Source organism: Mytilus trossulus, chromosome 2, assembly GCF_036588685.1.
Source record: "Mytilus trossulus isolate FHL-02 chromosome 2, PNRI_Mtr1.1.1.hap1, whole genome shotgun sequence".
Taxonomy (NCBI): Eukaryota; Metazoa; Mollusca; class Bivalvia; order Mytilida; family Mytilidae; genus Mytilus; species Mytilus trossulus.
The window spans coordinates 79,336,450-79,480,628 of NC_086374.1; the positions used below are offsets into that span (position 1 = coordinate 79,336,450).

At 31.4% G+C, this 144,179-nt stretch overlaps 3 protein-coding genes and 3 pseudogenes across 4 annotated transcripts; 1 reads left to right on the forward strand and 5 right to left on the reverse strand.

Moving 5' to 3' along the window:
* The first annotated feature begins 14,027 nt into the window (after nt 1-14,027).
* Nucleotides 14,028-25,652, forward strand: LOC134705429 (neuropilin and tolloid-like protein 1). 2 transcript variants are annotated; one of them, XM_063564158.1, is made up of 6 exons: nt 14,028-14,116; nt 15,557-15,626; nt 19,228-19,476; nt 21,671-21,820; nt 22,659-22,891; nt 25,125-25,652. In XM_063564158.1, exons 2-6 carry the CDS (start codon nt 15,563-15,565, stop codon nt 25,404-25,406), a joined length of 978 nt encoding a protein of 325 aa, XP_063420228.1. In that variant the 5' UTR covers nt 14,028-14,116; nt 15,557-15,562; the 3' UTR covers nt 25,407-25,652. The 2 variants fall into 2 exon arrangements, with proteins under 2 accessions (XP_063420228.1, XP_063420229.1); XM_063564159.1 differs by having other exon boundaries at nt 21,671-21,811.
* A 599-nt stretch (nt 25,653-26,251) lies between these two features.
* On the reverse strand, nt 26,252-34,948 carry LOC134706015 (uncharacterized; annotated as a pseudogene).
* A 1,426-nt stretch (nt 34,949-36,374) lies between these two features.
* LOC134706016 (uncharacterized) lies at nt 36,375-38,923 on the reverse strand (annotated as a pseudogene).
* A 1,426-nt stretch (nt 38,924-40,349) lies between these two features.
* Nucleotides 40,350-45,829, reverse strand: LOC134706017 (uncharacterized; annotated as a pseudogene).
* A 4-nt stretch (nt 45,830-45,833) lies between these two features.
* On the reverse strand, nt 45,834-50,847 carry LOC134706018 (uncharacterized). The gene is made up of 3 exons (XM_063564728.1): nt 50,779-50,847; nt 49,226-50,317; nt 45,834-46,343 (listed from the first exon to the last, which is right to left on the reverse strand). Exons 1-3 carry the CDS (start codon nt 50,845-50,847, stop codon nt 45,834-45,836), a joined length of 1,671 nt encoding a protein of 556 aa, XP_063420798.1.
* A 2,972-nt stretch (nt 50,848-53,819) lies between these two features.
* On the reverse strand, nt 53,820-73,708 carry LOC134708075 (uncharacterized). Its single transcript, XM_063568374.1, has 9 exons — nt 73,621-73,708; nt 70,817-71,049; nt 69,187-69,306; nt 63,814-63,992; nt 61,883-62,821; nt 59,482-60,972; nt 57,073-57,233; nt 55,258-55,373; nt 53,820-54,235 (listed from the first exon to the last, which is right to left on the reverse strand). Exons 2-9 carry the CDS (start codon nt 71,046-71,048, stop codon nt 54,084-54,086), a joined length of 3,390 nt encoding a protein of 1,129 aa, XP_063424444.1. The 5' UTR covers nt 71,049; nt 73,621-73,708; the 3' UTR covers nt 53,820-54,083.
* Between the last annotated feature and the right edge of the window lie 70,471 nt (nt 73,709-144,179).

Genomic DNA, 144,179 nt, shown 5'->3' on the forward strand with positions numbered 1-144,179 from the left:
AAAGTTGCATCTGACATTTTGGATTTCTGTAACTTTGGCTGTTACCTTAGTTTTCAGGAATGTTATAATAACCATTTAATATTGAAAATAAGCTTCAACTTCAAAATTGTCTCAATACTAAACTATTCCATTTTTCATAGAAAAAAGTCTGATCTTTTCATTATTTTTATTTACCATAAACGGTACTTCAAGATTAAAAACCTTCATCAACTAACAAACTTTACATAATGATATCTAACACATACAGTAGGCTGAATAAGGTATGTGTTACGAATTTGCAGTTTAAGAAGGTTATAATAGTTCTACAGTTATATATTTTCCGATATCTCTATTAATTTCCCATATCATCTTTTTATCGTTGAAAACTGTATCTAAAATCATGCCTTTATCCTTGGTTGTTATCAGACGCTTTACCTGTACAGTTGTTGCTAGGGTGCTCTCTTCGAGGTCCGCGTTAGAAATATTAATAGTGGGTAGTTATTCAGTTCATATCGTAACATAAAAAAAAAAAAAAAAAAAAAAAACCAGCCTCAGTAAAAAAGAAAATCCGCATATCATTAAGACTAAAGCGTTAGAGTACATCGACAATGCATATAAAAATCATTTAAAAATTTACACCGATGGCTCAAAAGACCCAGCTTCGCGTAAAACTGGATATGCTTTTCTAATCCCATCAGAATTGATTGCAAGCTATAAACGAACGTCAGACAATCTTTCCGTTTACACCACAGAAATGACGGCCATATATCAATCATTAAAGTGGGTATTCTCCAATCAACAGCCAGGGCAAAAAGTTGTTATTCTAACTGATTCATATAGTGCAATCCAATCTATAAATAATAATGCATCAAGTAGACCCGATATCCTAGAATAAATTCAAATACTGGCTTGTCGTCTAAACAAAAAAATATAGAAGTAACCATAGAATGGATACCAGCGCATGTTGGCATCCTAGGTAATGAACAGGTTGACAAACTAGCTAAATTAGCACTAAGTAATGATAAGATTGACCTTAACTTGAGTCTTAGTGCAAACGAATTCATTGCAATAACAACAGCATTATATAAGAAAAAGTGGCAAGCTAGATGGGATAACACATGCTCCCTATGGAGTCGTTCTATAAATACTGCAGTAAATAAAAAAACCAACTTTTATCAAGGTAATCGATTTCATGCAAAAACAATAACTAGACTTAGGCTGGGCACTACTTTATTACCTGGGCAACTAAGCCAGTACATACGCAATGTCTCTCCAATATGCAATACATGCGGTATTAAAGAGGATATAGAACACGTAAGTTAGTAAAATGTATTAATCATTCACAAGCGAGACAAAATTTGCAATCAAACTTGGACAAGGTTCAAAAACAAAATATTAATTTCAAAATATTACTAGATCCTCCTAAAGACAAACAACAATATGTCTGGTCGTGCTTGGTACAATATTTAACAGAAATTGATTATCATAAATTTATATAAGTATATATATATAAAAAAAAACAGTCATAGAAATAAAATAATTAAAATACAGTGCAAGAGTTATCAGGGTCAGTGACTCAGAAATGGAGTCAGGCCGTAACCGGCTGTCAAAAACTAAATCTTCACTTCAAATACAGTACGTACTAAAGAAAAGATCGTTAAGAAGACCAGCTACGCTGCAAGAGTTATCCGGGGTCAGTGACTCAGAAATGGAGTCAGGCCATAATCGGCAGTAAAGAAGGCTCTTCAAGACGACTTACCACAACATCATTAAATAGGCAAAACACACTGCAAGAGTTATCCAGGTCAGTGACTCAGAAATGGAGTCAGGCCGTAACCGGCAGTCAAAAACTAAATCTTCACTTCAAATACAGTACGTACTAAAGAAAAGATCGTTAAGAAGACCAGCTACGCTGCAAGAGTTATCCGGGGTCAGTGACTCAGCAATGGAGTCAGGCCATAACCGGCAGTACAGAAGGCTCTTCAAGACGACTTACCACAACATCATTAAATAGGCAAAACACACTGCAAGAGTTATCCAGGTCAGTGACTCAGAAATGGAGTCAGGCCGTAACCGGCAGTAAAAATCAAATCTTCGATACAAATACAGTACGTACTTACTAGAAAAGATCGTTAAGAAGACCAACTACTCTGCAAGAGTTATCCGGGGTCAGTGACTCAGAAATGGAGTCAGGCCATAACCGGCAGTACAGATGGATCTTCAAGACGACTTACCACAGCATCATTAAAGGGGCAAAACATACTGCAAGAGTTATCTGGTCAGTGACTCAGAAATGGAGTCAGGCCATAACCGGCAGTAAAAATTAAATCATTAAGACAAATAAAATCCAAATTAAATATGATTTTAAAAAAAATAAAAAAAATAATAAAAATTAATCCTTTGAAATAACTTAACATATTTAAAATAAGATAAAATGAATGTAGGGATAAGTTAATTAAACTATTAAAATTATGCTAACTAAACAAGAACGCACGATAACCTTTGGTTTTTTTTTTTCCAAATTCGCGGCACCCCAAATTATTTTTGTTTCTACTTTTCGTCATTATATAAATTTTTCATGTCATTAAGCCGCAAGTCAAATCTAAGACTTAAAAAATGGTACTTCGCAAGATCTGGTTTGCGCTAATCCAGTTTTAATTAGCGTGGGGCACTGTCTTCCTGCGGATAAGTGTTCCAGTGTACTAGCACTCTAAAGTCCTGCAACTACGGTAGGCTAGCAAAAAGCAGTAAAATTTACATACACCCTTTGGTTTTTTATTTATTTTATTTTATTTTATTTTATTTTATTTCACTTTTCTTTTTTCTAGTACATACAAAACATCCCACTAAATATTTTTGCAAAACTCACATACACAAATTTAGGCTTATTGTGGTTTATACATACTATTTGGCATATAAACTCACATACACAATTTGCCGTTCACTGCTGTTTGCTTGGCCAAGCTTTCCTCCTGTTCCTACTTCCGGTGGCTCCGTGTTTAATAATTATTTACTTATTTTGTTTTATTTTATTTTTATTTTTATACAAAATTATTATTATATTTTTTTATTATATTTATCTTTATATTCTTTTATTATTTTTTATTATTTTATTATTTACTTTATAAATCTTAAAATTTTTACTTTTTTTATTCATTTATTTATCAAAATTTTTGCTTTTTAAATTTTTGTTTTTATTAAACTTTCTTATCATTCTAAATTATTTAATTACCACATGGTAAAAATATAAATTATTTAATGCCCAAAAAGGCGCAAGCCAGGGCCGACCGTGCAAGGGCTGTCAAGGTCGTTAAAAACTTCCATTTGTTGTTCATATCGTCATTTGTACCGAAGACAGCAGACAGTTAACATCGGATAGGTTGGAAAGAAAGTAGTGAATAGCAGGCAGTTTAAGTAAAGTGAAGTGCTTGGAACCTGCGGAAAGAAAATAGAAAGGGCTGAGACTGTTGGTTCGGTACAGATTGTCCAAACAGGGCTGGTGCTAAGGTTTTGCGTCTCACATCTCTCACTATTACAGTGAGTGTTTGCTGACATACCATGCCTTAGTGCTGCCCTATTGTTCAGACAGTTATAGACATGTTTATTATTTAATAAAGTTTCATACGTCGAAAGTTTTACTATTATTTAATAAAGTTTCATACGTCGAAAGTTTTACAACAGTTTGAATAGTTTCCATACATTCGTTTTATTCAGCTTTCAGCCCGTTTGATACATTTCGGTTCAGCCCGTTTTATACATTCAGGTTCAAGCACGTTTGATAAATTAAAGTTTAGTCCCATTTGAAACATTAAGGTTCCAGACATGTTCCAAACATTTAGGTTTCAGAAAATAGTTCCGAAACCGTCTGACCAGTTTCAAACATTTAGGTTCCAGACAGGTTCCAAACATTTAGGTTTCAGAAAATAGTTCCAAATTGTCTGACCAGTTTCAAACATTTAGGTTCCAGACAAGTTCCAAACATTTAGGTTTCGGACAATAGTTTAAAACCGTCTGACCAGCTGTTTCATACATTTAGGTTTCAGACCAGTTTTATACATTTAGGTTTCAAACCAGTTCTATACATTTATATGTTCCAGACTATAGTTTCAAACAGTTGATTTAAAAAGTATAGGACAGAAAGGGTTTTAAACGGTTTTAATTCCACAGGTTCGAGTTCGGTTGATAGGTGTTGAAATTCGTTTTATGTAGTATAGTATTTGTTTCATATTTTATAGTGATAGTGTATACTTTTTATTGACTTTAGAACTTTTTAATTGCTTTTCAAATCCAGGAAACTGGAACGAACCCGAGGATAATAATATCTAATCGTCCCCGCCCGGCTACACGTTACAGTAGGTATGGACAAGAAATAGAGAGAAGGAGGGATAGCAAAAATTGAAAGGGTGAGGTAAATAATGAGAGTGGTATGTACAGATGTAGTTCTATAGAGAGAAGAATGAAGAATCGAGAGGATGATGATTATGCCGAGATTGGTACATGTAGGTAAAGAAGGAAGTTTGAGAGGGAACAAAAGAGTGAGAGAATGATAATTTCTTTGTAAGGGTGTGATGTGCTGATCTAATAGAAGTGCACTTTTCTCTTTTCTTTCACGCAGTTTCTATTTTCACCAGAAATCTATTCACATTTTAACATCTGACATTACTGCTGTGTATAATCATCATGTCTTGTAACTGATTATGTGCTGCTTTTATATAAACATTGTAGCACTTCTGAGTGACTAGATAGGGTTGCAGCTTTCCGTTAATTATACCCCCGCTTTAAAAAAAAAGGGGGGGGGGGTATACTGTTTTACCTCTGTCAGTCAGTTCGTCAGTCATTCCGTCCCATGAAACTTTCGTCACATTTTTCTCAGGAACTACACATCCACCCTTTCTGTAATTTGGTATCAACATTTATATATGTCAGCCATACCGTGTGATGCGTTTTCAGATTCATCATTCATCGACTTCCTGTTTACCAAACACTTGTATGATTTTACACATGATAGTCAAGTTGAAAATTTCCGTCACATTTTTCTCAGGAACTACAATACAAGGATTTCTGAAATTTGGTTTCAGGGTTTTTCTAAGTCAGCTATACCGTGTGATGCGTTTTCAGATTGATCACTTGACAACTTCCTGTTTACCGAACACTTGTATGATTTTACACATGATAGCCAAGTTGAAAATTTTCGTCACATTTTTCTCAGGAACTACAATACAAGGATTTCTAAAATTTGGTTTCAGGGTTTATCTAAGTCAGCTGAAATTTGGTTTCAGGGTTTATCTAAGTCAGCTATACCGTGTGATGCGTTTTCAGATTGATCACTTGACAACTTCCTGTTTACCGAACACTTGTATGATTTTACACATGATAGCCAAGTTGAAAATTTTCGTCACATTTTTCTCAGGAACTACAATACAAGGATTTCTGAAATTTGGTTTCAGGATTTATATAAGTCAGCTATACCGTGTGATGCGTTTTCAGATTCATCACTCGACAACTTCCTGTTTACCGAACACTTGCATATTTTTACACTATTAATATTATCCACTTGCGGCGGGGTATCATCAGTGAGCAGTAGCTCACAGTTTCACTTGTTTTAACATCATCCTCAAACAGTTACATATATATATGCACAGATATACAATCACTGACAGTTTATGTTTTTCTTCATTCTGAGAAATTTTGTTTCTATAAAAAAGAAGATGTGGTATTATTGCCAATAAGACAACTATCCACAAGAGACCAAAATGACACAAACATCATTTTTCGTTTTCACCATCTCTGTTTTATAACCAGTCTAAAAATGCTGTAAGTTATTTCTGTCAATTTCTATCAATTACGAGAATACAAAATGGGTCCCTAAGACATTCTGTTGACATGTATCATGATACATTCAAGTGTATTTTCAATCGCTTGCTGGTACTCTGGTAGTTTTGCCTCGGTGAAGAATTTTCTTAGTGTTTGAAGCCCAGTAGAGTCGAACTAGACATTATTATTGTCATATGCTGGTTTTTTTCTCTTAGCAAGCTACATTTAAGGGACACTAGCTACGATATATATAAACAATCTGAAATGTGATTATTTTTGTTCAATCATTGATGAAAGTCAAATGATGAAAGAATAATTCGCTTTTAGCAGCAATTCTGGTTCTATTTTGTCATTTTAAGATAAGAACCATTGATGATGAATTTTTCACTTGCAAGTCAATAATTCATGAGAACTTCAATTTTCACCTTTAGCTAGAGATGGTAGCCCATGCATTGTGTGTGTTCGGTTATTCGAAGGAAAAGAATGTCACGATTGAAAGAGAAACAAAGGTAAGTCTTTTGATTGACTGATCCCCCCAAAAAATATCCTTATACAAGAAAAAATGATAATTAATATGTATTTTAATCTATAATATGAAATTAAACAGACCTAGAAAAATCCAATTGCACGAGTTGCTATAACTATTTATATCTATATTGATGTTTATATCGCTTTATATGACTATCGGATGTCAACTCAATAGTTAATTAGATGGCGTCAAGACTGAAATACGCACGAAACGAAGCTAAATATTATCGAGCCCATGCCCTATAAATTGTTTAATTTAGACTTGTTTATAATTTTGATAAATGGTTATAAATCAATTTGACAGCTAGTGCCCTATTACTGTAAAACTGCGAATGATTAACTTCTAGAGCAGACTTATTAAGGGAAAAGAAATGTATTATATAAACTTGTATTTTTACATTATAATGATTACGAAATAGACACTAAGTGGATATCATATATTAAAAATATTTTTGATAATTGTGGTATGTTAAATATATGGAATGCACAGTTTGCTGATAAATGGGTGTCAAAATGTATTGAGCAAAAACTCAAAGATCAGTTTCAACAAGAATGCTTTGCATTTGTCGCAGAATCACCTAAAACTTTATGCTATCGTTTTTTTAAGAATAATTTTCGATTGGAAAAATAAATTTCTGTTTTACCTTACAAATTCATTTATACATTATGCAAATATAGATGTGGTACCGTAGTCACCACTTGCAGATTGAGTATGGAAGGTGGCAGGGTTTAACGATAGAAGACAGAATCTGTCGTCTCTTTGACTCAAACGACATTGGTGACGAGTACCATTGTATTATTAATTGTGGATCTTTTATGTTTGAAAGAAAGAAACTTTTACCTACATACTGCTGGTCTAACCCCAATATCTATAAGTTTGATCAACTGTTTAATTCGTGTAATATTGTAATATTAGAAAAACTATGTAAATTTATCAAAGTTATAAATGTGAAAGTCAGTCCTCCAAGTTAATTTCATTGTATTGTTCACACATGCTTGTAAAAATTGTACCTTTATATAGTTATATTTATGTATGTTCTCTATAACTATGTAATTGTAGTTTTATGAGAAATATTCGTATTCGCCCCTTTATTCAAAGACTGATCGGCTTGGGGTCACCCTAATGTTGTAAACTAGCATTATGTAATCCAGCAGTGGCGGATTTACCGGGGGGGGGGGGGGGGCACAAGGGGCACGTGCCCCCCCCCCCCCCAGTTCAGGTCTCAAAATATTTTTCTCTAACATAATTTTATTGCTACTGAAACTTCTTATCTAGTGCGGAAATTGTCACAGCTTGATTAGACTTCTTAAACTGGCCGTTAATTAATACCAGCGTCCATGATTTATGACAACTTATCGGTGGGTGTGTAAATATTGACACCTGAGTGTAATGTCTCTATGCAAAAGCTTTTATGTAAAATACATTTACATGTTGATTGGAATAGTACAAATTTGTTTTGGTTTATAATGTATAATGCAATACCGATAAAGATCGATTACCAGGTGAAACTTCTGATCTGTGTTTTTGAAGAATAGGTACAAACATTTCCTGTTAATGTACGTTTTTTCCACAACTTTCTTTTTGTGAGTTTATTCAGCAACAAATTAAACTATTTTTTTTTTGATAACTTTTTTTAAACGGAATGTTTTATTTCATTCCCCTCTTATTTTCAAGGGAAATCAACAATTTGTTTTTCTCCCCCTCCCCTTCCCCTAATGCTTTCCCACTGTCCAGGAAAAATAACTTGACATTTCCTATTAAATAAAAATTAATAAAAGGCTATTTGATTTTCGTTAAAATTAAGTTTGTAACAGAATATAGGACTTATACATTTCTCTAAAAGCCGAAGCATGCAGTTATATTTGCTTTTATTGTTCTTGTTTCAATTACCATGTACATGTATGTAACTCGAATAATTCAAGCCCTTTCCGTGTCCGATTTTCTCCCACACGAGGGCTTGAACTCCTTATGATCATTGGCCGCGTCGCCTGCTCTCTGTGAGAGAGAGCCAATCGGCGGCGATCAGGATAATGAGTCTGCGCAACTGTCCTGTAATTGTCTTACCAAACACGTGTGTTCAATTAACAAAAATCCGATAATAATTAATTAACATCAATTAACATCAGTTAACATCATTTAACATCAATTAACATCTGGAACTCCTCCTTCCTTAGCTGCCAATTTAAATCAAAATTCCCATATTGCAAAGCGGTGTGAACTTTCCGGTTGACGGTCTTGGTCGAGGAAGACGTTCAGGCGTTAATGTAGCCTTCGTAGATCAGCGGAATATAACGACTGAATTATTCGGGTTAACATGTATGAGGCTATGCAAAAGGTCACCATTTATGAAGATATGAAGGTGTTTTGCAGATATTAGAATAATGTGCAAAAAAGTAAGTCTGGAAGAGAGGCCAAAAAAATATAGATAAGAGAATATAGAGGTGATAAAATATAAAAAAAAAAATTGTTTGAATGTTGCAGTTGTTAAACGTACGTCCAGTGGCAAATATAGGTCAGTATAATAAAGATCCATTGGCAGTAAAGTGAAAAGATAAAAAAAACTGAAAACATATCGAAATATAGAAACGGTGATCTGACCCCCCCCCCCCCAAAAAAAAAAAAAAAAAACGAAAAAAATAAAAACCAACAAAAATCCTCAATAAAAACAACAAAAAAACAAAACAAACCTAGCACCCACTCACACATGCATTTATATATATATATAAAAAATTGTTTCATGGTGCCCCCCAGACATCGAGGTCCTGGATCCGCCCCTGTCCAGGTAAGTGTGTTTGTTTAGAACAAAGCGGATTTTAAAAGAAATAAAAAACACATTTTAAACGAAGGCGAAATTATAAGTTACCTTCTTATATAAGTTTAATATTGCCTATGAGTATCGATTTTTACCCATATCTTGTATTTTTCCCTAAAAACTATAATGGAGGGAGTTAAATCAAAATAGAAAAAAATATCAGAAAAAAATATCATTTGGTACCAGATACCAGTCTGCAAAATAACGCATTAGTGGCACTGGAATTAAAACGGTTCAATATCTATATCAAATTCTAAGAAAATAAGCATTAAAAAACGAAAATGCAAAAAAGTTGTGCAAAAAATTATGAAACATACTAACCTTAAATTTTGGTATCGTTTATTTCAACATAGTCACAAAACTATGAATCATTTTGTAAGATGACCGCATCTAAATATGATAAGGCTTGTGTTTTTTTTTTATCATTCCTTTGAAGAAGAAAAAAACAGCTTAAGGAAGTTCGCTGCTCAGTTTCAAAATAATTAGCTTTTCATAACACTAGAATAAACTGATACGAGATTAATTGAGGAATTAAACAAAAACAAAAATAGGGGTCAATGTGCTTGTTGTCTAAATATAAACCATTGGAAATTTGGCGGGAAAACGTTCTCTCTTGATTTTTCATAGCGTTATCATTGACCAGTTAAAGTTTTATTAAAGGAACACACGCTACGAGAAATATAAAAAATCTTAAGTAAGCTAGAGATTGGCAACGCATGCATTATACGTGTATAGGTTATTTTAGAAAAAGAATGCCAACAATGAAAGTGAAACTACGGTAAATCATTTTATTACTGATTCGATCTATATAAAATTATTCTTATACGGTTAAAAATAATGATAAACATAAATCTTTAATCTATAAGATTAAATCAAACAGACCTATCAAAATCCAATTGCACGTGTTGGTTTGATCTCATGTTCGCTAGCCAAGGGTTACGATCCACTTCCGCTCTCTTCACCCTTGGCGGATTGAGATAACCCGAATAATTCAGTCGTTATATTCCGCTGATCTACGAAGACTACATTAACGCCTGAACGTCTTCCTCGATAGTGACCGTCAACCGGAAAATTCACACCGCTTTGCAATATGGGAATTTTGGTTAAAATTACCAGCTAAAGAAGGAGGAGTTCCGGATGTTAATTGATGTTAAATGATGTAAACTGATGTTAATTAATGTTAATTAATTATTATCGGATTTGTGTTAATTGAACACACGTGATCATAAGGAGTTCAAGCCTTTGTGTGGGAGAAAATCGGACACGGAAAGGGCTTGAATTATTCGAGTTAGGATTGAGATAAAATTTCGGAGACACAAGGTAAGGATTTTTATTGGTTGCAGTCAAAACTCGCTGCATCCAATCAAAATGCGCCTATAACATGATCACGTGTAAATGTAGAACGTGTTTGTAAACAATTGCCACGTGTTTTTTGTGCAACAAGTCTTTACATTCCTAAACATACGACTATATTTAGTGAAAACTTGAATGTTTTTAATCAACAAATAGAAGTTCCTGTGTATGTTTCATGCACAAATGCATGAATGTTGACGTATGTTTTCATTTCCGGCTTTACCAAGTGTGTAGAATCTAGACGCTACCGTGTTTTTACCTCCAAATTGAAGAGTTCAAGTGCTACCATTGGTCAAGAATAATGTATTTGGAATTGGCGTGATTGTTATCTTCCGATAGATGGCGCAACATTGTTATCACAAATGTTGGCTCAATCCGCCAAGGGTGAAGAGAGCGGAAGTGGATCGTAACCCTTGGCTAGTGAAGATGGTTTAATCTATAATAATTCATATCGTTATTTTTGTTTACATCTCTCATATGATCATCTGAGGTCAAACCTATAGTTAATTAGATGGCGTCTGGGCTAACATACACGCAAAACAAACCTACATATTATCTACACCATGCACTGGTGGTAAGCGGATGGTCGTAACTCAAAGTTCGTAAAATAGTCATTCAAAAATTCAAGCATGATGGTCGTAACTAAAATAACAAAAATATTGAGGATGGTCGTAACGTAAATTTGTGATGGTCGTAGCTCTGTTTTAAATAAGACCGAATAAGACAAGTCAAGAGTTTTAAACGTGTCTTTTCTTATATGCATACTAGTATCTTATATTATGTATTTCTGATTATTTCAATGCGTGTAAAACTTATCTATTCAAAAATTTGAAAAGTTTTCAAATATTAGTTTTGGGGAAAGTTCGATTAAAAATTCCAAATTTTTCAAATGTCTTGAACCGAACCAGTCAAGAGTTCTAAACGTTTTTTTTTATATATGAATATATCAAATATCATATTATATATTTGTGAAGTTGTTTTCACCAAATAATAAAAACTAAATGGAGAGAGGGATATATTACCTGTAAAGGAGAAAATTGGAACGAATCGAACGAAACAATACAAAATGAAATGAACAGTCATATATTCTGAAAATATAATGTATAAAATTAACAAAGAGGTAAAAAGTTGAATTAATGTTAGCGGTTAAATTCATTAACAAAGTAAATTTCTCAAAAGTTGAGAATTCATTTTAAAACAAGAAACACAGCTCTGGTTATGATAATTCTTAGTTAGAAATAAAAAGCACAAAATTTATCAAATAATTGTTTAAATTACAAAATAAATGAGTTTAAGAAAAGGCATTTTTAACAAATTGGACATCACATGAAATAACAGTATCCTGATTTTTTTCCGTTTGGAATTCGCATCTATTGAAAACATAAACTTTTTGAAGATATTGATAGGTTATGAAGGTCGTTATCGAGACTAGAGCATACCCGCGAATTCACAGGTCCGTACCTGAATCAAAGAACATACGCTTTATTTTCAGCCTGGATGCTTAGACGTCATATTGTTGTTTGGTGAAATCAAGCTGATAATCAGGTGAATAGTAATGTCCAATGACGAAGTCAATGAGTAGCTTGTAGCCATTCATACAATGTAAACATATAACTTACACATGATTTTCAACCTGCATACCGGGATTTGCATGTAATAGTTGCCGCAGTACATTTAGTTTGACCTAAGTCATTGTAACATTATCCTGGCTACAAGCTTAAGCCTGGCTACAAACTAGTATTTTATTTTACTCTTAAATTCAGTGCATGTAGCAGTGTAAAATATATATCAACAATATTCCTACTTTCGAGGTTAACACAATGTTCATTGCGACACCACGGATTCAGTTTTCATTCCGTACCAATAATTAGAACTAATATCAATGCTATACAGCAATATATAATCGTTATGTAATCTATAAAAAATAACGACAACACGTAATAAAATCCTGGGTTGAGTTCAATATCGTAGCGGCTACGTAGCTGCTATCAATATCTGTGTAACAACTAGTCTATAGCTTTATGTTCAATCGTCAAAATCTAAGTAGCACTACGTAGCAGCTACGATATTGAACTCAACCCTGACTCAGAAGTGTATTTGTGGAATCTATTTCATCATGAACGACCAAAAGACGAATATTTGAAGGCCAATAATTTATAAGACAATAACAATTTCAAGTCAAGGAGTAAATAAAGACTCAAAGACTTATAAGAACTGCAATTTATTTCAACAATTATTTAATTTCTGCATATCATTACCAGAGTAACAAATAATATTGTCTGTAGCAAATCATATATTACATCTGAGTCTATTACCTTTACAATTAAAATACAATTAATAAAAAGTTGTCTAAATACTCGAGTTACGGTCATCTTTCAAAGTTACGACCATCATCCAAAATACTATAATTGAAGTTACAACCATCACACATTTAAAGTTACGACCATCATGCTTGAATTTTTGAATGACTATTTTACGAAAATTGAAATGTTTTAATGCATCAAATTTGGTTTAAATATCACCGGACTGCCGAATAGTATGTACGAGACAAGCGGTGTGGTTCAAATGGACCTTTCAATGCACGAAATTCGCAAAAGAAAAACTTACCACTAGAGTTGTCTCCCATCTCCGGATGGTCGTTACTTTTAGTTACGACCATCCGCTTACCACCAGTGACCATGCTCTGTATACTGTTTATTTTAGACTTTTGGTAGTATGGATAAATGTTTTACATTGTTATAAATCAAATATGAGAATTTGAGTCAAATCGGTGACCATGAATTTGACAGCTAGTGCCCCGTTTAAAATACAAATAAGATTGTATAAGACTTTTACAAATGGCTTTATGTAATTATACATGTGAAAGATTTATATAAAGAAAAATGGAAGTCCATGGGCAAAAATGTTCAAGGCATTCAAATGGACAAAACCAGAGGATTTCGAAAATCTGACAAACATTCCAAAACTTGACAAGCAATCATCCTTTAAATGGTTTATAAAAACCATATTTCATTGCTTCTACAATACACGTGACCGGGTAGACTTTAATCTAAAAGTTTATGAATCACAATACATAAAACATGTAGTTGCAAAGCTTCGTTCTGCTTCTTTCACACATCAACAGTGAGAGTTTCATATCCAGTTACATATTATCGTGAAAAGTATATATTAACATACTGTTAAATAAAGAAAAGTAAAGACATGATTTTGTTATTCGTGACACTCTCTATACGGATATCGACAACATATGATAAATCTGAAGACTCATACATGTGAGTCCTGCGTCCCCAATTAAGCAAAAGTCATGTTTTAATAACTTTCCATTCAAAACAATAAGACATATATAATTTTCTGTGTTGGTATTCCACGTTTATTATGTGTTTTACAATTTTTGTTTCTTAAGTAAACATTTTTCTCTCCATTTCATGTAACAGGACCATGTTATATCAATATACCTACGTTTCACACGTTACATGCATTTTGTACTTACATATACTATGTATGACATCGTAAGACCATTCCTTTTTTACATCGACGATTAACAAATCATGTCAAATTAATACATATATCGTAGAAAAAACATGTTTACAATATCAACGTACATGAACATTTAGTTAGTGCAAGACACGGTAAGTTTGTTTTTAAATTCATTTAGATAGGGAATTTCATTATAGATAATTTAAATGAAAAATCGTGAAATAAAGAATTTTGCCCAATTCTATTTCATTTAATGGTGTCTGACCCCTCCCCCCCCCAAAAAACAAAAAACAAACGAAAAACAAACGAAAAACAAACCACAACTGCCTAGGGTTGTACCCTTGTTTACCATATTATACTCTTATGACTATTTTGTCTATTATCTTTTACTTGACTTAGTCTTGCTTATACCAACAATATCTTGCATCTTATTTTTTTTTAATTAAGGAATGTATTTTTCTCATGCATATCTCAGGCCTTTCGAGTTTTAATCTTATTTTTGTATTTTTTGGTATATCATCTCTTCAACGTTTCTATGATAATTTGGATATTTAGACATTTTGACTGTAAGAATCACTGAACGAACATTTAATGTGTAACTGTGATTATTAGAAGGTTGACAAATATAAACTTATTCTAATGTACGACTTTGTGTTGGTCAGATTTTTTAGATATTTGTAGCAATAGCATGAGGTCATTTAGCTGAAATTTCATGCATTTTATTATAAAAAACCGCAGCGTCTTTAATGATAATACAATGGTACTATAAAACAATGTCTATAAAATGTGATATAAAATAGTATATTATGCATGGAATTTTGAATAACGAGCTGTAAAGTGTGATTTAAGAGGAAAACAAAAGTGTGTATTGGTTTCACAGAAAATGTTGAAAAGATGTCCCTGTATATAAGAGAATGCGTACGTGATATTTTATGTGAACATTTGGTCTGGTAGTTAGATGTTTGATTGTTTTCAAATATTTCAGTAGAACATGCTGCTTATGAACCAAAATTGAATATCTCGTAGCTTGAAAAATAGCACGGTGACTTGGAAAAAGCATACAATAAACTTTATTTTGGCAAAGTATAAAAAAAAATCTATCTGAGGAAATATGAACCTATGACCTACCTTTAATAACCTATATTTCTTCATTTAAGAGTAAAAGTGTATAGGTTATATACCAGAGACATGTGTCTGTGGGTTCAAAAGCTATTAATTGCGGAAAACAACAATTTTGCATTGGACTTTGAAATCAACAAAGTCATGACTTTCAACCATTTTATGTCATATTGCAAACATTTATACACATACATGTATATAAAAATGAGGAGATATGGTATGATTGAGAATAATACAAAAATCCATTAGAGTCAACGCACGTGGATTTGTGTGGGTTTCTCTTGTCGATATTTATGCTTTATTTTTGACAAAAAAACTTCTTAATGCATTTTATGAGCTATCACGATTAGAATGTCAAGGTCTTTGAAATTCCATTTATTGAGTACATCACATCTTCGTATTTTTTTATCATTGACATGTGACAGCGTTTCGTCCAGCTAAAGATGTAATCATTACTTCCCTTTTCTTTCCAGATAAAAATGATATTCCTGCAAAAGCTGACCATTGTCTTAACCACGTTATCAATTTCATCTGGTCATAAAAGTAAGATATTTTTTTTTATATTTGAATCTCTTTGTATCAGAACGGGTTTTTTTTTACCTCTAGAAGAAATCTTGAGTCTCGTCACATACTTGTTAAAACTTGGGCCTTTATAAAATATTCGAAAACAATAAAAATATAATAGTCGTAAGTTCACTGATAAAAACTGAAAGCTCATATACAAAAATCAAACATTTACACAAAAATAAAAGGAAAGCACAAATTGTCAAGTACTTTTATCTATAATACTAAAATAACGAGGTCCAATTTGTCAGCAGTCATGGGGTAAAAACGACAAATCAAATAATTAAACTTAATGTATAGCTAATATAGGACAATGGTGTTGATTAACAATTACACCATTACAGACCCTTTGTTTTCCACATAATTAATATTGCCAATGATTAATACCCCAGTCCCACTAGGCCACGATCGCACTACGATCTGTGAAAAAAATGCAAATTTTGACGAGCGTAGTGCGATCGTGTAGATCGCAGTGAGGTCGTAATACGGTCGTGGTAAGGTCTTGGAGATCGTGATGAGCGTGGCCAACTTTGAACATTTTCAAAACAAGCGTGGTGCGGTCGTGGCGAAATCAGGTCGTAGTAGATAAAGGCAACAGTAGTATACCGCTGTTCAAAACTCATAAATCCATGGACAAAAAACAAAATCAGGGTAACAAACTAAAACCGAGGGAAACGCATTAAATATAAGAGGAGAACAACGACACAACACCGAAACGCAACACACACAGAAACGGACCAAGCATCAGACAAAATCCCACGAGAATAACACATATAACATCTAAACCAAATACATGAATTTTGGATAAACAAGTACCGTGCCACGTCTTATCTTAATATCTCAAAAATAAGAGAAAACAAACGACACAACATTAAAATGCAACACACACACAGAAACGAACAATAATATAACAAAGGCCATCTTCCTGACTTGGTACAGGACATATTTAAAGGGGATTACAAATGGTGGGTTGAACGTGGTTTTGTGGCATGCCAAACCTCGCACTTTGATGGCAACGTTAAATATAACATTGAAATGACAGCATTATATTACAGGACTACAATACAAATAAATAGGAAAACATATTAGACAAAGAAACACATGATTAATAGAAGCGTATTGAGTAGTAGTGAGAGCGCAGTAAGGTCGTGGTAAGATCGCAAAGGTCGCTGTACCATCGTAGCGAGAGCGTGATTCTATTCGGGCAGACAACGCTACGATCTCACAGCGACCTTATCATGACCTCTCTACGATCATCCCGTTCTCACCGCGACCCAACTACGCTCCCACTACGACCATACCACGTTCACACCACGCTGTTCAAGACCATAGTACGATTCTAGCACGCTCATACCGTCCTCATCACGCTCTTGCTACGACCTGTCTACGTTCGTACTACGACTATTTAGAGTTCTTGTCATGCCAATTGTCATTGTCACATAAATGTATTAAAGCCCTCCAGTTTTTGTTTGAAACATCAATTGCAATTGAACTATGGAAACACAAGACCCTGTTAACGTAGTAATGCTTCTTCAATCAATAACTCAGATACAAAATCTTAACGACCAAGCCATGGTGTTGTTATTGAGAGAACGAAGAAGAAGGATTTGAAGAACATTCAGACGGCGTAGGTCCTTTTGGATTCGTCCTTGGTTAGCAACGGATAGGAGACTCCAGATTGGTCATTATGATCAGTTGATGAACGAGTTAAGAATTGAGGATGAACATTCCTTCTTCATTTTTTAAAGAATGCCTCTAGTGATGTTCGGTGAACTTCTTAACCGAGTTGGTCCAAGAATTGAGAAGACGGATACGCTATTTAGAAGAGCCCTATCGCCTGGTCTTAAACTTGCCATCACTTTAAGACATTTAGCTACTGGTGACAAGTATTTGACCTTACAAATGAGAAATAGAAGGAATGAAACAGTATTTATATGGAGTTCGGTGCTGACATTATTGTTGAGAGCATAATAAGATCGCGGTATGAGCGTGGTATGGTCAAAGTAAGGTCGTGGGACGAGCGTGCTATAATCGCAGTAGAAGCGTGGTAAGATCGTGTTACAATCGCATAAATCGTGGTATAGTCGTAGTGAGAACGTGAAGAGCGTAGAAAGGTCTTGATAAGCGTAGTGAGGTCGCAGAATAAGCGTGGTGATAACGGGGTATAATCGTAGCAAGATCGATGTAGAAGCCTAATGAGGACGCAGTAACATCATGAAAGCAACGAAAATGTATATTTTCATGCCGCTCATACCGCGACCTCACCACGATCTGATTTTATTTTAGATCGTGATAAGCGTAGTGCGATCGTGGTCCAGTGGGACTGGGGCTTAACAAGTTCCGGGTCGAATCCGATACCGATACCAATAGTATATAAGATGTTACCTATTACCTTATCTATACATTCCACATCTGACAGGCGCACCACCAAACGGTGTGTTTAGGATTTTGCTATATACACGGGTCATACTCACAGGGTTGACCCTTCTAAATTCAATCATTGTCACATTGTTCCCTATTGTAGTATTTTAATTAAAGTATGATTTTCTATAAAGATGACAATACGAATACTAAAAATCTGAACTTAAAATGATGCGTAAAGATACAGTTTTCAATTTGTTTGCAAAACATCGAATCAAAGAATTCAACTTTATTTATAACTAATACAGGGCAATGCTGTTGATTAAAAAATAATCCATTCCATCCCATTTGTTTTCCAAATGATTAATATTACCAATGCAATTGATAAGTTCCAGGTCAACGGGTTCAACCAGAAAGATTTTGAAAGAAGAGAAAAATGTACATCTTATAATCGGCATGACTTTATCAGATGACAATATCAATACTAAATAAAGGCTTATACATATTTATATACTTTAATTACGTTACAGACCCGCGATATCACGATTGTGTTCTAGTATAAATTATATTTATACAAATTTCAAAATGAGCCAAATTATTTTTGCTTTATTTGCTCACAATCAATAGGTCTGAAAAAATATAGAAGGCAAATGAAAGAGTGATATCAAGAGAAACCCTAAATCCAACCACAAAAATTAAAATGTTAATCATAATAAGATGAGATCATATCTCCTTGGGGAAGTACTCTACACTATCTTATATAAAAAGAAGGCTTCTGATCTCAATAGCACATTGACTTTTGTAAAGCAAAAATAGCGATCCGTTGCTGTTCTTCGTCACTGAGAGATGTTCATCGTAAAGCAAAAACTTGTTCATCATTAAAAGTTCAAGAGACTTTACCGATCGAAATAAATTCAGTGAAATTTGGCTAATCGAATCCTGCACAAACCAAAAACCCTGTATAAACCAAACATATTCTTATGCACCGTCATATCAACTACTTAAATGCGTTGTGAACCTGATAAAACCGAAAATTCTGTCAAAACAGAACAAAATCTAAAGTCCCGAAGAGGTTCGGTTTAAACAGGTTTCACTGTTAATCAATATACATATGTAGAAATTAAAGATAAAAAGTTTTGAACTTATTTCTATACTAGTATATCAATATAATATGAAGCAACAAACTGCTTAATGTTACACATATATGTACTTTGCCTAGTGTATATGGAAGAACGATGTGGAAAGAAGATTAGCATGGATGGAATAGGTATAACCTGGATGCGCCTAAAACCGTCAAGACGTGTTCATTATTCTCCAAACGTGAATTGTACAGTCAACATTGAGACCGAACTGAATAAGCAAATTGTAATAGTGTTTATGTCCATTGATATTGAATTTGAACCTCATTGTGATGACGACTTTCTGCTCCTGTATGACGGAAACAGTACCAAAAGTAAACTAGTGAATGGTAAATATGGATATATATATATATATATTAGATTTTTAAACAGACATACTGCATAAAGTATCTGTCAGTAAAAGAAAATCTAAACTAGTATATAATCTTGTAATCTTAATTAGCCTTTCAAGAGAATGAATGTTAATAACATAGTTTATTCAAATTTCATTAAATCAACCAGTTGCAGTTCTTTTTTCATGTCATTTTTTACCTTTAACATTGTGCACAAATAACCTAAATTAAAAAAAAAAAAAAGATGTGTCTAGTAGAGCTTGTTTTATAAATTATAACACCACAGTAGAATAACTGAATACCCAATGTTCAACCATTTCATTAAAAAAAAGACGGATTACTTTCATCGATAGGTTTTCTTAGAGACTAAATAATTCATAATTCATATTTCTAAATTTATTGTTATACACAGGGGCGGATCCAGGAATTTATTAGGGGGTGGTCACCTTTTGACATCTTAAATCAAAATTCCAGGAATTGAAACTTCTGTCCGAAATATTTTTTGCATCATCCCTATGGCCCCTTATAGAAGATTCTGTTTGCCACAAAGCAAAACACACTTGCATATAGATTTCAAAACAGTTCTGTGTTTTTATACGTTCATTCATTGCTTTATCAATAAATGTTTGAATATCAGTAGTCCTTTGCTCAATGTTGTCAAGCTCTAGCTTCAGTATGACTTTTTTTGCATGATTTCTCATCATGGCCGAAATGCTAGTTAAGTCTTGTACTTGCATGTGCCATATCTGTTAATGGTTTGCATGATAATGTTCCCAAAATATCAACCCCAAACAGAGCACAGTATATGCAGTAAGCTCCTTCTTGTGAAGGTGAGTACACTAGCTCATCATAGCGATTTAGCCAATTCTGCTGAAACAGGCTGTTCTTTCCTGCATATTTTTTTATAGGAAAGTTATAGTTTATTCCAGGTTGGAAATGATTTCTTATCAAATTAAATTTCTCTTCGTTTGTTAATTTACGTGTTGCTTGTTTTACAAAACCAATGTCGTTTGTACTTATATGTAAGTCGGGGATATTTCTTTAATCTGATCACTTTTATACGTATCAATGATAGGTCCATTACAAATCGTTGGTACTTCAGAGGGGGCTGATTTGTGGCGTTTCCTGAAGGAACTAGGGTATAAGTTACTAAAAAATTGGAATGAACCAAACTTTTAGACAAACAGATGATGGAACGGGGGTATTCATTCAATATATTAGAATAATTATGTGACTTTAAAACTTTAAAATTACATGGTGCACCATTTTTGAAAACCCAGGGGGTGGTCACCGGCACCGGGTGACCACCCCTGGATCCGCCCCTGATAAAATCTTTTAACATAGCTAAATATTCTTACAGATACACAGATTATATATCAGATGAATTTTTTAGTCAAAAAAGTAAAATTTTGGAAACGTGAAGTCTACAAAATGTGGACTCTTTAAAATGACAAGTGTTATTCTTAATATGAAAAAGACATCCATTTATTCAAAATACATAACAAGAACAAACTAAACAAATAGCTAAAACAAATGTGATGATAAACAAAACAGTTATTTGATTTGTACAAATTCATTGTTGAGCATGTGACCAATTTAGGTACTCACCATTACAGCATTTATCAGTTCCCTATGATATCATCCCCTGTGCTTCAAATTTGGTATGATTACTAGTAAAATGTTACATTTTGTTTGTTCTAGCAATCAAAAACACATTTTTTGAAAAATAGACAATACCAAAGCTAACAGAAAACGACGAATAGCCAAACTACACCCCATAAAAGAGGGACGAAAGATACCAAAGGGACAGTCAAACTCATAAATCTAAAAAAACCTGACAACGCCATGGCTAAAAATGAAAAAGACAAACAGAAAACAATAGTAACGTGTAAATAGTTCACGAAAGATTTAGAAAATAAAACATGTTTATAATAATCCGAAAGCGACTGATCGCCATAAGTACAACATGACAGTGATACTAATGAAAAAGGAATTGCCTAACCTTTCGGAAAACACGAGGAAGCAACTGCTTTTAGTGATTGTGTTGCTCAAACTTTTGTTTTAGATTTAATACTTTATGGACTGTAAAAGAGAGGCAAAGGGAGTCCTGTAAATTGTGTTTTTCGTCGTTTTTTTTTTGGTCATGATATTGTCTATTTTCGACTTATTAGGATGTTTTCAATTATTACAGGTGTAAGAAGAAAAGTTTGTGGATCAGTTTCGCCTTCGGGGTCCTTTATAACAACATCAAACGTGTTGTCAGTCTATTTTAAATCAGATGCATGGTCTAATGAGAATGGATTCAACCTTGTTATTACAAGCTTTCATGAAGGTACGTTTAGTAAGTATACTAGTCAACAAAAGGACCGATTATCACGTTTCAACTCAAATTTATCATAAAATATATTGAAAAGGAAAAACGGTTAAATTGTCCAACGAAAACATTCATTTGAAAAGCAAATGCATGTTATCTAAAGAATTCGACGTAATTGGACAATGAGAAAAAAACCGTGTTATTGAACACAGGGGTCAAGTACATTTTGCGGAAAAGGAAGACAAAAAACTTACTTACTTATTTATTGCGTATAAAATTATAATCCTGGTACTTTTGATAAATATTTACCTTAGTACAGTGTTTCGAATTTCATTTTTAAAATGGAAAATACGTTCAATTTGTTAAATAGTATGCATTGCATGTGATAGCATTTTGCAGGCAGTTGGAGATAAACTATCGTTACTTCATATCGTCGATGAGTGTACGTTCGTCTGGTCTATTTATTGGCTACTATCTTGGGTTGTGTAACCGTTCAGTTACTTTATATCATCTATAATCAACAGTCGTTTTTGTGAATGAAAACCTTATGCCGCGTTATGTGATATCCTGTACATACCAAAGGTGAACAGGCATACAACATCATTAAAAATAAACAAACAATTGTCCACAAATAACATCCAAAGATACTCAAATTGCACAACTCGACCCAGAGTTTAAACAGGAGGTAATCTCCGGTGAATTGCAAGCTTTAGGAGTTCTTGCTAACACCGATCCTGTTTCTGCGATGGGAATCAGTTTGTCTGTAAAAATGTTTTAAAGCCAATAATTAGAACTGAAAATACATAATGTAATTTGTATAGGATAACATAGGATATTCCAAACTGCTCATCATGTTTTTTGACAGGCATATGCAAAGCAAATGAGTTCCACTGTGAGAATGGAAGATGTATATCTGATTACTTGACTAATGATGGAATGAATAACTGTGGGGATGGCAGCGATGAATTTGATCTCAGTATTGGAGCTATCTGGGGAGTTGTAGTTGGAGTTTTTATAGTAACAACTATAGGTGTATGCATCGCAATAACATCAAGAAGAAGGAAAAGAAAAACATCAAAAACTGTAAAAGACAAAAAGGTATGATTAAAGCTAATCTTTTGGTTTAATTTTGCGAACAAATGAAGACAGAAACTTTTCATCTTTTAACAGTACTAGAACACACCCGTGATATCGCGGGTCTGTGACTGAATTTTTAAGTATATAACTATGCGTAAGCCTTGTTTTAGTATTGGTATTGTTATATGATAAAGTCATGCCGATTATAAGATGCACAGTTTTCTCTGCTTTCAAAATCTTTCTAGTTGAACCGTCGACCTGGAACTTATCAATTACTTAAGATTAGTATTGGTAATATTTTTTTTTTGAAAACAAAAGGGCCTGGAATGGAGTATTTTTTAATCAACAGCGTTGACCTATATTAGTTTTAAAAAAAGTTGAATTCTTTGATTCGCTGTTTTACGTCATGCCGGCTACCAAATTGAAAACTGCACCTAGAAGCATTTTTTTAAGTCCTGATTTTTAGTATTCGTATGGTCATCTTAAAAAGTCATACTGATTAAAATACTACAATAGTGTACAATGTGACAATGATCGAATTCATTAGTGTCAACCCTGTGATTATGACCCGTGTATATAACAAAATCCTAAATACACAGTTTGGGGGTGCGCCTGTCAGATGCGGAACATACAGATAAGGTAATAGCTAGGTAACAGGTGAATATACTATTGGTATCTGTATCGGATTCAATATTAATTATGTGGAAAACAAAAGGGTCTGGAGCGGTGCATTTTTAATTAACACTATTGTCCTGTATTGCCTCTTTATAAAGTTTTTTTTATTTTTTTTATTTGTCGATTTTACCCCATGACGGCTGACAAATTGGATCCGTTATTTTAGTATTATAGCTTTGCATTGACAAGAGCACATATTATTGCAAGAAAAACTGGTGCATGCTTGTAAAGTAATGGAAAATATCTTCCGAGTAAGTTGTGCAAACGACACTGGATACACATGAAATTTGCATTCAGGTCATATAGGTTTACAATATCCAATGATAGGTAACAAGATTGAACAACATAAAGAACCAGGGAATGAATTATATTCTCTCAAATAGTACACATGGCATATTACACTAGCAGCGCTTGTTATTGTCATCATGGGGTTTTAAAAGTCAACGATACGTCTTTTCGGTGTAATTGAATGAAATATCTGTATTAAATAAAAAATAAAAAATATTGACGCATTTTTGAAATATGTTTGTTTGATTGGAGTATTACAGTAGTAGTATGTCTTAATCTTTTCCGAAAGCAAATCATTGTTTCCTTCGTTAGACATTGTTTTATTTTACGAAACAAATTTTGATTAAGCGTTTTAAATTGCATTGAAGTTAACAATGGCTTATACCTATGCAAAAAGATTAAGAACTCAAAATTTTCGATAATTTTCCTTATTATTGGATGCTGCGATGTCCCTTAATTGTATGTACTCCAACATATATTCTAATATTTGAAATCCTAATGATTGGCATTTTCCCTGGATTAAGTTTTGTTTTGCTAGTCCTGTTTTGATTCCTCATTGTTACTTTCACAAATTCGTCCTTTGTAATTTATTTTACATGTTTATTAATCAAATATGATACAATTCTTCTTAATTGCGAATTTAAGCCATTAATGTCTGATATTTCTTCAAAATATCTGAAGTTTTGTTAAGGTTTTCTTTGACAATACGCTGCATAAAGCATATGCAGTTAACATTGAATATATACAATAGAATCCCTTCGTTGGTTTTTAAATTTAGTCTACAAACATTATAATTAACCTTAATTATGTCATAATATATACTTACTTTATCAGAAGAATGTCTATGATGAATTTGATATAAGTTATATCCTCATATTCACGAAGGACAATGTGTAGTAAAATATGGCGAGAATCTTTCTCGTATCTAATTATTTAAAGATTTTTGAAGATCAAAAGCAAGTATTTAGAGCATTATACACACGATGACAACTTTATGGGAAGTTTAACCCCTGTTTCATTGATGCACCCCTTATACGGTTATCTTTTAATTCATAATGTGATAAAGATAATTGAATTTGAACAACATTGTTGGACGGTACATTTGTTCTAATCTAAATTTTGATTTTCAAATAGTTGAAATTTTATAAAATGAATTTGCAATCTGTTTCTCGGTTCCAAAATTTGTATCTGCAAGTTTTTTTGGTTTTTTTTTAAAAAGATTTACAAATAAAATGGAAGCTGAGCGATGATAATACTGACATTACATCCTATGTCTATTTTCTTTTTACAGAATTCAGTAAAAAATGAAAAACCTTGGAAACCGGAAGAAATTTCTCCTCCTGAAGGACGAAAATCTTATCAACAATGTGTGCATTCAGACATAAGCCAGCAATTTCCAGGTATCCAAGAAAACAGTCAAAATATTCACATGGAGTCAGATGGAGGCAATCCCAATTTTAATTCTGTGAACTGTGAGAATAACTCTCATATGAATTTCATTAATACTCTAATGGAAGATTATGTACGTGAGATATTTGAGTTAAAGAGTAAACGAAGTCAATCAGTCTGGTAAATTTATACTGCTTCAATCGTCTAAATTGATCTTCAAATGTGTTTGCTTTTTGATTTGCCCCAATTATACTTAATAAAAGAATTCCTCATTTTAAAGGTTTTCATAGCATCTTAACGAACATATATTCATTGTGTTTTTTTCACAAAATAAACATACAATATAAAGTGAACAAAATTGGTATTTTTATCAATAACTGTAGGTACCTTGACGTATGTACCTTGAAACCTGAAACGTTGTCGGTTATACAGTGACAGTACTTCAATTCAATTCAAAAGAATATAAAAACGTATCTAACAGTTTTTGTAACAATTCGGTTACACAATGCATGTATTTCATTTCAATTTAGAGTTATAAAAAAATAACCAACATTTTTTTTTAAGATATTGCAACAAAATGGGAGGTTGCAAGATTTATTATTATTCAGTCCAGGTTTATGATGGGGTTTCAATGATTAACGTTTGCGTTATTGCAAGTCGAGTGGTAGTAATTGTAGTAAGTGCATGTCACAATGAAATATGGTCAAGTTACTTTAAGTGAATGATTTTCCAACGAAATTTAAAACGATTTTTTTCAGAAATTTTAGTCCGCTGTTTTTTTTCATCTTCTAGATTTCTTATATTTAGCCATCAACGTACTCTTTCATAATTCTGTAATACACCTAATCGCTATTTATTCCAATCCGGAAAGGTTCTACAATTATACAACTTTTTCATCCAGTTGAAGCTATATGGGACCCGGTTTAAACAATGCACCATGCATACTTTTTAATGAGACCTGTTTAAACTTCTGTAAATACTTTAAACAAAATATTTTTTTACTTCAATTTTAATTTCGAAAAAAGTGGATCATACTTTATCAAAGTTTCCTAATCGTCGCTTTCTAAGTTTTTTCTCCATCAGCTCACTACTGATGACCTCTATTATTGGCGGCATGACCCAAACAGGAAGTTGCATAAATGACTGTTCTTCTCGGATTGGACTAAATAGTGATAAGGTGTATGCAACTCACACGACAGTTATGTACAATTAGAAAGAGGCATCGTTTATGTCGCTCATCAGACCGGTCTTAAACTTTAATTTAGTCCTGTGTACACAACGGGGATCTACACCAGGCAGCTCTTCATTTTCGTATTTTATTTGGCTTTTAATTTTTTTTTATTCTTGGTCACTGATGAGTCTTTTCTAGATAAAACGCGTAGTTTGTGTGCAGAAAAATATAAGCCTTGTATCTTTGATGATTTTTTAACCATTCCAGACCAAAATGGAATAACATATATAAAATTTATTAGAAATACTTCAAACAGTCTATAAAGATTAGCCAGTTTTATCACAAAAACCTCATCATATACGGTTCTCAACTTAAGTGAAACAATTTAAAATAAAAGATGCTGATAATATTTTCTAAAGAGCAGACTGAATGTGAAATAATTTAAAATTTGCACACGGAGCTGTTCAGTTGTAGTGTCAAATTGCGTCTTTATAGAGACAATGCAATAAAATGGTGAAATTTTTCGTGCACCAGAAGTAATATCGAAAATTAATGATGTGTTTTCATTGATACTCCCGGTCAAAATACACGAAAACACACAGCAAAAAGAAACGGTGAAGAGCTGATATTATTAGAAAAAGTGAAATAACAAAAGTTATCATACTCCTAAAAAACCAAAAAAAAACCAGATAGGCGGTAATCAAAATGCCAATTCAAAAGCCCAAACACATCAAATAAACTCATCATAGATACATGGATTCAAATTTTATATATACGCCAGACGAGCGTTTCGCTGTCATATTTCTGACTTGTTACAGGGATTTTGTTATGAAGTAAATAAAGGGCAACAGTAGTATACCGCTGTTCAAAACATCTGAATGGTGGATTAAACTTGGATTTATAGTTAGCTAATTCTTACTTGTATGATAGTCGCATAAAATTCCATTATATTGAGAATGATGTGTGAACAAAACAAACAGATATGATATGTAACTAGAGGCTTTAAAGAGCCTGTGTCGCTCACCTTGGTCTATGTGAATATTAAACAAAGGACGCAGATTGATTCATGACAAAATTGTGTTTTGGTGATGGTGATGTGTTTGTACATTTTACTTTACTGAACATTCTTGCTGCTTACAATTATCTTTATCTATAATGAACTTGGCCCAATAGTTTCAGAGGAGAAGATTTTTGTCAAAGATTACTAAGATTTACGAAAAATGGTTAAATATTGACTATAACTCCTAAAGTGGGCAACTGACCATTTCAGTCATGTTGACTTATTTGTAGATCTTACTTTGCAGACATTTATTGCTTTTTACAGCTTATCTCTATCTATAATAATATTCAAGATTATAACAAAAAAACAGCAAATTTCTTTAAAATTACCAATTCAGGGGCAGCAACCCAACAACAGGTTGTCCAATTCATCTGAAAATTTCAGGGCAGATAGATCTTGACCTGATTATCAATTTTACTTCGTCAGATTTGCTCTAAATGCTTTGGTTTTTGAGTTATAGGCCAAAAAGCGGCATTTTACCCCTATATTTTATTTTTAGCTGTATCGGCCATCTTGGTTGGTTGGCCGGGTCACACCACACAATTTTTAAAGAAGTTACCCCAATGATGATTGTGGCCAAGTTTGGTTTAATTTGGCCCAGTAGTTTCAGAAGATTTTTGTAAAAGATTACTAGGATTGACGAAAAATGGTTAATAATTGATTATAAAGGGCAATTACTCCTAAAGTGGTCAACTGACAATGTCGGTCATGTTGCCTTATTTGTAGACCTTACTTTGCTGAACATTATTGCTGTTTATAGTTTATCTCTATCTATAATAATATTCAAGATAATAACCAAAAACCGCAAAATTTCCTTAAAATTACCAATTCAGGGGCAGCAACCCAACAACAGGTAGTCGGATTCATCTGAAAAATTCAGGGCAGATAGAAATTGACCTGATAATCAATTTTACCTCATGTCAGATTTGCTCTTAAAGCTTGTGTTTTGAGTTATAAGCCAAAAACTGCATTTTCCCCATATCTTCTATTTTTAGCTGTGGCGGTCATCTTGGTTGGATGGCTAGGTCACCGGACACAATTTTTAAACTAAAAACCCCAATGATGATTGTGGCCAAGTTTGATTGTATTTGGCCCAGTAGTTTCAGAGGAGAAGATTTTTGTAAAAGATTACTAAGATTTACGAAAAATGGTTAAAAATTGACTATGAAGGGCAATAACTCCTAAAGGGGTCAACTGACTATTTTGGTCATGTTGACTTATTTGTAGATCATACTTTGCTGAACATTATTGCTGTTTACAGTTTATCTCTATCTGTAATAATATTCAAGATAATAACAAAAAAAACAGCAACATTTCCTTAAAATAACTAATTCAGGGGCAGCAACCAAACAACGGGTTGTCTGATTCATCTGAAAATTTCAGGGCACATAGATCTTGACCTGATAAACAATTTAACCCCATGTCAGATTTGCTCTAAATGCTTTGGTTTTTGAGTAATAAGCCAAAAACTGCGTTTTACCCCTATGTTCTATTTTTAGCCATGGTGGCCATCTTGGTTGGATGGCCAGGTCACCGGACACAATTTTTTGATGATGATTGTGGCCAAGTTTGATTTTATTTGGCCCAGTAGTTTCAGAGGAGAAGATTTTTGTAAAAGTTAACGACGCTGGACGACGGACGACGGACGACGACGGACGCCGGACGCCAAGTGATGGGAAAAGCTCACTTGGCCCTTCGGGCCAGGTGAGCTAAAAATAAGGACACAACAGTCAACATTGTTTAGAGATAATGTATTCCTTTGTAGATAAGCTCGTACAGGGACTAACTATTCTTCTTTTGATTAGGGACTAAAGAAATGAACACTATACAGAGCGATACAAACTAGATAATAATATGTCGACACGAGACTTAAACAATAAAAGTAACAGAAGTATAACATTGAACAAAAACAATAAAATCTGTTGTTTTATCGAGTAGCGGTTGGTGAAAAAGCAACAGTATCGCGTCGTAAATCCATAACATAATACATTTTTATGTAACAACTTTCTGCATTGGCTTAAATGTACCGTGAAATCTACAATTGACATGTAATTGGCAGCCGTTTTGAATTGCTTGCATTTAGTTTTTTTTTGTTTAAATACAAAATTATCGAAAATAAAACATATCCTTCATAATAATCCAAATCTGAATCGTATGCACATGATGTATGTAACGAAATAACTTTCAGTTTTAAAGAGTCAAATTGCAAACTGTCAAGTTTTGTCATGCGCCAAAATCATTCCTGATTGTAGTTTCGCGGAATCTATTGTATCTTAAATTCATACATTTCCTAAGCTGTAATGTAAAATATTTTTCTGTGATGCATTAGAATATGATTAATAGTACTGTATTTCACGGTCGCATATGTCTGTTTTACTGGCCATCGTATGTACGCGTTGCCAGTAACACTGCATTTTCGACGGTCAAATCGTCAATGGGAGACGACAACCTTTAAACTATAATATTGTTCTACGTAAAAATTGAAATTACAAAGGTTTCAACTCCATCAGGCAAAGATTTCAGATATTTTAGGTTATTTTGTATTATATAGCTCTATGTCTTTTAATTGAGTTAAACCATTTTAATTGATATTTTATAGTGTGTCGTTCTATGTTGTGATGAATAAGGGTGAATGTGAACCTATTAAAACGTTTAACCCCGCTGCATTTGTTTTCACCTCTCCTAACTCAGGAACCTAATGTTCAGTAGTTGTTGTTTGTTGATGTGGTTCATAAGTATTTTTTCGTCACTAGTTTTGTTATATGGAGTAGGTATTGTTTTTCTCGTTTGAACGATTTTACAATATACATTTTTGGCCCTTTATATCTTGAGGTTCGGTGTTTAGTCAAGGTGCCTTGTTGAAGACCGAACTGTGACTTATAACGTTTTACGTATACATATTGTGACTTGAAAGGAGAGTTGTCTCATTGGAACTCATTCCACATATTCTTATATCTATCTACAACTGATTTGGTTTTATATATCGTTGGCTTTCAAATATCAGGGTAAAAGCTTTCTGATGAAGGTAAATCCAGAAAAGCGCTTCGGACGCATTAAATCAATGACGTGTTGTTTGCAATTTTTCAACACTGTGTCGATACATCTGCTGTTGGGCTATCAGTCTCAGAGTGTATCATCAGCTCAATAGTCAGTACTTCGGTACTGACATGATTCTTTAATAACAAACCTTTCTAAATTTGCTCTAAACATTTTGAAATAATGAAAAAAACTAAGGTTTCAACTCCCTCAGCCAAAGTTATCCTTAGAAGGATTTTACCATTATTTCAGATTTGTTTTTATTTAGCTCTCCGATTGATTCGGTTTTATATATCCTTTGTTTCTCAAGTATTTGGCTATATGCGTTCCTAATTAATTTAAATCCTGAAAAACGCTTCACAAGCATTAACTTAATAGCGTATTGTTTCATTATTACAACACTTGATCGATACCTCGGCTTGTGGAATATCACTATCACAACCCAGTCTTTTTGTTGAATAGAAACTACTGCAATAGCAACCGTTTGTCAGAATAAAAAAAATGCATAGTATGACACAAGAACGAGACAACTTCTTATCATTCTGTCAGTAAAAACATTTTTAAAATGTCTAGTAGATACTCGTGCAGAAGCAACGTTTTCACAGTGAACAAAAAAAACATAGTACGATACAGTAACGAACGAATCTGTCCTTCTGTGGAGTAGATACAAAAGTAACTTCCAGTGTTTCACAATACAAAATCCATAGTACGATACAAGAACAAGGGGTGCTATAAACAGTTTCGTATAAAAAACTAGGGGTATTTCCCCAGTGAGATTTACATATTGATGGAATACCCTGCTATTTATATACCACTGAATGGAAAATTTGATTGTTTTTTATGTTCAATGTGAAAAACATATATTGAAGTTCAATTAAAATGCCACTTTTATAAAGATTTTAAAAAATAAAAATGTTTTTGTGACTTCCTACTATATGGGAGACAACTCCACAAACAGCTGATTTTCACCTGTTGCAAAAAGCACTTTTATTTGTCAGGTAAGATAGCTCTTCTCGGAGCAGGAAAGCGTACCCTGAAACTTCATTATCTAAAATCAGCCGGACAAGCTCTTCGAAATGCACCTTATTAGAAAACTCAAATATGTGCCAATGTTATTGATCCATGGGCCCAAAGGGGGTATGTTTTTAAGTTATTTTACGGGGAAAATGCCTCATTTGCAGCTTATAACTTGTACCAATATGCATTTTCAACCCAAAAATGTTGGATATATTTTTATTTATTAAAAAAATTCATGAAATTATCTTTCCGTTGATGTAAAGATATCTATATAACTATGAATACTTGACTTCTATATGATCGGTCCAAAATGTCATGCCCTGTTACGTAGTGACGTCATGAAAAAAACTATTGATTGCACCCTTAAGGCCTCTGAAATATGCACAAAAAATCTAATTTTTCTGTTCAAGATGTTTCAAGACAGCTCAGGTGCAGTTTTTTTTCAGCCTACACATACTATGTGTCCTTTTTGTGACCATTTATGCTCAATTGCAAGTTACTCTGTTGTGAAGTATCTCATGTTATTGAGTCGAATGAGAAAGGCAATTTTACCATGCTTTTTATAATTTTTTTCAGAATAATACTCGCATATAATTTTATTACCATTTGTTTCATGACATGTCCAAAGTGTATGAAACTGAATTTGCAGATGAAGAACAGCAATATTTGAAGTCTAAACTTTTCCGTTTTAATAATATTAATGGCTGTCATATTTGGTATGGTACATCAAACGCAGATGGATATGGCATAATAAGACCGACTTTTCGAGGAAAAAAACAAAATTTCACCGTACACCGCCTGCAATATTTTTTGGCAAATGATTGCAAATTTTCTGATATCAGTTACCATGTTTCACATTTATGCCACACAAAGAAATGCTTAAATATTGATCATTTATCCTTGGAACCTGTTATAGTAAATATTGAAAGAAACCAGTGTAAACGCTTTGGTACATGTCAAGAACATAAAGGTTTTAAAAACTGTATATTTTAAGGTGAGGAAAGATATATAAAAACACAGTTCAGTTGGTTTCAATTATTTTATTTATTTACATTGATTCCATAGTTATGGATTTCATTTATATCATTGCAGCCACTACTATACATTGAACCTAGTCTTACTCTTCTGTTCTGTCGCTTACACTTTGACAAAAATTTTTGAATTTTATATTTTGCTGTTTTTTTTCTTTGAGAATAGTAAAGAGCGATTATATCTTTTCGAATCATAAATTTAAAGAATGGAGCACATTTAGAAAAATTAAGTCCAAGAGATTTAGCCAATAAGATAGAAGATTTTCCAGTTCCAAATGTAGAGGAGTGGCATGCAGAATGACATAAACCATGAAAATTTCTTTTATGTAGAACAGATTTTGGAGCATATGTGAAGACACGGTGATGCAAGTTCTCACATTGATTTGTTGTGTGAAGACTAGAAATTTTATTTAAAATATCCAAAGAAAGAGACTTATTCAACGCGGATTCTATTTTTTTTTGTCTACCACACAAAGATTCAAATAAACTCCATATGGCAAGAATTTAGTATTATAAGTGTCCAAATGTGCACAGCAGGCGACAGAATTTTCTTTGCAATTTGCATGATTTCCACTGAAACAAGAGACAATATTTTTAATTGCTGACTGTGCTAAAGTTGCAAAATTAAGTTGTGTACTAATTTTGTGAATGCGCACTAACTCGAGTCTAACCCTTGATCTAATGCAAGTAGCCAATCTTTGCCGAAAAAAGTCTCTGTCATAACCAGTTTGTAATTTAGAAAAAGTTAAATTTTTTATATACTTTTGAACAGTGCGCATTCGATGTACAAAACATTGATAGTACCGGATGGAGTTGCCGGACTTTTTACCAAATTCTCTCACAACTTTACTCAATTGAGCGCTTGCATCACTGGTCACAGATTTCACTTTTAAAATTTTAAGATCATTCATTTTTTGTAAATTTTTTTCGGCAAGTTTGCCTTCACTTGAAGAAATGGTTTCTTCAGAACTATAAGTTTTCTTACATTCAGTATGACAACACTCATTTTTCCTGTTGCAAAGTTTGTTAGCAGTTGACATGGTCATTAGTAAATTAAGTCCAGTATTTTTTTTCAATTAGTGGACAAAAGGACTGTGTGCCGGCCTCATATCCGACTTGATTTCTGTTATTATAGGCCGTGTCGGTCTCCACATCCACCTCATTATCTTTTCCTATGCATTGATTAAATTCTTGAACAAATTGCTGATTTTTTACCATTGCCGCCTCATTCAGTTCTATCATTTTGTCACATTGTCTGTTGACATTTGTTGATATTAATTGTAAACTAGGTACCTTGATGTTGAGACAAGCTAGAGCCATTTGTAAGTCTGTCCCTCCCATTTTGGTTTTTAGTATGGCAAGAGTCATTGCCTCATGGAGGTAACCAGCAGCTGGTCCTCTGCTTTTTTTCTCACATTCAGTATACACCTTACAGGCTCTGGTGTCAAAATTACATTTTTCACAATTGGCTTGAAGAGAAATACATAATCCCATGCGCTTTGCAATAGCCACATCTACTTTTGACGTGTTCCTGCACCTGTGTTTTAAGCACTTTTTTATAAAATCCTTTAATTTAGAAAAATTTACAATAATGTTTTCAGAACAGTCCTCCTGTTCTTCAGTTTTCTCCTTATGAGACGAACGACGGGGCCGCAGTCTTGTTGGCAATGTATTTGCTGCACCATTATGCTGTGTCAGTGCAGCTTCATAAATTTCTATTTTAGGTCTACTGACTTTGATGTTTGCAGCATTTGAAGAATCTGCTTCAACACCCAATTCAAACTGTACCTTATTGTTCCAAGGTGTGTAACCTTTGTTGAAGTTATTTCTTTTTCTCCATAGTTTTTTTTTTCCTTCTATCTTGGCCAGGCATTTTGAACTCTGAATTTTAACTGTTTGTTTCTAATGATTTATTTTCTATTGATGACGTCACAAATGTCGCTATGACGTCAAGATTGTTTCAATGATGTTAATAGACAATAGCAAATTTATTTTATTTATACATGTTCAGAAAAATTTTATAGAATTGCCAAGTGTAAATGAAATATTGTTTAATCTTTTTATTTTACTTTCTTCATTGTGTGTGATTTTGCAAATTTGAAATTAATGGATTATCTCCCCCTTGACCACAAATGAACTCTATAATATAGAGATGTGTATTTTTTATTTTGTTGATGATAAAATAAGAAAAAAAGTTGATTATTCATGGTTCAATATGTGATATAAGAATTTCTTTACTAGGTTTGACTGTCATTTATTGTTTGATATTGGTGTTTTTTTCATTGTTTTATGTTTTATTATGTTTAAAATCCTGCTTTATGTATACACCCTTTTAGACATACAGTGCTAATATATGGCCATAATTCATTTTGATTGACCTTTTCGAGAAGTTGAAAGTCTCTGTGGATCATTTTATCTATTTCATTCACCGGAAGAATGAGATGCAATAAATAATGTCTTCTCAGATTCAATATTCAGATTTTTCATTTTATAGCCTCATAGACGGTTTGATGCATTGCATACTAAAATGACAATATCTCAGCCATTTTTACACCAACATACAAGTTTAAGGCACCAAAATGCTTGAAATGACAGTGGGTTTGCAACTAGATGCACAAATGGGTTATCAAAAGACATGCAAACTGGTTAAGGGTGCTATAAACAGTTTCGTATAAAAAACTAGGGGTATTTCCCCAGTGAGATTTACATATTGATGGAATACCCTGCTATTTATATACCACTGAATGGAAAATTTGATTGTTTTTTATGTTCAATGTGAAAAACATATATTGAAGTTCAATTAAAATGCCACTTTTATAAAGATTTTAAAAAATAAAAATGTTTTTGTGACTTCCTACTATATGGGAGACAACTCCACAAACAGCTGATTTTCACCTGTTGCAAAAAGCACTTTTATTTGTCAGGTAAGATAGCTCTTCTCGGAGCAGGAAAGCGTACCCTGAAACTTCATTATCTAAAATCAGCCGGACAAGCTCTTCGAAATGCACCTTATTAGAAAACTCAAATATGTGCCAATGTTATTGATCCATGGGCCCAAAGGGGGTATGTTTTTAAGTTATTTTACGGGGAAAATGCCTCATTTGCAGCTTATAACTTGTACCAATATGCATTTTCAACCCAAAAATGTTGGATATATTTTTATTTATTAAAAAAATTCATGAAATTATCTTTCCGTTGATGTATAGATATCTATATAACTATGAATACTTGACTTCTATATGATCGGTCCAAAATGTCATGCCCTGTTACGTAGTGACGTCATGAAAAAAACTATTGATTGCACCCTTAAGGCCTCTGAAATATGCACAAAAAATCTAATTTTTCTGTTCAAGATGTTTCAAGACAGCTCAGGTGCAGTTTTTTTTCAGCCTACACATACTATGTGTCCTTTTTGTGACCATTTATGCTCAATTGCAAGTTACTCTGTTGTGAAGTATCTCATGTTATTGAGTCGAATGAGAAAGGCAATTTTACCATGCTTTTTATAATTTTTTTCAGAATAATACTCGCATATAATTTTATTACCATTTGTTTCATGACATGTCCAAAGTGTATGAAACTGAATTTGCAGATGAAGAACAGCAATATTTGAAGTCTAAACTTTTCCGTTTTAATAATATTAATGGCTGTCATATTTGGTATGGTACATCAAACGCAGATGGATATGGCATAATAAGACCGACTTTTCGAGGAAAAAAACAAAATTTCACCGTACACCGCCTGCAATATTTTTTGGCAAATGATTGCAAATTTTCTGATATCAGTTACCATGTTTCACATTTATGCCACACAAAGAAATGCTTAAATATTGATCATTTATCCTTGGAACCTGTTATAGTAAATATTGAAAGAAACCAGTGTAAACGCTTTGGTACATGTCAAGAACATAAAGGTTTTAAAAACTGTATATTTTAAGGTGAGGAAAGATATATAAAAAACACAGTTCAGTTGGTTTCAATTATTTTATTTATTTACATTGATTCCATAGTTATGGATTTCATTTATATCATTGCAGCCACTACTATACATTGAACCTAGTCTTACTCTTCTGTTCTGTCGCTTACACTTTGACAAAAATTTTTGAATTTTATATTTTGCTGTTTTTTTTCTTTGAGAATAGTAAAGAGCGATTATATCTTTTCGAATCATAAATTTAAAGAATGGAGCACATTTAGAAAAATTAAGTCCAAGAGATTTAGCCAATAAGATAGAAGATTTTCCAGTTCCAAATGTAGAGGAGTGGCATGCAGAATGACATAAACCATGAAAATTTCTTTTATGTAGAACAGATTTTGGAGCATATGTGAAGACACGGTGATGCAAGTTCTCACATTGATTTGTTGTGTGAAGACTAGAAATTTTATTTAAAATATCCAAAGAAAGAGACTTATTCAACGCGGATTCTATTTTTTTTTGTCTACCACACAAAGATTCAAATAAACTCCATATGGCAAGAATTTAGTATTATAAGTGTCCAAATGTGCACAGCAGGCGACAGAATTTTCTTTGCAATTTGCATGATTTCCACTGAAACAAGAGACAATATTTTTAATTGCTGACTGTGCTAAAGTTGCAAAATTAAGTTGTGTACTAATTTTGTGAATGCGCACTAACTCGAGTCTAACCCTTGATCTAATGCAAGTAGCCAATCTTTGCCGAAAAAAGTCTCTGTCATAACCAGTTTGTAATTTAGAAAAAGTTAAATTTTTTATATACTTTTGAACAGTGCGCATTCGATGTACAAAACATTGATAGTACCGGATGGAGTTGCCGGACTTTTTACCAAATTCTCTCACAACTTTACTCAATTGAGCGCTTGCATCACTGGTCACAGATTTCACTTTTAAAATTTTAAGATCATTCATTTTTTGTAAATTTTTTTCGGCAAGTTTGCCTTCACTTGAAGAAATGGTTTCTTCAGAACTATAAGTTTTCTTACATTCAGTATGACAACACTCATTTTTCCTGTTGCAAAGTTTGTTAGCAGTTGACATGGTCATTAGTAAATTAAGTCCAGTATTTTTTTTCAATTAGTGGACAAAAGGACTGTGTGCCGGCCTCATATCCGACTTGATTTCTGTTATTATAGGCCGTGTCGGTCTCCACATCCACCTCATTATCTTTTCCTATGCATTGATTAAATTCTTGAACAAATTGCTGATTTTTTACCATTGCCGCCTCATTCAGTTCTATCATTTTGTCACATTGTTTGTTGACATTTGTTGATATTAATTGTAAACTAGGTACCTTGATGTTGAGACAAGCTAGAGCCATTTGTAAGTCTGTCCCTCCCATTTTGGTTTTTAGTATGGCAAGAGTCATTGCCTCATGGAGGTAACCAGCAGCTGGTCCTCTGCTTTTTTTCTCACATTCAGTATACACCTTACAGGCTCTGGTGTCAAAATTACATTTTTCACAATTGGCTTGAAGAGAAATACATAATCCCATGCGCTTTGCAATAGCCACATCTACTTTTGACGTGTTCCTGCACCTGTGTTTTAAGCACTTTTTTATAAAATCCTTTAATTTAGAAAAATTTACAATAATGTTTTCAGAACAGTCCTCCTGTTCTTCAGTTTTCTCCTTATGAGACGAACGACGGGGCCGCAGTCTTGTTGGCAATGTATTTGCTGCACCATTATGCTGTGTCAGTGCAGCTTCATAAATTTCTATTTTAGGTCTACTGACTTTGATGTTTGCAGCATTTGAAGAATCTGCTTCAACACCCAATTCAAACTGTACCTTATTGTTCCAAGGTGTGTAACCTTTGTTGAAGTTATTTCTTTTTCTCCATAGTTTTTTTTTTCCTTCTATCTTGGCCAGGCATTTTGAACTCTGAATTTTAACTGTTTGTTTCTAATGATTTATTTTCTATTGATGACGTCACAAATGTCGCTATGACGTCAAGATTGTTTCAATGATGTTAATAGACAATAGCAAATTTATTTTATTTATACATGTTCAGAAAAATTTTATAGAATTGCCAAGTGTAAATGAAATATTGTTTAATCTTTTTATTTTACTTTCTTCATTGTGTGTGATTTTGCAAATTTGAAATTAATGGATTATCTCCCCCTTGACCACAAATGAACTCTATAATATAGAGATGTGTATTTTTTATTTTGTTGATGATAAAATAAGAAAAAAAGTTGATTATTCATGGTTCAATATGTGATATAAGAATTTCTTTACTAGGTTTGACTGTCATTTATTGTTTGATATTGGTGTTTTTTTCATTGTTTTATGTTTTATTATGTTTAAAATCCTGCTTTATGTATACACCCTTTTAGACATACAGTGCTAATATATGGCCATAATTCATTTTGATTGACCTTTTCGAGAAGTTGAAAGTCTCTGTGGATCATTTTATCTATTTCATTCACCGGAAGAATGAGATGCAATAAATAATGTCTTCTCAGATTCAATATTCAGATTTTTCATTTTATAGCCTCATAGACGGTTTGATGCATTGCATACTAAAATGACAATATCTCAGCCATTTTTACACCAACATACAAGTTTAAGGCACCAAAATGCTTGAAATGACAGTGGGTTTGCAACTAGATGCACAAATGGGTTATCAAAAGACATGCAAACTGGTTAAGGGTGCTATAAACAGTTTCGTATAAAAAACTAGGGGTATTTCCCCAGTGAGATTTACATATTGATGGAATACCCTGCTATTTATATACCACTGAATGGAAAATTTGATTGTTTTTTATGTTCAATGTGAAAAACATATATTGAAGTTCAATTAAAATGCCACTTTTATAAAGATTTTAAAAAATAAAAATGTTTTTGTGACTTCCTACTATATGGGAGATAACTCCACAAACAGCTGATTTTCACCTGTTGCAAAAAGCACTTTTATTTGTCAGGTAAGATAGCTCTTCTCGGAGCAGGAAAGCGTACCCTGAAACTTCATTATCTAAAATCAGCCGGACAAGCTCTTCGAAATGCACCTTATTAGAAAACTCAAATATGTGCCAATGTTATTGATCCATGGGCCCAAAGGGGGTATGTTTTTAAGTTATTTTACGGGGAAAATGCCTCATTTGCAGCTTATAACTTGTACCAATATGCATTTTCAACCCAAAAATGTTGGATATATTTTTATTTATTAAAAAAATTCATGAAATTATCTTTCCGTTGATGTATAGATATCTATATAACTATGAATACTTGACTTCTATATGATCGGTCCAAAATGTCATGCCCTGTTACGTAGTGACGTCATGAAAAAAACTATTGATTGCACCCTTAAGGCCTCTGAAATATGCACAAAAAATCTAATTTTTCTGTTCAAGATGTTTCAAGACAGCTCAGGTGCAGTTTTTTTTCAGCCTACACATACTATGTGTCCTTTTTGTGACCATTTATGCTCAATTGCAAGTTACTCTGTTGTGAAGTATCTCATGTTATTGAGTCGAATGAGAAAGGCAATTTTACCATGCTTTTTATAATTTTTTTCAGAATAATACTCGCATATAATTTTATTACCATTTGTTTCATGACATGTCCAAAGTGTATGAAACTGAATTTGCAGATGAAGAACAGCAATATTTGAAGTCTAAACTTTTCCGTTTTAATAATATTAATGGCTGTCATATTTGGTATGGTACATCAAACGCAGATGGATATGGCATAATAAGACCGACTTTTCGAGGAAAAAAACAAAATTTCACCGTACACCGCCTGCAATATTTTTTGGCAAATGATTGCAAATTTTCTGATATCAGTTACCATGTTTCACATTTATGCCACACAAAGAAATGCTTAAATATTGATCATTTATCCTTGGAACCTGTTATAGTAAATATTGAAAGAAACCAGTGTAAACGCTTTGGTACATGTCAAGAACATAAAGGTTTTAAAAACTGTATATTTTAAGGTGAGGAAAGATATATAAAAAACACAGTTCAGTTGGTTTCAATTATTTTATTTATTTACATTGATTCCATAGTTATGGATTTCATTTATATCATTGCAGCCACTACTATACATTGAACCTAGTCTTACTCTTCTGTTCTGTCGCTTACACTTTGACAAAAAATTTTGAATTTTATATTTTGCTGTTTTTTTTCTTTGAGAATAGTAAAGAGCGATTATATCTTTTCGAATCATAAATTTAAAGAATGGAGCACATTTAGAAAAATTAAGTCCAAGAGATTTAGCCAATAAGATAGAAGATTTTCCAGTTCCAAATGTAGAGGAGTGGCATGCAGAATGACATAAACCATGAAAATTTCTTTTATGTAGAACAGATTTTGGAGCATATGTGAAGACACGGTGATGCAAGTTCTCACATTGATTTGTTGTGTGAAGACTAGAAATTTTATTTAAAATATCCAAAGAAAGAGACTTATTCAACGCGGATTCTATTTTTTTTTGTCTACCACACAAAGATTCAAATAAACTCCATATGGCAAGAATTTAGTATTATAAGTGTCCAAATGTGCACAGCAGGCGACAGAATTTTCTTTGCAATTTGCATGATTTCCACTGAAACAAGAGACAATATTTTTAATTGCTGACTGTGCTAAAGTTGCAAAATTAAGTTGTGTACTAATTTTGTGAATGCGCACTAACTCGAGTCTAACCCTTGATCTAATGCAAGTAGCCAATCTTTGCCGAAAAAAGTCTCTGTCATAACCAGTTTGTAATTTAGAAAAAGTTAAATTTTTTATATACTTTTGAACAGTGCGCATTCGATGTACAAAACATTGATAGTACCGGATGGAGTTGCCGGACTTTTTACCAAATTCTCTCACAACTTTACTCAATTGAGCGCTTGCATCACTGGTCACAGATTTCACTTTTAAAATTTTAAGATCATTCATTTTTTGTAAATTTTTTTCGGCAAGTTTGCCTTCACTTGAAGAAATGGTTTCTTCAGAACTATAAGTTTTCTTACATTCAGTATGACAACACTCATTTTTCCTGTTGCAAAGTTTGTTAGCAGTTGACATGGTCATTAGTAAATTAAGTCCAGTATTTTTTTTCAATTAGTGGACAAAAGGACTGTGTGCCGGCCTCATATCCGACTTGATTTCTGTTATTATAGGCCGTGTCGGTCTCCACATCCACCTCATTATCTTTTCCTATGCATTGATTAAATTCTTGAACAAATTGCTGATTTTTTACCATTGCCGCCTCATTCAGTTCTATCATTTTGTCACATTGTTTGTTGACATTTGTTGATATTAATTGTAAACTAGGTACCTTGATGTTGAGACAAGCTAGAGCCATTTGTAAGTCTGTCCCTCCCATTTTGGTTTTTAGTATGGCAAGAGTCATTGCCTCATGGAGGTAACCAGCAGCTGGTCCTCTGCTTTTTTTCTCACATTCAGTATACACTTTACAGGCTCTGGTGTCAAAATTACATTTTTCACAATTGGCTTGAAGAGAAATACATAATCCCATGCGCTTTGCAATAGCCACATCTACTTTTGACGTGTTCCTGCACCTGTGTTTTAAGCACTTTTTTATAAAATCCTTTAATTTAGAAAAATTTACAATAATGTTTTCAGAACAGTCCTCCTGTTCTTCAGTTTTCTCCTTATGAGACGAACGACGGGGCCGCAGTCTTGTTGGCAATGTATTTGCTGCACCATTATGCTGTGTCAGTGCAGCTTCATAAATTTCTATTTTAGGTCTACTGACTTTGATGTTTGCAGCATTTGAAGAATCTGCTTCAACACCCAATTCAAACTGTACCTTATTGTTCCAAGGTGTGTAACCTTTGTTGAAGTTATTTCTTTTTCTCCATAGTTTTTTTTTTCCTTCTATCTTGGCCAGGCATTTTGAACTCTGAATTTTAACTGTTTGTTTCTAATGATTTTTTTTCTATTGATGACGTCACAAATGTCGCTATGACGTCAAGATTGTTTCAATGATGTTAATAGACAATAGCAAATTTATTTTATTTATACATGTTCAGAAAAATTTTATAGAATTGCCAAGTGTAAATGAAATATTGTTTAATCTTTTTATTTTACTTTCTTCATTGTGTGTGATTTTGCAAATTTGAAATTAATGGATTATCTCCCCCTTGACCACAAATGAACTCTATAATATAGAGATGTGTATTTTTTATTTTGTTGATGATAAAATAAGAAAAAAAGTTGATTATTCATGGTTCAATATGTGATATAAGAATTTCTTTACTAGGTTTGACTGTCATTTATTGTTTGATATTGGTGTTTTTTTCATTGTTTTATGTTTTATTATGTTTAAAATCCTGCTTTATGTATACACCCTTTTAGACATACAGTGCTAATATATGGCCATAATTCATTTTGATTGACCTTTTCGAGAAGTTGAAAGTCTCTGTGGATCATTTTATCTATTTCATTCACCGGAAGAATGAGATGCAATAAATAATGTCTTCTCAGATTCAATATTCAGATTTTTCATTTTATAGCCTCATAGACGGTTTGATGCATTGCATACTAAAATGACAATATCTCAGCCATTTTTACACCAACATACAAGTTTAAGGCACCAAAATGCTTGAAATGACAGTGGGTTTGCAACTAGATGCACAAATGGGTTATCAAAAGACATGCAAACTGGTTAAGGGTGCTATAAACAGTTTCGTATAAAAAACTAGGGGTATTTCCCCAGTGAGATTTACATATTGATGGAATACCCTGCTATTTATATACCACTGAATGGAAAATTTGATTGTTTTTTATGTTCAATGTGAAAAACATATATTGAAGTTCAATTAAAATGCCACTTTTATAAAGATTTTAAAAAATAAAAATGTTTTTGTGACTTCCTACTATATGGGAGACAACTCCACAAACAGCTGATTTTCACCTGTTGCAAAAAGCACTTTTATTTGTCAGGTAAGATAGCTCTTCTCGGAGCAGGAAAGCGTACCCTGAAACTTCATTATCTAAAATCAGCCGGACAAGCTCTTCGAAATGCACCTTATTAGAAAACTCAAATATGTGCCAATGTTATTGATCCATGGGCCCAAAGGGGATATGTTTTTAAGTTATTTTACGGGGAAAATGCCTCATTTGCAGCTTATAACTTGTACCAATATGCATTTTCAACCCAAAAATGTTGGATATATTTTTATTTATTAAAAAAATTCATGAAATTATCTTTCCGTTGATGTATAGATATCTATATAACTATGAATACTTGACTTCTATATGATCGGTCCAAAATGTCATGCCCTGTTACGTAGTGACGTCATGAAAAAAACTATTGATTGCACCCTTAAGGCCTCTGAAATATGCACAAAAAATCTAATTTTTCTGTTCAAGATGTTTCAAGACAGCTCAGGTGCAGTTTTTTTTCAGCCTACACATACTATGTGTCCTTTTTGTGACCATTTATGCTCAATTGCAAGTTACTCTGTTGTGAAGTATCTCATGTTATTGAGTCGAATGAGAAAGGCAATTTTACCATGCTTTTTATAATTTTTTTCAGAATAATACTCGCATATAATTTTATTACCATTTGTTTCATGACATGTCCAAAGTGTATGAAACTGAATTTGCAGATGAAGAACAGCAATATTTGATGTCTAAACTTTTCCGTTTTAATAATATTAATGGCTGTCATATTTGGTATGGTACATCAAACGCAGATGGATATGGCATAATAAGACCGACTTTTCGAGGAAAAAAACAAAATTTCACCGTACACCGCCTGCAATATTTTTTGGCAAATGATTGCAAATTTTCTGATATCAGTTACCATGTTTCACATTTATGCCACACAAAGAAATGCTTAAATATTGATCATTTATCCTTGGAACCTGTTATAGTAAATATTGAAAGAAACCAGTGTAAACGCTTTGGTACATGTCAAGAACATAAAGGTTTTAAAAACTGTATATTTTAAGGTGAGGAAAGATATATAAAAAACACAGTTCAGTTGGTTTCAATTATTTTATTTATTTACATTGATTCCATAGTTATGGATTTCATTTATATCATTGCAGCCACTACTATACATTGAACCTAGTCTTACTCTTCTGTTCTGTCGCTTACACTTTGACAAAAATTTTTGAATTTTATATTTTGCTGTTTTTTTTCTTTGAGAATAGTAAAGAGCGATTATATCTTTTCGAATCATAAATTTAAAGAATGGAGCACATTTAGAAAAATTAAGTCCAAGAGATTTAGCCAATAAGATAGAAGATTTTCCAGTTCCAAATGTAGAGGAGTGGCATGCAGAATGACATAAACCATGAAAATTTCTTTTATGTAGAACAGATTTTGGAGCATATGTGAAGACACGGTGATGCAAGTTCTCACATTGATTTGTTGTGTGAAGACTAGAAATTTTATTTAAAATATCCAAAGAAAGAGACTTATTCAACGCGGATTCTATTTTTTTTTGTCTACCACACAAAGATTCAAATAAACTCCATATGGCAAGAATTTAGTATTATAAGTGTCCAAATGTGCACAGCAGGCGACAGAATTTTCTTTGCAATTTGCATGATTTCCACTGAAACAAGAGACAATATTTTTAATTGCTGACTGTGCTAAAGTTGCAAAATTAAGTTGTGTACTAATTTTGTGAATGCGCACTAACTCGAGTCTAACCCTTGATCTAATGCAAGTAGCCAATCTTTGCCGAAAAAAGTCTCTGTCATAACCAGTTTGTAATTTAGAAAAAGTTAAATTTTTTATATACTTTTGAACAGTGCGCATTCGATGTACAAAACATTGATAGTACCGGATGGAGTTGCCGGACTTTTTACCAAATTCTCTCACAACTTTACTCAATTGAGCGCTTGCATCACTGGTCACAGATTTCACTTTTAAAATTTTAAGATCATTCATTTTTTGTAAAAAATTTTCGGCAAGTTTGCCTTCACTTGAAGAAATGGTTTCTTCAGAACTATAAGTTTTCTTACATTCAGTATGACAACACTCATTTTTCCTGTTGCAAAGTTTGTTAGCAGTTGACATGGTCATTAGTAAATTAAGTCCAGTATTTTTTTTAATTAGTGGACAAAAGGACTGTGTGCCGGCCTCATATCCGACTTGATTTCTGTTATTATAGGCCGTGTCGGTCTCCACATCCACCTCATTATCTTTTCCTATGCATTGATTAAATTCTTGAACAAATTGCTGATTTTTTACCATTGCCGCCTCATTCAGTTCTATCATTTTGTCACATTGTTTGTTGACATTTGTTGATATTAATTGTAAACTAGGTACCTTGATGTTGAGACAAGCTAGAGCCATTTGTAAGTCTGTCCCTCCTATTTTGGTTTTTAGTATGGCAAGAGTCATTGCCTCATGGAGGTAACCAGCAGCTGGTCCTCTGCTTTTTTTTCTCACATTCAGTATACACTTTACAGGCTCTGGTGTCAAAATTACATTTTTCACAATTGGCTTGAAGAGAAATACATAATCCCATGCGCTTTGCAATAGCCACATCTACTTTTGACGTGTTCCTGCACCTGTGTTTTAAGCACTTTTTTATAAAATCCTTTAATTTAGAAAAATTTACAATAATGTTTTCAGAACAGTCCTCCTGTTCTTCAGTTTTCTCCTTATGAGACGAACGACGGGGCCGCAGTCTTGTTGGCAATGTATTTGCTGCACCATTATGCTGTGTCAGTGCAGCTTCATAAATTTCTATTTTAGGTCTACTGACTTTGATGTTTGCAGCATTTGAAGAATCTGCTTCAACACCCAATTCAAACTGTACCTTATTGTTCCAAGGTGTGTAACCTTTGTTGAAGTTATTTCTTTTTCTCCATAGTTTTTTTTTTCCTTCTATCTTGGCCAGGCATTTTGAACTCTGAATTTTAACTGTTTGTTTCTAATGATTTTTTTTCTATTGATGACGTCACAAATGTCGCTATGACGTCAAGATTGTTTCAATGATGTTAATAGACAATAGCAAATTTATTTTATTTATACATGTTCAGAAAAATTTTATAGAATTGCCAAGTGTAAATGAAATATTGTTTAATCTTTTTATTTTACTTTCTTCATTGTGTGTGATTTTGCAAATTTGAAATTAATGGATTATCTCCCCCTTGACCACAAATGAACTCTATAATATAGAGATGTGTATTTTTTATTTTGTTGATGATAAAATAAGAAAAAAAGTTGATTATTCATGGTTCAATATGTGATATAAGAATTTCTTTACTAGGTTTGACTGTCATTTATTGTTTGATATTGGTGTTTTTTTCATTGTTTTATGTTTTATTATGTTTAAAATCCTGCTTTATGTATACACCCTTTTAGACATACAGTGCTAATATATGGCCATAATTCATTTTGATTGACCTTTTCGAGAAGTTGAAAGTCTCTGTGGATCATTTTATCTATTTCATTCACCGGAAGAATGAGATGCAATAAATAATGTCTTCTCAGATTCAATATTCAGATTTTTCATTTTATAGCCTCATAGACGGTTTGATGCATTGCATACTAAAATGACAATATCTCAGCCATTTTTACACCAACATACAAGTTTAAGGCACCAAAATGCTTGAAATGACAGTGGGTTTGCAACTAGATGCACAAATGGGTTATCAAAAGACATGCAAACTGGTTAAGGGTGCTATAAACAGTTTCGTATAAAAAACTAGGGGTATTTCCCCAGTGAGATTTACATATTGATGGAATACCCTGCTATTTATATACCACTGAATGGAAAATTTGATTGTTTTTTATGTTCAATGTGAAAAACATATATTGAAGTTCAATTAAAATGCCACTTTTATAAAGATTTTAAAAAATAAAAATGTTTTTGTGACTTCCTACTATATGGGAGACAACTCCACAAACAGCTGATTTTCACCTGTTGCAAAAAGCACTTTTATTTGTCAGGTAAGATAGCTCTTCTCGGAGCAGGAAAGCGTACCCTGAAACTTCATTATCTAAAATCAGCCGGACAAGCTCTTCGAAATGCACCTTATTAGAAAACTCAAATATGTGCCAATGTTATTGATCCATGGGCCCAAAGGGGGTATGTTTTTAAGTTATTTTACGGGGAAAATGCCTCATTTGCAGCTTATAACTTGTACCAATATGCATTTTCAACCCAAAAATGTTGGATATATTTTTATTTATTAAAAAAATTCATGAAATTATCTTTCCGTTGATGTATAGATATCTATATAACTATGAATACTTGACTTCTATATGATCGGTCCAAAATGTCATGCCCTGTTACGTAGTGACGTCATGAAAAAAACTATTGATTGCACCCTTAAGGCCTCTGAAATATGCACAAAAAATCTAATTTTTCTGTTCAAGATGTTTCAAGACAGCTCAGGTGCAGTTTTTTTTCAGCCTACACATACTATGTGTCCTTTTTGTGACCATTTATGCTCAATTGCAAGTTACTCTGTTGTGAAGTATCTCATGTTATTGAGTCGAATGAGAAAGGCAATTTTACCATGCTTTTTATAATTTTTTTCAGAATAATACTCGCATATAATTTTATTACCATTTGTTTCATGACATGTCCAAAGTGTATGAAACTGAATTTGCAGATGAAGAACAGCAATATTTGAAGTCTAAACTTTTCCGTTTTAATAATATTAATGGCTGTCATATTTGGTATGGTACATCAAACGCAGATGGATATGGCATAATAAGACCGACTTTTCGAGGAAAAAAACAAAATTTCACCGTACACCGCCTGCAATATTTTTTGGCAAATGATTGCAAATTTTCTGATATCAGTTACCATGTTTCACATTTATGCCACACAAAGAAATGCTTAAATATTGATCATTTATCCTTGGAACCTGTTATAGTAAATATTGAAAGAATCCAGTGTAAACGCTTTGGTACATGTCAAGAACATAAAGGTTTTAAAAACTGTATATTTTAAGGTGAGGAAAGATATATAAAAAACACAGTTCAGTTGGTTTCAATTATTTTATTTATTTACATTGATTCCATAGTTATGGATTTCATTTATATCATTGCAGCCACTACTATACATTGAACCTAGTCTTACTCTTCTGTTCTGTCGCTTACACTTTGACAAAAATTTTTGAATTTTATATTTTGCTGTTTTTTTTCTTTGAGAATAGTAAAGAGCGATTATATCTTTTCGAATCATAAATTTAAAGAATGGAGCACATTTAGAAAAATTAAGTCCAAGAGATTTAGCCAATAAGATAGAAGATTTTCCAGTTCCAAATGTAGAGGAGTGGCATGCAGAATGACATAAACCATGAAAATTTCTTTTATGTAGAACAGATTTTGGAGCATATGTGAAGACACGGTGATGCAAGTTCTCACATTGATTTGTTGTGTGAAGACTAGAAATTTTATTTAAAATATCCAAAGAAAGAGACTTATTCAACGCGGATTCTATTTTTTTTTGTCTACCACACAAAGATTCAAATAAACTCCATATGGCAAGAATTTAGTATTATAAGTGTCCAAATGTGCACAGCAGGCGACAGCATTTTCTTTGCAATTTGCATGATTTCCACTGAAACAAGAGACAATATTTTTAATTGCTGACTGTGCTAAAGTTGCAAAATTAAGTTGTGTACTAATTTTGTGAATGCGCACTAACTCGAGTCTAACCCTTGATCTAATGCAAGTAGCCAATCTTTGCCGAAAAAAGTCTCTGTCATAACCAGTTTGTAATTTAGAAAAAGTTAAATTTTTTATATACTTTTGAACAGTGCGCATTCGATGTACAAAACATTGATAGTACCGGATGGAGTTGCCGGACTTTTTACCAAATTCTCTCACAACTTTACTCAATTGAGCGCTTGCATCACTGGTCACAGATTTCACTTTTAAAATTTTAAGATCATTCATTTTTTGTAAATTTTTTTCAGCAAGTTTGCCTTCACTTGAAGAAATGGTTTCTTCAGAACTATAAGTTTTCTTACATTCAGTATGACAACACTCATTTTTCCTGTTGCAAAGTTTGTTAGCAGTTGACATGGTCATTAGTAAATTAAGTCCAGTATTTTTTTCAATTAGTGGACAAAAGGACTGTGTGCCGGCCTCATATCCGACTTGATTTCTGTTATTATAGGCCGTGTCGGTCTCCACATCCACCTCATTATCTTTTCCTATGCATTGATTAAATTCTTGAACAAATTGCTGATTTTTTACCATTGCCGCCTCATTCAGTTCTATCATTTTGTCACATTGTTTTTTGACATTTGTTGATATTAATTGTAAACTAGGTACCTTGATGTTGAGACAAGCTAGAGCCATTTGTAAGTCTGTCCCTCCCATTTTGGTTTTTAGTATGGCAAGAGTCATTGCCTCATGGAGGTAACCAGCAGCTGGTCCTCTGCTTTTTTTCTCACATTCAGTATACACTTTACAGGCTCTGGTGTCAAAATTACATTTTTCACAATTGGCTTGAAGAGAAATACATAATCCCATGCGCTTTGCAATAGCCACATCTACTTTTGACGTGTTCCTGCACCTGTGTTTTAAGCACTTTTTTATAAAATCCTTTAATTTAGAAAAATTTACAATAATGTTTTCAGAACAGTCCTCCTGTTCTTCAGTTTTCTCCTTATGAGACGAACGACGGGGCCGCAGTCTTGTTGGCAATGTATTTGCTGCACCATTATGCTGTGTCAGTGCAGCTTCATAAATTTCTATTTTAGGTCTACTGACTTTGATGTTTGCAGCATTTGAAGAATCTGCTTCAACACCCAATTCAAACTGTACCTTATTGTTCCAAGGTGTGTAACCTTTGTTGAAGTTATTTCTTTTTCTCCATAGTTTTTTTTTTCCTTCTATCTTGGCCAGGCATTTTGAACTCTGAATTTTAACTGTTTGTTTCTAATGATTTTTTTTCTATTGATGACGTCACAAATGTCGCTATGACGTCAAGATTGTTTCAATGATGTTAATAGACAATAGCAAATTTATTTTATTTATACATGTTCAGAAAAATTTTATAGAATTGCCAAGTGTAAATGAAATATTGTTTAATCTTTTTATTTTACTTTCTTCATTGTGTGTGATTTTGCAAATTTGAAATTAATGGATTATCTCCCCCTTGACCACAAATGAACTCTATAATATAGAGATGTGTATTTTTTATTTTGTTGATGATAAAATAAGAAAAAAAGTTGATTATTCATGGTTCAATATGTGATATAAGAATTTCTTTACTAGGTTTGACTGTCATTTATTGTTTGATATTGGTGTTTTTTTCATTGTTTTATGTTTTATTATGTTTAAAATCCTGCTTTATGTATACACCCTTTTAGACATACAGTGCTAATATATGGCCATAATTCATTTTGATTGACCTTTTCGAGAAGTTGAAAGTCTCTGTGGATCATTTTATCTATTTCATTCACCGGAAGAATGAGATGCAATAAATAATGTCTTCTCAGATTCAATATTCAGATTTTTCATTTTATAGCCTCATAGACGGTTTGATGCATTGCATACTAAAATGACAATATCTCAGCCATTTTTACACCAACATACAAGTTTAAGGCACCAAAATGCTTGAAATGACAGTGGGTTTGCAACTAGATGCACAAATGGGTTATCAAAAGACATGCAAACTGGTTAAGGGTGCTATAAACAGTTTCGTATAAAAAACTAGGGGTATTTCCCCAGTGAGATTTACATATTGATGGAATACCCTGCTATTTATATACCACTGAATGGAAAATTTGATTGTTTTTTATGTTCAATGTGAAAAACATATATTGAAGTTCAATTAAAATGCCACTTTTATAAAGATTTTAAAAAATAAAAATGTTTTTGTGACTTCCTACTATATGGGAGACAACTCCACAAACAGCTGATTTTCACCTGTTGCAAAAAGCACTTTTATTTGTCAGGTAAGATAGCTCTTCTCGGAGCAGGAAAGCGTACCCTGAAACTTCATTATCTAAAATCAGCCGGACAAGCTCTTCGAAATGCACCTTATTAGAAAACTCAAATATGTGCCAATGTTATTGATCCATGGGCCCAAAGGGGGTATGTTTTTAAGTTATTTTACGGGGAAAATGCCTCATTTGCAGCTTATAACTTGTACCAATATGCATTTTCAACCCAAAAATGTTGGATATATTTTTATTTATTAAAAAAATTCATGAAATTATCTTTCCGTTGATGTATAGATATCTATATAACTATGAATACTTGACTTCTATATGATCGGTCCAAAATGTCATGCCCTGTTACGTAGTGACGTCATGAAAAAAACTATTGATTGCACCCAAGAGAACATGCCAATCCATAGTAAGAACTAGTCAACGCTTCGCTTTTTGTGGTTTTACAGATAAAGTGTGTTTCAAGCTTATAACTTATTTCGAAAATAGAAGTTATAATTTCTGATTCACACCACGGTTCAGTTTAAAATTGTATATGATTTTCGGAAAGTTTTGTAAATTCATTGCGGGATTTGTTTTTATTTTCAATCGACTACTCTTCAACTTTAGACTTTGCAGTAAAATCGTAGTTGATTGTTCCAAATAACCATTTAAGTAATATACATCAAAAATCTCAAAGAGAGGCGTAAATCCTAAAGGGACATTCAAACTCATAAGTCGAAAAATAAACTAACAACGCCAAAAGGTAAATGGTTAAAAGATAAACAAAAGTATTAGTACACAGAACACAACCTAAAAGATTAAAGACTTCGCAACACAACCATTCGAAAAACCGGAAATGATATTAGGTTACCACCTGGAAGGGTAAGCAGATCCATTACACACTAACGGATTAGTAATTGACTCTTTTCTAACCCTAAGCCACACTTTTTTACCATCGGTCATGTAAATATTTCTAGTCCTGAAACTAGACTGAATGTGAAATTCTTAAATAAAAACATGGTTTTTATTCAGGAAAAAAAGTAGAAAGGACTGTTCAGCGGTATAAACAACCAAAACGATCACCAAAGAGGGACGAAAGATACCAGAGGGAGAGTCAAACTCATAGATAAAAAATAAACTGACAACGTCATGGCTAAAAATAAAAAAGACAAACAGACAAATAATAGTACAGAAGACACAACATCGAAATCGTAAGAATAAGCAACACGAAACCCACTAAAAACTGGGATGTTCTCATGTGCTCCGAAAGAGTAAGCAATTCTTGCTACACCTGTGGCACCCGTAGTGTTTCTAATTTTATTACAAATCCGATATATAGTCTAATTCGGTAGGTCACATTCGTGGAAAGGGAAGTGTATTGTAGTTACGACATAAGGAACATATCTCATCTGTGAAACGATTATTCCATAACAGATAACCTACTCGTGATGGCGTCCGTAAAATTTACGAAGGGATGATTTCAACTTTACAAATAGAACAAATGTTCTATTACTAAATATCAAGGCGTATAAGAAACAGAAGAAAGATACCCCAGTTTGTCAATTTTTTAACGTTTAGCTTGTTTCAATTTATATATTTGAAGAACTATGAATCTAATAGTCATCGTCGGCTAATGGTAGATAGGGCTCGGCGAAATCACTATTGGCAATATTGCTATTAAGACAATTTTTCGTACTTGTTTGAATGAAAACTCAAGTCCTTGGTTTGTCGTCAAAATGATTGTAGTAAACATATACCTTTAATCATATCTCCTTTTTTGCTTTCCATTAAATACATATAGCATCATGATGATTTATTTATATACATTAACAAATATAAGAATGAAACAAAACATGTTAACAACACAATGTAATTTGGCGATTGAGCATTTAGAAGTTCATACTGATTGTGATATCTACTTAAGTTCTGAACATATAGTTAAACCGTAATTGCCCCCCGGGCAACGCGTTGAGTGGGGGGGGGCACAGAAATGCCGGGCGTCTGTCTGTCCTGTCTTGTTAGCGCTCTCACATGAACAATTCTTGCCAGATTTTTTATAAAACTTATTCTGTAGGTTTATATGAGGAATGTCTTCGACGGATTATAAAATCAGTGTCTATTTTAAAAAAAAGATTTATGCCCCTAGGAAACGTTAATTATATGGAGAATTGCATCATTAGCCCTTTAACATGTGCTATACTTACCATATTTGTATAAATTATATGGCAATGACGAGTTCGAAAATCAGTGCGGATCAATTATTTAAAAAAAAGTTATACCCTTTGGAAACATTAAATGTATGAAAATTGTTAGCGCTCCCATGTGAACAATTCCTGGCAGATAAGTGCAGTTTATATCAACAATTATCTGAGACAACTTATAAAATCAGTGCCGATCAACTTTTTATATCCCTTAATAATTTGGAAATTCGCATTGTACAAATTTTATCAAATTAATTCACCTGGAATATAACAGCAATGTTTTTCCTTTTTAAAATTAAATATATAGGAAATTGATCGCAAATCTTCAACTTTCTAGTAAGATGATTTAAAACAGATTTAAAAGAAAAACATTATCATTTTTTAGTAATGTCCGTTGGATAGACAGATGAAATATGATCGACTCGGGGGACATTGGAACTATTTTTTTATAATTTTATATTAAATGTATTTGGTATATGTGTAACCAGTTAGTTTTGCCTTAAAAAATCAACCAGCATCATAGAAATTTTACAATTATCATATATGTTATATATTGGTATCGATTACAGCTACATTTATACCGGAATCGGCTGAATTGTTTGGCGAATCCGTAGACCTTGAATATAAGTTGTTGCTATCCTTATTTCTATCATAAGGTGTCAAGTATGGATCAGTAGCATCCAGATATGTGTCTTCTTCTGCAATATTAAACATAATTTTGAAATAAGGGAAAACAATATATAAAACGATGTTATAGTTAGCATGATTTAACTTCAGTCACTCCTGAATAAACATAGTTCTTATAATAAAAAAATGCAAAACTTAACTTCATCACAAATGCCAAAAGTTTTTTTTTATGTCACACTTAAATAAAATCATATCTCTTTTCTTATTAATTAAATAATAGTCAGCATCTATAAAACACATCAGCTGACAATAGTCTTTTTCGGTTTAATATAATAATACATAATGACTTATGATGTAAAATTGACATCATACACATCATGTATTGGAAATCACATGAATACATAAATGAAATGCGTAATTATAAATGTAAAGTTTTTGACTATAACCGCAAATACAACAATAACTTGGTTGGTGCCACGCAGTAGGAAGTTTTCTCCCCGAAGTTGTAACCAGCCTAGAAGGGACATGCATTATCATTGTTATGGTCATAATTAAAAATTAACTATTTACAAAACATTACATGTGGTCGAAATTCTAAGGATTTTGTACACCTGGAATAGATTCCCTGGGCTGAAATTAGCAAACAACTTTTGGGTCCTCAATGCTCTACAATTTTCATACTTTATTAGAACTTTTAAACTTTTTATTTGAGCGTCACTTTTGTCGACGGAATGCATACTGAATATTTAATACTGGTATCTATGATGAGTTTACTTTTGACGTGTTCACACTTTTATAACTCTTCCAAACAAATTGACCTCAGCCTCTCTAAAAACAATCAATAAGAATTAACTGACGTTTAGCAATAACTTCAAGATGGCGTGTAAATCGACTGAACTTATAGGTTTGCACCGTGATGCGAGGTTATAATGTTACAATGTAGATAATCGGTTTCATTTCTAAATAAATGAACTTATAACCTACGCAATTTTTTTATTGTTATTATTACTGATACAAAGTAGAAAAGTGCATTTTAATGTCATCCTTATGTTAGACCAAAAATACTCACACCCTAACGCTTAAACGATCTTACCTGGGTAGCGATTTCGTCTCATCATAAAAATACATCCAACCAAAATTGTTACAACCAGTGTTAAAACACCGACAAATGCTCCTAAAACGGTTGTAACTGTTTTGTTGCCGTCAACACTACAACAATACAAATTTATATGAAGTATTTATATTAAAATTTGACTTATTTCAAAATAGCATACGAGCGGATTACTCGGATTTACTATCATGTTAGTTGTAATTGGATTTGACTTGCTTTCAGTAACTTTTGTATTTTTGTCTTGTCGTTTTTTGTGCTTCGTGAAGTTGTTGTTATTGGTTTTGGTAGGCGGCTTACTTATGTATTAATTGCGCCTTAAATTCATATAAAATAAACATTATGAATATATACGTTCAGTCTTTAATTTATTTTTAGTATTACGTTTTGGCGAGTAATAATATGAAACTTTGACGAACATGGTTGACTGAATTACTAGGAAATATATATATATTGAGAGACACACAAAAAAAAACATATCAGAAGATACATGTAATAAGAAAATGAAAAAGAAGAAGAGCAAATGACAGTCCCTAATGAAATGTACATCATTAATTGATATGTATCATACAATTGTTTACAAAATTTATTTGGTTGTTCACCCATTTGTCATCTGTGATATACTTATATAAAAAAAAAAGTATATTTAGAAACCTGTAACAAGACATGTGCTAGTTAAATGCTACCAATATAAGGACGTCTCCCTCGATTGATGTAGCAAATAAAGAATCCTTAAGAAAGGATTGGTTGTAGTTTTTCCTTTTCCATAATGGTAAGTTGCGTAAATTTTTTCCAAATAAATTTCCAAAGACATACTGGTATTAAGTGATTCCTCATTCCCTGACTAGAAAAAAACACGTCTGTCATTGAACGAGAAATCATCCCTACCTACACCCTTAATCGCCTATTTAGATATAAATATAAATGGAGCAAATATAGAGAAATATAAAAAAATAATAATACCAGTATTTTATTTAAACAATGACATTGTTTGATTTAGTTGTAAGTACAGAGAATGTCAGCGAAACAGGAATGCTGGGATGTGCATATATACAATTATACAATAATCTTTGTGTGTTTGTCTAACTGACATTCTCTAGTACAAATTTTAAATTTTATCATTTTATTGTCAAGGAAAAGGATTCAACTCTAAGATTTGTTTCTATTCTAATAATGTATGAGCGTAGTGATTGTGTTTGTTTGTTTTTCTATCAATATGAGTATGACTATAGTTGTCAGTTTATGAAAATCTGCGAAGGCATATTGCATTTTCATTTAATCTTTTAACATATAACGTCAACTAATTAAGATAAATAATAGTGGCACTTTCATAAATAAAAAAAAGCCTGTAACAAATGGTTCTATTGTTAATTATCTGAGCATAGTGTGAAGTGTTCGTGAAGTTCTGATGAGACAAGTCTTTCCAACTGATGTTTACAGTTTGTTCTTGTATATAACTTGCATAGGGTTATAGAGGATTGAGCGCCCCCGGGAAATTCTTTTTATGCTAGACCTGTCTGTCATGTTTGTTTTTATCATATTTAGTAAGTTTTTCTGTTATAGTTGTCTAGTACTAGTATGTTTGCCAGTTTTATCGATTGCATTGGTATTTATTCTCCATACATTGTACGTCGGATTTAGAAGACATTTTAATAAAAGTAATGCAATATTAAAGCTTTTTCTTAACCAAAGTTTTTAATAGAATTTTATCTACATAATGTAGTGCAAAACACTTTTCACAAGATTTCTAACTATGAATTTCCGCTGTAATTAATTTAGGCTGAATAATTTAATTTTTACCTAATCTCTCGTACATCATTTTGCGTATTGCCTTCATTCGGAAAACATTCACTGCAAGCTTTTGTATTCGGACACACTGCCGGAAGTACCATGCGATCGGGATTAACCACCATCTCTGTTTCAAACTTAAAATTTGCTTCATCCAACGGTGACTGTCCTACCTGCAAGAATCATAGCAAACATTTAATTTATTCAAACTTATTTACCTTTAAACGATTGTGTCGATTATGATGTTTGATGTCAGTGGTACTGACTTGTACGAAAGCGTATTAGGGACATAGAAAAAATAAAATTGGCAGTGAACTTTTTTTTCTAAGTAGAAATTTTGACATTTTAAATCTAAAATTTCGACATTAACTCGAAATTTTAACTTTTCTAATCTTGAAATTTTGACTTTCAAAATCTTGAAATTTCCAACTTTGACTTTTTTAAAATTCGAAATTTTGACTTTTTCTGAATTTAAATTTCGACTCCTTTTAAATTCAAAATTCTGCTTTTTAAAACTAATTAATTTTTCTCCAGTATTTGAATTGTGATCTACAGTTTTATACAACAGTTATTTAAGACTGGAGCTAAAGTATTTATTAAGTCATACAATATGGAACATTATTCTGAAAGACTTTGAAACTTTCTACATGAATCGTGTTAAATTATCTACTAAGAATTACGATGAAAATGTGACTTTATTTTATTTATGCATTTATGAAATGAAAATAATCCTTTATACATGTTGAATCGTACTACCCACTTTTATAGATCTATATGTATAAGGTATGTTAGAAACCAGTACTTGAAGTATCAAAAATTGAATTCTTGAGAACCAATATTTGAAGATGACCAAAGGGAACATAAAAAGAATGTCCACATTGACTTTAAACCAACCTTGCATGAGCTTGGAACCTTTGTATCTAAATAATTTCTAACTCTAACAACGAAACATCAAAGAAAATATTTAATACCAGCTGCAAAAAGATATCATGGTTTGTGCGGCTATCTCCTCCCACACATTTGGCGATACAGCTTTGATATTTTGTAGGATGTTCATACACACAATAAAGATGTCTACATGATTTGGATTAATTTTTAAAGGTAATGACAGGTAGTTGGAATTTTGGTCAGGCGGGGGCATCATTTGTGTATTTCAATATTCAACTGTTGGTCAAATCTAAAATATGGCATAGCAGAAAAGGGCGGATTGTCCTTACCTAGTTTGAATTTTAATTTTAAAGCAATAATCGAAAAGCAAACATGTCATTTTAAAAGAATAAAATATGATCGAAATAAAAGAAATACTCAAGAAATACTCAACTTTACATCATAGAATTTAACTTAATAAAACGGAAATTATACGTTCACCAATAATGGGCATATATCCACTCTTAGTCTTTCAATATTTAAATGAAACAGTAAATTCCATCACCTTAATGGCACAGATTTAGAATTTTGAATATTTACTTTAAATGAAGACCATATCATCATCTTGTTTATGATTATAATCATTATCTATACTATTAAACGAGAAGACCTCATTTTGTGTGTCGCTTCTCTTCCTTCTACAATAAATCAATCGTCATGCCTCTATGTCCTATATGTGCCATGAATAGTCGCATTTGTCATTCATTCCTATGATTATTTAGATTGAGTTATTTTGGGAGAAATACGAAAACTAAGGCGTCCGGATATTGGTTCCGTCTCATCAGACCGTTGTTTAGTCAGAGATAAGACTTTCGATTTTAAACTTGTACTAGTACTCGGAGAGAGGACAATTATTTTTGCGTTTATCTACACTACAGTACCATGTACATTATGAGTATACTACTATAATATATAGAGACTCTATCTATTATGTCTACTGTTATCTTTTAAATGTTTACTATTTAAGGAGTCATATCAGTCGCATATATATTGAAATAAGTAAAGCATGCGGAAAAAAAATATTGTTAAAAGTGAAAGTTGTGATTTCACCAAAATGAAAATAGGGTAGAAATTGGCCTTAGTCATTCATTCAAGATTCAAATCCTACAATTGGCATGTAATTATGGTTCTCAAAAGAAAAAAAAGCACGGATGGATTGTCATAGAAGCATATCTTATTAGAATAATATTGGTCTAAATGCAGAGACATTTACTTCATGTTTAAAGCGGTGCAATTTTTTTTTTAATTAAATATGACTTTTACCAAAAATGCATTGTACCAAAGGGGAAGAATAATTGTGGTCTGAGGCCGGTAACGCGAAAATAATGTAATTTAACAGAAATGAAACAAATGGGACAGGGACAGGGCTTTTGATACCTTTTATGAAATCCTAAGACATAAAATCTTTATACATTTGTACAAAAATTCATCCTACAACAGTTTACAAGCTGCAAATGCCCGCGATTTCGCGGGAGTGTTCTAGTTACTATTTACCTGTTCGTATATCAACACGTTACTGTCCAATTGACTTCGTTGAATATTATAGATTCTGTATCCTACATTTCCGTCGCCATTGTCATCAAACATTCTAATCTCATTCCCGTCATTTGCAATATCGAAAGTTTGCTGCAACACCCGATTTCTGACAGTATCTGGTTTGAGTCGAAATTGGTCGCAAAGGCTAGGGGAGCCTGATCCACATAATTCTGTAAAAGCATCACTAGTGCCCGACAGTAAAACTAGCATTGCATTTAAAGCAAACGGAGTCCAAATTTCTTGTTTAAATGACGGTGCATCTGTCAGTCGTAAATTGTCGCTGCAAGGGTTTTTAGATGTTTTATCAAAACTTGTATTAAAAAAGCAATCAAATTTCTTTTCAGTATATTCCCTTAACCATGGATCATGAGTATTTGTATAAACGTTTAAATCTCCGAGATGTGATGTAAAATTGTCGTTTTCTGCCATCCTTAGAGCCAGAGTAATACTTCCTACTAATTTTTTCTTTTCTTGAAATTGATCAGGTCTGTAACCCCATGCTTCAGACCCAATGAACATGAATTCGCCATAGTCCATTTCCTCATCTATAGCTGAAGTCACCAAATCAACTACATGAGAGCGTAAAAACATAATTACAATTTTTGCAGAAGGATTTACTCTCAACTTATTGAGTATTTGGTAGTAAACTTCTCCTTCCTTCACTACTATTTCGTTTCGTATACATATTTTTGCTAACTGTGCCTCCTTTCTAATTGCATCTCTTCCTCCTTCCCCGTACGTACCTTCGCTATACACAACTTGAATGTAATTTGATTTCATCGTCTGGATTATCTTTATCATTGCTTTAGCTTGTTTGTCGTCAGGTGTGCACGTGCGCATAAAGTATGGATGTTCGTTTCTATCACTGAGAACGGCTGCCGTTGAAGCATATGCAATTTGAATATAACCAAACTTTGATAATATTTGAGAAGCAGCCAAACTGATACTGCTTCCATAAGCTCCAATCCATCCAACAAGTTTATGTGAGATTGGCGTAAAAGTTCCGTCTTTTTGCAGCACTCCTTTCTGAAGTAATTCTAAAATTTTACTTTGAACAACTAATGGTTGATTACAGCTATTAATGAATGCAAATCCAATCTTTTTCCCCGGAAAGATACTTTTATACTTTCCAATCCGTCTATTTACTTCTATAACAGCAAATTCCATAGCTTCGGCAATTTCAACGCTGAGTGTAGTTCTTATTCCATTGCATCCAAGTGGATCGCCATTATCTTTATTGTAGATAGGTATAATACCAGCCACTATAATATCCCCGTCTGCATACAGTACTTCTTTGGTTAAATCATCTAGGATGCAAGCTGAACATTTTTGACCAGCAAGACATTGAGCACGGTTTATATTAGGCCATGTTTTGCCATTACTGCTTTTATGATAATCTCTGACCAATGATGTGTCCAAATCTAAGCTACTGTTGAGGTACTTACCTATCTGTTTCAATGATTAAAAAGAAAACAATGAATTATAATGTACATAGATAGATATAAGAAGATGGTGTATGAATGCCAATGAGACAACACTCTCATCAAAGTCACAATTTGTAAAGGTAAATCATTATTGGTCAAAGTACGTTTTACACCACGGAGCATTGGCTCACACCGAACAGCAAGCTATAAAATGCTCCAAAAATGACATGTAAACACCAATGGTCTAATCTATACGAAAAACGAGAAACGTGTCTTATTATTTCGAAATGGTTATTTAACAGAAGTCTGTTATTATTTTAACTATATATTCCCATGACAAACATATACTATGAATGCAAAACCACCAAGACTTAAATGACACAATATCGTTTTGCTGTTTTGTTTTTAACCTTTTTTGCTATGTGATTCCCATCTTGTATCTAATGTTCTATTTTTCCACCGGTCATCATGGCGATGGGCATTCAGTATGTCTCGGGCACTGAATTCGCTATGATCCATTCATTTTTTGTATAAATCTTTTATATAACACGAAAGACTATAATACCATATATGTGTATTCTCAAATGGAGCTACCAACATAGGACCAAACTGAAATTATTTAGAAAACAAATCAACACTGTCCCGCTGCTGACCAAATATGAAGTTATACGGTTAAGGAGTATTATAGAAATGCGAGACTAATTTTTTAAAGATCATTTAACATATTGAAAATTCAAAGTATCTGCAAACAGGAAAAATTTGTTGTTACAACTCATCACTGTTGAGCTCTATACCAAAGAGGGACGACTGTTTTTAAAGGAGCGTACGGGCGGACTGACTGACTGATAAAAGGAATGCAGCATAGCCCAAACAATTTAAGCATGCATTTCCTTAACCTTATAGTTAATGTCTGATAAAACTATATGGATACTCACCTCAACGAAACAGAATTTTGAATCGTCTGTTAGACATTTTCTTGTGTTGTAAACATTATACTGTGTATCAAAAATCACATCTGCTGTTGTTGCAAAACTCAACGTTTTGTTTTCCAGGACCTCTGGTAAGAAGGGCATTTCTTTTTTTAGATCGACTGAAATATCTTTAATTTGGTCCAAAATAAAGCCTTTCTCATTGTAGATTAGTGATTTCATAGTTTCGCAAAAGCCATCTGATCCAGAACATTTGACGGTATGTACATCTTTTAGAAGTTTTGCAAGAAGAGAAGCAGATTCAATTGCGTAGCTGGTGTACAAGTTATTCTCACCTATTTTGTCAATTTCTGATTGGGTAAGTTCGTTGCATCCCGGGTTAGCAGAGTCATTTGAAGGAACGCAATTGTTATCTGAATAAAACGAAAATACATTTTTGAGCCAGCTGTTACTTTCCGATTCTTCTACAAGGCGAGAAATATTTTTAAACATATTTTTCCAGTAACTTTCAAATTCATTTACGTAAGACCTCGGTGGAGCTGTAACATATGCACCTTTAGCGGGTGCGTATACGTTATCGTCATTATCTCTCACGGAACTTCTTGTCAGGTCAATACCTTCAGAAAACAGAAAAGATATCTGGTCACTAGTTTCAGCTAATCTCAAACTTGCAGCATTTAAAAGAATTTTAATATGAACAGCGGTTGAAAAAACAACAGCTCCCGTCACAGACAGCTGAGCTGTATCGTCAAGAAACGTTCTCAATGATGACGAAGTAACTGCGCCGTTTTCATCAATTGTAATACCAAATGATGCTTTGATACAAATATTTTCATTTTTGACTCTAGTTTTCAGACTTTCATACCCTTCCTTCCCATAGGTGTCCATATCGTAAATTACAACTATGTAATTCCATTCTAGCTTCTTGAGTAAGGAGATCATTACCTGAAAAACAAACAGTTGACATTTTAATCTTAGTAAAATAAACGAAACCCTAAATAAATCGTACATTTGTAAACTTCGTTGAGTTGTTCATTGCGACTGCCGAGCCAAAAACCGATGAGTTGTCGTATTAGGTTTTATCATAAATAACCTTTAAAGAATGGGATTTTGCCTCTCACAATTCGCCATCTGTAAAACAGAATTTCAAAAACAGTCAACCATGATAACGTCGTTACGCTTCACTAATTCAATTTTACCATAAAACAAACGTTTCCTGTGAAACTTCCGACAATTATGTTTGAACGTTACTGATAGGTCATTATTATTAGATATTTACAAGCGTGAGTTTGTTACCCATTAAAACACACATCTTCCTTGACTCATAATTGTAAATAGCAGATTGATGGCTTTTGTCACAGAACAAGAAGACGGTTGATGTATTGATAATGCGATTTTCGTACACTTCCTGAGTAACAAAAAAAACCAAAAACTTTCGGATTCGATTGGGGTTTAATGTGCCTAAGATTAGATTATTGAGTTGTATTTTGGATACATAGTTTAATCTAATCAAAATTAAATATTTGATAGTTTTGAGTTTCGGTGTGTATGACGGACTTAAGTTTCAATATTACTATTGAGTCCTTCGTACATATCGCAGACAACACGTTTTAAAATCCCTTTTTTGTTTTGTTATCCATTAAATAGTTATGTCTATTCATTTATCAAATTTTACTGAGTTTGTTATTATGAATTCGAAATAAGTTTTACTTTAAAAAGATGCATTTTATTGGCAAAAATCTATGAATTATAAAGGTAAATTGCGATTTCCGAAAGATTTTATATTCGAGGACAACGATATCTTGAAGAGGTTCTCTATTTACTCCTTTCAACAACATATGGTACTATCATTTTTAGTGATATCGCATTTTTTTAATAACAGACAAAAAAAGGAACATCGAATAAGTTTTAACGCATAGCGAAGCAGTAGTTCTCACCTCTACTTGTATCTGGTCATTTGGAACTACTCGGTAAAAGTTAGGATATATATTGGTATTACTAAGTGAAGATGCCGTTGTGGAGAAACCAATCTGTATCAATCTCTCTGTTGGTCTTTGTGAGCTAAGGAGCACTGATATGCTTCCGGCTTCTGAACTGTGTTCTGGTCCGATAATGCCTTTAAAATTATTAAGGATATAGAACAATCATCATATATGCATCATATTTTAAAATGGTTAACAATTATCACTCTAGAATGATTCGACATCTTCAAACACAGAAACACCTTATTTAGTTATTATGGGATATTTTTCCCGTTTTTGTTTCCAATGCTCACTTTTACATCGTCAATAAACATTTGTATACTTTGCTATTTCCTTTACCTATATTTTACATACCAAGTTATATATGATATAATCTTATGTTAGAATAGAATAATGAACACAAAATCTGTTCTTTGTCAAATTACTGTATGTATTCATAGCTTTAGCGAAGTAATTTATGAAAACGTGAACCGGGTGTGTGTGAAGGGAGCACATGATGAGGCATACGACAGTAAGGCTGAAAAGAAACGAACAAGCAAAATCCACATGCTAACAATCAGTAACCATCAGGGAACTAACCGAATAACAGTTGTTTCATTTCAAAACCATTGAGTGATGTTTAGTGATATTGTAAGAACTATTCATTCGTGTCAAAAATATCATATTAATTAGAATAATTCAAAGAGACGATTAAGTTTATTTTTTTGTATGTTTAATTAGCTTTACGGTTGTAAAGTAAAATAAATTATAAACCAGAGTTAATCGTAAAAGAAGGGTGCAAGGATTTCTTTCATGTTAAAATCTACTTGAATCTAATGAAAATAAACCCATCATAGATACCAGAATTATATTTTGTATTAACACCAGACGCGCGTTTCGTCTACAAAAGACTCATCAGTGACGCTCCATTCTAAAAAAAATTATAAAGGCTACATAAAGTACGAAGTTGAAGAGCATTGAGGACCACAATTCCTAAAAGTTTTAACAAATACAGCTAAGGTTATCTATTCCTAAAGTAGAAAAGCCTTAGTATCTCAAAAATTCAAAAGATTTGTAAGCAGTTGATTTATTAATATGACCATATTAATGATAGTTCATGCCAGCAAAGACAGAAGTGCTGACTACTGGCCATGGGCTGGTAATACCCTCGGGAATTAAAGCTCCACCAGCAGTGGCATTGACCCAGTGGTTGTAGATAAACCCGTCATAGATACCAGGATTAAATTTTGTATTTACGCCAGACGCGCGTTTCGTCTACAAAAGACTCATCAGTGATACTCGAATCCCAAAAAAATATAAAGGCCAAATGAAGTACGAAGTTGATGAGCAATAAAACTGTTTTCAACGTTATCCTAAGAATCTACCTATTTGAATATAATTGTTAAAAATAATAAATCTTCCGCATTGGTTGAACTTATTTTTTAAAACTAAAATTCATACAATATATACGAAGGAAGTGCTAAAGATTACTAAGTGTATTGACCGAGATTTCACACAATTTTCGTCTTCAATGTTGCTAACTTTATAAGTATCGATATTGTATGAAATATTTGTTGTTTATGGATGTGAAACGACCAACAATGGAAAAGTAAATGTAGATGACAGCTAAATTATCTCGCTTTTTACAAAAAATAATGATGTCGGATTTTTGAATGGGAAGGGCTTTAAACTTTATAAAGATAGACAAATTATCAAATAAGTATAATTGTAAAGATGTGCGCCAGTCATCTTTAACATTGTATTTATTCATTAAAACCTAAATTACATGTAAGCGATAGCTTATTATAACTTAAGACCAGAACCTTTTTGATACAGTAAATGTTTGAAATATATTTAATAGATGAATACAAAAATATGTTAAATAGTGTACCATCGAATTGTACTAAAATTTAAAGACTTATTCAAAGTTACCCCATCACTCCACCACATTTAATATGGCATGTTAGATATGATTTTACACATGCAGACTACAATTTTTAGAAACGAATCTCATTCTAGTGATACATATCGGTAATAACATACATGTTGAAACCCGCCTCATTTTGCGTCCGTCCCAAGTCAGGAGCCCCAGGATTTTGTAAGTTTGGTCTGATTTTTTTTCTTTTAGATCATTTGTATGTTTTTGAGTTTAGTATGCCGTCCATTATCACTGAGCTAGTACACATTGTTGGTTAGGGGCCAGCTGAAGCACGCCTCCAAATGCGAGATTTTCTCGCTGTGTTGAAGAACCATCGGTGGCCATCAGCTGTGTTATGCTCTTTGTTCGGGTAGTTGTCTCTTTGAAACATTCCCCATTGCCATTTTTAATTTTATATAAACAGTCTATATATATTTATTTTATTGATTGATTTGATAGGTGGTTGGTTAACATCCATTGGGAAATAATTAAGATAGAAATACTCAGATCAACATTTTTATGAGTATACGATATTTTTTGTTCATAAAGTCAGCGACGGATGTTTGGAAAAATGTAGGTGTTAAAATTTATTCCCTATGATACAGTGATATGCAGTGAAGTTTAGCATTTGATATTTCATTGATAACATTCTGGCGTATCATAAACAAACAACTTGTAACGTCTCATTTCATTGGCCGAAAGATTTAAATACAACAGCAATGTAGTCATACTGCACGTGAATTGACACAGGTGACCGACAATGGAATTTACTATATGTTACTACGAACTTAAAAACAATGATTTGTATAGTTTACAAACCTTTGGCCAAAAGATTTAAATAAATATTTTGCTAACTTCAAATAGTGGGGTCGAAATAGTATACTGATATCCTAAGTTCTTTATGCATGCAGCAACTCAATTATCTTGTACCCGGCATGATGAGAAATATAAGGATAAAATAAAATACATGTGCCGCTTTTATACGGATGAATAAATGAACCACTTTTAATTTCTTTCATACCTACGATAGGTTATTATCCTTACAATGTCGTAGTCACTTATAAAGTATTTCATAATACTGATCCCGCTTTACAATAATTAATGATGGGTTGCACTGACATTCCTCTTTTATTATTTTCATGCTAAAAACACACACAGTAGCTACCATAAAAGGAGGAAGTTGTCCCACAAAGATAGAAACAAAATAGAATCATATTCAAAACAGTGTGGTCCTGGCCATTGATTGACGACCTAAATTATCCCATTGACTGGGACAGATTAGGTGAACGTTTGTCTGTAACGACATTGCTCACTTCTTACTTATTATAGAATTTAAACTGTGGGGTTACCAAAGGTTCTTAACGACTTTAATAATAAAATAATTCGAAAAATTATTCAGGAATAACCTTTATGTTTTGATTTATATTATTAATATAAATCAACACATCGTACTATTCCGGATTCGTTTTTCGAATTGCTTTATTTAGGTGTTGAGAACCTTTGGTGACCCCACAGATTCAGTGTCTTTAACAAGTACATAGTGAGCAGTGATTGTTACCGACAAACGTTCACCTAATCTGTCCCAGTCAATGGGATAATTTAGGTCGTCAATCAATGGCCAGGACCACACTGTTTTGAATATGATTCTAACTCTAATCGTATCATTTGTGCACCTGAATGAATTCAGTGAAGATTATTTCTTTCGCATGTTTGGAACTAAATAAATATTAATACTTGTGAGAAATGTCGTAGTTTATAAGGAACAACTCCCGTCTATATTGTTTTACATTGTTATTTCGGGGCCTTTTATGGCTGACTATGCGGTATGGGCTTTGCTCATTATTGAAAGCCGTACGGTGACCTATAGTTGTTAATTTCTGTGTCATTGTGGTCTCTTGTGGAGAGTTGTCTCATTGGCAATCTACCACATCTTCTTTTTTTACATATATATTAAATGTAGTGTTTTCGATATTGAATGGGTGAATATTTTTTAAAATTTATACTTTAAGAATGGAGTTGCATAACATTGTTGAACAATCCGCTTAAGTGTATGTAGTATGTATTCGTATTTAAAATAAAATACAAAACGAAACGTGTATGATAAACTGATAAAAAGATATCAAGAAATTAAGGATGACTAAATGTATGTACAAGATGAAACTCGCCTTTTTATAAATACATTTAAATGATTTAATGAATACAGACATTGTTTGTTTCTATTTACATAGATATAGGAAGATGTGATGTGAGTGCCAATAAGACAACTCTCCATCCAAATAACAATTTATAAAAGTAAACCATTATAGGTCAATGTACGGCCTTCAATACGGAGCCTTGGCTCACACTGAACAACAAGCTATAAAGGGCCCCAAAATTACTAGTGTAAAACCATTCAAACGGGAAAACCAACGGTTTAATATCTATACAAGATATAATTTACGTTCGTTTTTCAACCGAGAATAGTAAAACCTCATGAATTATATCGTTTGTATAAACTTCATTTAATTATCCACTGTGCCATGATTGGCCATCTCCATTTTTTCTTAACAAAGCGTGTTACGTGTTATGAATTTACTTACAATTTCGGGATTTAATTTTTTTCTTCAAGTTAATGGAATCAGAAAAAAAATCACTATTATCACTATTCTATGAAGAATACATAAAACTTGGCAAATAATATGAAAAGTGTTTGTAGTAAAGTATACAGTTTCATTTTTCAAGTACAACGTTAATTCATCGAGTCCATTGAGTAAACGACAAGGCAGGATAAGCAACTTGGGTGTGTCAATGAAAAAACAAATGTGAATTGAGTTTTTTTTTTATCCTACATCAAACTTTTGATGTCGTCCCTTGATTAAGAGGAGATATTTAAATTTAATATTTTAACTGTTAAGATTTTAAAGTTTAAACTTTACTACCAATTAATTGCAGAAAATTATAAAACAAATGAATTTCACATGCACTGCACATTCATAAAGGTAGAATTGTGATTAGAATCATGTATGCGAATACGACAATAGAAGCTTTAGACGACCTTGACCAGCTACGTGAATATTAATCAGTCCATTCAACGTTAAAGTACGTGTGCTCTATTTTTGCAGGTGTGAGGTCGAAGGTTTGAATTGACCAATGAAAACGATCGTTCCTTATAGAGTTAATCTAATAAAGTTTGTTTGTCTGATTATGTCGCACGACCCTTCGCGAAGCTTGGCCGCAGTTGGGTATAAGAGGAAATATGCTTTATTTTTCAATCTTAAAGATAACGCCACTTTAAGCAAACCCGTTAATTAAATTGGTCTACGGCTAAATATGTATCGCTTCTTGAAAAGAAGAGCAGAAATTAAGGTCATATTTTAGTCCACCATTGTTATCTAGTCCTACATTGCAAAGGTCAAGAACGTTTCGTACCATTACTTCAATATTTTACCTACCGATAACAGGTGGAGATTGATAGTTGGTGTCCAATTTGTCTGAATGGACTTTATTGATAAAATCTATAGCTTTATCATTAGCTTCTGAAACAAGACCACAGGTCGGCCAGGCTTGAATTCCTGTTAAATAAATATATAAAAAGAAAATAAATATAAACTGAGGATTATGAAATAAATGCATCTCTATGAGAAAACCGTTTCATATTCGATTTTCAACTTACAAGTACAATCTAAATAAAATACAAGGAGACCAAGAGTTAACGTCATTGATGACCCCCCCCCCCCCCCCTTAAAAGTGAATCCAAAAAATAAGTAAAGAAAAACGTATAATTTATCACATGTGAATCTGTTTTAAATTCTTATTTACTAACAACAAACATGATAAAAGAATAAAAGAATATTAAACAAAACAACAGACTACATAAACTACCATCGACCGATTCCCTTGTGAAAAAGGCGTACAAACAAGTACCATCAACAACAAACAGCCCATTGTCCAGTTAACATGACGAGTTATATGCACATAGTAAGGTTGGTTTTAACCATTTGAAAATGCATACAACCTTTCCCCTTCGTACTGTTCTTTTAATGGTTTTGTATTGCTCCTATTAAACAAGATTTACATTTTTATTAAAACTTTCTTTTTCATAAAAATTTACCCTAACAATTTTACTACCATGAGTGTTTCTTCTTTTGAATCAGATGCTGATAAAAAAAACGTTTGCATCTTATTGTACAGTTCGTTCACTAAGATCTAATCTAATTGCGTTAACTATGATATCCTTCATGATTTATTCCCTTTGTTTATGTTAAAACTGATTTTAATTAGTTCGTCGGTTTCAAGAGCACGAAGCAGGTGCATCCAAATTATCCCGCTCTGTTTTCTACTTTTTGTGTCCCAATTTTGGTCAGTCAGAAAAATGGCAATTGTTATCTTATAGTTTGTTTCTCTGTGTGTTGCATCGCGTTTGGTTTTTTTTTTTTTGCACTTTAGTATTTTCTGTTGTTTCTTTGTTTCCCTCTTATCTTGTGATATGTTCCCTTCAGTTTAAGTTTGTAACCCGGATTTGTTTTTTTCTCAAGCGATTTATGACTTTCCAACAGCGGTATACTACTGTTGTTTTTATTTGTTCTCTGAAAGTTGATATTTTAAAAATAAATGTCATGTTATTAAGAGAAGTCTCGTAATTTGGCAGTTTATACCTTTGGTACATGATGACCGGAGATTATCCAGCCTGACATTAATTTGGTTTATGTTTCGCAAACATATTACAGCTTAAAAGTTCCACAAGTAAGAACAGACAGGTAAGGTGTTGAATTGGCGATGTATCGTAGATTTGTTACTATGCTCATCAAGATTGAATTATTGAAATTAAACTTTACACCGGATTTGGACTAATATGATCAACCCGACGCGTGTCATACGTTGAATAGAATACGCTTACCCTACAGGAGCACATGAGATCGACCCCTGTATTTGGTTGGGTTCGTGATGCTCAGTATTTATTTTCTTTGTTGTGTTTTGTGTACTGTTGTTTGTCTGTTATTACTACTAGTGTTCACTTTTAATTAAAAAAAAAAAAAAAAAATATTACAAAAAACGATTATCAAATTACTGTTCAAGTATTACCAATCTTAATTCCAGGTACATAATTGTTACTGTTGATCATCCGTAGTGTCCACTTTATTGCTTCATAGTTTTTGACAGAGGATGGACTGATATTTGAGGAGCATCTGCCATTATTCGAATCATATATGTCAAAAAGTCCATTTATAATAACATCTCCATTCATTAGAGAAACGTCAGCTCTTGTTTCAAATGTTAGAAGTAACAAAAAGACAAATTTCAAAACGAATATCATGCTGTAACGAAAGAATAATAAAATCACATGCTGTATTATACATGTTTATGCATACGTATATATATGATTCAGTAGCCACTCAGGGACAAGATCGTAGCCTTTAGCTCGCAAAGATGGTTTAGAGTAGGACCATGATGAACACAAGTTCAAACAATTTTTAGAACGATAGGAACTGGGACGAATAAGTTCAATGTATTATTGTGCTTATCCAGTAACCTGTGTGATATCACAATAGCAATAATAAAACAAAACACAAAATTACAAATAACTTGCTGTTGGAAAACAGAGCTATAAATTATAGACTTTCAAAACAATGTTTTGAACTATTTATCTATAAAATATATTAATGAATGAAGTTTTCATGTCAGAGTTATAGCTACTTAATCAGTACCTCATATTATAGTAAGTCGTTATTTTGTTTGTTTATAGTTATCAAAGGTACCAGGATTATAATTATATACGCCATACGCGCGTTTCGTCTACAAAAGATTCATCAGTGACGCTCATATCAAAACAGTTAAAAAAAACAAACAAGTACAAAGTTGAAGAGCATTCAGGACCCCAAAACAATTAATGATACAGATCTCAACCAACTATAGCTGGATGGCAAGTATTACTTTTTATTTCACAGCACTCACTTCATACTAACAACCTTTCACTTGAGCAATTTATTAAAATATTTTACCAATTGATCAGTTTGTGGAGATGAATTCAAACTGCAATTCGGTAAATTCATTTAACCATTGCTATTGTGATGCCACACATGATACTGGATAAGCTCAGTAATTTCAGAATTCATTTAAGAATTGAATGCTTCTTTTTGTAAATTTATTGGGGTGTAAAAGCGTTGACCGAAGTACATTTTGTATGAAGCGCGGAAGCGCTTTATTCTAAAAATGTACGCACGGTCAACGCTTTTACAACCCTATAAAGTGACAAAAAGAAGCATCCAATACTTATAATTACATTGTTTAGCTAGGATTATAAAAACACGATTTTCATGAAGTTACATTTTTAAATTCACCTGTGCACTTTATTGTTGGACCTCGTGTCATCATGAATGAAATGTTATTGTCTCATGCAACTGCTTACGGAATAACATGTGATGTGCAATTAGCCAATCAGAATAACGTATTATAATGAAACATACATCTAATGTAATTATTCTATATAACAATTCTTTATATTCTATCACCTCAGTGTTCTCTTTTCTTTATTTTTTCCTCAGTTTTATTCTATTCTTTATATATTTTTGTGCCCATCATTATATATTCTGTAAACCTCCAAAATCCCCCTCAAAAATATTTTATAAAAAAAAAATATGATTTAAAAAAAGATAAGTTATCCTACTTCTTTCAATTGTGTTTTTTGAAATGTAGACAATCTGTTTATATTTATATACGGAATAAGTTCCCCAATCAATTACAGGACCCGTGCTTTCTATTGCTTCCTCAATTTAAAAATGGCAACGAAGTCCGAAATTATATTAACTGCTTTTCAACTAATTTTGGTGGGGTTCGTGCTTAGTTTTTAGTTTTCTATGTTGTATCTTATGTACTTTTATTTTTCTGTTTGTGTTTTTATTTTTTTAGCCATGGCGTTATCAGTTTATTTTCGATCTATGATTTTGATTATCCCTCTGGTATCTTTCGCCCCTCTTTCATTCATGAGATTCCATTTGGAATAAATTCCCATTTCTTAGTCAATTAAAGTTTTATAGGGGGGTCGTAAATATTCATTAATTTTTAATTTAAACATATTTTATTTGCAAAAGTAGAAAAAGGGATTGGACACAAGTTAAAACAACATTAGAGACATCCTCTCCCAATATAAATATAAACACAAAGTACATTAGATAATGAAGAAAAAAACAACATACTAGTAGTAGGAACGCATGTCATACATACTTCAAACGAAAATAAGAAATAAAAATGATTAAAAAAAATACAATATGATAAGGAATAATAATGAAACAACTAGACTGGAGTGAAAGGTTGTAAAGTAGAAATTTAGAATGTTAATTGATTGTTATAAATCTTTGTGTTATTCTGATATATTTTTAAGATTGTACGGAGTCAAAAATGTCTTTGTTTTTATATTCATTGCAGTCGTGCATGTCCAAAACTATCGAGGTTCTTTTGTGAAGGCTCTTTTTTAAGCAGTTTTAAAACTTGTTTTTATTTCTTTTCAAGAGTTTGACATGGAAATAACAGAATATTATTTATTTTAGCACGTATTTAAATACATAAAATGGCACATGCCTAGACGCGATTGATTAATAATAATGTATATATACATTTTTGGAAGGTTAAAATATTTAAACATAAAATGAATAGACACATTGTGTTTTCATTATTTGAAAACCAGTCTATAAAAATTATCTCCTTTTGATTAAAATTATTTAAAATTATTTTCAGTATGAGATTTTCATGTTATACTAATATTTATAAATGAAATAAAGGAGAAAAAGTATAAAATTTAATAGTTAGATGAAAATAAAAACAATTAGTAATAATATAAGTGTATGAAATCAATTAGAGAATACACTTATAATAAGATAGTGTTGTCATACCTGAATATTACTGTTATGATGCATATAGGTATAAAGTAAGTGTAGACCTCATCTCAGTCTGGAATTTAAAGAAATCGTTCAATGCTTTGTATTCATTTAAAGGTAAAAAGCAAATGCAAAAAAAATAGTTTTAAGAGAACTAGGTCATTTATTAACTCATCGTTGAATACAGGATGGTCATGTGTAAAATGAATTTATAGAAAGGTTCCTCATAATTGTGGAAACACAGGAACAATCAAAATATTTGTTATGATACAAAAACTTCCTGGTTTGTTGTTACGGTTCATTAGTTTCCATCAACCTTTGTATATAAATAATTTCTGGTGATGTTTTACACAATATTGTCTTGAAGATGATTATCCGGACAAAGATCTATTATCTTGAAATTATTAAAAAAAAAAATGAAAAAAATACGAAAAATACCTACATGTAGTAATAGAATACATGCATAATGGTAGGATTGACCTGGTTTTATATGGAGAAAATTGAATATTAAAGGTTGTTTCAAAAGAAGTATTTAAAAAAGAATTCATTAGATATTCTTCCTTATATCATACAATTTTGTGAGTGATTTAAATCGATTATACATATATATATGTGAATATAAATTATTATAGTTGTATTGAATTTATGTCCCAGACCGTAAAATTCATTGACACCGACTAAACGGTTTTATTCGTTTATATGCCAAGTATGCTAAGCCTACGCGTACTTTTTTTTAATAAGGTGGAATCCTAATAGAAAAAAGTAAGAAATTTGGAACTGACATGAATTATAACCTATGCAAAAAATGTTTTTTACCCGTTGATAAAATTAAGAAAATTTCAAAGAATCGAATTTTTGTATTCCCTCGTTCAATGTTGACCTGTAAGTTGATGGAATTATTTTATTCTATTCGATTCCTTTTTAACTCACAAAGCTCCTCCTAGTGTTTCAACGCATGTATACATTTCTGGCTTTCAAATGTATGGGCTGAACGTTCATGATGAAGGTAAGTTTAATAGATGCAGTTCGGACGCACAAATGTATTTAACGTTATTTTTCTTTAGTTTCTTTATACGTATATTTCATTTGCTACAATTTAATATCAAATTTATGTATGATTATTGTAATAGTTCCCGTCTTTCCGTCATTTTGAAGGCATGAATGAAAAATAATTATGTGAATTGGACAAAAAAATGGACAGTGTAACAGACTACAAGACTCATACAAATACAGACATACAAACAGAGACGAACAAGAACCAACACCACATGGTCCAGATAGCCTGGTTTGGTATAGGGACAGACGTTAGATACAGACGTTAAATACGTTAAGGTTTCATATGCACAAACCTTTTAATTTTTATGTCCCACCTACGATAAAAGAGGGACTTTATTTTTTCTGGTCTGTGGGTCAGTTCGTCCATCCATCCGTCCGTTTGTTCCGCTTCAGGTTAAAGTTTTTGGTCAAGGTAGTTTTTGATGAAGTTGAAGTTCAATCAACTTGAAACTTCGTACACATGCTCCCTATGATATGATATTTCTAATTCTAATTCCAAATCAGAGTTCTGATCCTTATTTACGGTCCACTTAACATATAAAATGATAGTGCGAGTACAGCATCAGTGTACTTGGGACACATTCTTGTTCTATGTAAATTAGAATGGAAATGCGGTGTGTCAAATGGACAACAACCCGAACAAGGAGCAGAAAACAGCTCAAGTCAACCAAATGGTATTTAACACAGCGAGAACATCCCACACCCGGGGCGTTCTACAGCTGGCCCCTTAAAAAAATATGTTCTAGGTCAGTGAAATTAGGCATCACACTTAACTCCAAACCATATAAATAAACTAGAGTCAGAAAATAAAACATTCAAGACTAACAAAGGCCAGACTGGGGATAGAGATTGTGAGATCTCCTCCCTCCTCTTGTAACTGCATTATAAGCAAACACACATCAATACACACAACAAAACTCAGTTCAGAGGAAGCCCGAGAAGGATGTCAGATAATTAAGTAACAATAGAAACTAAGCCAAATGATTATATTACTGACATACATTCATTTTCAGGAAATTGGGTCTAATACGTTATTTGTTGCCCCTGCCTTGTCTGCTTTAAAAGGTAAACAAAGACATATATGTTTTTGTAAATCCAAGGATATATTTAGCTAAAACTAACATAATTGCCAAATGGAAAAATATCAAAACTACTCCAGCCTCATAAAAAACCGTATTTTTCTCTGAGTGAAATGAACTTCCCTGGTGGTATAGATATATATATATATATAGGCTGGAGTAACTTTTGATTAGACTCGTTATCTTATTTATAAAGGTCAATAGAAAGAATCATCTTACATTCTTTACATTTCTAGGAATATGATTGGTTAAAAACGTCCGCGTGGAGACCATGTATATTTCATATTAGAATAGTAAGGAGGCGGGGCTAATTTCATACACGGTTAGTAGTGGTGTTGCGTCCCTTTATAGAAAAAACGGTACCGAGAAAAAATCTTAAAGGTTTTATCAGACGAAGAAATTGATGATTAAGATGGAATAAATTCATAAAACATTCAAACCTAACAAGTTGTTATTGTTGGCATCTGTTTTGTAGGATCAATGGAAGTAGTTTCTTAATGCTAACAATATTGAAGACTTGCTCATTTTGATAGGCCAAGTGCTAGTATAAATTTCACACGTTAAGATGGTCGGTAAGATAAATTCGTTACATAGTGTGCTAGTGACGTAATACGGTATATATTGGGTCAGTCAATTCCATATATACCGTATTAGGTCACTAGCACACTATGTAACTAATATTATTATTTTGCGTTTGAAATGTTAGTCCATGATAGTTATGATGTGGATTTATCTATATTTTTTAATACTGAGTTCCAGAACTGATATAACAGAGTTTTGATATCAAAATCGTCTTCTCAGCAGATACGTGATCTGCTCATTTTCAAGTTGAAAAACAGATAAGTTACATAATCATTTGAAAAGAATATGGAATTAACAAAACCAGTTGTTGATAATTGATATAAAACATATTTTGATCAATATATTTTGATACATATTCTATTATGAACAAATGTTTGTTATGCTAGTTATATTTAATCAACAATAATTTGATTCGAGCGTATGTGATGAGTCTTTTGCAAACGAAACGCGCGTCTAGCGCAAATACCAAGTTTAATGGTATCTATGACAAGTTTAATAATTAGCAATTACTGCTGAAATATGTAAAAATGTACACGAGTTAGAATATGCGCAGCACTCCAGTAAAAGGTAAGACCAGTGACACCGTGTTATATTGTTGTTACGAGTAAACACATGCCATTCTTGATAATATCGATATGGAAGATGTTCCCATAATGATTGTTCATATTATTCTTTCGTTAATTTGGAACAGAAGTTGCTTTGCACGTTACATTACAAATTACATGGATCTTTATTAGAAGTAAGAAGATGTGGTATGTGTGTCATCAAGACAACTCTCTATCCAAATCACAATATGTAAAAGGTAAACCATTATAGGTCAGAGTATGGCGTTCAACACAGAGCCGTGGCTCAAACCGAATTGCAACTCATGAAGTACCCCAAAAATTACTAATGTAAAATCCTTCAAACAGGAAAATCATCGGTCTTATCTATATAAAACAAGAAACGAAAAACACGTGTGAACCACATCTACAAACGCCAACCATTGAACAAATTTAAGGTTCCTGATTTAGGACGAACCAGAATATAAAATCCCAACATAGAAAGACACTATAAAATATCAATTGAAATGGCTTTACTCAATCAAAAGACTATATTTAATTTAACAAAAAAACAAAGAAACATACACTGAACGAGTAAATTTGATCTATGAAAAAATGTTAATACGATATCAATAAAAAAAAGGGGGAGATATATTAAGTTTTTTTGTCATTTTTTTAGATGATAAGAAATTTCGGAATACAACATTTATATACTATATTGATCTATGAGGTAAACGTGTCTTACCTTGGAATCGAGCAGTCTGATACATTTTACAATATTAAAGTCATAATAATTTTATAGTTTCTTTCGAGGAAGTCAAACGAAGTTTAAAATGTCGACATGAGCTTTGATAGACTCCTCCAAAATTAAAATAATTTATTACTTATGACTTTAATACGGAAGCGGATTAGCGCCACAGATTTTTTTTTAAATTTTTCTTCCTATCTTTGCGTTATAACGCAAACATTTGCTTTATTTTATTTCTCATTTAATATTCAAGGGAAACAGCAGTTATTAATGGAGGAGGCTGTATATATTAAAATTTATCACCTTTGCAGTCATTGCAAAGTCAAATGCTTGAACGATTAGAACATATCATTGACTAATAATGAGTAGAATAATATAAGAAGATGTGGTATGTGTGACAATAAGAAAACTCTCCATCTAAGTCACTATTCGTAAAAGTAAAAAACATCAAAGTTAGCTCTCGCTTGAGAACTGTGTAAAGTTGGTTAGATTCAAACAAGCTACCCTTTGGCAATAAATGTATAGAATGAAGATGTTTTTATGAATAAAATTATGTTCTCTCCACTCAAATTGCTACACAAGCATATTAAAAATACTTCACTATATTGCCATTATTCTTATGCTTATTTGTTATAATGATTTGGCCTTGTATGTATGTTTCTTTTTTTTTTATCTACTAGTAACTTGCAACCGAAATGAATGACAGATTGACATTTATACAAAACTTAATGAATAATTGAAATCAAGATATTTGCGTTATAACACAAAGATAGGAAGATAAATAAATAAAAATAAAAAAATGTGTGGCGCTAATACGCTTCCGTACTTTAATTCATTCTTTTTATATATTTAATTTGTATATTATAGGAATTATATTGCCTTTTAAATTTGCTCAAAACACATATATATTTATATACAATGTAACAATCTCATGCATGGGTTAACAATGCAAATAACGTATCTCCCTTAAAAAAAAGAGTCTTTATAACATAACAACTTTACTTCACAGAGACGAGTAAGTGTCTACACGAATATTTCCGTCTGTTAGTAACATAAACAATATATATATATAGGAATATGTGGTGTGAGTGCCAATGAGACAACTCTCCATCCAAATAACAATTTAAAAAGTAAACCATTATAGGTTAGAGTACGGCCTTCAACACGGAGCCTTGGCTCACACCGAACAACAAGCTATAAAGGGCCCCAAAATTACTAGTGTAAAACCATTCAAACGGGAAAACCAAATGTCTAATCTATATAAACAAAACGAGAGACGAGAAACACGTATATTTTACATAAACAAACGACAACTACTGTACATCAGATTCCTGACTTAGGACAGGTTTAAACATTTGCAGCGGGATTAAACGTTTTAATGGATCCAAACCTTCTCCCTTTTTCTGAAACAATAGCATAACATCACAACATAGAAAAACATACGATAAAATATCAATTGGCAGACTTAACTCAATCAAAAAGTCTATTTTAACTTCCTGTTTAATATAACTTTAGATTATTTCTTTCAAAGTCTACTATACTGGAATCAACGTGTGTATGTGGTGAACATTATATTTAATACCATTCAGGTCTTAAAATAACTAATTTGGAGAGAAAAAACACCAATGAAATCTTTATATCAAGATCAAGATATCTATTGAGCAAATACTGATTCTCAGATAACAAAATATTACTTTCAAAATATAACATTTTTTTTCTCCAGCAAAACGGCACAAAACAAAAAGATTCAATGTAATAGCCTTCACAAATGACAAGCTTCCATACAAATACAATATTCACAAGCTCTGAGCCTAAGTTATAGGGAATACATTTCGGGGATGAAAAAGGTAGGGAATAAATTTCGGGGATGGAAAATATATTAAGATTTAAGTTGATAATTCTAAGATTAAAGTCGACAATTTAAAAAAAAAAAAGGTAAAAAGGATGACCCAATACGCTGCCGTAAACATCAACTTAATTAAAGTAACATAGCTTTAATGGTTGTTCTTCACTTCGAAGTCACAAAGTTTTAAAATTTCTGTCATAATTTGCTAGACAATCTCACAAAAAAACAGCATATAATTAGCAATGCCAAAAAAAATTAAGACAACAAAAACATATGATATTTATTTTAGATAGTTTGGCAGGCGAATTGTTCGGGTGGATTACGAAAATGATAATCAACTGGACCGAAAATGAGAAAAAATATGTATTATGTGTATCCGAAGAATAAATACACCACAACTATAAGATAACACAGATGTGTCAGTAACACCCTCCGGAGCGCATGAATTCTTTCTGAATAAAATAATGTTAATATCTACTGTAAGGACGTGTATGTTATGCATAAGACCAATCAATTTGTCAAAAACCTATTACAAAAATTAAACACAAAAAAAGACCTACAACGAACTTTCATACTGTGTTTATTTATAAAATTATTATGCAAAGATTCCGGAGCACCTGAGATTACCGCCAGTTTTTGGTTAGGTTCGTGTTGCTTAGTCTATAGTTGCCTATGTTGTGTCTTGTGTACCATTATTTGTCTGTAGTTGTCTTTATCTTTTTTGAGCCATGTTAGTTTATTTTCGATCTATGAGTTTGACTATACCTCTGGTATCTTTCGTCCCTCTTTTATGCAAATTGTTGAACAAATCATTATAATTTTGGCAAAAACAAGTAGCTGCCAACCCAAAAACATTTTTCGTAGGAATAACAAAATGATGTTTTTGAACAGTTCTTTTCATCAAAAATACAGATTCACTAATTAAGAACCTTATAGTTCGCTTTTTCTAGAGACATTCAGAATATCAGAAAATCTTAAAATACTCAATCTTTTTACAAATCCTTGCAGTTACACATCGTTTTAATCCATTCGTGTTAATATTTGATGAAAGAATTAAACGAATATTCTATCAATTAATTATTTAACCATGATTAAAGTCACTATAGTTCTGCAGGAGATATAATTTATTAGTTTTTATTTTTGAACTTACAGTGGCAAATATTTCATGCAAAATATAATACAGGGAAGAATTTTCAACTAGAGATAAGAAGTTGCATGCGTTGTCGTTGAAAAAGAATTAAACAACACGACCAGAGAGAGAGAGAGAGAGACAACAAAAAGACAAACAGCGAAATATAAAATATAAAAACATTCTATAGCTTTTTTATTCATAGCAGGTAACCATCTGTGTTGGTTGATTGTAGCATATTAATCTCACAGGGACTCGGTAGTTTTTTTCAGTATACGGATATGGATAGTAAAGTGCACATTGCTAGAAAACAAAGATATATCGATGACATCGTCAAATACGTTAATAAAGTAATACAAATAGACAGGAAATACTAGAAAAAATATAAAAAACATTGACATGTTTACAAAATTTTAATCTGCTAACCGAGTCACTGTGATTAATCTCACCGACTTTTAAAAGAGACCACCAAAAAATCTCCTTGTAAATACTCTTAATATTATTATGCATCGTACTCCGCTTGAATATCAGATATTTATTTGAAATAAACCAAGATATATGTGGTTGTGGATGAAGTGTACAGTATAAGAGAACATATAGTCGTTCATTTTTTACTTTGTTGCCGTAGGACAAAACTTATTTTGCAAGTTTCTTATTGAGCAGACATACAAACAAAAATCGATTGAATGATATTTACATTTTGAGTTATCTCCCGTTTTTCAAGAAAAAATCTCAACTGAAAAATAACTGGACCAATTTTCATTGTGCTGTTTTTTATGATATAGATGATGTCCTCTAACCAATAATTCAAAGTTTGGTGCCTGTTGGTTGCACTTCGATAAATGATACCACGTCAACAGTCAAGTCTGCTTCTTATCTTGCCTTACATATAAAGGGCTTGTAATGAAAATGAGGATCAGTTGAAAAGTTGACTGACATGAAAAAGGTGATTACAATTTTTCCATTATGAACTTTTCATTACTGTAACACCTGCATGTTTATGCGGTAGATACCTTCACAGTTTGGTACAACATTCCAGGACTAGTGTTTGCTGCAAATTACCTTGGCAGAATATTGCTGCTTGCAAGTCAGCTTTTAAGCCAACTATTCTTGGGTAATGACAAATCTGTGGAAACTCTTTTTCAAAGATTACCTCGGATATAATCCACTTGTTTAATATCACCTTTTACAAATTGCAGTATAGAATATATATGAAAGATTTGCAACTGGACTGTTAACCAAACACCATTAAAATTAATCGTAGTTAAATATTGCCCTTTTTGTCACGATTCAACTGCTTACACATCTGAGCACATTATCCTGTTCATATCGGGGTCATTTGTTTTTGTGGTATTTTTTATGCTTAAGTAAGTAAGTAAGTAAGTAAGTATGTAAGTAAAAAGTTTTATTTTAAAGTCGACATATATATGTAATAGTTTTATAATTAGAATAGAGTGACGTGATTCATTTTACATCGTGATCATACTGATGAAAGATATCTGTTATCCGTAATATCTAACATTTGTTCATTTTAGTGTTATTTTATGGTGATGTTTTACCCTTTAAGACTTGTGTTTATAGTAACAGATAAAACATGAGCTCTGGTGATCTGGTGAGCTCTATCTTTAACCGATCGAGGTCTAAAGTTCATAGTGTTGTCTGTTTATAAAGAACATTTTTGTTTCTATATCATCAACAAAATAAAGATCCAATAGCTTCTCTAGTGGTACAATTGAACTGTAGACAATTATAATAATAAGGAAATGATACTGCTGTCAACACCTTATTTTTTTGTCCATAATGTCCATATAATAATACAATGATCGTAGTTTATATTATTTTACTGATTTTTCAAGAATACTGATATCAAAGCAACCACTAGTATTTTTTTCAAAATAGACTAAAAAGTTAACACTGTAATAAAAAATGAATATAACTTAATTCTTACTGAAAAACAAGGTAGTTTGACATTGATTTATTTTTTAGACAATCTGCGGAGTTAAAACTTTAAGAACTTTGAGTAAAACTGTGAACAGTAAAATGACAATCAATAGTGCATGTTCCGTTTAGACTACAGTCTAAAATGCACGCTCGTATAGAAAAACACCAAAAAACATAGAAAACTAAAGACTGAGAACCACGAAACCCACCAAAAACTAGGGGTGATATAAGCTGCTCCACATGTGGCACCCGTCCTGTTGCTCATTTTATTACAACCCAGTAAGTAGTTTAATTTGGTAGGTCACATTCATGAAAAAGGAAGGGGACTGTAGTTACGACGTAATGAACATAATTATATATAGTAATGATGTCCAACTCGTGATGGCGTCCGTAAAATTTATAAAGGGATGATTTCAACGGCACAATTTGGAACTCTTAGTGAGCAGCAACCCTCTATCAAGAAAATCCTGATAAGATATACTAGTCCTAGAATATAGTTTCAATTGGGAGACATGTACTCTGCTGGAATGTTGCTACATAGAAATGGAAAGTTCACAATTGAGAAGCTGAAACTTTGTTGTTCATTTTTGTTTTCAACCGACCCTCATTGGTAATTTCTAAATGTAAGTCAAGATATGAGGCAGACCTAACTGTATCTGCTGTTTCCTTTATCTCTAGTTCGATAAGATAGATGAATTCAACATAGTCACCAAGTTATGAATTATTTAGTGAGAGACCATCATCTATTTAGAGAAAAGTAAAGTTAAAGGATATTGCTAACTTCGCATCTTTCTTCCTTAGAAGATCCTGAATGAAGTCAGCCTCATAATATAAAAGAAACAAGTCTGCAAGGAGAGGGGTACAATTGGTTCTTATCAGAATGCCGAGATTTTTTTGTTTGAATCAGAGTGATCCATTACCAAGTAGGATTTAACCCTCCATTAGATAAGATACTTCTTTTTAATGAAACAAAGCAATACCAACTCTTTCAATTTGTCTTTTACTTTGGAATGTGGAATACTTGTGTAAAGTGTAAAAAAGTCAAATGTTTTGATACTATTGCAAGATGAACGAGTCTTAGATTATTTGTACTCATAAAGATCTTTGGAATGTTTTACTATCCACATCTGATTCACGCAACCTTTGGAATAGACAGTTTCACAATAACTTTGAAGCCCGGCTTTGGTTGCTGATTAACTAGATGTTAATAATTTAGAAAGAGGTTTCTTGGAGCACTTGAAAGACCAGCAATATACCGTTGTTTAAAAGGACACTTAATATGTAGTTTAAGCATCCAATACAGTACTGGAAGATCCAGTTCCTTTTCTTTGGTTGAAAATTCCAAAAGAACATAGATCAGGCCTATGAGAGCCGTCGTGTAGTGGTTAGTGCATCGGAATACTAACACAAAGGTTCCTGGTTCGATATCCGTCTGGGATGAAAATTTCAGGGACTGAATTTTCGGATCTCCCTTGACACCATTTGCGAGTATGGTCTTGAGGAAATGATGATAGTCCGTCGGAAGGGGACGATAAATGGCTGACCCGTGGTAAGAGAGAGCCATATCTCTTGCACGTTAAAGACATCCTTGTAGATTTCGAAAAAGAGCAGGCTAATGCCGCAACAAGGCAGCACTCGCACCCCGCAAAGTGGAAAGGGATGAATATAAGTTGCAAATCTTCTTTCCCAATCCACTATAAATAAATATGTTTAAACTAATCTATCAGGACTATAACTATCCAGGATTTCCTCTTTGGTAAGTGTCGTGAGGGTATATGTTGAGTTTCCAAGTGAATTATCTTAACCTTAACCTTAATTCTCTCCGTGCCAGAAGTCACATAAGGCCTCCACGCTGCTTTTCCACCCTTTTCTATCTTTTGTCGCTGTTCTGGCTACATTCCAACTTGTCCATCCTTGTTGGTTCCTTTCTCTCTCAGTTGTTCTTCTCCATGTAGTGTTTGGCCTTCCTCTACTTCTTTTCCCTTCAGGTGCCCATTGTAGAGCTACATAGCTGTTGTTGTCTCTTTCCCGTTTTAATGTATGTCCTGTCCATGTCCATCGTCTCCTTCTGATTTCACAACTGATGTTTCTGGTGTTAGCTATTTCATTTACTGTTTTGTTCGATGTTTTAATTTGCCATCTTATATTCCAAGTGAATTGTCAATACTTAATTCCTTTATCAAGCAGTTTATGTAATGAGTTTTACACACAAAAACGATGTTGTTTTGGTGCTTTATCTGCGGGAGCAACAACATATTTGTCATGGAGGTTGAACAAGTGTTGCATCATTTCGGTCTTTAAAGATTGACGTAGCATGGGTATTGATAAACCCATTAAGATTCTTAATTCTTGATTTGTATCAACGACCTCACAGCCTTAATCCATTAGGAAAGAGTATCTACGTCTTCCTTCTCGCGCTTAGTCCATGGCCAGACATAATTCTCGACGAAACTCATCAGTATTTTGAAGTTCCAATTGATGGATTTAAGCTCACGATATTTCGGACTTTGGATAACACATTTCGTAGGTGTTATTGACAATGCTGAGGTCACCGGTAATAACATGGCCAGCCGGATTATATGTGAATTGGGAACTAGCACGAGTACAATCAGGAGGTTAAGACTTGAAGTCGTGAATATTGAGATCCTTAATTTTTAATTAAGAATTTTAGTTGCAATTGGTTTGGAATAGGTATAAGAAATGATTGGTATTGACTGATCTTTCAAAAAAGGAGGTATTTTCGACTAAACTAATTTATGATGAAAGATATTGGCTAAGTGGACGCCATCGAGACCTTTGTTGGCAAAGGAAATTTTAAGAAAATATCTTTTCTCTTTTTCATATGTTCCAATGCGAACTGGTTTGAAAAGTTTTGTGACTTGCAAAATCCGAAATGATAGCTGTAAGTTTGTATTGGTTTGAATGAGGGTTTGTAACATTGGTTTCCAAACATAAATTGAACAGAGAATGAAGTTTTGAAAGGGCTTATGAATAAAGTTTCGTGCCAATGTGATGAATACCTAACGGTTTCTTTTATAAATGGCAGCAAGTCACTATTAGAGACATCATGCAGAGAAGGTGATGTTATTATATTACCGTTATTACATAACATGAGTTACCAAGAACCTTGTCAAGTGGTCCGAGAACACAATTAATTCGTAGTGCATTTCTTTTAGAACATAAATGAAAATAAAAAAAATCCCACCTGCGCTTTCTCAAAGAAACTTTTACAGTGTGTTGTACTACTTTTGGGACAAATCATATCAAATTTATAGAAAACTTCATCGCCTCTAACTCAAAATATAAACAATTTTATGTTTAGGGCGTCTTGAAATCTTTTGACAGCTTCCGAAGTGCTCATTTTCAACCTTTTTCAGCTGGACCAAATCACTACTTTCCTTTAAAATTCTGGACCCAAATTTTTTTACAGTGTAATTTCATCCCCCTACTTGCAATTTGAGGCATTGAACATGGAGAAATAAATTTGGAAGGGGTATAAAAATTAATGGCAAGTAACCCACTGTCAACACTAGGGACTATATTTGTGAACAACGAAAATCAAGGGACGACAATGGTGGTCTCGGACCTAATAGGGTAGAAAGAGTTGACAAATCTTAAAAAAACTTGGTATGAACAAAGTTTAATGTATTATAACACTGCTTACAAAGTTTCATGACAATAGGATGTATATTATAGACATTAAGTTAAGTTCTATACTCATCTTTGCGTGTAAAATTTTGACGCTAAAATTGAAAAATTTCAACTATCAACATTTGGGGCTTTAAAAATTAAAATATTGCAAAAAAATTCTTTTTAAATGCCTTCATATATAACTTATCATGTACTAAAAGCAATAGAGTACTCATTTGATTTATCAGACTTGGCATAATTATTCAAAAGTCAAATTTATATCAGCCCGCGCCTAAAAATTTAGGTTTTTCAATGAAGGGGGACCTTACATAAAGATGTAATATTTTCCAGCAATTTTAAATTTGTGAAGCTTTTTGGTTATAAATAATCCTCACATATGTATTTAAAGTACTTTAAATGGAAAGAAAAGTTACAAATAACATATCATATTAGTTTAAAAGGGTCTTAGGCCAAGTAAGACTGGAAAAAAATTAGGGTCAATTTAGGCCGTGCCACATATTTACATTAAAAAATGCATATTGAGGCTATAAAAAATAAAAATTTGTGTCTTTTTTATCATTTCTATACTCATGTGACATGATACAACAAATCTGAGCACAAAAAGACTCTTACAATTAACTTTTCTTACAAGCAGTATTGGCTGAAACAAAGATTTTTGCCTTTTTAGGGAAAAACTTGCATGCAATTTATTCTCAACAGGCTTATATTTAAACCACTTGCTATCCTACAGAAGAAAAGAAATATATTATGTGAAATGGAACAGGTACAATAGACATTGTAAAGTGCATTTGATACAAATTTAGTGAGGTCTCTAATATGGACATCAAATTTTATATACCAAGCTTCCCACTATTGACTTCATCCAAACAAGGCGTTAGACAAGGGTCATTTATACAACACACTTTGCACATTTTATCTGAGATAAACTTCTTTTCTGTAGATTCAGAGTTCATAAATAAGTAAAAGAAGCAGATAAAGGCATAGAAACACAAATATTGACACATAAAAACCTGTCAGATAGAAAGTCAGGATGCCATTTATGCATCAATATTGGAAAAGTTATAAAATGCCTATTTTGACCATAAAATGCCAAAATTTGTCATTTTTGCAGAAATTCTATAAAATAAAAGTTTAAATCCTTTAGTTTCATGCTATTTGACAAGTTGATACCATCAAATCATTTAGGGAAGTTGCCAGAGTACAATTTCTATATTTACAGATTTCACCTCTTAGGGTAGAAAGAGTTGACAAATCTTAAAAAAACTTGGTATGAACAAAGTTTAATGTATTATAACACTGCTTACAAAGTTTCATGACAATAGGATGTATATTATAGACATTAAGTTAAGTTCTATACTCATCTTTGCGTGTAAAATTTTGACGCTAAAATTGAAAAATTTCAACTATCAACATTTGGGGCTTTAAAAATTAAAATATTGCAAAAAAATTCTTTTTAAATGCCTTCATATATAACTTATCATGTACTAAAAGCAATAGAGTACTCATTTGATTTATCAGACTTGGCATAATTATTCAAAAGTCAAATTTATATCAGCCCGCGCCTAAAAATTTAGGTTTTTCAATGAAGGGGGACCTTACATAAAGATGTAATATTTTCCAGCAATTTTAAATTTGTGAAGCTTTTTGGTTATAAATAATCCTCACATATGTATTTAAAGTACTTTAAATGGAAAGAAAAGTTACAAATAACATATCATATTAGTTTAAAAGGGTCTTAGGCCAAGTAAGACTGGAAAAAAATTAGGGTCAATTTAGGCCGTGCCACATATTTACATTAAAAAATGCATATTGAGGCTATAAAAAATAAAAATTTGTGTCTTTTTTATCATTTCTATACTCATGTGACATGATACAACAAATCTGAGCACAAAAAGACTCTTACAATTAACTTTTCTTACAAGCAGTATTGGCTGAAACAAAGATTTTTGCCTTTTTAGGGAAAAACTTGCATGCAATTTATTCTCAACAGGCTTATATTTAAACCACTTGCTATCCTACAGAAGAAAAGAAATATATTATGTGAAATGGAACAGGTACAATAGACATTGTAAAGTGCATTTGATACAAATTTAGTGAGGTCTCTAATATGGACATCAAATTTTATATACCAAGCTTCCCACTATTGACTTCATCCAAACAAGGCGTTAGACAAGGGTCATTTATACAACACACTTTGCACATTTTATCTGAGATAAACTTCTTTTCTGTAGATTCAGAGTTCATAAATAAGTAAAAGAAGCAGATAAAGGCATAGAAACACAAATATTGACACATAAAAACCTGTCAGATAGAAAGTCAGGATGCCATTTATGCATCAATATTGGAAAAGTTATAAAATGCCTATTTTGACCATAAAATGCCAAAATTTGTCATTTTTGCAGAAATTCTATAAAATAAAAGTTTAAATCCTTTAGTTTCATGCTATTTGACAAGTTGATACCATCAAATCATTTAGGGAAGTTGCCAGAGTACAATTTCTATATTTACAGATTTCACCTCTTAGGGTAGAAAGAGTTGACAAATCTTAAAAAAACTTGGTATGAACAAAGTTTAATGTATTATAACACTGCTTACAAAGTTTCATGACAATAGGATGTATATTATAGACATTAAGTTAAGTTCTATACTCATCTTTGCGTGTAAAATTTTGACGCTAAAATTGAAAAATTTCAACTATCAACATTTGGGGCTTTAAAAATTAAAATATTGCAAAAAAATTCTTTTTAAATGCCTTCATATATAACTTATCATGTACTAAAAGCAATAGAGTACTCATTTGATTTATCAGACTTGGCATAATTATTCAAAAGTCAAATTTATATCAGCCCGCGCCTAAAAATTTAGGTTTTTCAATGAAGGGGGACCTTACATAAAGATGTAATATTTTCCAGCAATTTTAAATTTGTGAAGCTTTTTGGTTATAAATAATCCTCACATATGTATTTAAAGTACTTTAAATGGAAAGAAAAGTTACAAATAACATATCATATTAGTTTAAAAGGGTCTTAGGCCAAGTAAGACTGGAAAAAAATTAGGGTCAATTTAGGCCGTGCCACATATTTACATTAAAAAATGCATATTGAGGCTATAAAAAATAAAAATTTGTGTCTTTTTTATCATTTCTATACTCATGTGACATGATACAACAAATCTGAGCACAAAAAGACTCTTACAATTAACTTTTCTTACAAGCAGTATTGGCTGAAACAAAGATTTTTGCCTTTTTAGGGAAAAACTTGCATGCAATTTATTCTCAACAGGCTTATATTTAAACCACTTGCTATCCTACAGAAGAAAAGAAATATATTATGTGAAATGGAACAGGTACAATAGACATTGTAAAGTGCATTTGATACATATTTAGTGAGGTCTCTAATATGGACATCAAATTTTATATACCAAGCTTCCCACTATTGACTTCATCCAAACAAGGCGTTAGACAAGGGTCATTTATACAACACACTTTGCACATTTTATCTGAGATAAACTTCTTTTCTGTAGATTCAGAGTTCATAAATAAGTAAAAGAAGCAGATAAAGGCATAGAAACACAAATATTGACACATAAAAACCTGTCAGATAGAAAGTCAGGATGCCATTTATGCATCAATATTGGAAAAGTTATAAAATGCCTATTTTGACCATAAAATGCCAAAATTTGTCATTTTTGCAGAAATTCTATAAAATAAAAGTTTAAATCCTTTAGTTTCATGCTATTTGACAAGTTGATACCATCAAATCATTTAGGGAAGTTGCCAGAGTACAATTTCTATATTTACAGATTTCACCTAATAGGGTAGAAAGAGTTGACAAATCTTAAAAAAACTTGGTATGAACAAAGTTTAATGTATTATAACACTGCTTACAAAGTTTCATGACAATAGGATGTATATTATAGACATTAAGTTAAGTTCTATACTCATCTTTGCGTGTAAAATTTTGACGCTAAAATTGAAAAATTTCAACTATCAACATTTGGGGCTTTAAAAATTAAAATATTGCAAAAAAATTCTTTTTAAATGCCTTCATATATAACTTATCATGTACTAAAAGCAATAGAGTACTCATTTGATTTATCAGACTTGGCATAATTATTCAAAAGTCAAATTTATATCAGCCCGCGCCTAAAAATTTAGGTTTTTCAATGAAGGGGGACCTTACATAAAGATGTAATATTTTCCAGCAATTTTAAATTTGTGAAGCTTTTTGGTTATAAATAATCCTCACATATGTATTTAAAGTACTTTAAATGGAAAGAAAAGTTACAAATAACATATCATATTAGTTTAAAAGGGTCTTAGGCCAAGTAAGACTGGAAAAAAATTAGGGTCAATTTAGGCCGTGCCACATATTTACATTAAAAAATGCATATTGAGGCTATAAAAAATAAAAATTTGTGTCTTTTTTATCATTTCTATACTCATGTGACATGATACAACAAATCTGAGCACAAAAAGACTCTTACAATTAACTTTTCTTACAAGCAGTATTGGCTGAAACAAAGATTTTTGCCTTTTTAGGGAAAAACTTGCATGCAATTTATTCTCAACAGGCTTATATTTAAACCACTTGCTATCCTACAGAAGAAAAGAAATATATTATGTGAAATGGAACAGGTACAATAGACATTGTAAAGTGCATTTGATACAAATTTAGTGAGGTCTCTAATATGGACATCAAATTTTATATACCAAGCTTCCCACTATTGACTTCATCCAAACAAGGCGTTAGACAAGGGTCATTTATACAACACACTTTGCACATTTTATCTGAGATAAACTTCTTTTCTGTAGATTCAGAGTTCATAAATAAGTAAAAGAAGCAGATAAAGGCATAGAAACACAAATATTGACACATAAAAACCTGTCAGATAGAAAGTCAGGATGCCATTTATGCATCAATATTGGAAAAGTTATAAAATGCCTATTTTGACCATAAAATGCCAAAATTTGTCATTTTTGCAGAAATTCTATAAAATAAAAGTTTAAATCCTTTAGTTTCATGCTATTTGACAAGTTGATACCATCAAATCATTTAGGGAAGTTGCCAGAGTACAATTTCTATATTTACAGATTTCACCTAATAGGGTAGAAAGAGTTGACAAATCTTAAAAAAACTTGGTATGAACAAAGTTTAATGTATTATAACACTGCTTACAAAGTTTCATGACAATAGGATGTATATTATAGACATTAAGTTAAGTTCTATACTCATCTTTGCGTGTAAAATTTTGACGCTAAAATTGAAAAATTTCAACTATCAACATTTGGGGCTTTAAAAATTAAAATATTGCAAAAAAATTCTTTTTAAATGCCTTCATATATAACTTATCATGTACTAAAAGCAATAGAGTACTCATTTGATTTATCAGACTTGGCATAATTATTCAAAAGTCAAATTTATATCAGCCCGCGCCTAAAAATTTAGGTTTTTCAATGAAGGGGGACCTTACATAAAGATGTAATATTTTCCAGCAATTTTAAATTTGTGAAGCTTTTAGGTTATAAATAATCCTCACATATGTATTTAAAGTACTTTAAATGGAAAGAAAAGTTACAAATAACATATAAAATTAGTTTAAAAGGGTCTTAGGCCAAGTAAGACTGGAAAAAAATTAGGGTCAATTTAGGCCGTGCCACATATTTACATTAAAAAATGCATATTGAGGCTAAAAAAATAAAAATTTGTGTCTTTTTTATCATTTCTATACTCATGTGACATGATACAACAAATCTGAGCACAAAAAGACTCTTACAATTAACTTTTCTTACAAGCAGTATTGGCTGAAACAAAGATTTTTGCCTTTTTAGGGAAAAACTTGCATGCAATTTATTCTCAACAGGCTTATATTTAAACCACTTGCTATCCTACAGAAGAAAAGAAATATATTATGTGAAATGGAACAGGTACAATAGACATTGTAAAGTGCATTTGATACATATTTAGTGAGGTCTCTAATATGGACATCAAATTTTATATACCAAGCTTCCCACTATTGACTTCATCCAAACAAGGCGTTAGACAAGGGTCATTTATACAACACACTTTGCACATTTTATCTGAGATAAACTTCTTTTCTGTAGATTCAGAGTTCATCAAAAAGTAAAAGAAGCAGATAAAGGCATAGAAACACAAATATTGACACATAAAAACCTGTCAGATAGAAAGTCAGGATGCCATTTATGCATCAATATTGGAAAAGTTATAAAATGCCTATTTTGACCATAAAATGCCAAAATTTGTCATTTTTGCAGAAATTCTATAAAATAAAAGTTTAAATCCTTTAGTTTCATGCTATTTGACAAGTTGATACCATCAAATCATTTAGGGAAGTTGCCAGAGTACAATTTCTATATTTACAGATTTCACCTCTTAGGGTAGAAAGAGTTGACAAATCTTAAAAAAACTTGGTATGAACAAAGTTTAATGTATTATAACACTGCTTACAAAGTTTCATGACAATAGGATGTATATTATAGACATTAAGTTAAGTTCTATACTCATCTTTGCGTGTAAAATTTTGACGCTAAAATTGAAAAATTTCAACTATCAACATTTGGGGCTTTAAAAATTAAAATATTGCAAAAAAATTCTTTTTAAATGCCTTCATATATAACTTATCATGTACTAAAAGCAATAGAGTACTCATTTGATTTATCAGACTTGGCATAATTATTCAAAAGTCAAATTTATATCAGCCCGCGCCTAAAAATTTAGGTTTTTCAATGAAGGGGGACCTTACATAAAGATGTAATATTTTCCAGCAATTTTAAATTTGTGAAGCTTTTAGGTTATAAATAATCCTCACATATGTATTTAAAGTACTTTAAATGGAAAGAAAAGTTACAAATAACATATCATATTAGTTTAAAAGGGTCTTAGGCCAAGTAAGACTGGAAAAAAATTAGGGTCAATTTAGGCCGTGCCACATATTTACATTAAAAAATGCATATTGAGGCTAAAAAAATAAAAATTTGTGTCTTTTTTATCATTTCTATACTCATGTGACATGATACAACAAATCTGAGCACAAAAAGACTCTTACAATTAACTTTTCTTACAAGCAGTATTGGCTGAAACAAAGATTTTTGCCTTTTTAGGGAAAAACTTGCATGCAATTTATTCTCAACAGGCTTATATTTAAACCACTTGCTATCCTACAGAAGAAAAGAAATATATTATGTGAAATGGAACAGGTACAATAGACATTGTAAAGTGCATTTGATACATATTTAGTGAGGTCTCTAATATGGACATCAAATTTTATATACCAAGCTTCCCACTATTGACTTCATCCAAACAAGGCTTTAGACAAGGGTCATTTATACAACACACTTTGCACATTTTATCTGAGATAAACTTCTTTTCTGTAGATTCAGAGTTCATAAATAAGTAAAAGAAGCAGATAAAGGCATAGAAACACAAATATTGACACATAAAAACCTGTCAGATAGAAAGTCAGGATGCCATTTATGCATCAATATTGGAAAAGTTATAAAATGCCTATTTTGACCATAAAATGCCAAAATTTGTCATTTTTGCAGAAATTCTATAAAATAAAAGTTTAAATCCTTTAGTTTCATGCTATTTGACAAGTTGATACCATCAAATCATTTAGGGAAGTTGCCAGAGTACAATTTCTATATTTACAGATTTCACCTAATAGGGTAGAAAGAGTTGACAAATCTTAAAAAAACTTGGTATGAACAAAGTTTAATGTATTATAACACTGCTTACAAAGTTTCATGACAATAGGATGTATATTATAGACATTAAGTTAAGTTCTATACTCATCTTTGCGTGTAAAATTTTGACGCTAAAATTGAAAAATTTCAACTATCAACATTTGGGGCTTTAAAAATTAAAATATTGCAAAAAAATTCTTTTTAAATGCCTTCATATATAACTTATCATGTACTAAAAGCAATAGAGTACTCATTTGATTTATCAGACTTGGCATAATTATTCAAAAGTCAAATTTATATCAGCCCGCGCCTAAAAATTTAGGTTTTTCAATGAAGGGGGACCTTACATAAAGATGTAATATTTTCCAGCAATTTTAAATTTGTGAAGCTTTTTGGTTATAAATAATCCTCACATATGTATTTAAAGTACTTTAAATGGAAAGAAAAGTTACAAATAACATATCATATTAGTTTAAAAGGGTCTTAGGCCAAGTAAGACTGGAAAAAAATTAGGGTCAATTTAGGCCGTGCCACATATTTACATTAAAAAATGCATATTGAGGCTATAAAAAATAAAAATTTGTGTCTTTTTTATCATTTCTATACTCATGTGACATGATACAACAAATCTGAGCACAAAAAGACTCTTACAATTAACTTTTCTTACAAGCAGTATTGGCTGAAACAAAGATTTTTGCCTTTTTAGGGAAAAACTTGCATGCAATTTATTCTCAACAGGCTTATATTTAAACCACTTGCTATCCTACAGAAGAAAAGAAATATATTATGTGAAATGGAACAGGTACAATAGACATTGTAAAGTGCATTTGATACAAATTTAGTGAGGTCTCTAATATGGACATCAAATTTTATATACCAAGCTTCCCACTATTGACTTCATCCAAACAAGGCGTTAGACAAGGGTCATTTATACAACACACTTTGCACATTTTATCTGAGATAAACTGCTTTTCTGTAGATTCAGAGTTCATAAATAAGTAAAAGAAGCAGATAAAGGCATAGAAACACAAATATTGACACATAAAAACCTGTCAGATAGAAAGTCAGGATGCCATTTATGCATCAATATTGGAAAAGTTATAAAATGCCTATTTTGACCATAAAATGCCAAAATTTGTCATTTTTGCAGAAATTCTATAAAATAAAAGTTTAAATCCTTTAGTTTCATGCTATTTGACAAGTTGATACCATCAAATCATTTAGGGAAGTTGCCAGAGTACAATTTCTATATTTACAGATTTCACCTAATAGGGTAGAAAGAGTTGACAAATCTTAAAAAAACTTGGTATGAACAAAGTTTAATGTATTATAACACTGCTTACAAAGTTTCATGACAATAGGATGTATATTATAGACATTAAGTTAAGTTCTATACTCATCTTTGCGTGTAAAATTTTGACGCTAAAATTGAAAAATTTCAACTATCAACATTTGGGGCTTTAAAAATTAAAATATTGCAAAAAAATTCTTTTTAAATGCCTTCATATATAACTTATCATGTACTAAAAGCAATAGAGTACTCATTTGATTTATCAGACTTGGCATAATTATTCAAAAGTCAAATTTATATCAGCCCGCGCCTAAAAATTTAGGTTTTTCAATGAAGGGGGACCTTACATAAAGATGTAATATTTTCCAGCAATTTTAAATTTGTGAAGCTTTTTGGTTATAAATAATCCTCACATATGTATTTAAAGTACTTTAAATGGAAAGAAAAGTTACAAATAACATATCATATTAGTTTAAAAGGGTCTTAGGCCAAGTAAGACTGGAAAAAAATTAGGGTCAATTTAGGCAGTGCCACATATTTACATTAAAAAATGCATATTGAGCCTATAAAAAATAAAAATTTGTGTCTTTTTTATCATTTCTATACTCATGTGACATGATACAACAAATCTGAGCACAAAAAGACTCTTACAATTAACTTTTCTTACAAGCAGTATTGGCTGAAACAAAGATTTTTGCCTTTTTAGGGAAAAACTTGCATGCAATTTATTCTCAACAGGCTTATATTTAAACCACTTGCTATCCTACAGAAGAAAAGAAATATATTATGTGAAATGGAACAGGTACAATAGACATTGTAAAGTGCATTTGATACAAATTTAGTGAGGTCTCTAATATGGACATCAAATTTTATATACCAAGCTTCCCACTATTGACTTCATCCAAACAAGGCGTTAGACAAGGGTCATTTATACAACACACTTTGCACATTTTATCTGAGATAAACTTCTTTTCTGTAGATTCAGAGTTCATAAATAAGTAAAAGAAGCAGATAAAGGCATAGAAACACAAATATTGACACATAAAAACCTGTCAGATAGAAAGTCAGGATGCCATTTATGCATCAATATTGGAAAAGTTATAAAATGCCTATTTTGACCATAAAATGCCAAAATTTGTCATTTTTGCAGAAATTCTATAAAATAAAAGTTTAAATCCTTTAGTTTCATGCTATTTGACAAGTTGATACCATCAAATCATTTAGGGAAGTTGCCAGAGTACAATTTCTATATTTACAGATTTCACCTAATAGGGTAGAAAGAGTTGACAAATCTTAAAAAAACTTGGTATGAACAAAGTTTAATGTATTATAACACTGCTTACAAAGTTTCATGACAATAGGATGTATATTATAGACATTAAGTTAAGTTCTATACTCATCTTTGCGTGTAAAATTTTGACGCTAAAATTGAAAAATTTCAACTATCAACATTTGGGGCTTTAAAAATTAAAATATTGCAAAAAAATTCTTTTTAAATGCCTTCATATATAACTTATCATGTACTAAAAGCAATAGAGTACTCATTTGATTTATCAGACTTGGCATAATTATTCAAAAGTCAAATTTATATCAGCCCGCGCCTAAAAATTTAGGTTTTTCAATGAAGGGGGACCTTACATAAAGATGTAAGATTTTCCAGCAATTTTAAATTTGTGAAGCTTTTTGGTTATAAATAATCCTCACATATGTATTTAAAGTACTTTAAATGGAAAGAAAAGTTACAAATAACATATCATATTAGTTTAAAAGGGTCTTAGGCCAAGTAAGACTGGAAAAAAATTAGGGTCAATTTAGGCCGTGCCACATATTTACATTAAAAAATGCATATTGAGGCTATAAAAAATAAAAATTTGTGTCTTTTTTATCATTTCTATACTCATGTGACATGATACAACAAATCTGAGCACAAAAAGACTCTTACAATTAACTTTTCTTACAAGCAGTATTGGCTGAAACAAAGATTTTTGCCTTTTTAGGGAAAAACTTGCATGCAATTTATTCTCAACAGGCTTATATTTAAACCACTTGCTATCCTACAGAAGAAAAGAAATATATTATGTGAAATGGAACAGGTACAATAGACATTGTAAAGTGCATTTGATACAAATTTAGTGAGGTCTCTAATATGGACATCAAATTTTATATACCAAGCTTCCCACTATTGACTTCATCCAAACAAGGCGTTAGACAAGGGTCATTTATACAACACACTTTGCACATTTTATCTGAGATAAACTTCTTTTCTGTAGATTCAGAGTTCATAAATAAGTAAAAGAAGCAGATAAAGGCATAGAAACACAAATATTGACACATAAAAACCTGTCAGATAGAAAGTCAGGATGCCATTTATGCATCAATATTGGAAAAGTTATAAAATGCCTATTTTGACCATAAAATGCCAAAATTTGTCATTTTTGCAGAAATTCTATAAAATAAAAGTTTAAATCCTTTAGTTTCATGCTATTTGACAAGTTGATACCATCAAATCATTTAGGGAAGTTGCCAGAGTACAATTTCTATATTTACAGATTTCACCTAATAGGGTAGAAAGAGTTGACAAATCTTAAAAAAACTTGGTATGAACAAAGTTTAATGTATTATAACACTGCTTACAAAGTTTCATGACAATAGGATGTATATTATAGACATTAAGTTAAGTTCTATACTCATCTTTGCGTGTAAAATTTTGACGCTAAAATTGAAAAATTTCAACTATCAACATTTGGGGCTTTAAAAATTAAAATATTGCAAAAAAATTCTTTTTAAATGCCTTCATATATAACTTATCATGTACTAAAAGCAATAGAGTACTCATTTGATTTATCAGACTTGGCATAATTATTCAAAAGTCAAATTTATATCAGCCCGCGCCTAAAAATTTAGGTTTTTCAATGAAGGGGGACCTTACATAAAGATGTAATATTTTCCAGCAATTTTAAATTTGTGAAGCTTTTTGGTTATAAATAATCCTACCATATGTATTTAAAGTACTTTAAATGGAAAGAAAAGTTACAAATAACATATCATATTAGTTTAAAAGGGTCTTAGGCCAAGTAAGACTGGAAAAAAATTAGGGTCAATTTAGGCCGTGCCACATATTTACATTAAAAAATGCATATTGAGGCTATAAAAAATAAAAATTTGTGTCTTTTTTATCATTTCTATACTCATGTGACATGATACAACAAATCTGAGCACAAAAAGACTCTTACAATTAACTTTTCTTACAAGCAGTATTGGCTGAAACAAAGATTTTTGCCTTTTTAGGGAAAAACTTGCATGCAATTTATTCTCAACAGGCTTATATTTAAACCACTTGCTATCCTACAGAAGAAAAGAAATATATTATGTGAAATGGAACAGGTACAATAGACATTGTAAAGTGCATTTGATACAAATTTAGTGAGGTCTCTAATATGGACATCAAATTTTATATACCAAGCTTCCCACTATTGACTTCATCCAAACAAGGCGTTAGACAAGGGTCATTTATACAACACACTTTGCACATTTTATCTGAGATAAACTTCTTTTCTGTAGATTCAGAGTTCATAAATAAGTAAAAGAAGCAGATAAAGGCATAGAAACACAAATATTGACACATAAAAACCTGTCAGATAGAAAGTCAGGATGCCATTTATGCATCAATATTGGAAAAGTTATAAAATGCCTATTTTGACCATAAAATGCCAAAATTTGTCATTTTTGCAGAAATTCTATAAAATAAAAGTTTAAATCCTTTAGTTTCATGCTATTTGACAAGTTGATACCATCAAATCATTTAGGGAAGTTGCCAGAGTACAATTTCTATATTTACAGATTTCACCTCTTAGGTCCGAGAACACAATTAATTCGTAGTGCATTTCTTTTAGAACATAAATGAAAATAAAAAAAATCCCACCTGCGCTTTCTCAAAGAAACTTTTACAGTGTGTTGTACTACTTTTGGGACAAATCATATCAAATTTATAGAAAACTTCATCGCCTCTAACTCAAAATATAGACAATTTTATGTTTAGGGCGTCTTGAAATCTTTTGACAGCTTCCGAAGTGCTCATTTTCAACCTTTTTCAGCTGGACCAAATCACTACTTTCCTTTAAAATTCTGGACCCAAATTTTTTTACAGTGTAATTTCATCCCCCTACTTGCAATTTGAGGCATTGAACATGGAGAAATAAATTTGGAAGGGGTATAAAAATTAATGGCAAGTAACCCACTGTCAACACTAGGGACTATATTTGTGAACAACGAAAATCAAGGGACGACAATGGTGGTCTCGGACCTAATAGGGTAGAAAGAGTTGACAAATCTTAAAAAAACTTGGTATGAACAAAGTTTAATGTATTATAACACTGCTTACAAAGTTTCATGACAATAGGATGTATATTATAGACATTAAGTTAAGTTCTATACTCATCTTTGCGTGTAAAATTTTGACGCTAAAATTGAAAAATTTCAACTATCAACATTTGGGGCTTTAAAAATTAAAATATTGCAAAAAAATTCTTTTTAAATGCCTTCATATATAACTTATCATGTACTAAAAGCAATAGAGTACTCATTTGATTTATCAGACTTGGCATAATTATTCAAAAGTCAAATTTATATCAGCCCGCGCCTAAAAATTTAGGTTTTTCAATGAAGGGGGACCTTACATAAAGATGTAATATTTTCCAGCAATTTTAAATTTGTGAAGCTTTTTGGTTATAAATAATCCTCACATATGTATTTAAAGTACTTTAAATGGAAAGAAAAGTTACAAATAACATATCATATTAGTTTAAAAGGGTCTTAGGCCAAGTAAGACTGGAAAAAAATTAGGGTCAATTTAGGCCGTGCCACATATTTACATTAAAAAATGCATATTGAGGCTATAAAAAATAAAAATTTGTGTCTTTTTTATCATTTCTATACTCATGTGACATGATACAACAAATCTGAGCACAAAAAGACTCTTACAATTAACTTTTCTTACAAGCAGTATTGGCTGAAACAAAGATTTTTGCCTTTTTAGGGAAAAACTTGCATGCAATTTATTCTCAACAGGCTTATATTTAAACCACTTGCTATCCTACAGAAGAAAAGAAATATATTATGTGAAATGGAACAGGTACAATAGACATTGTAAAGTGCATTTGATACAAATTTAGTGAGGTCTCTAATATGGACATCAAATTTTATATACCAAGCTTCCCACTATTGACTTCATCCAAACAAGGCGTTAGACAAGGGTCATTTATACAACACACTTTGCACATTTTATCTGAGATAAACTTCTTTTCTGTAGATTCAGAGTTCATAAATAAGTAAAAGAAGCAGATAAAGGCATAGAAACACAAATATTGACACATAAAAACCTGTCAGATAGAAAGTCAGGATGCCATTTATGCATCAATATTGGAAAAGTTATAAAATGCCTATTTTGACCATAAAATGCCAAAATTTGTCATTTTTGCAGAAATTCTATAAAATAAAAGTTTAAATCCTTTAGTTTCATGCTATTTGACAAGTTGATACCATCAAATCATTTAGGGAAGTTGCCAGAGTACAATTTCTATATTTACAGATTTCACCTAATAGGGTAGAAAGAGTTGACAAATCTTAAAAAGACTTGGTATGAACAAAGTTTAATGTATTATAACACTGCTTACAAAGTTTCATGACAATAGGATGTATATTATAGACATTAAGTTAAGTTCTATACTCATCTTTGCGTGTAAAATTTTGACGCTAAAATTGAAAAATTTCAACTATCAACATTTGGGGCTTTAAAAATTAAAATATTGCAAAAAAATTCTTTTTAAATGCCTTCATATATAACTTATCATGTACTTAAAGCAATAGAGTACTCATTTGATTTATCAGACTTGGCATAATTATTCAAAAGTCAAATTTATATCAGCCCGCGCCTAAAAATTTAGGTTTTTCAATGAAGGGGGACCTTACATAAAGATGTAATATTTTCCAGCAATTTTAAATTTGTGAAGCTTTTTGGTTATAAATAATCCTCACATATGTATTTAAAGTACTTTAAATGGAAAGAAAAGTTACAAATAACATATCATATTAGTTTAAAAGGGTCTTAGGCCAAGTAAGACTGGAAAAAAATTAGGGTCAATTTAGGCCGTGCCACATATTTACATTAAAAAATGCATATTGAGGCTATAAAAAATAAAAATTTGTGTCTTTTTTATCATTTCTATACTCATGTGACATGATACAACAAATCTGAGCACAAAAAGACTCTTACAATTAACTTTTCTTACAAGCAGTATTGGCTGAAACAAAGATTTTTGCCTTTTTAGGGAAAAACTTGCATGCAATTTATTCTCAACAGGCTTATATTTAAACCACTTGCTATCCTACAGAAGAAAAGAAATATATTATGTGAAATGGAACAGGTACAATAGACATTGTAAAGTGCATTTGATACAAATTTAGTGAGGTCTCTAATATGGACATCAAATTTTATATACCAAGCTTCCCACTATTGACTTCATCCAAACAAGGCGTTAGACAAGGGTCATTTATACAACACACTTTGCACATTTTATCTGAGATAAACTTCTTTTCTGTAGATTCAGAGTTCATAAATAAGTAAAAGAAGCAGATAAAGGCATAGAAACACAAATATTGACACATAAAAACCTGTCAGATAGAAAGTCAGGATGCCATTTATGCATCAATATTGGAAAAGTTATAAAATGCCTATTTTGACCATAAAATGCCAAAATTTGTCATTTTTGCAGAAATTCTATAAAATAAAAGTTTAAATCCTTTAGTTTCATGCTATTTGACAAGTTGATACCATCAAATCATTTAGGGAAGTTGCCAGAGTACAATTTCTATATTTACAGATTTCACCTCTTAGGGTAGAAAGAGTTGACAAATCTTAAAAAAACTTGGTATGAACAAAGTTTAATGTATTATAACACTGCTTACAAAGTTTCATGACAATAGGATGTATATTATAGACATTAAGTTAAGTTCTATACTCATCTTTGCGTGTAAAATTTTGACGCTAAAATTGAAAAATTTCAACTATCAACATTTGGGGCTTTAAAAATTAAAATATTGCAAAAAAATTCTTTTTAAATGCCTTCATATATAACTTATCATGTACTAAAAGCAATAGAGTACTCATTTGATTTATCAGACTTGGCATAATTATTCAAAAGTCAAATTTATATCAGCCCGCGCCTAAAAATTTAGGTTTTTCAATGAAGGGGGACCTTACATAAAGATGTAATATTTTCCAGCAATTTTAAATTTGTGAAGCTTTTTGGTTATAAATAATCCTCACATATGTATTTAAAGTACTTTAAATGGAAAGAAAAGTTACAAATAACATATCATATTAGTTTAAAAGGGTCTTAGGCCAAGTAAGACTGGAAAAAAATTAGGGTCAATTTAGGCCGTGCCACATATTTACATTAAAAAATGCATATTGAGGCTATAAAAAATAAAAATTTGTGTCTTTTTTATCATTTCTATACTCATGTGACATGATACAACAAATCTGAGCACAAAAAGACTCTTACAATTAACTTTTCTTACAAGCAGTATTGGCTGAAACAAAGATTTTTGCCTTTTTAGGGAAAAACTTGCATGCAATTTATTCTCAACAGGCTTATATTTAAACCACTTGCTATCCTACAGAAGAAAAGAAATATATTATGTGAAATGGAACAGGTACAATAGACATTGTAAAGTGCATTTGATACAAATTTAGTGAGGTCTCTAATATGGACATCAAATTTTATATACCAAGCTTCCCACTATTGACTTCATCCAAACAAGGCGTTAGACAAGGGTCATTTATACAACACACTTTGCACATTTTATCTGAGATAAACTTCTTTTCTGTAGATTCAGAGTTCATAAATAAGTAAAAGAAGCAGATAAAGGCATAGAAACACAAATATTGACACATAAAAACCTGTCAGATAGAAAGTCAGGATGCCATTTATGCATCAATATTGGAAAAGTTATAAAATGCCTATTTTGACCATAAAATGCCAAAATTTGTCATTTTTGCAGAAATTCTATAAAATAAAAGTTTAAATCCTTTAGTTTCATGCTATTTGACAAGTTGATACCATCAAATCATTTAGGGAAGTTGCCAGAGTACAATTTCTATATTTACAGATTTCACCTCTTAGGTCCGAGAACACAATTAATTCGTAGTGCATTTCTTTTAGAACATAAATGAAAATAAAAAAAATCCCACCTGCGCTTTCTCAAAGAAACTTTTACAGTGTGTTGTACTACTTTTGGGACAAATCATATCAAATTTATAGAAAACTTCATCGCCTCTAACTCAAAATATAGACAATTTTATGTTTAGGGCGTCTTGAAATCTTTTGACAGCTTCCGAAGTGCTCATTTTCAACCTTTTTCAGCTGGACCAAATCACTACTTTCCTTTAAAATTCTGGACCCAAATTTTTTTACAGTGTAATTTCATCCCCCTACTTGCAATTTGAGGCATTGAACATGGAGAAATAAATTTGGAAGGGGTATAAAAATTAATGGCAAGTAACCCACTGTCAACACTAGGGACTATATTTGTGAACAACGAAAATCAAGGGACGACAATGGTGGTCTCGGACCTAATAGGGTAGAAAGAGTTGACAAATCTTAAAAAAACTTGGTATGAACAAAGTTTAATGTATTATAACACTGCTTACAAAGTTTCATGACAATAGGATGTATATTATAGACATTAAGTTAAGTTCTATACTCATCTTTGCGTGTAAAATTTTGACGCTAAAATTGAAAAATTTCAACTATCAACATTTGGGGCTTTAAAAATTAAAATATTGCAAAAAAATTCTTTTTAAATGCCTTCATATATAACTTATCATGTACTAAAAGCAATAGAGTACTCATTTGATTTATCAGACTTGGCATAATTATTCAAAAGTCAAATTTATATCAGCCCGCGCCTAAAAATTTAGGTTTTTCAATGAAGGGGGACCTTACATAAAGATGTAATATTTTCCAGCAATTTTAAATTTGTGAAGCTTTTTGGTTATAAATAATCCTCACATATGTATTTAAAGTACTTTAAATGGAAAGAAAAGTTACAAATAACATATCATATTAGTTTAAAAGGGTCTTAGGCCAAGTAAGACTGGAAAAAAATTAGGGTCAATTTAGGCCGTGCCACATATTTACATTAAAAAATGCATATTGAGGCTATAAAAAATAAAAATTTGTGTCTTTTTTATCATTTCTATACTCATGTGACATGATACAACAAATCTGAGCACAAAAAGACTCTTACAATTAACTTTTCTTACAAGCAGTATTGGCTGAAACAAAGATTTTTGCCTTTTTAGGGAAAAACTTGCATGCAATTTATTCTCAACAGGCTTATATTTAAACCACTTGCTATCCTACAGAAGAAAAGAAATATATTATGTGAAATGGAACAGGTACAATAGACATTGTAAAGTGCATTTGATACAAATTTAGTGAGGTCTCTAATATGGACATCAAATTTTATATACCAAGCTTCCCACTATTGACTTCATCCAAACAAGGCGTTAGACAAGGGTCATTTATACAACACACTTTGCACATTTTATCTGAGATAAACTTCTTTTCTGTAGATTCAGAGTTCATAAATAAGTAAAAGAAGCAGATAAAGGCATAGAAACACAAATATTGACACATAAAAACCTGTCAGATAGAAAGTCAGGATGCCATTTATGCATCAATATTGGAAAAGTTATAAAATGCCTATTTTGACCATAAAATGCCAAAATTTGTCATTTTTGCAGAAATTCTATAAAATAAAAGTTTAAATCCTTTAGTTTCATGCTATTTGACAAGTTGATACCATCAAATCATTTAGGGAAGTTGCCAGAGTACAATTTCTATATTTACAGATTTCACCTCTTAGGGTAGAAAGAGTTGACAAATCTTAAAAAAACTTGGTATGAACAAAGTTTAATGTATTATAACACTGCTTACAAAGTTTCATGACAATAGGATGTATATTATAGACATTAAGTTAAGTTCTATACTCATCTTTGCGTGTAAAATTTTGACGCTAAAATTGAAAAATTTCAACTATCAACATTTGGGGCTTTAAAAATTAAAATATTGCAAAAAAATTCTTTTTAAATGCCTTCATATATAACTTATCATGTACTAAAAGCAATAGAGTACTCATTTGATTTATCAGACTTGGCATAATTATTCAAAAGTCAAATTTATATCAGCCCGCGCCTAAAAATTTAGGTTTTTCAATGAAGGGGGACCTTACATAAAGATGTAATATTTTCCAGCAATTTTAAATTTGTGAAGCTTTTTGGTTATAAATAATCCTCACATATGTATTTAAAGTACTTTAAATGGAAAGAAAAGTTACAAATAACATATCATATTAGTTTAAAAGGGTCTTAGGCCAAGTAAGACTGGAAAAAAATTAGGGTCAATTTAGGCCGTGCCACATATTTACATTAAAAAATGCATATTGAGGCTATAAAAAATAAAAATTTGTGTCTTTTTTATCATTTCTATACTCATGTGACATGATACAACAAATCTGAGCACAAAAAGACTCTTACAATTAACTTTTCTTACAAGCAGTATTGGCTGAAACAAAGATTTTTGCCTTTTTAGGGAAAAACTTGCATGCAATTTATTCTCAACAGGCTTATATTTAAACCACTTGCTATCCTACAGAAGAAAAGAAATATATTATGTGAAATGGAACAGGTACAATAGACATTGTAAAGTGCATTTGATACAAATTTAGTGAGGTCTCTAATATGGACATCAAATTTTATATACCAAGCTTCCCACTATTGACTTCATCCAAACAAGGCGTTAGACAAGGGTCATTTATACAACACACTTTGCACATTTTATCTGAGATAAACTTCTTTTCTGTAGATTCAGAGTTCATAAATAAGTAAAAGAAGCAGATAAAGGCATAGAAACACAAATATTGACACATAAAAACCTGTCAGATAGAAAGTCAGGATGCCATTTATGCATCAATATTGGAAAAGTTATAAAATGCCTATTTTGACCATAAAATGCCAAAATTTGTCATTTTTGCAGAAATTCTATAAAATAAAAGTTTAAATCCTTTAGTTTCATGCTATTTGACAAGTTGATACCATCAAATCATTTAGGGAAGTTGCCAGAGTACAATTTCTATATTTACAGATTTCACCTCTTAGGTCCGAGAACACAATTAATTCGTAGTGCATTTCTTTTAGAACATAAATGAAAATAAAAAAAATCCCACCTGCGCTTTCTCAAAGAAACTTTTACAGTGTGTTGTACTACTTTTGGGACAAATCATATCAAATTTATAGAAAACTTCATCGCCTCTAACTCAAAATATAGACAATTTTATGTTTAGGGCGTCTTGAAATCTTTTGACAGCTTCCGAAGTGCTCATTTTCAACCTTTTTCAGCTGGACCAAATCACTACTTTCCTTTAAAATTCTGGACCCAAATTTTTTTACAGTGTAATTTCATCCCCCTACTTGCAATTTGAGGCATTGAACATGGAGAAATAAATTTGGAAGGGGTATAAAAATTAATGGCAAGTAACCCACTGTCAACACTAGGGACTATATTTGTGAACAACGAAAATCAAGGGACGACAATGGTGGTCTCGGACCTAATAGGGTAGAAAGAGTTGACAAATCTTAAAAAAACTTGGTATGAACAAAGTTTAATGTATTATAACACTGCTTACAAAGTTTCATGACAATAGGATGTATATTATAGACATTAAGTTAAGTTCTATACTCATCTTTGCGTGTAAAATTTTGACGCTAAAATTGAAAAATTTCAACTATCAACATTTGGGGCTTTAAAAATTAAAATATTGCAAAAAAATTCTTTTTAAATGCCTTCATATATAACTTATCATGTACTAAAAGCAATAGAGTACTCATTTGATTTATCAGACTTGGCATAATTATTCAAAAGTCAAATTTATATCAGCCCGCGCCTAAAAATTTAGGTTTTTCAATGAAGGGGGACCTTACATAAAGATGTAATATTTTCCAGCAATTTTAAATTTGTGAAGCTTTTTGGTTATAAATAATCCTCACATATGTATTTAAAGTACTTTAAATGGAAAGAAAAGTTACAAATAACATATCATATTAGTTTAAAAGGGTCTTAGGCCAAGTAAGACTGGAAAAAAATTAGGGTCAATTTAGGCCGTGCCACATATTTACATTAAAAAATGCATATTGAGGCTATAAAAAATAAAAATTTGTGTCTTTTTTATCATTTCTATACTCATGTGACATGATACAACAAATCTGAGCACAAAAAGACTCTTACAATTAACTTTTCTTACAAGCAGTATTGGCTGAAACAAAGATTTTTGCCTTTTTAGGGAAAAACTTGCATGCAATTTATTCTCAACAGGCTTATATTTAAACCACTTGCTATCCTACAGAAGAAAAGAAATATATTATGTGAAATGGAACAGGTACAATAGACATTGTAAAGTGCATTTGATACAAATTTAGTGAGGTCTCTAATATGGACATCAAATTTTATATACCAAGCTTCCCACTATTGACTTCATCCAAACAAGGCGTTAGACAAGGGTCATTTATACAACACACTTTGCACATTTTATCTGAGATAAACTTCTTTTCTGTAGATTCAGAGTTCATAAATAAGTAAAAGAAGCAGATAAAGGCATAGAAACACAAATATTGACACATAAAAACCTGTCAGATAGAAAGTCAGGATGCCATTTATGCATCAATATTGGAAAAGTTATAAAATGCCTATTTTGACCATAAAATGCCAAAATTTGTCATCTTTGCAGAAATTCTATAAAATAAAAGTTTAAATCCTTTAGTTTCATGCTATTTGACAAGTTGATACCATCAAATCATTTAGGGAAGTTGCCAGAGTACAATTTCTATATTTACAGATTTCACCTCTTAGGGTAGAAAGAGTTGACAAATCTTAAAAAAACTTGGTATGAACAAAGTTTAATGTATTATAACACTGCTTACAAAGTTTCATGACAATAGGATGTATATTATAGACATTAAGTTAAGTTCTATACTCATCTTTGCGTGTAAAATTTTGACGCTAAAATTGAAAAATTTCAACTATCAACATTTGGGGCTTTAAAAATTAAAATATTGCAAAAAAATTCTTTTTAAATGCCTTCATATATAACTTATCATGTACTAAAAGCAATAGAGTACTCATTTGATTTATCAGACTTGGCATAATTATTCAAAAGTCAAATTTATATCAGCCAGCGCCTAAAAATTTAGGTTTTTCAATGAAGGGGGACCTTACATAAAGATGTAATATTTTCCAGCAATTTTAAATTTGTGAAGCTTTTTGGTTATAAATAATCCTCACATATGTATTTAAAGTACTTTAAATGGAAAGAAAAGTTACAAATAACATATCATATTAGTTTAAAAGGGTCTTAGGCCAAGTAAGACTGGAAAAAAATTAGGGTCAATTTAGGCCGTGCCACATATTTACATTAAAAAATGCATATTGAGGCTATAAAAAATAAAAATTTGTGTCTTTTTTATCATTTCTATACTCATGTGACATGATACAACAAATCTGAGCACAAAAAGACTCTTACAATTAACTTTTCTTACAAGCAGTATTGGCTGAAACAAAGATTTTTGCCTTTTTAGGGAAAAACTTGCATGCAATTTATTCTCAACAGGCTTATATTTAAACCACTTGCTATCCTACAGAAGAAAAGAAATATATTATGTGAAATGGAACAGGTACAATAGACATTGTAAAGTGCATTTGATACAAATTTAGTGAGGTCTCTAATATGGACATCAAATTTTATATACCAAGCTTCCCACTATTGACTTCATCCAAACAAGGCGTTAGACAAGGGTCATTTATACAACACACTTTGCACATTTTATCTGAGATAAACTTCTTTTCTGTAGATTCAGAGTTCATAAATAAGTAAAAGAAGCAGATAAAGGCATAGAAACACAAATATTGACACATAAAAACCTGTCAGATAGAAAGTCAGGATGCCATTTATGCATCAATATTGGAAAAGTTATAAAATGCCTATTTTGACCATAAAATGCCAAAATTTGTCATTTTTGCAGAAATTCTATAAAATAAAAGTTTAAATCCTTTAGTTTCATGCTATTTGACAAGTTGATACCATCAAATCATTTAGGGAAGTTGCCAGAGTACAATTTCTATATTTACAGATTTCACCTCTTAGGTCCGAGAACACAATTAATTCGTAGTGCATTTCTTTTAGAACATAAATGAAAATAAAAAAAATCCCACCTGCGCTTTCTCAAAGAAACTTTTACAGTGTGTTGTACTACTTTTGGGACAAATCATATCAAATTTATAGAAAACTTCATCGCCTCTAACTCAAAATATAGACAATTTTATGTTTAGGGCGTCTTGAAATCTTTTGACAGCTTCCGAAGTGCTCATTTTCAACCTTTTTCAGCTGGACCAAATCACTACTTTCCTTTAAAATTCTGGACCCAAATTTTTTTACAGTGTAATTTCATCCCCCTACTTGCAATTTGAGGCATTGAACATGGAGAAATAAATTTGGAAGGGGTATAAAAATTAATGGCAAGTAACCCACTGTCAACACTAGGGACTATATTTGTGAACAACGAAAATCAAGGGACGACAATGGTGGTCTCGGACCTAATAGGGTAGAAAGAGTTGACAAATCTTAAAAAAACTTGGTATGAACAAAGTTTAATGTATTATAACACTGCTTACAAAGTTTCATGACAATAGGATGTATATTATAGACATTAAGTTAAGTTCTATACTCATCTTTGCGTGTAAAATTTTGACGCTAAAATTGAAAAATTTCAACTATCAACATTTGGGGCTTTAAAAATTAAAATATTGCAAAAAAATTCTTTTTAAATGCCTTCATATATAACTTATCATGTACTAAAAGCAATAGAGTACTCATTTGATTTATCAGACTTGGCATAATTATTCAAAAGTCAAATTTATATCAGCCCGCGCCTAAAAATTTAGGTTTTTCAATGAAGGGGGACCTTACATAAAGATGTAATATTTTCCAGCAATTTTAAATTTGTGAAGCTTTTTGGTTATAAATAATCCTCACATATGTATTTAAAGTACTTTAAATGGAAAGAAAAGTTACAAATAACATATCATATTAGTTTAAAAGGGTCTTAGGCCAAGTAAGACTGGAAAAAAATTAGGGTCAATTTAGGCCGTGCCACATATTTACATTAAAAAATGCATATTGAGGCTATAAAAAATAAAAATTTGTGTCTTTTTTATCATTTCTATACTCATGTGACATGATACAACAAATCTGAGCACAAAAAGACTCTTACAATTAACTTTTCTTACAAGCAGTATTGGCTGAAACAAAGATTTTTGCCTTTTTAGGGAAAAACTTGCATGCAATTTATTCTCAACAGGCTTATATTTAAACCACTTGCTATCCTACAGAAGAAAAGAAATATATTATGTGAAATGGAACAGGTACAATAGACATTGTAAAGTGCATTTGATACAAATTTAGTGAGGTCTCTAATATGGACATCAAATTTTATATACCAAGCTTCCCACTATTGACTTCATCCAAACAAGGCGTTAGACAAGGGTCATTTATACAACACACTTTGCACATTTTATCTGAGATAAACTTCTTTTCTGTAGATTCAGAGTTCATAAATAAGTAAAAGAAGCAGATAAAGGCATAGAAACACAAATATTGACACATAAAAACCTGTCAGATAGAAAGTCAGGATGCCATTTATGCATCAATATTGGAAAAGTTATAAAATGCCTATTTTGACCATAAAATGCCAAAATTTGTCATTTTTGCAGAAATTCTATAAAATAAAAGTTTAAATCCTTTAGTTTCATGCTATTTGACAAGTTGATACCATCAAATCATTTAGGGAAGTTGCCAGAGTACAATTTCTATATTTACAGATTTCACCTCTTAGGGTAGAAAGAGTTGACAAATCTTAAAAAAACTTGGTATGAACAAAGTTTAATGTATTATAACACTGCTTACAAAGTTTCATGACAATAGGATGTATATTATAGACATTAAGTTAAGTTCTATACTCATCTTTGCGTGTAAAATTTTGACGCTAAAATTGAAAAATTTCAACTATCAACATTTGGGGCTTTAAAAATTAAAATATTGCAAAAAAATTCTTTTTAAATGCCTTCATATATAACTTATCATGTACTAAAAGCAATAGAGTACTCATTTGATTTATCAGACTTGGCATAATTATTCAAAAGTCAAATTTATATCAGCCCGCGCCTAAAAATTTAGGTTTTTCAATGAAGGGGGACCTTACATAAAGATGTAATATTTTCCAGCAATTTTAAATTTGTGAAGCTTTTTGGTTATAAATAATCCTCACATATGTATTTAAAGTACTTTAAATGGAAAGAAAAGTTACAAATAACATATCATATTAGTTTAAAAGGGTCTTAGGCCAAGTAAGACTGGAAAAAAATTAGGGTCAATTTAGGCCGTGCCACATATTTACATTAAAAAATGCATATTGAGGCTATAAAAAATAAAAATTTGTGTCTTTTTTATCATTTCTATACTCATGTGACATGATACAACAAATCTGAGCACAAAAAGACTCTTACAATTAACTTTTCTTACAAGCAGTATTGGCTGAAACAAAGATTTTTGCCTTTTTAGGGAAAAACTTGCATGCAATTTATTCTCAACAGGCTTATATTTAAACCACTTGCTATCCTACAGAAGAAAAGAAATATATTATGTGAAATGGAACAGGTACAATAGACATTGTAAAGTGCATTTGATACAAATTTAGTGAGGTCTCTAATATGGACATCAAATTTTATATACCAAGCTTCCCACTATTGACTTCATCCAAACAAGGCGTTAGACAAGGGTCATTTATACAACACACTTTGCACATTTTATCTGAGATAAACTTCTTTTCTGTAGATTCAGAGTTCATAAATAAGTAAAAGAAGCAGATAAAGGCATAGAAACACAAATATTGACACATAAAAACCTGTCAGATAGAAAGTCAGGATGCCATTTATGCATCAATATTGGAAAAGTTATAAAATGCCTATTTTGACCATAAAATGCCAAAATTTGTCATTTTTGCAGAAATTCTATAAAATAAAAGTTTAAATCCTTTAGTTTCATGCTATTTGACAAGTTGATACCATCAAATCATTTAGGGAAGTTGCCAGAGTACAATTTCTATATTTACAGATTTCACCTCTTAGGGTAGAAAGAGTTGACAAATCTTAAAAAAACTTGGTATGAACAAAGTTTAATGTATTATAACACTGCTTACAAAGTTTCATGACAATAGGATGTATATTATAGACATTAAGTTAAGTTCTATACTCATCTTTGCGTGTAAAATTTTGACGCTAAAATTGAAAAATTTCAACTATCAACATTTGGGGCTTTAAAAATTAAAATATTGCAAAAAAATTCTTTTTAAATGCCTTCATATATAACTTATCATGTACTAAAAGCAATAGAGTACTCATTTGATTTATCAGACTTGGCATAATTATTCAAAAGTCAAATTTATATCAGCCCGCGCCTAAAAATTTAGGTTTTTCAATGAAGGGGGACCTTACATAAAGATGTAATATTTTCCAGCAATTTTAAATTTGTGAAGCTTTTTGGTTATAAATAATCCTCACATATGTATTTAAAGTACTTTAAATGGAAAGAAAAGTTACAAATAACATATCATATTAGTTTAAAAGGGTCTTAGGCCAAGTAAGACTGGAAAAAAATTAGGGTCAATTTAGGCCGTGCCACATATTTACATTAAAAAATGCATATTGAGGCTATAAAAAATAAAAATTTGTGTCTTTTTTATCATTTCTATACTCATGTGACATGATACAACAAATCTGAGCACAAAAAGACTCTTACAATTAACTTTTCTTACAAGCAGTATTGGCTGAAACAAAGATTTTTGCCTTTTTAGGGAAAAACTTGCATGCAATTTATTCTCAACAGGCTTATATTTAAACCACTTGCTATCCTACAGAAGAAAAGAAATATATTATGTGAAATGGAACAGGTACAATAGACATTGTAAAGTGCATTTGATACAAATTTAGTGAGGTCTCTAATATGGACATCAAATTTTATATACCAAGCTTCCCACTATTGACTTCATCCAAACAAGGCGTTAGACAAGGGTCATTTATACAACACACTTTGCACATTTTATCTGAGATAAACTTCTTTTCTGTAGATTCAGAGTTCATAAATAAGTAAAAGAAGCAGATAAAGGCATAGAAACACAAATATTGACACATAAAAACCTGTCAGATAGAAAGTCAGGATGCCATTTATGCATCAATATTGGAAAAGTTATAAAATGCCTATTTTGACCATAAAATGCCAAAATTTGTCATTTTTGCAGAAATTCTATAAAATAAAAGTTTAAATCCTTTAGTTTCATGCTATTTGACAAGTTGATACCATCAAATCATTTAGGGAAGTTGCCAGAGTACAATTTCTATATTTACAGATTTCACCTAATAGGGTAGAAAGAGTTGACAAATCTTAAAAAAACTTGGTATGAACAAAGTTTAATGTATTATAACACTGCTTACAAAGTTTCATGACAATAGGATGTATATTATAGACATTAAGTTAAGTTCTATACTCATCTTTGCGTGTAAAATTTTGACGCTAAAATTGAAAAATTTCAACTATCAACATTTGGGGCTTTAAAAATTAAAATATTGCAAAAAAATTCTTTTTAAATGCCTTCATATATAACTTATCATGTACTAAAAGCAATAGAGTACTCATTTGATTTATCAGACTTGGCATAATTATTCAAAAGTCAAATTTATATCAGCCCGCGCCTAAAAATTTAGGTTTTTCAATGAAGGGGGACCTTACATAAAGATGTAATATTTTCCAGCAATTTTAAATTTGTGAAGCTTTTTGGTTATAAATAATCCTCACATATGTATTTAAAGTACTTTAAATGGAAAGAAAAGTTACAAATAACATATCATATTAGTTTAAAAGGGTCTTAGGCCAAGTAAGACTGGAAAAAAATTAGGGTCAATTTAGGCCGTGCCACATATTTACATTAAAAAATGCATATTGAGGCTATAAAAAATAAAAATTTGTGTCTTTTTTATCATTTCTATACTCATGTGACATGATACAACAAATCTGAGCACAAAAAGACTCTTACAATTAACTTTTCTTACAAGCAGTATTGGCTGAAACAAAGATTTTTGCCTTTTTAGGGAAAAACTTGCATGCAATTTATTCTCAACAGGCTTATATTTAAACCACTTGCTATCCTACAGAAGAAAAGAAATATATTATGTGAAATGGAACAGGTACAATAGACATTGTAAAGTGCATTTGATACAAATTTAGTGAGGTCTCTAATATGGACATCAAATTTTATATACCAAGCTTCCCACTATTGACTTCATCCAAACAAGGCGTTAGACAAGGGTCATTTATACAACACACTTTGCACATTTTATCTGAGATAAACTTCTTTTCTGTAGATTCAGAGTTCATAAATAAGTAAAAGAAGCAGATAAAGGCATAGAAACACAAATATTGACACATAAAAACCTGTCAGATAGAAAGTCAGGATGCCATTTATGCATCAATATTGGAAAAGTTATAAAATGCCTATTTTGACCATAAAATGCCAAAATTTGTCATTTTTGCAGAAATTCTATAAAATAAAAGTTTAAATCCTTTAGTTTCATGCTATTTGACAAGTTGATACCATCAAATCATTTAGGGAAGTTGCCAGAGTACAATTTCTATATTTACAGATTTCACCTCTTAGGTCCGAGAACACAATTAATTCGTAGTGCATTTCTTTTAGAACATAAATGAAAATAAAAAAAATCCCACCTGCGCTTTCTCAAAGAAACTTTTACAGTGTGTTGTACTACTTTTGGGACAAATCATATCAAATTTATAGAAAACTTCATCGCCTCTAACTCAAAATATAGACAATTTTATGTTTAGGGCGTCTTGAAATCTTTTGACAGCTTCCGAAGTGCTCATTTTCAACCTTTTTCAGCTGGACCAAATCACTACTTTCCTTTAAAATTCTGGACCCAAATTTTTTTACAGTGTAATTTCATCCCCCTACTTGCAATTTGAGGCATTGAACATGGAGAAATAAATTTGGAAGGGGTATAAAAATTAATGGCAAGTAACCCACTGTCAACACTAGGGACTATATTTGTGAACAACGAAAATCAAGGGACGACAATGGTGGTCTCGGACCTAATAGGGTAGAAAGAGTTGACAAATCTTAAAAAAACTTGGTATGAACAAAGTTTAATGTATTATAACACTGCTTACAAAGTTTCATGACAATAGGATGTATATTATAGACATTAAGTTAAGTTCTATACTCATCTTTGCGTGTAAAATTTTGACGCTAAAATTGAAAAATTTCAACTATCAACATTTGGGGCTTTAAAAATTAAAATATTGCAAAAAAATTCTTTTTAAATGCCTTCATATATAACTTATCATGTACTAAAAGCAATAGAGTACTCATTTGATTTATCAGACTTGGCATAATTATTCAAAAGTCAAATTTATATCAGCCCGCGCCTAAAAATTTAGGTTTTTCAATGAAGGGGGACCTTACATAAAGATGTAATATTTTCCAGCAATTTTAAATTTGTGAAGCTTTTTGGTTATAAATAATCCTCACATATGTATTTAAAGTACTTTAAATGGAAAGAAAAGTTACAAATAACATATCATATTAGTTTAAAAGGGTCTTAGGCCAAGTAAGACTGGAAAAAAATTAGGGTCAATTTAGGCCGTGCCACATATTTACATTAAAAAATGCATATTGAGGCTATAAAAAATAAAAATTTGTGTCTTTTTTATCATTTCTATACTCATGTGACATGATACAACAAATCTGAGCACAAAAAGACTCTTACAATTAACTTTTCTTACAAGCAGTATTGGCTGAAACAAAGATTTTTGCCTTTTTAGGGAAAAACTTGCATGCAATTTATTCTCAACAGGCTTATATTTAAACCACTTGCTATCCTACAGAAGAAAAGAAATATATTATGTGAAATGGAACAGGTACAATAGACATTGTAAAGTGCATTTGATACAAATTTAGTGAGGTCTCTAATATGGACATCAAATTTTATATACCAAGCTTCCCACTATTGACTTCATCCAAACAAGGCGTTAGACAAGGGTCATTTATACAACACACTTTGCACATTTTATCTGAGATAAACTTCTTTTCTGTAGATTCAGAGTTCATAAATAAGTAAAAGAAGCAGATAAAGGCATAGAAACACAAATATTGACACATAAAAACCTGTCAGATAGAAAGTCAGGATGCCATTTATGCATCAATATTGGAAAAGTTATAAAATGCCTATTTTGACCATAAAATGCCAAAATTTGTCATTTTTGCAGAAATTCTATAAAATAAAAGTTTAAATCCTTTAGTTTCATGCTATTTGACAAGTTGATACCATCAAATCATTTAGGGAAGTTGCCAGAGTACAATTTCTATATTAACAGATTTCACCTCTTAGGGTAGAAAGAGTTGACAAATCTTAAAAAAACTTGGTATGAACAAAGTTTAATGTATTATAACACTGCTTACAAAGTTTCATGACAATAGGATGTATATTATAGACATTAAGTTAAGTTCTATACTCATCTTTGCGTGTAAAATTTTGACGCTAAAATTGAAAAATTTCAACTATCAACATTTGGGGCTTTAAAAATTAAAATATTGCAAAAAAATTCTTTTTAAATGCCTTCATATATAACTTATCATGTACTAAAAGCAATAGAGTACTCATTTGATTTATCAGACTTGGCATAATTATTCAAAAGTCAAATTTATATCAGCCCGCGCCTAAAAATTTAGGTTTTTCAATGAAGGGGGACCTTACATAAAGATGTAATATTTTCCAGCAATTTTAAATTTGTGAAGCTTTTTGGTTATAAATAATCCTCACATATGTATTTAAAGTACTTTAAATGGAAAGAAAAGTTACAAATAACATATCATATTAGTTTAAAAGGGTCTTAGGCCAAGTAAGACTGGAAAAAAATTAGGGTCAATTTAGGCCGTGCCACATATTTACATTAAAAAATGCATATTGAGGCTATAAAAAATAAAAATTTGTGTCTTTTTTATCATTTCTATACTCATGTGACATGATACAACAAATCTGAGCACAAAAAGACTCTTACAATTAACTTTTCTTACAAGCAGTATTGGCTGAAACAAAGATTTTTGCCTTTTTAGGGAAAAACTTGCATGCAATTTATTCTCAACAGGCTTATATTTAAACCACTTGCTATCCTACAGAAGAAAAGAAATATATTATGTGAAATGGAACAGGTACAATAGACATTGTAAAGTGCATTTGATACAAATTTAGTGAGGTCTCTAATATGGACATCAAATTTTATATACCAAGCTTCCCACTATTGACTTCATCCAAACAAGGCGTTAGACAAGGGTCATTTATACAACACACTTTGCACATTTTATCTGAGATAAACTTCTTTTCTGTAGATTCAGAGTTCATAAATAAGTAAAAGAAGCAGATAAAGGCATAGAAACACAAATATTGACACATAAAAACCTGTCAGATAGAAAGTCAGGATGCCATTTATGCATCAATATTGGAAAAGTTATAAAATGCCTATTTTGACCATAAAATGCCAAAATTTGTCATTTTTGCAGAAATTCTATAAAATAAAAGTTTAAATCCTTTAGTTTCATGCTATTTGACAAGTTGATACCATCAAATCATTTAGGGAAGTTGCCAGAGTACAATTTCTATATTTACAGATTTCACCTCTTAGGGTAGAAAGAGTTGACAAATCTTAAAAAAACTTGGTATGAACAAAGTTTAATGTATTATAACACTGCTTACAAAGTTTCATGACAATAGGATGTATATTATAGACATTAAGTTAAGTTCTATACTCATCTTTGCGTGTAAAATTTTGACGCTAAAATTGAAAAATTTCAACTATCAACATTTGGGGCTTTAAAAATTAAAATATTGCAAAAAAATTCTTTTTAAATGCCTTCATATATAACTTATCATGTACTAAAAGCAATAGAGTACTCATTTGATTTATCAGACTTGGCATAATTATTCAAAAGTCAAATTTATATCAGCCCGCGCCTAAAAATTTAGGTTTTTCAATGAAGGGGGACCTTACATAAAGATGTAATATTTTCCAGCAATTTTAAATTTGTGAAGCTTTTTGGTTATAAATAATCCTCACATATGTATTTAAAGTACTTTAAATGGAAAGAAAAGTTACAAATAACATATCATATTAGTTTAAAAGGGTCTTAGGCCAAGTAAGACTGGAAAAAAATTAGGGTCAATTTAGGCCGTGCCACATATTTACATTAAAAAATGCATATTGAGGCTATAAAAAATAAAAATTTGTGTCTTTTTTATCATTTCTATACTCATGTGACATGATACAACAAATCTGAGCACAAAAAGACTCTTACAATTAACTTTTCTTACAAGCAGTATTGGCTGAAACAAAGATTTTTGCCTTTTTAGGGAAAAACTTGCATGCAATTTATTCTCAACAGGCTTATATTTAAACCACTTGCTATCCTACAGAAGAAAAGAAATATATTATGTGAAATGGAACAGGTACAATAGACATTGTAAAGTGCATTTGATACAAATTTAGTGAGGTCTCTAATATGGACATCAAATTTTATATACCAAGCTTCCCACTATTGACTTCATCCAAACAAGGCGTTAGACAAGGGTCATTTATACAACACACTTTGCACATTTTATCTGAGATAAACTTCTTTTCTGTAGATTCAGAGTTCATAAATAAGTAAAAGAAGCAGATAAAGGCATAGAAACACAAATATTGACACATAAAAACCTGTCAGATAGAAAGTCAGGATGCCATTTATGCATCAATATTGGAAAAGTTATAAAATGCCTATTTTGACCATAAAATGCCAAAATTTGTCATTTTTGCAGAAATTCTATAAAATAAAAGTTTAAATCCTTTAGTTTCATGCTATTTGACAAGTTGATACCATCAAATCATTTAGGGAAGTTGCCAGAGTACAATTTCTATATTTACAGATTTCACCTAATAGGGTAGAAAGAGTTGACAAATCTTAAAAAAACTTGGTATGAACAAAGTTTAATGTATTATAACACTGCTTACAAAGTTTCATGACAATAGGATGTATATTATAGACATTAAGTTAAGTTCTATACTCATCTTTGCGTGTAAAATTTTGACGCTAAAATTGAAAAATTTCAACTATCAACATTTGGGGCTTTAAAAATTAAAATATTGCAAAAAAATTCTTTTTAAATGCCTTCATATATAACTTATCATGTACTAAAAGCAATAGAGTACTCATTTGATTTATCAGACTTGGCATAATTATTCAAAAGTCAAATTTATATCAGCCCGCGCCTAAAAATTTAGGTTTTTCAATGAAGGGGGACCTTACATAAAGATGTAATATTTTCCAGCAATTTTAAATTTGTGAAGCTTTTTGGTTATAAATAATCCTCACATATGTATTTAAAGTACTTTAAATGGAAAGAAAAGTTACAAATAACATATCATATTAGTTTAAAAGGGTCTTAGGCCAAGTAAGACTGGAAAAAAATTAGGGTCAATTTAGGCCGTGCCACATATTTACATTAAAAAATGCATATTGAGGCTATAAAAAATAAAAATTTGTGTCTTTTTTATCATTTCTATACTCATGTGACATGATACAACAAATCTGAGCACAAAAAGACTCTTACAATTAACTTTTCTTACAAGCAGTATTGGCTGAAACAAAGATTTTTGCCTTTTTAGGGAAAAACTTGCATGCAATTTATTCTCAACAGGCTTATATTTAAACCACTTGCTATCCTACAGAAGAAAAGAAATATATTATGTGAAATGGAACAGGTACAATAGACATTGTAAAGTGCATTTGATACAAATTTAGTGAGGTCTCTAATATGGACATCAAATTTTATATACCAAGCTTCCCACTATTGACTTCATCCAAACAAGGCGTTAGACAAGGGTCATTTATACAACACACTTTGCACATTTTATCTGAGATAAACTTCTTTTCTGTAGATTCAGAGTTCATAAATAAGTAAAAGAAGCAGATAAAGGCATAGAAACACAAATATTGACACATAAAAACCTGTCAGATAGAAAGTCAGGATGCCATTTATGCATCAATATTGGAAAAGTTATAAAATGCCTATTTTGACCATAAAATGCCAAAATTTGTCATTTTTGCAGAAATTCTATAAAATAAAAGTTTAAATCCTTTAGTTTCATGCTATTTGACAAGTTGATACCATCAAATCATTTAGGGAAGTTGCCAGAGTACAATTTCTATATTTACAGATTTCACCTAATAGGGTAGAAAGAGTTGACAAATCTTAAAAAAACTTGGTATGAACAAAGTTTAATGTATTATAACACTGCTTACAAAGTTTCATGACAATAGGATGTATATTATAGACATTAAGTTAAGTTCTATACTCATCTTTGCGTGTAAAATTTTGACGCTAAAATTGAAAAATTTCAACTATCAACATTTGGGGCTTTAAAAATTAAAATATTGCAAAAAAATTCTTTTTAAATGCCTTCATATATAACTTATCATGTACTAAAAGCAATAGAGTACTCATTTGATTTATCAGACTTGGCATAATTATTCAAAAGTCAAATTTATATCAGCCCGCGCCTAAAAATTTAGGTTTTTCAATGAAGGGGGACCTTACATAAAGATGTAATATTTTCCAGCAATTTTAAATTTGTGAAGCTTTTTGGTTATAAATAATCCTCACATATGTATTTAAAGTACTTTAAATGGAAAGAAAAGTTACAAATAACATATCATATTAGTTTAAAAGGGTCTTAGGCCAAGTAAGACTGGAAAAAAATTAGGGTCAATTTAGGCCGTGCCACATATTTACATTAAAAAATGCATATTGAGGCTATAAAAAATAAAAATTTGTGTCTTTTTTATCATTTCTATACTCATGTGACATGATACAACAAATCTGAGCACAAAAAGACTCTTACAATTAACTTTTCTTACAAGCAGTATTGGCTGAAACAAAGATTTTTGCCTTTTTAGGGAAAAACTTGCATGCAATTTATTCTCAACAGGCTTATATTTAAACCACTTGCTATCCCACAGAAGAAAAGAAATATATTATGTGAAATGGAACAGGTACAATAGACATTGTAAAGTGCATTTGATACAAATTTAGTGAGGTCTCTAATATGGACATCAAATTTTATATACCAAGCTTCCCACTATTGACTTCATCCAAACAAGGCGTTAGACAAGGGTCATTTATACAACACACTTTGCACATTTTATCTGAGATAAACTTCTTTTCTGTAGATTCAGAGTTCATAAATAAGTAAAAGAAGCAGATAAAGGCATAGAAACACAAATATTGACACATAAAAACCTGTCAGATAGAAAGTCAGGATGCCATTTATGCATCAATATTGGAAAAGTTATAAAATGCCTATTTTGACCATAAAATGCCAAAATTTGTCATTTTTGCAGAAATTCTATAAAATAAAAGTTTAAATCCTTTAGTTTCATGCTATTTGACAAGTTGATACCATCAAATCATTTAGGGAAGTTGCCAGAGTACAATTTCTATATTTACAGATTTCACCTCTTAGGGTAGAAAGAGTTGACAAATCTTAAAAAAACTTGGTATGAACAAAGTTTAATGTATTATAACACTGCTTACAAAGTTTCATGACAATAGGATGTATATTATAGACATTAAGTTAAGTTCTATACTCATCTTTGCGTGTAAAATTTTGACGCTAAAATTGAAAAATTTCAACTATCAACATTTGGGGCTTTAAAAATTAAAATATTGCAAAAAAATTCTTTTTAAATGCCTTCATATATAACTTATCATGTACTAAAAGCAATAGAGTACTCATTTGATTTATCAGACTTGGCATAATTATTCAAAAGTCAAATTTATATCAGCCCGCGCCTAAAAATTTAGGTTTTTCAATGAAGGGGGACCTTACATAAAGATGTAATATTTTCCAGCAATTTTAAATTTGTGAAGCTTTTTGGTTATAAATAATCCTCACATATGTATTTAAAGTACTTTAAATGGAAAGAAAAGTTACAAATAACATATCATATTAGTTTAAAAGGGTCTTAGGCCAAGTAAGACTGGAAAAAAATTAGGGTCAATTTAGGCCGTGCCACATATTTACATTAAAAAATGCATATTGAGGCTATAAAAAATAAAAATTTGTGTCTTTTTTATCATTTCTATACTCATGTGACATGATACAACAAATCTGAGCACAAAAAGACTCTTACAATTAACTTTTCTTACAAGCAGTATTGGCTGAAACAAAGATTTTTGCCTTTTTAGGGAAAAACTTGCATGCAATTTATTCTCAACAGGCTTATATTTAAACCACTTGCTATCCTACAGAAGAAAAGAAATATATTATGTGAAATGGAACAGGTACAATAGACATTGTAAAGTGCATTTGATACAAATTTAGTGAGGTCTCTAATATGGACATCAAATTTTATATACCAAGCTTCCCACTATTGACTTCATCCAAACAAGGCGTTAGACAAGGGTCATTTATACAACACACTTTGCACATTTTATCTGAGATAAACTTCTTTTCTGTAGATTCAGAGTTCATAAATAAGTAAAAGAAGCAGATAAAGGCATAGAAACACAAATATTGACACATAAAAACCTGTCAGATAGAAAGTCAGGATGCCATTTATGCATCAATATTGGAAAAGTTATAAAATGCCTATTTTGACCATAAAAAGCCAAAATTTGTCATTTTTGCAGAAATTCTATAAAATAAAAGTTTAAATCCTTTAGTTTCATGCTATTTGACAAGTTGATACCATCAAATCATTTAGGGAAGTTGCCAGAGTACAATTTCTATATTTACAGATTTCACCTCTTATAACAGGGTAGAAAGAGTTGACAAATCTTAAAAAAACTTGGTATGAACAAAGTTTAATGTATTATAACACTGCTTACAAAGTTTCATGACAATAGGATGTATATTATAGACATTAAGTTAAGTTCTATACTCATCTTTGCGTGTAAAATTTTGACGCTAAAATTGAAAAATTTCAACTATCAACATTTGGGGCTTTAAAAATTAAAATATTGCAAAAAAATTCTTTTTAAATGCCTTCATATATAACTTATCATGTACTAAAAGCAATAGAGTACTCATTTGATTTATCAGACTTGGCATAATTATTCAAAAGTCAAATTTATATCAGCCCGCGCCTAAAAATTTAGGTTTTTCAATGAAGGGGGACCTTACATAAAGATGTAATATTTTCCAGCAATTTTAAATTTGTGAAGCTTTTTGGTTATAAATAATCCTCACATATGTATTTAAAGTACTTTAAATGGAAAGAAAAGTTACAAATAACATATCATATTAGTTTAAAAGGGTCTTAGGCCAAGTAAGACTGGAAAAAAATTAGGGTCAATTTAGGCCGTGCCACATATTTACATTAAAAAATGCATATTGAGGCTATAAAAAATAAAAATTTGTGTCTTTTTTATCATTTCTATACTCATGTGACATGATACAACAAATCTGAGCACAAAAAGACTCTTACAATTAACTTTTCTTACAAGCAGTATTGGCTGAAACAAAGATTTTTGCCTTTTTAGGGAAAAACTTGCATGCAATTTATTCTCAACAGGCTTATATTTAAACCACTTGCTATCCTACAGAAGAAAAGAAATATATTATGTGAAATGGAACAGGTACAATAGACATTGTAAAGTGCATTTGATACAAATTTAGTGAGGTCTCTAATATGGACATCAAATTTTATATACCAAGCTTCCCACTATTGACTTCATCCAAACAAGGCGTTAGACAAGGGTCATTTATACAACACACTTTGCACATTTTATCTGAGATAAACTTCTTTTCTGTAGATTCAGAGTTCATAAATAAGTAAAAGAAGCAGATAAAGGCATAGAAACACAAATATTGACACATAAAAACCTGTCAGATAGAAAGTCAGGATGCCATTTATGCATCAATATTGGAAAAGTTATAAAATGCCTATTTTGACCATAAAATGCCAAAATTTGTCATTTTTGCAGAAATTCTATAAAATAAAAGTTTAAATCCTTTAGTTTCATGCTATTTGACAAGTTGATACCATCAAATCATTTAGGGAAGTTGCCAGAGTACAATTTCTATATTTACAGATTTCACCTAATAGGGTAGAAAGAGTTGACAAATCTTAAAAAAACTTGGTATGAACAAAGTTTAATGTATTATAACACTGCTTACAAAGTTTCATGACAATAGGATGTATATTATAGACATTAAGTTAAGTTCTATACTCATCTTTGCGTGTAAAATTTTGACGCTAAAATTGAAAAATTTCAACTATCAACATTTGGGGCTTTAAAAATTAAAATATTGCAAAAAAATTCTTTTTAAATGCCTTCATATATAACTTATCATGTACTAAAAGCAATAGAGTACTCATTTGATTTATCAGACTTGGCATAATTATTCAAAAGTCAAATTTATATCAGCCCGCGCCTAAAAATTTAGGTTTTTCAATGAAGGGGGACCTTACATAAAGATGTAATATTTTCCAGCAATTTTAAATTTGTGAAGCTTTTTGGTTATAAATAATCCTCACATATGTATTTAAAGTACTTTAAATGGAAAGAAAAGTTACAAATAACATATCATATTAGTTTAAAAGGGTCTAAGGCCAAGTAAGACTGGAAAAAAATTAGGGTCAATTTAGGCCGTGCCACATATTTACATTAAAAAATGCATATTGAGGCTATAAAAAATAAAAATTTGTGTCTTTTTTATCATTTCTATACTCATGTGACATGATACAACAAATCTGAGCACAAAAAGACTCTTACAATTAACTTTTCTTACAAGCAGTATTGGCTGAAACAAAGATTTTTGCCTTTTTAGGGAAAAACTTGCATGCAATTTATTCTCAACAGGCTTATATTTAAACCACTTGCTATCCTACAGAAGAAAAGAAATATATTATGTGAAATGGAACAGGTACAATAGACATTGTAAAGTGCATTTGATACAAATTTAGTGAGGTCTCTAATATGGACATCAAATTTTATATACCAAGCTTCCCACTATTGACTTCATCCAAACAAGGCGTTAGACAAGGGTCATTTATACAACACACTTTGCACATTTTATCTGAGATAAACTTCTTTTCTGTAGATTCAGAGTTCATAAATAAGTAAAAGAAGCAGATAAAGGCATAGAAACACAAATATTGACACATAAAAACCTGTCAGATAGAAAGTCAGGATGCCATTTATGCATCAATATTGGAAAAGTTATAAAATGCCTATTTTGACCATAAAATGCCAAAATTTGTCATTTTTGCAGAAATTCTATAAAATAAAAGTTTAAATCCTTTAGTTTCATGCTATTTGACAAGTTGATACCATCAAATCATTTAGGGAAGTTGCCAGAGTACAATTTCTATATTTACAGATTTCACCTCTTATAACAGGGTAGAAAGAGTTGACAAATCTTAAAAAAACTTGGTATGAACAAAGTTTAATGTATTATAACACTGCTTACAAAGTTTCATGACAATAGGATGTATATTATAGACATTAAGTTAAGTTCTATACTCATCTTTGCGTGTAAAATTTTGACGCTAAAATTGAAAAATTTCAACTATCAACATTTGGGGCTTTAAAAATTAAAATATTGCAAAAAAATTCTTTTTAAATGCCTTCATATATAACTTATCATGTACTAAAAGCAATAGAGTACTCATTTGATTTATCAGACTTGGCATAATTATTCAAAAGTCAAATTTATATCAGCCCGCGCCTAAAAATTTAGGTTTTTCAATGAAGGGGGACCTTACATAAAGATGTAATATTTTCCAGCAATTTTAAATTTGTGAAGCTTTTTGGTTATAAATAATCCTCACATATGTATTTAAAGTACTTTAAATGGAAAGAAAAGTTACAAATAACATATCATATTAGTTTAAAAGGGTCTTAGGCCAAGTAAGACTGGAAAAAAATTAGGGTCAATTTAGGCCGTGCCACATATTTACATTAAAAAATGCATATTGAGGCTATAAAAAATAAAAATTTGTGTCTTTTTTATCATTTCTATACTCATGTGACATGATACAACAAATCTGAGCACAAAAAGACTCTTACAATTAACTTTTCTTACAAGCAGTATTGGCTGAAACAAAGATTTTTGCCTTTTTAGGGAAAAACTTGCATGCAATTTATTCTCAACAGGCTTATATTTAAACCACTTGCTATCCTACAGAAGAAAAGAAATATATTATGTGAAATGGAACAGGTACAATAGACATTGTAAAGTGCATTTGATACAAATTTAGTGAGGTCTCTAATATGGACATCAAATTTTATATACCAAGCTTCCCACTATTGACTTCATCCAAACAAGGCGTTAGACAAGGGTCATTTATACAACACACTTTGCACATTTTATCTGAGATAAACTTCTTTTCTGTAGATTCAGAGTTCATAAATAAGTAAAAGAAGCAGATAAAGGCATAGAAACACAAATATTGACACATAAAAACCTGTCAGATAGAAAGTCAGGATGCCATTTATGCATCAATATTGGAAAAGTTATAAAATGCCTATTTTGACCATAAAATGCCAAAATTTGTCATTTTTGCAGAAATTCTATAAAATAAAAGTTTAAATCCTTTAGTTTCATGCTATTTGACAAGTTGATACCATCAAATCATTTAGGGAAGTTGCCAGAGTACAATTTCTATATTTACAGATTTCACCTAATAGGGTAGAAAGAGTTGACAAATCTTAAAAAAACTTGGTATGAACAAAGTTTAATGTATTATAACACTGCTTACAAAGTTTCATGACAATAGGATGTATATTATAGACATTAAGTTAAGTTCTATACTCATCTTTGCGTGTAAAATTTTGACGCTAAAATTGAAAAATTTCAACTATCAACATTTGGGGCTTTAAAAATTAAAATATTGCAAAAAAATTCTTTTTAAATGCCTTCATATATAACTTATCATGTACTAAAAGCAATAGAGTACTCATTTGATTTATCAGACTTGGCATAATTATTCAAAAGTCAAATTTATATCAGCCCGCGCCTAAAAATTTAGGTTTTTCAATGAAGGGGGACCTTACATAAAGATGTAATATTTTCCAGCAATTTTAAATTTGTGAAGCTTTTTGGTTATAAATAATCCTCACATATGTATTTAAAGTACTTTAAATGGAAAGAAAAGTTACAAATAACATATCATATTAGTTTAAAAGGGTCTTAGGCCAAGTAAGACTGGAAAAAAATTAGGGTCAATTTAGGCCGTGCCACATATTTACATTAAAAAATGCATATTGAGGCTATAAAAAATAAAAATTTGTGTCTTTTTTATCATTTCTATACTCATGTGACATGATACAACAAATCTGAGCACAAAAAGACTCTTACAATTAACTTTTCTTACAAGCAGTATTGGCTGAAACAAAGATTTTTGCCTTTTTAGGGAAAAACTTGCATGCAATTTATTCTCAACAGGCTTATATTTAAACCACTTGCTATCCTACAGAAGAAAAGAAATATATTATGTGAAATGGAACAGGTACAATAGACATTGTAAAGTGCATTTGATACAAATTTAGTGAGGTCTCTAATATGGACATCAAATTTTATATACCAAGCTTCCCACTATTGACTTCATCCAAACAAGGCGTTAGACAAGGGTCATTTATACAACACACTTTGCACATTTTATCTGAGATAAACTTCTTTTCTGTAGATTCAGAGTTCATAAATAAGTAAAAGAAGCAGATAAAGGCATAGAAACACAAATATTGACACATAAAAACCTGTCAGATAGAAAGTCAGGATGCCATTTATGCATCAATATTGGAAAAGTTATAAAATGCCTATTTTGACCATAAAATGCCAAAATTTGTCATTTTTGCAGAAATTCTATAAAATAAAAGTTTAAATCCTTTAGTTTCATGCTATTTGACAAGTTGATACCATCAAATCATTTAGGGAAGTTGCCAGAGTACAATTTCTATATTTACAGATTTCACCTCTTAGGGTAGAAAGAGTTGACAAATCTTAAAAAAACTTGGTATGAACAAAGTTTAATGTATTATAACACTGCTTACAAAGTTTCATGACAATAGGATGTATATTATAGACATTAAGTTAAGTTCTATACTCATCTTTGCGTGTAAAATTTTGACGCTAAAATTGAAAAATTTCAACTATCAACATTTGGGGCTTTTTAAAAATTAAAATATTGCAAAAAAATTCTTTTTAAATGCCTTCATATATAACTTATCATGTACTAAAAGCAATAGAGTACTCATTTGATTTATCAGACTTGGCATAATTATTCAAAAGTCAAATTTATATCAGCCCGCGCCTAAAAATTTAGGTTTTTCAATGAAGGGGGACCTTACATAAAGATGTAATATTTTCCAGCAATTTTAAATTTGTGAAGCTTTTTGGTTATAAATAATCCTCACATATGTATTTAAAGTACTTTAAATGGAAAGAAAAGTTACAAATAACATATCATATTAGTTTAAAAGGGTCTTAGGCCAAGTAAGACTGGAAAAAAATTAGGGTCAATTTAGGCCGTGCCACATATTTACATTAAAAAATGCATATTGAGGCTATAAAAAATAAAAATTTGTGTCTTTTTTATCATTTCTATACTCATGTGACATGATACAACAAATCTGAGCACAAAAAGACTCTTACAATTAACTTTTCTTACAAGCAGTATTGGCTGAAACAAAGATTTTTGCCTTTTTAGGGAAAAACTTGCATGCAATTTATTCTCAACAGGCTTATATTTAAACCACTTGCTATCCTACAGAAGAAAAGAAATATATTATGTGAAATGGAACAGGTACAATAGACATTGTAAAGTGCATTTGATACAAATTTAGTGAGGTCTCTAATATGGACATCAAATTTTATATACCAAGCTTCCCACTATTGACTTCATCCAAACAAGGCGTTAGACAAGGGTCATTTATACAACACACTTTGCACATTTTATCTGAGATAAACTTCTTTTCTGTAGATTCAGAGTTCATAAATAAGTAAAAGAAGCAGATAAAGGCATAGAAACACAAATATTGACACATAAAAACCTGTCAGATAGAAAGTCAGGATGCCATTTATGCATCAATATTGGAAAAGTTATAAAATGCCTATTTTGACCATAAAATGCCAAAATTTGTCATTTTTGCAGAAATTCTATAAAATAAAAGTTTAAATCCTTTAGTTTCATGCTATTTGACAAGTTGATACCATCAAATCATTTAGGGAAGTTGCCAGAGTACAATTTCTATATTTACAGATTTCACCTCTTAGGGTAGAAAGAGTTGACAAATCTTAAAAAAACTTGGTATGAACAAAGTTTAATGTATTATAACACTGCTTACAAAGTTTCATGACAATAGGATGTATATTATAGACATTAAGTTAAGTTCTATACTCATCTTTGCGTGTAAAATTTTGACGCTAAAATTGAAAAATTTCAACTATCAACATTTGGGGCTTTTTAAAAATTAAAATATTGCAAAAAAATTCTTTTTAAATGCCTTCATATATAACTTATCATGTACTAAAAGCAATAGAGTACTCATTTGATTTATCAGACTTGGCATAATTATTCAAAAGTCAAATTTATATCAGCCCGCGCCTAAAAATTTAGGTTTTTCAATGAAGGGGGACCTTACATAAAGATGTAATATTTTCCAGCAATTTTAAATTTGTGAAGCTTTTTGGTTATAAATAATCCTCACATATGTATTTAAAGTACTTTAAATGGAAAGAAAAGTTACAAATAACATATCATATTAGTTTAAAAGGGTCTTAGGCCAAGTAAGACTGGAAAAAAATTAGGGTCAATTTAGGCCGTGCCACATATTTACATTAAAAAATGCATATTGAGGCTATAAAAAATAAAAATTTGTGTCTTTTTTATCATTTCTATACTCATGTGACATGATACAACAAATATGAGCACAAAAAGACTCTTACAATTAACTTTTCTTACAAGCAGTATTGGCTGAAACAAAGATTTTTGCCTTTTTAGGGAAAAACTTGCATGCAATTTATTCTCAACAGGCTTATATTTAAACCACTTGCTATCCTACAGAAGAAAAGAAATATATTATGTGAAATGGAACAGGTACAATAGACATTGTAAAGTGCATTTGATACAAATTTAGTGAGGTCTCTAATATGGACATCAAATTTTATATACCAAGCTTCCCACTATTGACTTCATCCAAACAAGGCGTTAGACAAGGGTCATTTATACAACACACTTTGCACATTTTATCTGAGATAAACTTCTTTTCTGTAGATTCAGAGTTCATAAATAAGTAAAAGAAGCAGATAAAGGCATAGAAACACAAATATTGACACATAAAAACCTGTCAGATAGAAAGTCAGGATGCCATTTATGCATCAATATTGGAAAAGTTATAAAATGCCTATTTTGACCATAAAATGCCAAAATTTGTCATTTTTGCAGAAATTCTATAAAATAAAAGTTTAAATCCTTTAGTTTCATGCTATTTGACAAGTTGATACCATCAAATCATTTAGGGAAGTTGCCAGAGTACAATTTCTATATTTACAGATTTCACCTCTTAGGGTAGAAAGAGTTGACAAATCTTAAAAAAACTTGGTATGAACAAAGTTTAATGTATTATAACACTGCTTACAAAGTTTCATGACAATAGGATGTATATTATAGACATTAAGTTAAGTTCTATACTCATCTTTGCGTGTAAAATTTTGACGCTAAAATTGAAAAATTTCAACTATCAACATTTGGGGCTTTTTAAAAATTAAAATATTGCAAAAAAATTCTTTTTAAATGCCTTCATATGTAACTTATCATGTACTAAAAGCAATAGAGTACTCATTTGATTTATCAGACTTGGCATAATTATTCAAAAGTCAAATTTATATCAGCCCGCGCCTAAAAATTTAGGTTTTTCAATGAAGGGGGACCTTACATAAAGATGTAATATTTTCCAGCAATTTTAAATTTGTGAAGCTTTTTGGTTATAAATAATCCTCACATATGTATTTAAAGTACTTTAAATGGAAAGAAAAGTTACAAATAACATATCATATTAGTTTAAAAGGGTCTTAGGCCAAGTAAGACTGGAAAAAAATTAGGGTCAATTTAGGCCGTGCCACATATTTACATTAAAAAATGCATATTGAGGCTATAAAAAATAAAAATTTGTGTCTTTTTTATCATTTCTATACTCATGTGACATGATACAACAAATCTGAGCACAAAAAGACTCTTACAATTAACTTTTCTTACAAGCAGTATTGGCTGAAACAAAGATTTTTGCCTTTTTAGGGAAAAACTTGCATGCAATTTATTCTCAACAGGCTTATATTTAAACCACTTGCTATCCTACAGAAGAAAAGAAATATATTATGTGAAATGGAACAGGTACAATAGACATTGTAAAGTGCATTTGATACAAATTTAGTGAGGTCTCTAATATGGACATCAAATTTTATATACCAAGCTTCCCACTATTGACTTCATCCAAACAAGGCGTTAGACAAGGGTCATTTATACAACACACTTTGCACATTTTATCTGAGATAAACTTCTTTTCTGTAGATTCAGAGTTCATAAATAAGTAAAAGAAGCAGATAAAGGCATAGAAACACAAATATTGACACATAAAAACCTGTCAGATAGAAAGTCAGGATGCCATTTATGCATCAATATTGGAAAAGTTATAAAATGCCTATTTTGACCATAAAATGCCAAAATTTGTCATTTTTGCAGAAATTCTATAAAATAAAAGTTTAAATCCTTTAGTTTCATGCTATTTGACAAGTTGATACCATCAAATCATTTAGGGAAGTTGCCAGAGTACAATTTCTATATTTACAGATTTCACCTCTTAGGGTAGAAAGAGTTGACAAATCTTAAAAAAACTTGGTATGAACAAAGTTTAATGTATTATAACACTGCTTACAAAGTTTCATGACAATAGGATGTATATTATAGACATTAAGTTAAGTTCTATACTCATCTTTGCGTGTAAAATTTTGACGCTAAAATTGAAAAATTTCAACTATCAACATTTGGGGCTTTAAAAATTAAAATATTGCAAAAAAATTCTTTTTAAATGCCTTCATATATAACTTATCATGTACTAAAAGCAATAGAGTACTCATTTGATTTATCAGACTTGGCATAATTATTCAAAAGTCAAATTTATATCAGCCCGCGCCTAAATATTTAGGTTTTTCAATGAAGGGGGACCTTACATAAAGATGTAATATTTTCCAGCAATTTTAAATTTGTGAAGCTTTTTGGTTATAAATAATCCTCACATATGTATTTAAAGTACTTTAAATGGAAAGAAAAGTTACAAATAACATATCATATTAGTTTAAAAGGGTCTTAGGCCAAGTAAGACTGGAAAAAAATTAGGGTCAATTTAGGCCGTGCCACATATTTACATTAAAAAATGCATATTGAGGCTATAAAAAATAAAAATTTGTGTCTTTTTTATCATTTCTATACTCATGTGACATGATACAACAAATCTGAGCACAAAAAGACTCTTACAATTAACTTTTCTTACAAGCAGTATTGGCTGAAACAAAGATTTTTGCCTTTTTAGGGAAAAACTTGCATGCAATTTATTCTCAACAGGCTTATATTTAAACCACTTGCTATCCTACAGAAGAAAAGAAATATATTATGTGAAATGGAACAGGTACAATAGACATTGTAAAGTGCATTTGATACAAATTTAGTGAGGTCTCTAATATGGACATCAAATTTTATATACCAAGCTTCCCACTATTGACTTCATCCAAACAAGGCGTTAGACAAGGGTCATTTATACAACACACTTTGCACATTTTATCTGAGATAAACTTCTTTTCTGTAGATTCAGAGTTCATAAATAAGTAAAAGAAGCAGATAAAGGCATAGAAACACAAATATTGACACATAAAAACCTGTCAGATAGAAAGTCAGGATGCCATTTATGCATCAATATTGGAAAAGTTATAAAATGCCTATTTTGACCATAAAATGCCAAAATTTGTCATTTTTGCAGAAATTCTATAAAATAAAAGTTTAAATCCTTTAGTTTCATGCTATTTGACAAGTTGATACCATCAAATCATTTAGGGAAGTTGCCAGAGTACAATTTCTATATTTACAGATTTCACCTCTTAGGGTAGAAAGAGTTGACAAATCTTAAAAAAACTTGGTATGAACAAAGTTTAATGTATTATAACACTGCTTACAAAGTTTCATGACAATAGGATGTATATTATAGACATTAAGTTAAGTTCTATACTCATCTTTGCGTGTAAAATTTTGACGCTAAAATTGAAAAATTTCAACTATCAACATTTGGGGCTTTAAAAATTAAAATATTGCAAAAAAATTCTTTTTAAATGCCTTCATATATAACTTATCATGTACTAAAAGCAATAGAGTACTCATTTGATTTATCAGACTTGGCATAATTATTCAAAAGTCAAATTTATATCAGCCCGCGCCTAAATATTTAGGTTTTTCAATGAAGGGGGACCTTACATAAAGATGTAATATTTTCCAGCAATTTTAAATTTGTGAAGCTTTTTGGTTATAAATAATCCTCACATATGTATTTAAAGTACTTTAAATGGAAAGAAAAGTTACAAATAACATATCATATTAGTTTAAAAGGGTCTTAGGCCAAGTAAGACTGGAAAAAAATTAGGGTCAATTTAGGCCGTGCCACATATTTACATTAAAAAATGCATATTGAGGCTATAAAAAATAAAAATTTGTGTCTTTTTTATCATTTCTATACTCATGTGACATGATACAACAAATCTGAGCACAAAAAGACTCTTACAATTAACTTTTCTTACAAGCAGTATTGGCTGAAACAAAGATTTTTGCCTTTTTAGGGAAAAACTTGCATGCAATTTATTCTCAACAGGCTTATATTTAAACCACTTGCTATCCTACAGAAGAAAAGAAATATATTATGTGAAATGGAACAGGTACAATAGACATTGTAAAGTGCATTTGATACAAATTTAGTGAGTTCTCTAATATGGACATCAAATTTTATATACCAAGCTTCCCACTATTGACTTCATCCAAACAAGGCGTTAGACAAGGGTCATTTATACAACACACTTTGCACATTTTATCTGAGATAAACTTCTTTTCTGTAGATTCAGAGTTCATAAATAAGTAAAAGAAGCAGATAAAGGCATAGAAACACAAATATTGACACATAAAAACCTGTCAGATAGAAAGTCAGGATGCCATTTATGCATCAATATTGGAAAAGTTATAAAATGCCTATTTTGACCATAAAATGCCAAAATTTGTCATTTTTGCAGAAATTCTATAAAATAAAAGTTTAAATCCTTTAGTTTCATGCTATTTGACAAGTTGATACCATCAAATCATTTAGGGAAGTTGCCAGAGTACAATTTCTATATTTACAGATTTCACCTCTTAGGGTAGAAAGAGTTGACAAATCTTAAAAAAACTTGGTATGAACAAAGTTTAATGTATTATAACACTGCTTACAAAGTTTCATGACAATAGGATGTATATTATAGACATTAAGTTAAGTTCTATACTCATCTTTGCGTGTAAAATTTTGACGCTAAAATTGAAAAATTTCAACTATCAACATTTGGGGCTTTAAAAATTAAAATATTGCAAAAAAATTCTTTTTAAATGCCTTCATATATAACTTATCATGTACTAAAAGCAATAGAGTACTCATTTGATTTATCAGACTTGGCATAATTATTCAAAAGTCAAATTTATATCAGCCCGCGCCTAAAAATTTAGGTTTTTCAATGAAGGGGGACCTTACATAAAGATGTAATATTTTCCAGCAATTTTAAATTTGTGAAGCTTTTTGGTTATAAATAATCCTCACATATGTATTTAAAGTACTTTAAATGGAAAGAAAAGTTACAAATAACATATCATATTAGTTTAAAAGGGTCTTAGGCCAAGTAAGACTGGAAAAAAATTAGGGTCAATTTAGGCCGTGCCACATATTTACATTAAAAAATGCATATTGAGGCTATAAAAAATAAAAATTTGTGTCTTTTTTATCATTTCTATACTCATGTGACATGATACAACAAATCTGAGCACAAAAAGACTCTTACAATTAACTTTTCTTACAAGCAGTATTGGCTGAAACAAAGATTTTTGCCTTTTTAGGGAAAAACTTGCATGCAATTTATTCTCAACAGGCTTATATTTAAACCACTTGCTATCCTACAGAAGAAAAGAAATATATTATGTGAAATGGAACAGGTACAATAGACATTGTAAAGTGCATTTGATACAAATTTAGTGAGGTCTCTAATATGGACATCAAATTTTATATACCAAGCTTCCCACTATTGACTTCATCCAAACAAGGCGTTAGACAAGGGTCATTTATACAACACACTTTGCACATTTTATCTGAGATAAACTTCTTTTCTGTAGATTCAGAGTTCATAAATAAGTAAAAGAAGCAGATAAAGGCATAGAAACACAAATATTGACACATAAAAACCTGTCAGATAGAAAGTCAGGATGCCATTTATGCATCAATATTGGAAAAGTTATAAAATGCCTATTTTGACCATAAAATGCCAAAATTTGTCATTTTTGCAGAAATTCTATAAAATAAAAGTTTAAATCCTTTAGTTTCATGCTATTTGACAAGTTGATACCATCAAATCATTTAGGGAAGTTGCCAGAGTACAATTTCTATATTTACAGATTTCACCTCTTAGGTCCGAGAACACAATTAATTCGTAGTGCATTTCTTTAAGAACATAAATGAAAATAAAAAAAATCCCACCTGCGCTTTCTCAAAGAAACTTTTACAGTGTGTTGTACTACTTTTGGGACAAATCATATCAAATTTATAGAAAACTTCATCGCCTCTAACTCAAAATATAGACAATTTTATGTTTAGGGCGTCTTGAAATCTTTTGACAGCTTCCGAAGTGCTCATTTTCAACCTTTTTCAGCTGGACCAAATCACTACTTTCCTTTAAAATTCTGGACCCAAATTTTTTTACAGTGTAATTTCATCCCCCTACTTGCAATTTGAGGCATTGAACATGGAGAAATAAATTTGGAAGGGGTATAAAAATTAATGGCAAGTAACCCACTGTCAACACTAGGGACTATGAAAATCAAGGGACGACAATGGTGGTCTCGGACCTAATAGGGTAGAAAGAGTTGACAAATCTTAAAAAAACTTGGTATGAACAAAGTTTAATGTATTATAACACTGCTTACAAAGTTTCATGACAATAGGATGTATATTATAGACATTAAGTTAAGTTCTATACTCATCTTTGCGTGTAAAATTTTGACGCTAAAATTGAAAAATTTCAACTATCAACATTTGGGGCTTTAAAAATTAAAATATTGCAAAAAAATTCTTTTTAAATGCCTTCATATATAACTTATCATGTACTAAAAGCAATAGAGTACTCATTTGATTTATCAGACTTGGCATAATTATTCAAAAGTCAAATTTATATCAGCCCGCGCCTAAAAATTTAGGTTTTTCAACGAAAATCAAGGGACGACAATGGTGGTCTCGGACCAAGTATCGTGTCAGTTTACTTTTCTTTATGTCATAAAGTAAAAAAAGTAATGAAACTATTTGTTCTCTCTTTAGATTTTCTATGACCCTCTGGGGAGTGTGTTGCCTATAACACTACAATAAAGCACATGATAAAAATCCAGGCGGCACAGTTTTCTCATACTGAGTAATTTTCATTGGGAAGTAATACTTCATGTTTAGATTTTGTACTTCAATGGATATTTACTTGGGTTAATATTTAAACAGATACACGATTATATATACTGTTGAGTTTTTGTAAAGATCAATTGATAAACATGTACTGATAGACTCTGTGAGATCACATTAACATTAAGATTTTAAATACAATTGTTTTTATTATTTGCAAAGTGTTGAACGGATCATGTAGAGGTGATGATCTCTTTATTCACCGTTGGTTCTAGACAATCATTTAAACCTAATTCATCTCTGTTGAAGATAGACAAATACGCAGACATGCGCAGGTGACTGTGCTTTAAAATAAGAATGTCATTATTTCTTAATTAACATTTATTATATTCCCTTATATGAATTCCAGAATTAATGGGAGAAATCCGCATTTTTGGAAATGCGCCAAGTGACCCACAACTAATTTGCGCCAGTAATACGTTTGAAATCCATAGTATCATTCGCGTCTTTAAAATAAATAAAACTTAATTCTTTAATACTTCAAATTCTTGTATCTTTGAAAATTCTATTCAGTTTTTCGTCTGACCCTGATACAGTTTTCTTCTTTCTCTGTACATTTATTTTCGGACTAAGTTTGCATCAGTCTTTTTGAGCTGCCACGCATAAACAAGTGAATAAACTAGGATTCTTTATAAATAAGTCAATGGAACTGAGGACAGGGAACCCTTTAATATTTACTTGAATTTGTATATATATATATTGAGTTACTTAGTTAATGTCTTCATTTGTTACTGTTGTTGTTATATGTCACAAACTGTAAAGTTTATATGGCAATAAAACTTTGAATTGAATTGAATTGAATTAATATTGAACATCGTTTATAGCCTCTTGGTTATCATTTATGTTGCCTAACTACTGGTGCGAAGGGACTGCAACCATGTTAATTGGGGGTACACACATATTTATCATGGGGTGTACAAAGGAGCAGATTCAGTGAGACCCCTTTTTGGCCCCGAAATATATCAGTTTTTCAAAATTGTTATAATGTAAACTGTAAGCTATTTATTGGTAAGTATAATACTTCATCTATATAACTATGGGCTGTTTTTTTATTATAAAATGCAGATATATCGGGTACTAGCATCATTAAGTCTTGCTAAATCACTGAAATCTTCACAATTCTATCATTTAAGTTAAATTTTACACGGTTTCCGTCTTAAATGGAAGTGGCCGCATTCGTGTTAATTCTAAATATTCAAATGTAAGTTGTATTTCATGATAATACATTACATATATAAAGGTTAAGGATGAACACAGATTCGGCCACTTTCAATTTTGACAAAAACTGTCTGAAAAGTGACATATTATGGCATATTCGATAAATTTTTCATATTTAAGCTTGAATATGAGCGTTTGAAATGACTTAATCAGTTTAAATCTTCTTCCACACCAACTAATAGAATCGACTAAAGTAGCCACTTAGGTGTTTAAAAAGTGTACAAAATCTTTCATCGGATGAACCTGAAATTTGAGGCCAAAATGGGCCTTACCGGACCTTCTCCTTTGCATCGACAGACAGACTTCTGTGGGTTTTGATATTGGTGGTTTGAGTCAGTGAGATTGGAATCTGCTGGAATTTTGAGTTATATCTGCTGGCTAATGTCGAAAAAATGCCTCGCTCTCTGCCTTTGGATCATTAAAATGGCAGTTTATGTGTTCTGTAGGTTATTGATGAAAAGGAAATTGTTTGTTCTACCCAACATACCATCTTGTTAAATTTTAGTCCTGTTGTGCCCTCTATCCTGGTTCAACATGTTTGAAAAACATTATTGAAAATTGCTTTATTTGTTCTTGTCCAGAATATATATGACACATTTGCCTACGACTCTATGATAACAAAGTTGTTCATAAGGATATTATTAGTTACATAGTGTGTTAGTGACCTAATATGATATATACAGGGTCAGTAAATTCCATATGGGGTGAGAGCGAAGCTCGAACCCAATATGGAATTTACTTACCCTGTATATATCATATTAGGTCACTAGCACACTATGTAACGAATTTATCTTACCGACTATCTTTATGTGTTGAATTTAGACTAAAGTTGTCTTATTTGCTTTCATAACACATCTCCTTATTTCTGTATTAAAGTGTTCAGGTGTTCAATTTTAAAAACCTACTTCAATTGATATGCACTAAAAAAAACTAATGTAAACGATAGATATTTATAATAAACAACCTTGATATAACAATATTAAAAAGAACTTTCAATATTTGAAATAATCAAACAGTGCCTAAGTCGCAAATTCACTACTAACCTAACATTGAAATAAGCCCCGCCTCCCTACTAACCTAATATTGAATATACACGGTCTCCACGAGGTCGCTTTTAACCAATCATATTCCTAGAAATGTATAGGAGGTAAGATAAAAAGTGTTACCCTTGATCGTCTGGTCTGTCAGTTCATGTGACAGATTCAAAGAAAAGTAAGCACAATTCAAAAACAAATAACACAGTATGTAGAATCAAAGAACAAATATCTCAATCGAATGGAAACTTTAAATTGATCTGTCAAAACAGCGAAAAGTAGCCTATATTTTTCTAATTTGACATTGAGCGTATTTCAAAAATATCCTGAAGATTTTTATATCGATTCGTGTAAATATACACTAAAAAAATTCTCTGCATCTAGGTTTTTCTCAAAGGTATTATTTGAACCTTTTGTTTTCTCAGTTTTAATTTCGTTAGACATGTATATGGCAAGAAACAGAATTGATTGGGTTGTCTACCATATTAACTGCATTCCTTCACAATTTGTACATTTTAGCCCTTGTCTAATTTCCGAAATTTGATTTGTCATATTATTTCTTTTGTATTCCAGCAAATATGGTTGCCATATAAGATGCGGAAGTCATCATAATTCATAATTTAAAAATCAATTGTCAGTAAATTCCTCTTGTCCTAAAAGGTTAAGACTCAATTAACCAAAATCCTAAAAGGTTAAGACTCAATTAACCAAAAAATAAAAGTTTTTGGTTTGTTTAAAAACATTTGATTTGATGTTTATAGCTAGCAAACTTGCTTGAGTCGGAAATTAGATTTTTTTCAAGAGAAATAATGCATCGTTTTACCAATAGTTGGAAAGTATGCAAAAATTTATAAAATAAATTTATAAATACATTTATATATATATATTTAACGGTTTTTTTTTAAATTCCTTACAGAACTACAAACCCTCAAAACCACCAACGTTTGACTACTCCGAAAAAATGTCAAACGTTTTACCAAAAAAATACACAAAAAAACAACACATGATTGGTCTTCGTAAAGGCACGAATACTGATGCACGATCTCTATGAATTTATTAATAGTCTGTTTAAGTAATTCACAACTGTAATTCTAGTCTATTGATGATTTAGAGTTTTACATATTGTATATGTTACAGGGAATTTGTAAAATCACTGGACTAATTAGTGATTTTGTAAAATCACTGGACTAATTAGTGATTTTGTAAAATCACGAACAGTTTCAGTGGTTTTGTAAAATCCCTGAAATTGTTAGGGATTTTATAAAATCACTGAAAATAGAGCTAGGGATTTTGTAAAATCCCTGAATACAAGTTTAACTTGCCATTTGAAATGTGTTGATCTTAATATAAAAAATAGACTTATGATTTTGAAATGTATTTGTTTAATAAATACTATCAGCTAAAACTAGTGTATAATGATAATGTCTTAATATTTAGACCACAATTTACTTATTTTTGCATGACAAGTTTGGGTGACATCTACTGTTACATAACTGTTCTGCTTTTCTACAGGCACACCTATTTTGTTCACATCTATACTTTCTAGAACATCCATATTTTAAAAATCCTTGTTCATCACAAATAGAAGACAGTTTAACAGCTTGGCGAAAAGATATAAAGTTTTCAATTGAAACAGCTGATGGACTCAAAAAACAAGGAATCAGTGGGTTCAAACTGGTTTCTTGTTTATGACCCTAACATCTTTGCTTATTATAGGCTTGACAACAATGCCTTTACTAGCAGTTCTACGTTTTTTAAGTTGGCATTCCTCGCAAAGTTCCTTGTAAAGTTCTAAAGCTTCGTATGAAACGTTTGCATACTTTCTATTTGCCTCCTTTACAACTTTGTCCCTACCACCATGACCTTTTGATATGTGAATTTTCTGTACTATGCTGTACATGTCTTCAAGACATACATAAATACTGATGAATTCCGTATTTTATTGATTTTTTTCACATCTCCACATTGAAGAACTTCATACCTACATTAAACAAAATATTTACTTAACTTTTATTTAGATTAAAAGAGATGAGAAAGTTTAGAAATTTGTATCACAGGAATTTTATAAAAATCACTAATAGATTAACAGGGAATTTGTGGAATCAGGGATTTTGTAAAATCACTGAAATTTTAGGGACTTTGTAAAATCACTGAAATTTCAGGGAATGTTTAAAATCACTGAAATTTCGGGGAATTTGTAAAATCACTGAACTGATTAGTGATTTTATAAAATCCCTGATTTTGACTAGTGATTTAAAAAATCCCCGAAATAATTAAGATCTTTTTAACAGATTCACTGATTAAATTCAGGTAATTTATCAAATAAATTCATGAATTTTTATTAAGAACATTAATCTGCTACAGTAACGCTCAATAAGTTTGAGGTTAATCTAGTCTTTATTCTAATATTAAGTGAGCAATTTTCATGCACTATACATATTGTAGAACAATGGCTCAGACACAAATGTCTTTGAATTAAGAGCAAACATGCACACAAAAGTTACTTCAAATGATTAAGGGAAAATTGAAGTGCAACATATGGAACCGGCGAAAATATGATGAAATTTTGGAACATGTTGTCAATGAGCCATAGAAAGAAGACAAAACAAACTGTTATCAAGTACATTGTTTGATGGAAAGTTACTGTTTAATATAGGTTTTGCGTAATTACGGATCATTACATGTAGGTTGATTGCTGTCGTTAGAGAAGAAAAACACATATGTAAGGTAAAAGATAGTGAGTGGGTTAGGGTATTTGATCCAGTGGCAAATATTTGAAAAAAATCGTTAAAAGCGGTATTAATCAGATAAAGATGCTTTTAAATATCATGTATGTCTTTAAGATATGTATAGCATAAATTGGAAAATTCACATATCAGTAGGTCATGATGGTAGAGACAAAATGGTATGTAAAGTACGCAAATAAAAAGTTTGCAAACTTTACAAGGAACTTTGAGAGGAACGTCAACTAATAAACGTAGAACTGCTATAGTAAAGGTATTGTCGTTAAGTCAATAATAAGCAAAGAGTTCAATTTTCCGAGTACGGGTTGATTTGATACAGACATGCATCGAAAAGCAGAGCAATCTATGTAAAGGTAGATGTCACCCAAACTTGCCATGCGAAAATAAGTAAATTCGAAGTGGTCTAAATATCCGTTCACATGCCTTTTAGTCATTCATTATATACTAGTTCTAGCTTATAGTGTTTAATAAACTAATACATTTCAAAATCGCGGCATTAGTGATAATAAGTCTATTTTCATATTAAGAAAAAAATCATTTCTAATAGCAATTTATACTTGATTGTAATCAGGGATTTTACAAATCCCTAGCCCTATTGTCAGTGATTTTGTAAAATCCCTAACAATTTCAGGGATTTTACAAAACCACTGAAACTGTTAGTGATTTTACAGAATCACTGATTAGTCCAGTGATTGTACAGATTCACTGATTTTACAAATTCCCGTAACATATACACGTACATGTATCCATGATTTGTCTTTGAGTTGGGCAGCTATTTCATTTGCATATACTTCGCATCACCAATTGTTGATTTTAAGTTTGTTCATTCCTGAAAACCCAGGCTGACCGAACAGATGGATTGATCCACTAACTAATTGTTGTTTACTTAACGTTCAGTGACAAATAAGTCCTGGATATTCTGGGTAAAAACTGATTAAACAATAAATTCAAGAGTTATAGGTTTTATTATTTTATTATTATTATCATTGTCATCATTGGATTAAACGTTTAAATTCTGATTGGAGAAAGGAGGAGTAAGAATATATATATATATAATTGAGAATGGAAATTGGGAGTGCGTCAAAGAGACAACAACCCGACCAAAGAGCAGACAACAGCCAGAGGCCACCATATGAGATTCAATGCATTGAGAAACTCCCACAACCGGAGGCATGTTCAGCTGGCGCCTTAACAAAAATGTGTACTATTTCAGTGATAATGGACGTGATATTAAACACCGAAAAATACACAAGAAATCAAAATAAAAAATCTTACAAAACTAGCAAGAGGCTGAGCCAAAGGCTCCTGACTTGGGACAAGCGCAAAAATGCGGCGGGTTAAACATTTTCCTTCCATATACCTCTAGCCAATGTAGAAAAAAAACCACACAACAATATACATGTATACGTATCCAGCAAACCATTCGAAGGTGAAAGTTCACAGTTTTACACATTACCAAACACTGATATGTTATGAAAACATGATTTAAATTTTTTTAAAAGTAGCAAAATATTCTGAAATTTTCATGTAATCTTTTAACTGGTCACTACCTACGTCATACAAGTTTAAAAGCATTTAAAATGGTAATGAAATTTGATTTTACGATTACAAGATTTATAGGTTTTTAATTCTTTGAGGAATTAAGCCTTGAAGTAAAAAAAACCCCAACCTTTGATAACTTAAATACTGATTTTAAATGAGTTGAACCACAGTACAACAGTGACGGATAGAGACCAAATTAAAAGGTGAACCAAATATCTTCGATTAAATTACATGTTTTTTTCAGTGTTAAGCTCTGGGATAGGTAGCTTAAAAGTTTAAGGGGGCTTAATTTGCCTATAGGGGGGAATAAAGTATTAATACCAATTTGATCAATCTTCTAACTGTGAACACTCGAGTTCATAATTAAAAATCGTCTCAAGATTTGCAGACTGAATAGAAAAGGGATAGTATAAAGTGTGTTTGTC

Coding starts and splice junctions, on each gene's coding strand:
- LOC134705429 (XM_063564158.1), top strand. CDS start 15,563: ATGATATTCCTGCAAAAGCTGACCATTGTCTTAACCACGTTATCAATT. Junction 15,627..19,227: donor AATTTCATCTGGTCATAAAA/GTAAGATATTTT, acceptor TACTTTGCCTAG/TGTATATGGAAGAACGATGT. Junction 19,477..21,670: donor CAAAAGTAAACTAGTGAATG/GTAAATATGGAT, acceptor CAATTATTACAG/GTGTAAGAAGAAAAGTTTGT.
- LOC134706018 (XM_063564728.1), bottom strand. CDS start 50,847: ATGATCCACAGAGACTTTCAACTTCTCGAAAAGGTCAATCAAAATGAA. Junction 50,318..50,778: donor TATGGCCATATATTAGCACT/GTATGTCTAAAA, acceptor GTTAAAATTCAG/AGTTCAAAATGCCTGGCCAA. Junction 46,344..49,225: donor TCCGGTACTATCAATGTTTT/GTACATCGAATG, acceptor GTTAAAATTCAG/AGTTCAAAATGCCTGGCCAA.
- LOC134708075 (XM_063568374.1), bottom strand. CDS start 71,048: ATGATATTCGTTTTGAAATTTGTCTTTTTGTTACTTCTAACATTTGAA. Junction 63,993..69,186: donor TCAATCTCCACCTGTTATCG/GTAGGTAAAATA, acceptor ATAATTTTAAAG/GCATTATCGGACCAGAACAC. Junction 62,822..63,813: donor ATGACCAGATACAAGTAGAG/GTGAGAACTACT, acceptor TTTGTTTTTCAG/GTAATGATCTCCTTACTCAA.